The 126530-nt window shown below is 45.4% G+C and overlaps 3 protein-coding genes and 1 long non-coding RNA gene across 4 annotated transcripts; 3 read left to right on the plus strand and 1 right to left on the minus strand.

The window, feature by feature from the left end:
* Positions 1-27968: 27968 nt before the first annotated feature.
* ciao2a (cytosolic iron-sulfur assembly component 2A) lies at positions 27969-36570 on the minus strand. The gene is made up of 5 exons (XM_080875778.1): positions 36300-36570; positions 34654-34818; positions 32278-32327; positions 29554-29599; positions 27969-28683 (listed from the first exon to the last, which is right to left on the minus strand). Exons 1-5 carry the CDS (start codon positions 36421-36423, stop codon positions 28583-28585), a joined length of 486 nt encoding a protein of 161 aa, XP_080731904.1. The 5' UTR covers positions 36424-36570; the 3' UTR covers positions 27969-28582.
* A 134-nt stretch (positions 36571-36704) lies between these two features.
* On the plus strand, positions 36705-55928 carry spg11 (SPG11 vesicle trafficking associated, spatacsin). Its single transcript, XM_080875777.1, has 40 exons — positions 36705-37091; positions 37580-37767; positions 37842-38069; positions 38623-38833; positions 39175-39312; positions 39443-39840; positions 40146-40291; positions 40497-40629; positions 40947-41102; positions 41181-41356; positions 41465-41641; positions 41967-42038; positions 42153-42280; positions 44291-44499; positions 44568-44763; positions 45004-45207; positions 45424-45530; positions 45631-45776; positions 45888-46052; positions 46140-46206; positions 46533-46695; positions 46805-47013; positions 47261-47369; positions 47576-47735; positions 47867-48148; positions 48446-48646; positions 48760-48867; positions 49191-49356; positions 49443-49657; positions 49918-50653; positions 51439-51584; positions 51702-51906; positions 52054-52194; positions 52608-52741; positions 53019-53138; positions 54164-54332; positions 54439-54515; positions 54914-55069; positions 55297-55448; positions 55527-55928. The coding sequence occupies exons 1-40, from the start codon at positions 36877-36879 to the stop codon at positions 55699-55701; spliced, it is 7284 nt and encodes a 2427-aa protein (XP_080731903.1). The 5' UTR covers positions 36705-36876; the 3' UTR covers positions 55702-55928.
* Positions 55929-59752: 3824 nt separating this feature from the next.
* On the plus strand, positions 59753-111031 carry LOC308388282 (neuronal acetylcholine receptor subunit alpha-7). Its single transcript, XM_080868895.1, has 10 exons — positions 59753-60322; positions 66845-66984; positions 75903-75947; positions 83187-83296; positions 86273-86352; positions 87974-88141; positions 97661-97855; positions 101063-101149; positions 101732-101841; positions 110209-111031. Exons 1-10 carry the CDS (start codon positions 60265-60267, stop codon positions 110791-110793), a joined length of 1578 nt encoding a protein of 525 aa, XP_080725021.1. The 5' UTR covers positions 59753-60264; the 3' UTR covers positions 110794-111031.
* Positions 111032-115990: 4959 nt separating this feature from the next.
* Positions 115991-121664, plus strand: LOC308388624. Its single transcript, XR_013970141.1, has 5 exons — positions 115991-116478; positions 116684-116789; positions 117396-118125; positions 120057-120275; positions 120881-121664. It is a non-coding gene; the product is annotated as an uncharacterized lncRNA (long non-coding RNA).
* The last annotated feature ends 4866 nt before the right edge of the window (positions 121665-126530 follow it).

Raw genomic sequence — 126530 nt, forward strand, 5'->3', positions numbered from 1 at the left:
ATACAGTCGTGACAATAAAATAATATGACTTTAAGGACTTAACAGCATTACTTCAGTTACACCAACATCTCTGACACATTAGTACTAAGGCAACACTGAGTGACCTGCTGGTTTTTGTCCATAAAACTACTCGTCTAAGATTACCACAAAGTAAAAGATCTCTCAGCAAAATTCTGCAACATTTTAGGCACAGTTGCCCCGATCAACTCAGCGAGCTGGGATTTTTTATTCTAAACATGAACTACTGTTACAGCAACAGACATGGACTACATGTCCCACACAACAACTCAATGTCCACTATGTGAAGCAGCCAAACACATGCCTGCTCCTCTCGTTAACTGAGATAAACTGCTGGCATGTTTGTTTTACATCTATACTGTCCAGTGTCTCCTGGTGGACACACAGCAGCATTGTTTAAATTTGAATCATTGTTGACCTTAGCCATGTTTTTAGTCTTCTGAGTGCACTGAAGCTTCTTTCATCCTCAGTACATGCATTTTATCCTCAGATTACAATTATTATTCTGTGCTTGATGTGCCTCACCTTTGGCCCTGGCTCCTCCCCTCTGACTGCACTAGGACATATTGCCACCTGATAAAATGACACATTGATTCGTGCCATATAAAAAGTGAGACATGTCAATTCAGATTCTTTGTCAAACATACACTAATGAATCAATTTATATCAGCAGCCTAACAATTGTCATGATAATAAATACTAGTTAATCTATAGCACCAAACCATCAGTCAGTCACCTGTGACCTCGCCTCTTCACCTCTGAGCTACAACATGGCAGCGCTGCCTCTGTCACCTGATGAATAACAGTCAGACACTCCACATACATGCAGTCACACATGTGCTTCAAATACAGGCATGAACCAACAAGTCATCCTCCAATTCCACCTGTGATCTTGTGTCACCATTACTCTCTGAGCTTTGTGTTGGTTCTTCTGTCACCTGACCAAAATGACTCCAAGAACGCATCAACGAATCATCCAGGAAGTCACAGAAGAACCCAAAACAACATCTAACCACCTGCAGGCCTCACTTGGCTCAGTAAAGGTCAGAGGTCATCATTCTTCAGTTAAATCAGACTGAGATGCATCAGCGTGACCTTAATGCTGGAAAAACCTCCAATGTGTCTGAATTCAAACAATCCTGCAAACATGAGTGGACTCAGGTCAGGGACTGAGGTCACCCAGAGCGTAGCAGCTACACCATCCACCTGTCAGTCAAAGCGGCCACGCTCCTGCAAACCTAATAAGGTGAGTTATAACAATCTTCTTCCTCTGTACAGGTGTTGTGAAGGGGAGAATAGTTCTGTGGCTGTGAACATGTTTATTTCTGCTGCAAACAAGTCCCTGCTGGAGCCTCTGGTGGACACTAGAGGAACTGCAGTTTCTGCTGCACTTGGCTTCTTCTCTTGGCTCAGCTGTAAACATTTAAAGTGCCCACAGAACAGAGATGACTGCTCACCAAGTGTTTCCTGTGATCCCGCCTTCAGCCGAGCAGCTGGACGCTTGCAGAGACATTCACGATCCAGAGAGAATATTTGTTTGATCTAATCCACAGTCAGGACGTGTCTGTGTGACACTGGAGCCTCGCACCAGCATGTTTTTGAGGCCCAGCCAATCAGAAGAAAGTGTGGGATGCTAAAACAGCTTGTTTCGGTCTCAGAAAAACATAACAAAGGATTATTTTAAACCATGAATCATGCACAGCTACTCTAGGAGGGTAAAATAAAAGTATCAAGCTTGAAAGGACCAGAGTTGATCCACTTTAAAATAGGTGGTAAAAATACTCCTCGTATTTGGCATCCTGTTATATAACAGCTTTATTCTCATCTCAGCTAAAATAAAAAGAATAGCTCGTGTTGACATTTTAACCCCTGAATTAAAGACTTGATTATGTTTGGAAAAGTCGGTGCGACAGAGAAGAATGTGTGGCAAACTGAAGCGTGTGTCTGCAGGCACTAATCTCATTACAGACACACACTGACAAAGTGCTGTTGCTGCCATTAATCACACCCTGCATGTTTCGCTTGGTTTTTCATTCCCATATTTGCAGCTTCCAACATTTCTACTGCCTGGTTTGGTTCTCATTGTTCTTTTACACGTAACAGAGTTTAACAGCCACCATGGAGCCTGTCTCAGGTTTACAGTCCAGCAAAGGGAGTGCTCCCTGGTCATGTTTGGACAGTTTTTTATTTATTTGTGAAGTAAATGTCTCTGTGAAGGTTCTCAGTCATGCAGCTCTTCGTAGTCCAAGGAGCTCGTAAGGAAAAGCGTCTGGACTCCTTTAAGTTGCCTTGAAGACGTTTCATCTGAGAAGCTTCTTCAGTTCTATAAGCGACTGGTGGAAAGTCCCAGATGGACACGATCAGACCAAACAGCCACTTCGTAAACGCTCGACACAACATCCAAGAGCCACCTCTGTCCATCTGCATCTGTAGGTCAAAGGTCACTCTTTGAGGACACCAATGTTCACGTGTTGGACAGAGAAGACAGATGGTTTGAAAGAGGAGTGAAAGAAGCATCTTTCAGAACAGAGGGCGGGGCTTACAGCACCAGCTGTCTGCCATCTATAATCCAGTTCTGAGATCCTTCCCAGACGCCTTAACGCCCACTCACATCCTGGGCCATCTGACCTCAGGAAATCACATGATAAGGTGGGGCCAGGTTTCACAGTGGGTTCACCTGAAACCTTGGCTGATTGTGACCCACACCTGTTTTCACACCTTGGCTCGTGTGATTAGGCAGAGGATCATTAGGGGGTCCATGACCCTCTTGGGGGGACACTCCCACAGGGATTAAATCTGGGACTCTCCACCAGTCGCTCTAAGAACTGAAGAAGCTGCTCAAGGAAAGTTAAAGAAGTCCTGACACTTTTGTTGCCAAGCTCCTTAGACTGTGAAATAAACAGCTGTCACAACAATAAAGGTGAAGTATAGGGTGAGTGATATCTTATAGTCCATGAACTCAGTCTGCTCACGAACTCTGAGATTTTGTATTTAAGGGACACGATTTTTGGACATTTTTCATCCAGCTTTTATTGACCAATCACGATGAGCCAAACAGACAGGTGGGATATGATGTAATCATGAAATCATCAAAGCAAGAATAGGTGTGAATGTATTTTGAGCTTTCTCTGATCCACACAAGCACACATACAGTATGTGAATGTGTGTGTGAATGGGTGGATAGTAAGGCGCTATACAAATACAGGCCATTTTACATACAGGCTCAGTTATGTGAATGCGCCCCACCTCAGCACGCTTCTGCACCAGTTTCAACCCTCAGTGATAATTACGTCACGTGAACACATACTATAACCTGCAGAACACGGAGCTTCAGTGTTTTTCTGTCCTCCTGTTTTTCCCAGTCACTCGGTCTGAGCATCTTATCTGTACCTGAACGCTCGACATGAAATTACTCCCTGCAGCCCAGGCGGGAATCAATAATTGATTACTGCAATTCAGCAGTGACACATCTGCTGCTCAAGCAAACACACAGAATGAACAAATGTGTTGGGACCACAGAGAGGAGCAGGTCTCTGCTCCCAGCTCCTATAACTTTTAACAGGTTCTATGAGTCTTTGGTTATTGATCCTCACCCGACCGATCGAACCTGGAACAATCCTCTTGCACTTTGTTGTGGCTCCAAACATGGCATGGTCACAATGTGCACAGACGTCCATCTCTTACATGTTGCCCATTGGAGCACCCTTGGCCCCCCCATCCCTGAGCCTGAGATTTAAAGTCAGCCTCATGCATGGGAGTAAAACCTGACTGTCCACACTGAAAACCGAAGACATTTAAGACGTGAGGGGGCTTTAATCCCCCAAAGCTGTATCCCATGTGGCTTCATTTACAGAGCCTGCAGCAGACTTTATACTGTGTCCTCCAGCTGCTGTGACACCTGCCGGAGCTGCAGACATAAACAAAGAGGCCAGGGCACCGCCAACCATCCAGGCATGAGGCCGGAGGGAAATGAGCCCAAACAAACAGGTATGTTTGTGTTTGCTTGTCCCTGCGTGTGACAGAGCGTGGACGATGGGTTTACAGGATGTGACAAGAGCCCAGATGCACAATCAGCAGGACGTGCTCTGAGGAACAATCAGCGCTGACCTGAAGAGGGCGGCCGGCGCTGGCGGGTCGATGGGAAGTATCTGAGCCAGACACGCGTGCAGGAGTAGCGGTCCTGCGAGTCTCACTGAACACGTCAGGCGTTCATGTTAAAGAACTGCAGGCTGGAAACGAACAGATGCACGCTAACTGCTGCGGAGAGCGAGACAAACAGCACGCGAGTAATCTCTGTCGGCTGCGTGGGTAGTCGTGCTGAAAAGCCTCGCAGCTCAATAATAATAAGCAGCTGTTATCGGCACGGCAATGAGGGTGACATTCGGAAGCGAGTCACTTGGTATCTTTGAGCTAATGAAGTGGAATACTTCACATTTAACAGGAATATATTAGTACGGCCTGCAGGGAAGTGGACTGGATTCAGAAGAACTTGTGAATACTGATGAGTCTCTGCTGAGATGTGTGTGCGCCTCATTTATCTTTAAAGGATGTGAATGTATTTGGCTGGTTATACGTTCAGAATGGAGGGCAGGGAGGCCACGGGTGAATCACACTGATCTAAATAAACTATGACGAATGATCGGTCACAACCACGTCCCTTATAGTCCTCGCACACCTCACAGGTTCCAGCTGGATCTCTGAACGCAGTCAAACTGAGTGAAATGAGTGGATCTCTTTGAATGGTCTGAATATGAAAAAGAGGAGCATCAGAGAACCTTTATCACCTCCTTAAAAGGATAAAGGATGGAGGGAGCTTCATGGATTCATGCATCCACAGCATGGCACCACCCAACCTTCCACGTGTGTGATAGAACGGTGCAGATCAGCTAAACGTGTGCTTTCCGTTGTTTTCAACACTTAAGTTGCACAGCTGTGAGCATCTGTGCAGCAGCTTTACAGAAAGTCTCCAAATCAACATTAGGAGCTAAATTAAAAGGATTAAAGCTTTGCTCCTGTTCATTTTCCCACCAATCAATTAGTCTTTACTTTGTCGGCTCAGACAGGCATGAAGAAGAAGTGCTTTCAGCAGAGATGAATCCCTGTGCTCGATTTGGCACAGACTTCACACCTGATGTCCTTCCTGGCACAACCCTCCCATTTATCCGGGCTGTGACCAAAGAGGAACTCATAGTAAATTATATATTAGCCTATAATCTGTGAAACATGCCAAACATATGGCTCATGAAAGATATCGAGTCATTTTGAAGACAGAATATTGCTGTCAGATCAGAGAGACGTTTGCATTCATCCAGGTAAAAACATCTCTCTGAGATTAAAAACATCCTTTACTGAAGCGATTTGGCCGAGAGGCAGCATAACTGTACTCTAATGATATTTAGGGCCAAACAGGCGTGCACACGCATAAGGATAGCTGCAGGACAGCCTCCACCCTGAAGATGGGTTTGTGTCTCCTCCCAGTCAGAAACTGGCCTTTTTATGTGTTAAGTGAATGTGATGGATGGAGGGAATTTACTGCTGTCACAGGAATCCTAAACTAAGGGGAGGAAAGGAGCTGGACCATCTGTCCAGCAGGAAAATATCATAGCCATAATTTATTTATATAGCACTTTAAAAATAACACAAGGCCAACCAAAGTGCTGTACAGCAGAAATATAAAAAGAATAATCAAAGAATAATAAATACAATAAAATAACTGTCAGTTACCCACTGAGTCAAAGGCCAGTGAGTAAAAATGAGAAAAGCTAACAGGCAGAGGAAGAGCGTCCAAAGCGTCGGGGTCACAGTAGAGGACGCTCGCTCCAAGTTTCAGCCGTGATTGAGGGACTGAGAGCAACAACTGCTCAGCTGAGCGAGCGAGGGGGACACGGCGCCAGACCATTTCAGGATTTAAAAACCAGTAAAAGGATTTTAAAATACATCCTAAATTCAATTGGAAGCCAGTGTAAGGAGGCCAGAACCAGAGTCCTATGCTCAGATTTTCTTTTACCAGTTAAAAATATACAAATGTGTTATTTTATTTCATTTGATGAGCTCTGTATTTTTAAGTTTGGACCCTTGGAGCTGCTGAAACAACACGGTTAGAACACATAGTTTCAGGTCAACATACAGCTGCTGTCCTGTAACTTAATCAGTGTTTTCATTCAGTTTCAGCTCCTAACGTTCCTGTTGCTACAGGGAACACCTGGACCTTCCACATCTGCTGCTCCCTCAGCCTCTGGTACTTCTCTGCTCCATGCTGCGATTGTTGCATCTGTCACAACAGCTGCTCCTCTGCAGCTGTGTCAGGTGGTCAGCAGCTGCTCGTCTGTGTGGAACTAGTGGTGTCTCCCATCGGGACCTGGGTACTTGTAGTCTATACGAAGATGTTCTTGTTCGCTCTCAATTCAGTTCAACTCAATTTTATTTATACAGCACCAAATCCCAACAACAGTCGCCTCAAGGCAGTGGATCCTACAATAATACATACAGAGAAAAACCCAACAATCACACGACCCCCTATGAGCAAGCACCATCTCAGGTGGTCGTCTTCCTGATGTTTTCATGGATGCTCCGAGTTTCATTCTGAAAACTACAGCTCGCTTTGAAAGGAAAAAGAAAAGTTTAGTGCAAAAACAAAGAGATTGTCTTCATGCACGCTCAGTAATCCAAGTAAAGAAATCCCAAAACGCGTCTCACTCGGGGGACATTTCATCAGTTTCGCTCTACTCACTTTATACAGCATGCTTCATTCATAAAGCCACTCTTTCTAACATTCACAGATGAACACATTGGAGAGCAACTCGGGGTTCAGTATCTTGCCCAAGGGTGCAGCCAAAGATCGAACCGCCAACCTTCTGATTAGCAGGTCACCTGGTTTACCTGCTGAGCTACAGCCAAAGAGAGAGACAACTCGTGCAGAAAAGCCAGAATGTAATATCCTATATGAGGACATACTGACAGGAAGTTAGACCATAAATGCCCCATCAGTGTTCAAAGAATCATCTACCTGAAGCTGAGGTATTGATTATCTGTTCCCACATATTGGCCTGCTCGATTACAGCTGCAGAAAGGAACAGATTTCTTAATGAATGTTTGTTGCTCTCTTTGTCAGGATTAAACCATCACTCAGCTCACAGAAAGGAAAGGCGGCTTAAAAGAGGTCCAAGCAGAGATCCAGATACATCCACAAGTGCTGAACTCGTGTGACCCGTTTGCTTCTAAGTAACAGTATATGTGTCAGACACTGTGTAATACTCGTGATTTTAACTGGACCCTACAAAGCTTCACAGTGTTGACTTTACCAAACGTCTAATGGTGAGATGTGCAGTCATTGTTTAAATTCAACAATCTGAGCAATCAGATACTGAAGAGGCCGGAAATGTGGCGTCATCTCCAGAGGGAAGTAATACAAGGAATGATGGACCGAAAGCTTTCGATCAACCTGTTTCTCTCACTCAGGAAGTGATGTGGTAACAGCTGTGTTTACACACCACATATTTAAATGCAACTGGGCTTTATTTGTCAAGAGCACATTAGCTCACTAAAAATGCTAACTAGCTAGTGTTGCTGGGTGCTAACATTTTCACAAGCTAACGTGAGATAGTGCGGCTACGTGCAGTGATGCTAGAATTACCCATGTTAGCACACTCAGAGGATCCCGGGCCGCTTTATGTGTCTTTAACCAATCAGAGAGTTTAACGAGCTCCTTATATCAACCCACATTTTTACTTTGCAATGTTTTGTCTCCACAGACTAAAAGGCTAAATGGAGAAGCTAGCCCAATCCATATTAGGAAACACAGAGAGGAAGTGGAACTGGAAAAATGTCAGTAAGAAATCTTATTTGTCGTCTTAAATTACATCTCAAAAAAGATTTTTTAGTTCCCACTGTGATGACCGCTTTATTAAATGAAGTCGTTTAATCTCTCACTAAAGAGAAGACATGAAAAGTGGTTAAAGTGCAGCTTCTCACTTTCTGAATAAACTTCTGTGTTAAATCAAAACAGCTCCATGCATATTTACTTATTTACCTTAATTTAATCAGGAAGTCCCACTGAGAGGTAATCTGTATTCCAGCAGAGGCCTGACCAGGGTAGCAGCCAAAGTCAAAACATTGCCACGGCCTCTCGAGAACAAGACAAAAGGCTGCATCTGTCCTTCACTGCATGACGTTGAATTCAGGAGGTTTCAAAGTATTTTATCTGAACCTAAACTTGTTTTTCTATCTATGCAGTTTTTCGCAGGCCTGTTCAAACCTGGAGCGCCTTTAAAAGCAAAGTTTGGAGGAGCAGATGATTCCCTTTAAAACCCTTTCATGGATGAATCATGAGAACCTGAGTCAAGATTGTTTTTTCCTGAGTGTTTTTTATTCCCCTCTTACTGATGTACTCACGGATGTTTGTTGTCTCATCTGTTCCCGGCCTCCTTCCATTTAGCGTAAGCCTCAGGGTGCTGGAGTTGGGTGAAACCCTCCATGCGTGGTCACGAGGGTGTTTTGATATCAGTGGCTTCTATCTCCTCCTTTAGCCGGCTTATTATCCCAGCAGCGTTCCTGATCACATGCAGGGCGTAGCTGTTGATAGCCCGGATCTCGTTCTTCCTGTCCCTAACCATCGGGAACCCTCATGTTAGCTTTTATCGAGTGGAAAAAAGTTAGCGTTCATCCTCCAGCTTCACTGTGTTTATGCTATGCTAACATAGCTGTGTCGCTAGCGGTCACGTAGCACATTATTATATACCAGCTAGCCCAACTTCAGTAACCCTACAAACGTCACTGCTGTTTAGTTTCCTGTCTTCACTTATGTTGGAAGTGACAGCAGAGCTGTACGTTTGAATCTTTGCTGTGGCGGTTAAGCTGCAGGACTTTTGGCTTCACAACCCTCCTTCATGGTTCGTGCACGTCAAAGCTCAGTTTGCTCTTTGTGGTGTTTCAGCCAACAACACAAAATACCATCATGTGGTGGCCTCGCTGGATCCTCTGTCTACCCGCCGTGTGGTGACCTTCCTCTGGGATCCCCCCCATACAAGGCACTGCTGCTACGGCGCTACTCCCTCTCTGATGCAGAGCGGGCCGAGAAACTCCTCTCTCTCTCGGGCCTGGGTGATGGTACCGTGCTCATGGAGAGCACGCTGTCCTTGCTAGGAACGGATGACGGTGGATTCCTCTTCACTCGTGTCTTTCTCAGACAGTTGCCGGTGTGAGCTCATCAACCCCCCGCTCCTGGCCTCGAAGGATTACCACTCACTCGCAGTAGAAGCAGATTGCATTCTCCTGGCTACCAGGAGCTTCGGCATCCAGGCGATAGTTCCCGACTCACCGACTATGGCGTTATTTTTGTGCCACTATTCTAAGCGCACTTAAAAAAAAATTGGAGCACACGTAAAAAAAGTTTGCAGGTGCAACTGTTGTATTTTGAGGAGAAATCTATTTTGAGCGAAGAAAAGCTGAATTTGAGTGAACAAAATTCATTCCTGCGTGCAAAAAATGTATTTCCGTGTTTGCTATTATCCACACAAACACACACAACAGCAGCCCCTCTCGCTCAGTTTTTGCATTTGCGCTCGCTCACGATGTGTTGCTCGCGCTCTCAACATTTCTGCCCGTGCGTGCTCAACTCTTTCTCTACACCGTTATATTTGTGCCACAAAACCAGCCAATCACAGACTTGGATGCAAAAAAATCTGATTGGCTGTTCTGGTCTCCAATCAGCTCGAAATGACAAAATGCAATATCCCAGAATGCATTTCATCCAAAACTCAAATGAGGCAGTGGCGGAGGAACACAGAGTGGCAGAGTTTGAAATATTACTCTGTCTGGGTCACAAAATAAACTTTTAAGATATTTTCATGCGAGAATGGTGCTGTGTAAACTTCAAATATCTACTCGATTCATCAAGACATCACATATTTGCATAAGTGCTCTAACGTTTTCGGAGATGCCTTGCCAAGTTAGCGACTTTGTTGCTATATTTAGCGAGTTTTCAGAGCCCCTTAGCTACTTTTTTTCTAAAAAAGCGACTAGCCACAAATCTGGTGACTTTTTCTGGTGTTATTGGAGACTTATTTATGACGACTTTTTGACGTGAAAGGGCGTATCGCTCATACTGTGAACAAGCAGCGGTGCTGCTGTGGTCACCTCACCCGTGCCAAAGCGCTCACGGGCGGAGGATAGTCCTCCCCTCGCTGCTATCAGGGCAGGAGACGTTCACACCTGTGCGTCCAAACTGCAAATGAATCGCGTATGAGTGAAGCCGCCGCTCCGGCACTGACTGTAATGAAGTCAGTTCTTTTACTGTAGTGCTGTTTTGTGGATCACAAGGTTTAAAACTACTTATAAACAGTCTCCACTTGGGGTCTTGCATGGTGTGATAGACCCCAGCCTCTATGGATCTGTGCCGCCATGATTAGTGCCTCTGTGCTGTCTTTCAGTCCAGCCACTGGTAGGTTATCAGGATATATATACATACATATATATTACGGGTGCAACGATACTCATATCGGTATTGAACCGTTCGATACAGTGCTTTCGGTTCGGTACGCATATGTATGAGTAGTCGAACGCAGATTCACTGAGCGCAGCGCAAGCTAGCAAGACAGAAGCTAAGCTCTACCGCTACCCGAAATTGAACCCCCCCACCCTGATTCAGATCTGGCGTTTGGAACTATTTTGGTTTTCATGTGACGTATGACCCTGAAGGTAAGCGAGTCATGGACTAAAGTGAAACAGTATGTTGGATGTGCCACGCAATGCTCAATTACATGGGTGGGAACTAGTGCGTTAGCGCAGTTTGCTCGTTAATGTGTCATCCAGCCCCACGCACGGGCGATCCGCGGTAGCTCGTTAACGGAGATTTGCCGCGTTATGGCGTTAACGTCATTTCAGATTAACACTGACAGCACTAGTGGGAACACAACGAATATGACTGCACATTTACGCCGACATCATCCTAGTGCAAAGACAAGTGGAAGCAGACAAAAGCAACAAGCACGCATGCTACAAACTTTAGCCGAGTCATTTAGACAGCCGTTAGCACAGGATTCTCCTTATGGGGACCTGATATGTTTAATATGCTGCTGAGAATATAGCCCAGAAGAAGTGTATAGTAGAGCTTTTATTTTGGAAAGAGCCATTTCTCTGTAATAAACTCTCTTTTCCAAAGATGAGTGATTCCTCAATCAGAAAGATTTGTTTTATTATCACTTTGTTGTTTCAGCAACATTAAATTTAAAAACTGTACTTCTGAGTTAAAATATATATTTATACTTTTAATAAATGACATGTGTAAAGATGCCCCAGAGACAATCCAGCACATAACAGCAGGGTGCAAGATGCTAGCAGGCAGGGCATACATGGAACGCCATAACCAAGTGGCCGGCATAGTGTACAGAAACATCTGTGCCGAGTATAACCTGGAAGTCCCGAGGTCAAAATGGGAGATGCCCCCAAGGGTGGTGGAGAATGACCGAGCTAAGATCCTGTGGGACTTCCAGATACAGACGGACAAAATGGTGGTGGCTAACCAACCGGACATAGTGGTGGTAGACAAACAGAAGAAGACGGCCGTAGTGATCGATGTAGCGGTTCCCAATGACAGCAATATCAGGAAGAAGGAACACGAGAAGCTGGAGAAATACCAAGGGCTCAGAGAAGAGCTCGAGAGGATGTGGAGGGTGAAGGTAACGGTGGTCCCCGTGGTAATCGGAGCACTAGGTGCGGTGACTCCCAAGCTAGGCGAGTGGCTCCAGCAGATCCCGGGAATAACATCGGAGATCTCTGTCCAGAAGAGCGCAGTCCTGGGAACAGCTAAGATACTGCGCAGGACCCTCAAGCTCCCAGGCCTCTGGTAGAGGACCCGAGCTTGAAGGATAAACCGCCCGCAGGGGCGTGCTGGGTGTTTTTTATATATATATATATATATATATATATATATATATATATATATATATATATATATATATGACTGCTAACTATCCAACTGGCTAGCCTGCTAATGCACCTGCATGCTGTGGTCTCACAAATATACCATAGACTAAAGAGCATTAATACCATCTATTATCTAACCAGGGATAAATGGGTGTGTGAAGGGAGTCTAATGTTGGTGTGTTTCAGCACAAACTCAGGAGGAGACCGAAATAATGGCAGGCTTGTGAATATAACTGTCAGGGTCCTTTTTTCCTATTTCCTCTGTTCCTGTCAGTGTTATGAAATGGCTGTGTGCTGGCACTCTAACAGTCAGGAGGAGTTTGGGCAGTGCTCTGGCTCGCTGCTCAGCCCACGGGCAGGTCTGCCGTGTCTCCTGAGTGAGCTTGGACACCTGTTTTCTATTTGCTGGTCAGATCTCTGGCTCTAAATGCCGAGTGAAACTTGCACTCTTTGCCAGGTTGCTGTCACCCTCAACAGCCTGCTGAGAATCAGGCCTTTCTCTCGTGAATTTCCAGTTTCCTGACCTTGCTCTCTTGTCCTCTGTCCTTGTTGTTTCCTGTTGTGTGGATGGATTTAGCATTAACTACAAATAAAGATTTCTCCAATTTGTTCTTTAACTGGATATTTCCTGTCTGAACCCAGATTCACCATCTTGTTCTGTGCTGGGATAAAACAGGAGTGAGACCTGCAGGTGTCTCTGAGGTTCACTGGTTCTCGTGTTTATCACGACGGGTCCACAGAGTTTAGTTCTTGCTGTCCTTAGCTGTGCTCCAAATGAAGGACTGACACGGTGCTACTAAACCAAACACGATACAGCTGTACTCACCGAGCTCATTAAACCTACTGATGTATATGGAAATATGTTGTTGCCATTTTTCCTTCAAATATCCTGAATTTTCTTCATTTTCATGAACACGTTTGTGTCCACTGATTCGTGTCCATGTAGACTTAAGTCTGATTTCAGGTCATGGAGATGTGATCATTTGCTCATCATTTCAGTTCAGTCCCATTTTTCTTTGATGTTACTGTTACGTGTTCATTTCATTGGCTGCTTTGTGGCTCACGCTTTGCCACCGGTCTGGTTGTTGCTGCTGAATAAAGGTGTGATATTGTTTAAAAAGAGGTCTGATGATCAGTGACGCAGCATCGTAGCTCTAACAGATGTAATATGTTGACTGGCACAGTTTGACTGCTGGGCTTTCCTTTGTGAGACCATTTCACTGTCCTTCCTGTTTGATACCTTTAAATATTTTTTTAACATTTGACCTTCCTCACTGAGTCCTGATGGATGTTTCACACCAGATATCCTCCTTTAAACGCCTTCTTTATTCCCCTGAGAGCAGCTCCACCTGAGAGCAGCTCCACCTGTCAGAGCAGCTCCACCTGAGAGCAGCTCCACCTGAGAGCAGCTCCACCTGTCAGAGCAGCAGTGGGAGCGTTTGTCACCCCACAGAAAAGTTAAGCTCTGGTTAGGAACGTTCACAAAATGATAAATTATTCATCATAACGATTTCAATTAAAGAGGAGCGTTTCAATCAGCGCCACCTGCTGCGAGCCAGATGTTACTGTGCTTTTATTGTGAAGGCTGTTTCACAGACGTCATTTTTGTTGTTGTTGTCTTGAAAACGAGCCCGATGCGGTTCATTAGACATTCTGCTGCATCCTCTATGCGTAGTATTTAAAGCATGTTTTTCTCTCTCGAGCTGATTTAAGAGATACAGCCGAGACATTGAACTCACCTCCAGTGCTTACTGGGGAAAACAGATCAATTACTAAGTCATTTGTTTTGCGTTTTAAATCAGATCACATCAGCCTGTCCTTGTAAAGTCCTCTGAGCCTCATCGCGACGTGAAGCACTGAAGAAACGACTGGAAACGCCCCTGATAACGTACACGGAGAGATGTCCCATCAGCCGTTTGTTTAACATTCTGTGTAGAGCTGAGGAGAACAGAAAAGCATCAAGGACGATCTGGTCCTGCGAGCAGAATAATTGATCTGTTTTTAAATATTCATTAGAAGTTTGGGAAAATGTGACTGAGTGCATGTTCATGATTTTAGCCTGTTGGGTTTAAGGATCCAGAAGTGACCACATCTGGATCTTGGTGTGGAGCGCTAGCCTGCTTGCTTATCAGGCTGCATTCATCCTGAGCAACTAGCAGCTAAAATCCTTACATTTCACTCACCAAACCGGAGCTGGGACTTGTGGGTCTGTTGGTGCAGTAACCTCACAGCAGAGATATTGTTGGTCAGATAAAGTCATTAAAAAGGCTCCAAGCAGCTATTGCCACCTGTGCCACCATCCACCTGTCAATCAAAGAGGCCACGCCCCTAATACATATAAACTTGAAGCCTTTTGTGAATGGGGGAAATGAAGCATAGAATGTATATTTTACATGCGGGCCTCACTGTATCTGCTGGCTTTGGCACACTCACTTCATTTTTAGCCCCTCATGTTGCTGAACAGGTAACCTGGAGGAACTCGAACACAAAGTGATCTCTCCAGGGAGCCTGATCACGTCTAAACTACCTCAGCTACGTCCTTGAATGTGGAGAAGCAGCGTCTCTACTGTGAGCCACACCTGAGTGACTCATCTCATCGACCTGTCACAGAAGGAGAGCTCATGCTGATAAGTGAGGCTAACGATCGTTACAGAGGTTTTTACTTTTTTCTTTGAGCTGCTTTTTGTTTTAAACCCTAATATAAAAATTTAATATCCTCAGCCTTAACACCAGCCCTCCACAAGGCGGTGTGAGTCCGTACTGTACACGCGACTGTGTTAGTTCCCACCCAGACAACACAGTCATTAAGTTCACAGATGATACCACCGTGTGGGGGCTCATCTCTGGGGGAGACGAGACAGCGTACAGAGCCGAGGTTCAGAGGCTGTTGGATTGGTGTGTAGACAGCAACCTGGACCCCAAAACCACCAAGACAACAGAGCTGGTACTCGACTTCAGAAGGAGGAAGTCCGAGCTGGAGCCCATCAGCATCAATGGGGAGTGCGTGGAAACGGTGTCCAGGTTCAAGTTCCTGGGTGTGCACATAGACACAGACCTCCTGGAGCTCAAACACCACTGCAGTTTTGAAGAAGGCCTAACAGCGTCTCCAAAAGATCATTGGACATCCTCTTCCCTCCCTGAAGGACCAGTACAGCACTCGCTGCCTCCAGAGGGCACGCAGCATCCTACAGGACTGCATACACCCAGGACACCGGCTGTTTGAGCTGCTGCCGTCTGGCAGGAGGTTCAGGCTGCTGAGGTCAAAGACAACCAGACTCAAGGACAGCTGTTACAGAGGGGCAAGAGCCCTAATCAATGATATCAGCTGACCTGATTGGCTACCTGCCTGGACTTTTGGGGGGGTAACAACAACAACAACAATAATAATGTTTATATTTATAAAAAACAAGGTGTAATAATAATTAATGTGCAATAATAACAATAAAAGTTATGTTACTGTGTCGTGTTGTTGTGGGACAACGTGGGACAGTTTTCCAATTTCATTGTGCTATTGTTCTATGTATGACTCTGCAATGGCAATAAAGAGTTATCTTATCTTATCCTAGCTTATCTTTAAAAGTTTTGCTTGCTAGAAAGTCTCCCAGTGTCAACACAACTTTCACCATGAAAGGTTCTCTACATGAAGTTATTTCATGTCTTTCACATCACTGTAGAAGAATTTCAGCCCACTTTTCTTCGTAGAGTTGTTTGAAATCAGACACATTGGAGTTTTCCAGCATGTTTAAGTTCACTCTGAAGCATCTCAGTCTGACTTAAGTCCAGACTTTGACTCGGACACTCCTAAACCTTCATTTTGTGTCTGTGAGCCAATCAGAGGTGGACGTGCTGCTTTCGGATCATTGTCCTTCTGCCCGAGTGCTCTTGAGCTTCAGGGCACGGACTGATGGGCGGACATCCTCCTTCAGGGTTTTCAGGCCACAGTTCTGTCAGTATGCTGGGATGTTTTTGCTCAGCAGTGGTTTTCTCCTTGGACTCTCCCACTGAGGCCATTTTTATTCTGTCTCATTGTTATCGTTGACCTCTGACCTTTGCTGATGTGAGTGAGGCCTGCAGGTCTGTAGATGTTGGGGGTGTCCAAATTCATGGGCTGCATCCTCCTGAGGACCCGGCCTTCGCGGTCTACGTGGGCCAGGTCCTCAGAAGGTCGGGTAGGCCGGAAGTAAACGGCTGTGAAATGTGACGGTCCAGCCTTCAGATCTGCGTCACCGCTGTCTCGGTGGAGTTTAATAAACCCGTCCGTCTGCTCCTTGCTATCTAAAATATAACAGGACACTGGCGTAAACTCTCGACCGTCTCACACTTCTGTTTGCCGTTTATTCAGCTGTGTGAAAACCACCTGGGGGATTAATAAAGTTTTATTTTGACTAATCTAACAACTTTAATCTGAGCTAAACCGATTTACTCACGAACAAATAAAACACTGAAAAATGTTGGAAACTGGAATTGGCTGAGCCGTGCTATGAATTCTGGGATGTGGCGGGCCACGAAGGATACACCCAACCCATCCTTCAAATCTGGGGAAACGGAGGACGCTAAGGATTCTAAGAATTGGGACAGCCTTCATCGCGTCGCTGTGATGTAATCGGCCTACAGATGTGGCCTCAGGAGGATGCGGCCCCTGAATTTGGACACCCCTGTTGTTCTGGGTTCTTCTGTGACCTCCTGGATGAGTCGTCGATGGACTCTTGGAGTAATATTGGTCGGCCGGTCGCTCCTGTGAAGGTTCAGCACTGTTCCAGGTTTTCTCCATGTGTGGATAACGACTCTCACTGCGGTTCATTGGAGTCCCAGAGCCTTAGAAATGTCTCTGTAACAGGTAGTTTTTCTAATAGGACAGGTAGGTTTGGACAGCTTCTTTGCTCTTATTAGGTCTAATATTAAAAGTTTGATCAGCATTTTTGAATTAATATGCAAATAACATAAACCATAGGGGTGGGGGAAAAATCGATTCTGTGTAGTATCGTGATATTTTGTTTGCTAATAATGTATCGATACAGGGACAGCAGAAATCGATATTTTGTTACAAAAAAGGTTTTTGTGCTCTGACTTCAGAGCATGTTGATCCTTTTTCTGAGCAAGAATCCTGACGCTGTCCAAATGTGTTTAACTTGTTTTATGGCAGCAATAAACATGACAGTTTGCTTATTTTAATTTAAGACATGTTTTATTTTAATTAAGTTTAAAACTTTTATTTAATGTAAAATTATATTTTGTTTTAATTTACTTTCTTCAGTTGCTGAAGGGGCTGCATAGTTTTCATATTGCATAGTTTAGAATAGTTAATATAGTTATATATAGTTAATAGTTAATAATTGTACCAGATGGTTGCATTCAGTTAAGTTGGACTAGACTGTAATACAAACCGTTCAGTTTGTCAACAATAAAACTGAAATGAGAGAAAGACTGAGTGTGAGACTTTGTTATTAGATAAAATGAATATTGATAAAGTTTACCTTTATGGACAGAATCTGAATATCGCAAAATATTTTTTAAAAATTGCAATAATATCGTATCGTGCATTAAGTATTGTGATAATATCGTATCGTGGGATGTATGGTGATTCTCACCTCTGATAAACCAAAGGGCAATGTGTGTGATGCTCTCACTGTGGCTCACTGCTGACAGCATAGATAGAACTTTAATAAATGAAATCATTGTTTCAAACCTGCGTTGTACTCACTCTGTTTATCTTTCTCTTTTGTTTTTTTGGTTTTTTTTGCCTGTCCCGTTTGGCTCTTTTGCATCAGAATTGTTGTCTAAAGGCAAACAAAGATGCCCAACGGATTTACTTTACCAAACTGACCATCCCAGCCTTGCCGTAATGGTCCATTTGATTCACCTTTTATTGTTTATTTTATTTTCACTTACTGAATACGGGACAGACTTGACTGGAGGAAAGAAGGGGAGAAAGAAAGAGGGAAAGAGAAACAGCTGAGAAGAGGGACGGGGGAGAAGGGCAAAAGACAAAAACCAACAGAACGGGCAGAGAAAAAAAAAGCATATATCAATCACCTGGATCACCTGCTGAGAAAGAAAAAAGAAAGCAAGCAGAAGAGAACAAGAGTAATAGAATAAACAACATCACAATGATATATGGGAATATGACAGTAAATACTAAATGTTAAACATTATTGTGCAGCACATAAGATCAACAGAACACAGTGTGCTTTGAGGTAGGAGCCAAAAAGGGTGTAGTTTGTGGGTGTGATCACCCGTGTGTACACCTGTGAGCATGGACGCGCTTGTTTTTAAAAGGTTCCTTCATGTAATGATCTGCTAGAGGGTGTGGGGGGGCCACAGCCCCGTCCTCCAGGGCATGAAGCAGGTATGGAGGAGATCAAAACTCCAGACATCCAGAGGCCCCCAGAACACAAGGTGTTCTGTTTATCTTTCTCTAATATTAACGTTTGCTATGAAACATGCATGTGTGCCAAATACGGGAAACTTTTCACAGCACTGTGTTTATTTGGCCGTCTTTGCTCTCTGTTATTCAGTTTTCGGACGTTGTCACAGTCGAAATGAACGGGAGGCCATTTGTTCTCCTGAACTCTTCCTCAGAGATTTAACCACCTCCTCATAAATGCACAGCGACACGCATGCCGGCGTTCAGCACGCCGACAGGCCGGCACTGAACGTGTTTGTACTGAGATGGATTTCTAACAGTGATTGAAAATGTATTTCATAACATAAACCCTGCATTTCTTTTTTTGACTAGTGTGCTTTGATATATTGCATTACTTTACTTAAACCTCCTGCAGTGCTTTAAAAATACTGTTCAGCATGCAGAGGACTTGGAAAAGATATTTTCTGGCTTCACAAACAGCCAAGAAAGCTTCTCGCCACACAAACATCCATGTCAACGAGTTTGTAAAGAAAATAAATCAACCAGTGTCACATGTATGCTCCTCGTGATGAATGTGTCTTCAGCTGTAAGTTTAGAGAATAATTCCTCGAGTCTTTCCAGACCAGCGCTCACGCTGGATCTCGCAGCTCTGAGCTGTCCGCCTGGGCCTCTTTGATACCATGAAGCGGCACAGCAGAACCAAAAAACAAATTTGTTTTTGTCACAGGAGCGGGAATGAAAACTTTCCAAACTTGCGACACAACTTTTGTTCCAGCGGGCTCAGAGCTGAAGGCGAGCCCGGGCCGCACGGAGATGAGAGCGTCATCTGCGCTCCTTCAGGTGTGTCGGAAAGGCCGAGGTAATGCGGTTTGTAGAAAGCGCCTCTCTTTGTCTCCTGTTCACGATGGCCAGCAGGCACCGAGTTCAGGATTCTGTTTGTTCCATTTTCGTCTTGACGTTACACCAGTGAAAATGTCACAGCACAAAGGAGCTCTGATTCCCGCTGAAGCACTGCTCACACGGCTTATTTCGCCCTGCTTGTTGCCCTTCTTGTGCGTACAATCAGCCGGCCTGGAGGAGGGATGAAGGATCACTTGCTGCTAGAGCACGCACTGCTCATTGCCAATGAGATGAAGCATTTGTTGTCCAGAGATGACATTTCACTTGACGTGGTTGCTCTCAGCTCAGTGAAAGAACAGATAATTAACCGTGTTTTGACACAAAAACCTCATCTGCACAGTTTTATGTATGGTAGCTTTACATAATATTTTTCTCAGTCTGATCCAACCCACCAGCTGGACAGTACTCAGTATCTGTATTTGCTCTTCAGCCAATCAAACGCACAAACAGGCCTCCTGGTTTCTGTGGCAGCCGGATGTTTGACGTCGCTGACGGTCGTTGCACAGGCTGACGTGGTGGTTAGCACGTTGTTTTTACTGCCATAAATAAAGAAGGCTGTATTTTGCACTCACATCGGTGCTTTTCGGCTCCGTTTATGAACTTGAGTGACCGCAAAGTTATGCAGAGAAACTGAATATGAAGTAGGATGAAAGTGCAGAGAGGAAAGCAATTGTGCCACTGGATATCTGGGCCTCTGCTTTGATTCTGACCCTTCCTTTGAAGCCATGCCAGTGGCGTGGCTCACAGAGACGGCGAAGTCCGTCGGACCACCGCTTTGATCCAGACCGAAATATCTCAAAATGTATTTGAAGTTATAAACAGTGCAGTTTCTAGCGCGCATTACAGCAGCGCTCCCGCTCACTGAGACACAAACACGACTACACGCACTTATCCTCCGCTCACGTAAACACGAGTTGTTTAACGATGTTTACGTTGTAGGTTTTAGAAATCTGTCCTCCTCACAGATGTCCTGAGGATTGAAACACGTGACCTCAGGTGGGCAAACCGGCTGCATGGCCGCGAACAGCTGCTGGAGATGAACATCACGTATGTGTGCTGTGATGCTGCGGCGTGAGCACGTGGAAACGATTAGGAACCTCTGGAGGATCTACATGAAGTCTCTGCGCTGGCAGCAGTGATGCTTCCTGAAAGTTCTCTGGGGACCAATCAGAGAGGCCTGAATATCTCTGATGGGTCCAATTATTTCTGAGTTTGTTTGCTTAGTTTATGCGAAGCCCTCAGAGTGCTCCGTGACCTCATATGCAGAGCATTAATAACATTAGTGAGACGGCTAGAAACAGATATCGTATTTCTCAAATGCTGGCTTCTCATCACCGGCTCTCTGTTAAACCCAGAATTAAATTTCAAACCGTTCTCCTCACATATACGGCCCTGCATAATCAGGCCCCATCATATCCCAGCAGCTCCATATTATGCTAATAGAGCACTTCTCTGTCAGGCTGCAGGCTTATTTGTGGTTCTTTCTAAAAGTAAAGGCGGGCGAGCCCTCGGCTCTCGCCGTGCTGTCTGGAACACAGCACCTCCATCCTGTGTCTGATTTTGTTGCTTCTTCACGTGACTGATGAACAGGACAGCAGGGGGGTGGAGTTTGTCTGCGGCGTACATCACACGTCTCTATAATCTATAAAACAAACGGACCTGTTTCAGGTCCTTAAAAGCGGCTGGGACAGGAATTCCTGGGAGGAAACGTGGCGGTGTCACAGGTGTCGACACCATGTCAGATGATGTCCCAGAGGACTGTGCAGACAGATGCGTTGCTGCTGCTGCACTGAGTGTCTGAACAGCACGGCAACAGCGGAGGACGATGGCGCGGTGAAGACGCTGAGCTAACCGGCCACAATCGCCTCCCGCCAGGCTCAGCGTGTCTGAAGGTCTCCAGCAGGGATGCAGGCCTCGCTCGGAGTTTATTCTCACACAGCTCGTAGCCAGGGAAGCCTCTGCAGGAGGCGTGGAGTAAGGAGGAGGGGAGGTTTGTGAGATGGGCTCACACAGACATGAATACATCCCTTTTTTTGTTGTTGTTTGGAAAATGAATAATGGAGTGTGCCTTTCACCCCAGCAGAGCTCAGCTCAAACTAGAGTTGCAATGGTATTAATAACATATCACGTAAATGTAAAACTGGCTCATTTCCCCCTAAAATCCAAACCGTCTACTCTAAGCTGCGGTTTCACTTAAACCTTCTTTCCCTCATAACTCCAGCGTCTCTCTCGATGAAGCAGATCTATCTGTCCCTCGTGTGCAGCCGACATCACAGCTTTGGAGCTTTGCTCTGTGGTCCTCCTGAGCTTGGTGTGCAGCTCACAGAAGAACACATCATCTGTGACGTCGTTCAAAGGGTGCCCGGGCTCTCCCTCAGAGATGGGGCGAGCAGCTCGGTCGTTCGAGAGGGACTCGGGGTAATCGTTTTCCTTTGAACTGATCCACAGTGAGCGTCTCAGGGGAACTAATATTCAGCTGGATCCTTGTTTATGTTTTAACCCTCGTCACTCAAACAGAAACACTGTGGGACGCTGCGTGTCACGGCCCGGACGCCGGGTGTTTGTGGAGCAGACAACATGAGAGGCAGAACGGAAGTTTGACAAAAAACAAACTAAAATATGACCTGAGCTGCTGAAGGTAAAGCAAAACATGAAGAAACACAAACTGACGACCTGACGCTGGGCGCAGGAAGACACAGGACTACACAATAACGAGGGAAGTGGAAACACATGGGAAACACAGCTGACACGAATGAACATGACGCCACAGGGAAGGAAAACTAAACACGCTGAACATGGAAACACAAGACTTTCAAAATAAAACAGGAAACACAGAGAGACATAAACCGGGAAACACAAGCTTGGTACGAAAGACAGAAAGAGGGAACGAGGAGAACGAGAGAGAAAGGGAAGAGTAGAGCTGGGCGATTTTTTCATATCACGATATGTTTTTTTCATTTCAGGCGATAACGATATCTATCACGATATAAGCCTATATATAATATATATATATATATATATATATATTATATATATATTATATATATATATATATATATATATATATATATTATATATATATATATATATATATATATATATATATATATATATATATATATATATATATAATATATATTATATATTATATAATATATATTATATATATATATATATATATATATATATATATATATATGTTTCTCTAGTCGGCACACTCATTTCCTCCATTACCCGGCGGCACGGCGGCTGGCTGCTTCCCAAAACAAATACACACGTGCGGCTTGGCACTTGTGCTGTACGTAACAAGTCACGTGACGTGACGCTGCAGCTGTGATTGGTTCGGCTCTGCGCTACTTCATTTGGATTGGCTGTTCTTTTTTTTTTTAAGAGGACAAGAGCGGCGAGGTCTATCGCAATAGTTTAATTTTTCTATCAAGAAAAAGTTATTTCGCGATACATATCGTCATCGTTCTATCGCCCAGCTCTAGGGAAGAGGGAACGAGACATGATGGGCGTACACTACAGATGGTGGAGACGAGACGCCGAGCTGAGACAGCATCCAATCAAAGCAAAGAGTAACTAATAGAAACTAAACTACCAAAAACACCACAACCTGAAACATGCCGGGACACATCCCCCCGACACTGTGTCGTTTGTCTTACAACATCAGCACCACGTTCTCTGCTTCTCCTGGAGGTAAATGTGTGCTTCCCATCTCTGGCCTCGTCAGCCACAGTGGTGTAGATCCTGAAGTCTCTCCTGGACAGCACTCTGTCATGTCGTTGTGAGGTGTACACCCCTCTGACACAAAATCAGACTGCTCCAACAAAGTTATGGAGACAGCTTTTATTGTGACTTTCTGCGAGTTCTTCATGATCTAAACACGGCACTGTGTGCTTACATGCAGGTCACTGCCTCGACGCGCTGCAGGTACTCCCTCCTTTCGTCTGTTTTAGCGGAGCTAGCTGTTCCTGTCTGCGGGAGCTGGGAAACACTGCCTTGGAATAGCTTTGCTTTGTAGCGTTTCCAAACGCCACCGTCCCCGTGTGACTGTGTCCTTTCATGTTTTATTAAACAAGCTCAGTGCCTCTACAATTTTTCACTCCACCCTTCACAAATGTGTTGATACAGCAGCGAAGGCTCGTTTTCCATCCTCATCCTGTGGGTGCTGAGACAGCTTTAACTGGTTAGGACGTGTCCTGGTCCTCTGTCAGGACAAACGTCTTCAGACCACACAGCAGCTCTCCCTGTTCTTCTCTTCCCCGTCGACAATATCAGAAAATAATACTAAACTTCAATATTATTACAGCTTTCACTACAGGGGTCATTTCATCCCATATCATCACATTTTCTGCTTTAGCTAAAAATGTTATGGTCCAGAGTTTGGGCACATATAATGAGTGCTGTGAAGCTCTTTATTTTTTAAAAGGCCCATCGACCCACTTTCACACTGAAATATGAACATGGGTGGATATGGTGGACATATGAAGCTAAATATCAGAGCTGTCCGCGCACAGACATCAGAAATGTGGACCATGAAAGTTTGATGCACATCTGAGACTTAGCAGTGCTAAGATAGATTTGGTCCGAGCTATCTGAGAGACAAAACTATGGAGTCAGAGTTTTGTTTAAATGTTGCGTAAGATCAAACGTATTCACCAACAATTCCACGCGCGCAGGTATTCACTGCCACAAACCTGCACGTGCAGCAATGAGCAGTCAAGCGGTCACAGCAGGCGCCACACGTGTGAGTGTGCGTTTACCGGGACGCTCGGGTCAAGCTCTGCTCGTTCCAATCGGCCAACCGACCAACAACCACGCATCAGTCAAAGTCGCTGATATCTGCTGCTCAGCTTGGACTCCGGGTCATCTTCTCCACGTCTGCGTGCCTAAATGCTGCCACGTGATTGGCTTATTAGATACTTGCTGTACCTAATTGGCCGTGAGGCTCTTGTTCAGATCTAGCTCGGTTTCCAGGCCTTCCAACATCCCTCGTGTTCTTCACGGACCTTTGTTGTTTTTGCTCTTTCTCTGAGCGTCCTGCATTTGCGTGTTTCCCCTCGTTTCACGTGGAAACTAGTTTGTGGTGAAACTTGCGTTTTTCTCCTCTGCCATCTTTCCTGCTCAGCATTGCGATGCTCGGGCTGAGGTGTTTGGGGAGCGTGTGGGATGTTTCCTCACATAAAGATGCTGTAAATTCAAAGAGCGACGGAAGACAGAAAAGGCAAAGTTCACAAACTGAATAATATCACGCTCACTTACCCTGAAGTCATCTTGGATATTAGGAAGAACGTGACATTTACATAATCCGGTTACGTAAAAGCTGTTCGCTGTGAACCAGCTGATCAGAACAAACGTGTCGCAGTAAAGCACAAAATCATTACGCTTCTATTCTGAGAGCTGGGTCCAGGATGTGTAGCGTGAAATTAAAATAGCAGTGTGCTTCCCATCAGCTCGATGCAGCCGTGTTTGAGCTGCTGGAGTCCTGGAAATTATGTTTTGACACTGAATGCAAATCACCTCTTCCCCTTCCCCTGTTATCAAAGGCGTCCCTGCGGCACTCTGAGCCTCCGCTGGCAGACGAGCCGATGATTCAGCACAGCAGAAGCAGCGCTGCTCGCTGTGTGCCACCCTCGACCCGCGGATGTGCCAGTGTTGGTTGGCTTTGATCGCCACGGAGGAGCGCTGGAGCCTTGAGGCAGGCGGTAGACACCAGCCGGGGGTTTGAATCGGGATCTTTCTTGTCTTTGCCTCATTTTCACCTTTTTAACACAAAAACCCTCAACGTCACTCTCAGCCCGTCCGAGAATCCCTCTCGGGCTGAGCGAGGTGTGAGCGTGGGCATTAAGCTGAGGATGAGCAGTAATCCAAACAGAAGCAGATAATGACTCACCTTGTGTCGTGGATGGATCATCTCAGCCTTGGCTCAGTTTGGTCTGTTTCAGCGTGTTCTACCTGCCACGTGGTGGTCTCCGTCTGCGCCCACCCGGGACAGTTTCACCACCTTCACGGTGATGGTGTGTTTTTTGACTGGACACTCAGTGGACACCTTGGTGTTAAACCTCGTGGGACAAACAGAAAATCGCCTCAGGCTGAGACAAAATCTATTTTTAATTGATCTAAACTCCAAAAAAGATCTCAAGAACTTTCACTCTTATATGTGTTTGTTATTATCATGGAAGCAAAAATAATGCCTTTGTACCGACGGACCATCAGCATCAGGGCGCAGCAGTCAGCTGGCCTTCACAGGCGCGACTGACGCGGTGTTTGATTCAGTGCGGAGAAAAAGATTTGTAATTTTACAGAATTTTCCTGTAATTTTAAATAATGTCGTACAAAATAAAGAAAAATCCATAACTGTGAATAAACATGAACTGAAAACTCCCACAAAAAAGACACAATTTCACACACATGTGATTTTATGTAAAAAGAAATAATGTTAAATTCTAGTTTAATGCTGTAACTAAAAATCTAACATCTGATGCCCTGAGAGAAGATTATACAGAAAGAGGTCTGAGTTGTGTAATCGCGCAAAGATCAGTTATTATTGGATGTTTTCACTGTAAAGAAAAAAGAACGAAAACAACGATACAGCAGCACGTCATAAGTGCAAATAATAAAATGTTTTATTTTGAAAATAAATAAACTGAGTAATATTACTCGTGAGTTCTGTATCTTGAAAACTATATTTTGTGTGCAAAGACAATTAATTCTACAAAGAAATTGATAAACTTGTTGAAAAGTAATAATAAGACATCAATGAAGACATACAAAAATTTAACGATTTTGAACATTTTAAATTTCATTATCATTTAAAATCAGCAGCTGTCATTAAATATCGTTTTAAACAGAACTGTTTTAAAATAAAGTTCCTAAAAAACAGAATATTTTTGTAATTATGTACTTTGTATGTTTTATAAATACTATGAAAACTAAAACAAAATTAGATTCACAATTTAAAACATATAGATTGCTTTAGGAAAAGAGCCAAAAGCATTATTGATGCCTGAGAAGTCCATCGGCAGTAGACTGCAGAAAAATGACATTTCAGGCTTTATTCTGAGTGTGATCGCCTCTTTCTGTTTCTCTGCTCTTTCCTGCACCTCTGGACCTTTGTATTCCCCGCTCATCGTCTAAACTTTCCATTCTTGAGAGGAAGAGAAAAACAGCAATCGGTGTTCAGTCCTGGTAACAACAGTGTGGTGGCTGTGAGCGTGATGAGTCGGTGTGAGGGGATTTGAAGAGGTCTAAAACCTCCTCTGTGTTGTTGTTGTCAGCCCTTCAGCTGCAGAGCTCAGAAAGTGCCGTCTGCAGCCAAACAACGAGCCTGAGCAGCCTGAGGACCTCACAAACCCACACGCTCACTCTGACGTCAAAAGGGCTGCTTCTTAACGAGCATCAGCGGATAAAGCCGCGATGAAAACGTCGACCAGTCGGCCCTGATTGTTCAGATCTGAGGTCCTCAAATAACACAGCTGTATAATTATCATTTTACATCCTCTCAGGATCTTCACCCAAGACCAACAGCGCCCCCAGCAGCTGATGCAACATCATTGCAGTGGAAAAAACACAGTTTTCACACGCAGGTCCACCTGAGGGGAGGCGCTCAAGTTTGAAACAAAGAGTTGTGCATTTATCTGGTTTTATTGAAGCTTCGACAGGTGTGGACCTGTCTGAGGATGAACTTCAGCTGGGCTGTACTTTCATGTAACATCATTCGTACCACAACCTGGTGCAGCGAGCCAGTGCAACCTTTATTAAACAGGTTATTAAGAAGACCCTTTTTCTGGGATCAAATCTGTTGAGGAAACTGAAGTAGAAGATGGAAAGATTGCAACAGTTTGCTGGCGACATGTCACCCCCTGGTGGCCAGAGTTGTAGTTACAGTTTGAGGGTAATTTTGAGAAGTTTCTGGAGCGTTTTCAGTGATTTTAGCTGCCGGTGGAGGTTTTTCAGCACAATTACTTTTATTATTATTACGCAGTAAAAAAGAAAAAGCTGTTGTCTCATTAGTACCTGACAGCAGCTGGATCAGTGCCCAGTATAAGGGAGAGATATTTAGTACAGGAGTCGGGCTCAGATGTCGCTATTGGTCGAATCGATCCTACGAGCAGACTTTAGAGCCTCGCTGTTGTCCAGCACTTCCTGTCTGTAACGGCGGCTCTCAGCTGTAGCTTTGCAGTCGTAAATGAAACGATTCATCTGCTCCGTGCTTCACTAGCAGCTTTGCATGATATGCAGTTCAAAATAATCACTTAGCTCACACTGAGCCTCTGCGCGGTCTTTGAGAAACTCCTGTGAAGGTGAAGATTTTCCCAAACCAGGAAATTTAGTCTTGCAACTCTGAAAGTAAACCTTCATCTCTGCGTTTGGACATCATGTGGGCCGCGTTCTTGTTTGTTTCTGACGGACTGATTGGTTGGGATGATATCGACACCCGCAGTGTGCTCTCGGCAGCACTTGAGAGAATATTGACGACTGAGATGTTTATCAACATGAACTTGGAAAAAAAAAAATGTCTGCTATTAAAAAATACTCCTGTACATGGGAGATCTTTCAGTTCTGGCTGCTCCACCGTTCTCTGTGACATCACAAAGTTCCAGGAATAGAAAAGCCTGATAAAATGAGTGAGTGCAGCCTGACCCACACTCACAGGGATGACTGTACATACACTGAGCTCATTATTACAAACTTTGATCAAGTTAATATGAAGGAACGGGAGATTTATGACAGGAAACAAGAACAAAACGAGGAAAACAGGTCCACTTTTAATCTAATTTTATTACCTGGTTATTTAGTAATATAGATTTTTACACCTCACTCATTAAAAATAACGACCCCCTCAGATAAATCTCGATAAGTGCATTTAGAAAAGGACAGGCGCCAAAAAACAACCATTACAAGAGAAGCTGGAAACATCTGTGCGTCTCTCTTCTTGTATATAAAAGGAGGTAAAGCCACAGATTCTGATTCTCCACAGAACGACCCAGTCTGCACGATGACATGGAAGTAGGACAGTCTCTGTTTGCCCCACCCACTTCCGCCTGCAGCATCTTGCGTCGCCTTTAGCAGACGACAGCGAGGAAACGCTGCCGCTCAGGGAGAGTCCCTCCAGCAGGGAATGATGAGAAAGTGAACACACACACACACACGTGCTGTTTGACTTCAGCCTCTGACTCTTTATGGCTCAGAGTTCCCCGTGAGGAGCCTCCAAAACAAAAATCCCCCCTGACACGGTCCGGCGAGCCAACACGAGGCTCCGCCTTTAGGCGAGCGTTCAGCAGTCCTCTGAGTGTAATTTTCAGGCACTATGGACACACACACACACACACACACACACACACACACACACACACACACACACGGTCCAAGCAGTCAGTCGTCCGGCTCGGTGACACACTGCTCCACGATCTCTCTCAGGTTGGGGTTCTCCATGGCGGCCGCCACTCGCTCCTTATCGTTGATCTGTTTGTTAACTGAGACAAAAACAGAGACGACACAAACGTTCTGACAACTGGACCACACCGGAAACCCGCACACGTGCCGCCCCCTCCTGTAATGTTTGAGCTGGAATAACCTCAGAGAGCGCTGCTTAGCTCCAACATATCATCTCAGTGAGGGGTGTTCCTCAGGGCTCCATTCTAGGACCTCTGCTGTTGCTCCCAGCTCGGGTTTATCTGAGTCTTTGTAAAGATTTCACCACATTTCTGAGTAACTCAGAGCTGGATCAGGTATCAGCGTCAGTGGGATCAGTGCTGTGGTTTCAGATTCAGGGTTTTAATGGTTAATGACACCATGTGCTCTGAACCACTTGCTCATGTCTGTGCTGTAATGTTCATGCAGCATTTTAGCCTCTTGTCTCTGCACTTTATTGCTCTGTGGGGATTTTTAGCTCTTCACTCTCACCTGTTGCTGTATTTTGTCAGTTTGCTCCATTTTTTAAAAGTCGTTCATGTAACTTGTCAGTACAGATAATCTCTTGATATTATTTTTTTATCTTGCACCGTCTACATGCTAATACCTTTACACGTTGAGCACTTTAATCCCATAGTTCTTAAGTTTTGTGTAAATTAAACCTAAAGACGGTCAAAATAATAGTAACCATAGGAACCTGTGCAGAGCCGGGGTAGCATGTGACTAAAACAGTAGGACAGGGTTAGGAGCAAAGTCAGACGTGTAAAGTAAATACCATGAACGTCTTGGCTTCTAACAGCAGATTCAGGTAAAAGACAATCTGTAGTTTCTAAAAGCTCAGATCCTTCTGAACCCCTGCTGTCTTTGCTGAATACGTCTAGTTCCACACAATCCATGAAAATGCCTTTCAAAAATAAATGAGGCAGACTTACTATCTTCTTCAGTAGAGTGTGTTCCTTCCGAAATGTAAATTTCCAACTGAGAAGGCAAAGAAAAAGAAGCGTTGTTAACGGGCTGCTTGTTTCAGAATCATTTATCCAGCTTTTATTCAGTTAACAGAGGATTTGAAAGCCCGGCTCTACATAAAAGCGAGAAACACAGAGGAAGGTGGTTTAGGATTAGAAACTCGGAGAGCAGAAATAAAGCAGGATTTCTGCGGCTCAGAGAACAACAGACGCCATTCATCGTTTAAAACTCAACTTTGAAACGTGAACGCTGCTCAGAGTGTGATAAAACTGAAATCTGACGGTGCACAGCGTGAACTCTCGATGACTGAGACCGCTCTCAGATGACTGGTTTCAGTGATAGTACTTGGTCCCCAATGGGCAGAGAAACGCTATCATGTGGCAGGAAGACAACGCTGGAAACTAACAGAGCTTTGTCCAAGAGAACATCTGGGGCCGGTGTCCTGCAGGTTTTAGATCTCACCCTGGGTCAACACACCTGAATCACATGACTTCATTACCAGGCCTCTGGAGAACTTCAGGACATGTTGAGGAGGTCATTTAGCCATTTAAATCAGCTGTGATGGATCAAGGACACATCTAAAAACTCTTTTAGCCTCTATAGGGCACTGCTAGCCTCTGTCGGGCACTGCTAGCCTCTGTCGGGCGCCGTCAGCCTCTGTCGGGCGCCGTCAGCCTCTGTCGGGCGCCGTCAGCCTCTGTCGGGCACTGCTAGCCTCTGTCGGGCACCGCTAGCCTCTGTCGGGCACCGCTAGCCTCTGTCAGCCTCTGTCGGGCACCGCTAGCCTCTGTCGGGCACCGCTAGCCTCTGTCGGGCACCGCTAGCCTCTGTTAGCCTCTGTCGGGCACCGCTAGCCTCTGTTAGCCTCTGTCGGGCACCGCTAGCCTCTGTCGGGCACCGCTAGCCTCTGTCGGGCACCGCCAGCCTCTGTCGGGCACCGCCAGCCACTGTCGGGCACCGCCAGCCACTGTCGGGCACCGCTAGCCTCTGTCGGGCACCGCTAGCCTCTGTCGGGCACCGTCAGCCTCTGTCGGGCACTGCTAGCCTCTGTTAGCCACTGTCGGGCACTGCTAGCCTCTGTTAGCCACTGTCGGGCACCGTCAGCCTCTGTTAGCCACTGTCGGGCACCGTCAGCCACTGTCGAGCACTGCTAGCCACTGTTAGCCTCTGTCGGGCACCGTCGGGCACTGCTAGCCTCTGTTAGCCACTGTCGGGCACTGCTAGCCTCTGTTAGCCACTGTCGGGCACCGTCAGCCACTGTCGAGCACTGCTAGCCACTGTTAGCCTCTGTCGGGCACCGTCGGGCACTGCTAGCCTCTGTTAGCCACTGTCGGGCACTGCTAGCCACTGTTAGCCTCTGTCGGGCACCGTCGGGCACTGCTAGCCTCTGTTAGCCACTGTCGGGCACTGCTAGCCACTGTTAGCCTCTGTCGGGCACCGTCGGGCACTGTTAGCCTCTGTCGGGCATCGTCAGCCTCTGTTAGGCAACATTAGTGAAACTTTTTTTGAAGTGGATGCAACTTTCTCGGACTCGAACACTAAGTAAATGAACTCTCACATGATGTGAGAATAAAATCAAACTGTTAATGAGAAGAACAGACATGAAAAGTGTTAGCTTATAACCAGCTGTTGTTGTTGTTGTTGTTTAACCAGTGCTCGTCAGGCTTGTCTAATCTGCTGGTAAAAAGTAATTAGGACAACATCAGGAATAAATGAGCATGTTTATGCACTTTTCATGTGTTACCTATTAATTATACGTTTAACAGAAGGTGAGTTTATTTTTCATGAGAATCAGGAAGAGAGGATTAAATACCAATAATACAAATATGAGTTTTTGTAGCAAATAACCTGAAATAATCACTCACTGTATTTTTAATGTTCCTGTGTGGTTTGGATTAACTGCTATGCAAACAGTCAGTGAGAACTTCCTGCAGAAATCAGGCTCCATTAAACAAACTTTTCATTACCCTGATAACTTTTTCTGCCAGTGTGAAGCTGCTTTGTCCAGCACTGCTGATTAAAATCACTCCTCTAATTAAGAGGCTACTCGACTCGTTTGTAAAGCAGCTTTAATGATGAAGCTTGCAGCTCTCCACCTGCCTGCACCCTCTCCGGTCTGTCTGATAGCAGTCCAAGAACTCCTCGATCTCTGATGCTGAAACCTCTCCAACGAGCTCATGAATAAACCGCTAACGGGCTGCCAAGGCCAGCGGAGGGTTCGTCGACAGCGGTATTCCTGCCTCCGTTTCTCCGAGTGCCGCTCATTGATGTGTTAATGACAGAACAGCTGTGTCTGTCCAGGAAGCTTCGACTCCTCCGCTTCCTTTTGTTCTCTGTTCGATTTGTTTTGTCACGTCTGAGTTTGGAAGGCAGTTCAAACGTCTACGCACACAAAAACAGCACCGGGTGAAACTTCTATAATTATATTGCTAGTTGCTCTATACAGAAAATGGCTGAAAGCAAAGGTGTCATTTGGCAGAGGTCAGCTGACCACTTTGTTGTGGCATCACTGAGAAGCGGGTGCGCATTTTAACCTAGACCATGACGAGCTCCGCCTAAACCCTGACCAAAAGTAGAAAGTGGGCGGGGGAAAAGGTGATGCCAATTGCTAAACACAAAGGTTCAAATCCGGGGTGAAAATGTGTCATCTGTGGTTTGGGTGCAGCGGCTTATGTCACGCTGAAACTCACCTTGTGTTTAAACGGCAAACATCGCTGGAGCTTGACTTGTAAGCACAGGCCTGCAGACACAGAAGAAGCCCATCAGACACTGACGAAGAGCAACGTTAGCAGCAGATTAGACGAGTGTGTGTCAGAGTTTACTGATGAGGAAAACAGCAAACAGGAACATCAAACATGAGAAGAAGCACGTGCCATAAAAACTAAGGCACTGTGTGTGTGTGAGCATGCATGTATGAATGAATGTGTCTGTGTGTGTCTCTGTATACATGACTTCCTGCCACACAATATATGCTTACAACTGTTTAACCACATTTCCTGGTTATCCAAAGGTCATCTCCCCACACCTGTATACAGCTTAACTTTAATGGTTCACCATATACAAGCATAGGGGAGCCCCTAAATGGCCGGGGCTGAACATCCTTCACAAGATAAGGAAATCTGTAGTTGTGCCTGTAGTTAAACATTACGGCCCCCCCACCATTCAACAGGCCGGGGAGGAGAACAAAAGAATATCTAAACATGCCGTTTAAGAAAAGGTTTACAAACTGAAGCACAACAGTGACAACATTTAACAACAATAAACACATCGTGAGAGCAGCCTCCCATTCAAAAAGAACCAACTTCTGCCATTAGCTGCTAAATTAATCATAGTCCCACAGTGATGTCTTCAGCTGCCACAGCATATATCAGGTTTTATATAGTCTGTCTTGAAGTAGATTCACTCTGTCGCTCCGACAGTTTGATAGAAATAGGAAAAGGAGCTGGAGCGGGCCGATAAAACATCCTGGACCCCCCACAGCTGTGTTAAAAGGCTCTCCATGATGCAGCAGCGCTGTCTGGTTAAAACTTTATTTGCTTTTTTACACACACACACACACACACACACACACACACACACACACACACACACACACACACACACACACACACACACACACACACACACACACACACACACACACACACACACACACACACACACACACACACACACACACCTTCCAGAGATCGCTTTGAGCTAAAAGCGAGGCGCTGGTTATTTCCTGCTGCTCATCACATCAAGAGCGTCCTCGGGCGGACTCTGTCACTGCAGCGCCGCCGCTGTGAGGACGTCCAGAATAATAAGTACGAGCTCTGTGGCTGCCAGCACGGCGGCCTTACAGAGGTGATGGAGAGACTGGACTGTGATTAAAAGGGAAACAAACTTCTAATTAAAATAAATCAGGTGATTACGACCCCGTTGCACAAGAATTCAGTGATGTGCAGCTCTCATAAATATTCATGTTTTATTCCCAACAGAAGAGAGAAAAGACATCAAATGTTTAAACTGAGACTTTTACTGTTCTCCATGGAAGAGAGGAACATTTTGTAAGAAGGAGAAGCAGCGGGGCAGCTCGCTCTCTGAGCACGAGGCTGTTTTCTACATGTTCATTTGTTTTCTTTGCTCTTATTAAATCTACTTTAACAAGTTTGCAGATACGGGCAGTGTGACAGAGGTTTACTCTGATTACACAAACTGTATGCAGGACTAAGTAGTATTATATAATATTATACTGCAGTGTATTTCTGACTAACCTGACGACACTTACATACTTTGAAATCTGTAGACAGTACTTTCTATATGCTGACAACACACCTGTAAGAATCATGGAAACTAACCTGACCCTGCTCTACCTGAAGCCCTGACACAGTGTATCCAGCTACGCGTCCACAGACAGAATGACACCAAACACAGAGCGGGTCACCTCGGCCGAGGTAATCGGGTCACTGGCAGCAGGTCAGTAACATGTCTGGGAATAAAAAGAGTGTGAGAAGGAAAGACGAGCAGAGGTTCACAATCTGCACAAAACTACATCGAGCAGCTGCTCTCTTTGGCTCAGACATTTATGCACTGATGTAAAAGACGAGCAGACGCAGTGAGAAACACGTTCCTGCCATCAGATTCAAAATGAGCTCATTGTTTTATCATAGTGGTTCATTTTCTCAGTTTAAACACTGGACACATGTCTCTGTGCTCCAGGAGATAAAACAGGAGTTTATGAGGTTTGCAGTGTTACTTACACTGCACACAGCATCCCAACTAACAGCTTCTCGGGTGGATCACAGACTCTTGTGTGACTGGTGGTTGTTTGAACTTTTTAGTTCCTGATTGTTTTTAGCTCGATTTCATTTTTGAGTGTTCAGTCTTGTCTTTAGGCTCATGTTGATCTTTCACTCTGGTTTCTTTTTGTTGAAGCTAAGATTCGTTTTTCAAATGCGGTTCCTCCTGTAAGCGTCTCCTGCAAAGATTTTCCATAAACCTTAGAAATAGATTATCTGGAATATTTTGAGTTGTCCTCCTAACAGGAGCTGAAATAACTCAGACTGGTTCAATCATCGACTCACCGATCAGCGTAGCCAGGGAGCAGTGGGGGACGGTGGGGGAGAACCTGATGATGATGAGGTACTCGTCTTCTCCGAGCTCCTGCACCTCCACGCACTTCTCCGTCACCACCTCCAGCTCCTCCAGGGTGTTGGGCTTCTCTGGGTCACGGATCGATTTGATCACATCTGATGGAGGGCAGAAAAAGAAAACGTGAGTCACATGACGGCGAGATTAAAGTGAGAAAACAGGCAAAGCCTCGTGTTTGAGGATCCGCTGAAACAAACTGAGAACGATACGAAGAGTCCAAGAAATTCTGAGTTTTTCCTGCTGCAGAGCAGACCTGTAGGAAGGTGACTGTGAAGGAAGTGAGTCTCAAGGCTGTCAGGCTCAGATATATACATACACCCCCACGAATGTCAGGTTAAATGCCTCTTAGCAAGATGCACCTCAACCACATGCTTTTGTATCCATCAACCAGCTTCTGGCACGTCTGGCTGATATTTGACTGCTCTCCTTTGCTGAATCAGTCGAGTTCATTTAAACTGGTCCACAAATTTTCAGGGGTTTGAAACGCTCAATGCTAAGCCCAGTGTTAGCCTGCTTTATCCAAAACCAGTTCTGCTGTGTGTTTGGGATCGTTGTCCTGTTGGAACTCCTGACTGTGTCCCCGTTTCACTCGGCTAGCTGCTCATTTGAGCTGAGGGGGACAGTCTGGGTGTCTCCCAGACCTCAGTGGGGACAGATCTGAGTAACTTGTACTTGTGTGATCTTGGATCCTTGCTCAGAAACGGCTCAGAGAGACTTTCCCAACTTGTGTAAATCTGCAGTTCTGCTTTTCAGATCTTCACTGAGATGGCTGGACTTTCCCATTGTTCCCAGTATTGGTCAATCCAGTGAATGCTGTCAAACAAATCCTTTTTATGCTGCAGAGAGAATCTGTCAGTCGTAATTAACCATGATCACTAATGAGAAGCTAACAGGCCTCGGCCAAGTTTAAAGACATTGTAGAACCTCCAACATCATTTATCACAAGCTTTCAGCATGTGCACGTAAACATCAAAATCAATTCAGACTTGAGCACCCAGATCCTGTTTTTAAGTTTTTTAAAACTGTCCATGCTGGAAGAAGAACCGTTCAAAGAAATCATTAAAAGCCCAAAATGACTGTGAGGTTCAAGCCTGTGACGAGTGGATGGAAACTTCATGTAGTTTTACTGAGGAGGACAGTTAAAAATAGGTCAAATGTTGAGCGTAAGTTTTAATTCTCTAACCGTTTCCACATGTTTAACCAGACAAATCTTTTCTTTCGTCGCACCAAACTCCAGTTCAATAATCTCACATTTAACTTAATCTTCAACAGTTTACGTTTTTACTACTAATCTATAACACCTGCTAAAGCTCATTACACGGTCGACACTTCGGCGCGTGATTTAATCATCTGCGAGCAAAACTGACAGAAAACTCTTACTCAGTTTTTCTTACAGTGTGGCGGTAGTCATCACTGACTGCATGTGTTTAACATTATTTACAGTCGTTGGTATTTATTGTCAGTATCCTGGCCGTGGGTTTACAGACTTACAGTACGTAGACAGGTTAGCTGACAGTGCAGTAGAGCCTTGTTTATGAGACCAGAGCCTCCATTAGCCTCCATTACCGGCTGAACGTACCGTACACTTCTAACGCTTTCTCCTCCATCTTTTTGGCCCTCGGGGCATTCCAGTTGTCCGTCAGTCCGGAGAACTGTAAAACCTTCGTGACAGTTAACGACACGAGGCTCAACACTGCTTCCATGTTTTAGAAAACGCCATAATAAACGGGACCTTTCGCGGTGACTTTGGCAGGAAAGCTAATGACAGCCGTTAGCGTACAGCAGCGCGCCTTCAGCAGATCTCTATCTGCGACAATGGAACCAAGCAGCTACAGTTAGCATGAGCGCTAACTGCTAAACTGTATACAGATCGGCGGTGTTAGTCTCAGCCAATTAGCGTGTCGCTTTCTAGAGCTGGGTCCAGGGAAAAGCAATCGATCCACGATGACGTTATTGCGCATTAGTTTCCGCGGAGGTCAGCTGACAGTAGAGGCAGCACACGTGACAACTGAAACCGAGCAGCTGTTTACATGAGAAAAGGAAGTATCCAAAGAGCTTCGACAGCAGATTTATTCTTCTTTTGAAACTAAAATGTCTTCTTAGCTCACAGTTAGACCTTTAATCCGGTTTCTCCGGTCCCGGTTCACCTCGCGAAGATGTTGGAAGCGGATCAGCGGCTGCAGGCTGGATCCACGGAGGTAGCTGTGATCCCGGAAAATCAGCACTGTGGTGATGTAGCGGACGTACGGAAAGCCGAGCTTGCTCCTGGAGGCTCCCTGCTCGGATGTCTGGGGGTCCGGGGGCAGCTGGTGGTGTGGGACCCGGCGGACAGAGAGGCTTCTCCGGCTGCAGTGGAGGGCAGCTACCGAGAGTGAGTCAGCAGGAACCGCACAGATAGTGACTGTGATAACGCTGAATAATCTCCGAGTAACTGGTTTAACATTAAAATGCGTTGGATCTGAGACATCCTCTGTTTAAACTAGAACCCATCAAACAGAGCTCCTCCTGGCACTGTCCAGCTAACATTTAACTGTGATTTCTGACTATTTGATGTTTGCTAAAATATCTACATGATTTGGGTAATGTGACACACACACAATAAGAAAATGGGCTGAAAATAAATGCATGTATTACTAAAACACCAACATGTGTTTGTATGCTGAAGCACTGCAGTGCGTGGCTCTCTGTGGAGTGCAGCTGCACAAACGGAGACAAAAAGCCAGTAAAATGCCTCCAAAGACAGCTGATACTGCAGCTGGAGGTCAGCAGACGTCCTCCCTGTGCTGTGTCGGTTAGTGAGGGCTGCCCAGGACTGCAGGTAAACAAGCAGATTTTCTAAAAGTTTCTTTCTGCTCACAGTTTTTCGTGGGAGGAGGTGTCCGTCCACTCTCGGGGAGTCGGCGGCTTCAGGCTGCTGGCTGTGGGATCTCAGGGTGACCTGAAGCTGCTGGAGGTCAGGGCTGAGCGGTCGGCCTTCACCTCCGTTCTCTGTGTGTGTGAGTATCCTGCAGACCGCCTGCTGCAGACCATCAGAGACCAGGACCCCAGTGAGTACCAAAACCGTCTAGACCACCCGCGGCTATTAACGTGTCGCATTAGCTGACCGAGTGTTTGCTCCCAGGTGTGAGCGAGCTGCAGGCGGTGCAGGTGTTGTCCTTTGTGACTGCCCGCTGCTGTGCTCTGCTGAACTCTGATTGGCTGCTGCAGCTACAGTGGCAGCAGGAGGAGGAGGAGCCTCAGACGTTATCCTGCTGCAGAGTCGAGCTGGCCGACAGCGTCTCGTGCTCTGCTGTCCATCACTGCGTCTCCATGGAAACCCTGTTTGCCCTCAGCTCCACTGGACTCATATGTATCCTTCACGGTCTCACTGCTACACACTGAGAACATGGCTCATGACTCACACACCGTCCTAAACAGGTCAGCACGAGTAACAGTGTGCAGAAGGTCACAACACCAGTAAGTGCATCATAGCACGAGATCAGGGCAAATGTGCACTGACGGGCGGTGGAAGTCCTGCAGATGATCCCCCAACAATAACATAATTCATGAAAACAGACATCGCTGGGTGATTTCTTCCTGCAGCTGCTGCTGTTATGGTCCATCCCAGTACCACGTCCTCCTTTGCTGCATCCACGAACCTCTTCTGAGGCCTTCCTGTTTTCCTCCTGCCTGGCAGCTCCATCTTCATCATCCACTCTCCGTCCTCTGCACACGTCCAAGAGAGCGTCCCTTTAGTTAAGAGACAGGAAAGAGGGATGTGTATCGATGATGGAGTTCTCCTTTTTATGAAGCATTTAAATACATTCCTCTCAAATTGTTTGCAGTGTAACTTTCATGAATGCATGAAATAAAGCGCCTCGTTTTTGTCCATACATCCTTTTCTTTAACTCCACCCCCTCCAGCTGTGTGCAGCGTCTCTGATGGCACTCTGCTGGCCAGCGTTAGCCTGCCCGCCTACCTGAGCTCCAGCCCAGCAGAGGACGAGCTCACCTCTTTCCCCTTCTCCTCCTCTGCCTCCTTCTGCCTCCTCCAGGTGTCGGCTGATCTGAGCACAGCCGTGGCCGTCACTCAGTCCCACGCCGCCATCGCCATCGACCTCAACCACTACTTCAGGTATAAAGTCAGTGCAATGACGTAGAAGGCATCTCGATGAGTAGTGTCTGTGTTAGAGTCTGTTTGTGGGGATTCAGGTGAAAAGCGTCACATTAAAGCCATAAAGTGCTGAAAAGATTCTCAGATTGGTGACAGAAGCAGAAACGGCGAGGGCGGGGTGGATTCGTCTGCGGCGCTCTGATCCTGTGCGTGAGGTTCCCGGCTCAGCTGGAGGAATATTAAACCGATTAACTGCATCAAACAGGGAAAATCTAATGGCGCCGACTCGTCTGCGAGCTAATCCCGCTCTGCACTGCAGAGACGGCACAGAGCAAACTTCAGAGTCATGATCTGTCTTTCAGGATGTTTCCGGACCACCTGCTGTGCGCCGCCCCTCGGTCACGCCCCCCTCTTCAGCCGCAGCACCCCAGAGACCAGGACAGCCTGTCGAGCTCCAGCTTCAGCGTCTCAGCCCTGGGAGCGACCTTCAGCACCGACCGGTAAGCTGCGGAGCGTCTGGATTTATGAGCTGTGACCGAAACTTTCTTGATTTTTGTTTGTTAAAATAGTTATTTATTTTAAGAAGAGAAAGGTCCACCTCTGACCTTTCACCTCTGACCTCAACTCCAGCTCCTGGGAGGCTCGTCTCAACTCCATGTACAGCAGAGCAAAACAGGCCACTGCTCCTTCCTCCTCCTCCTGCTTCTCTTCATCTCAGCCTCCCAGGACCTCCTCTTGGTTCTCCTCCCTCCCCCACCTGGACTCCCACCTGGCTCCATCCTCGTCCCACAGCAGAGTGCCTCCGGGGGGGATGACCGTCACTTTCGCCGTCCCCGAATCGTCCGCTTCATCTCAGCTCACCGTCTCTGAGTTCTCCGCTCTGCTGACCTTCGTCCGCCCGGGAAACCAACAGACCACAGTTGCATTGTGGGATATGAAGTACGGGAACGTGAGATACCACCAGGCGGCGGGCGAGGCAGCGCCGGTCCAGCGCTGTGGAGAGCGGCAGCATCGGCTGCTGCTGAAGAGTAAGTCGCCGCGCTCCAGGTCACTGTTGCTGTGATGGCCTCAGCAGCCCGACAGGGCGCCAAAGGTTCACACGGTTACTCTGCACAAATGAATCCAACTTGGTTTTTTGTCCAAGTAATTTTCAAAAACTTGCAGTTTGTGTCGAAGCAGCGCGATCACCTGACAGCTCGTGTTTCTGTGAAAGAAAGGAAAGACGGCAGGGACCGCATCAAATCAGCAAGCCCCGCCTCCAGTAACCTCACATCCTGTGTGTGTGTGTGTGTGTGTGTGTGTGTGTGTGTGTGTGTGTGTGTGTGTGTGTCAGAGGCCGGTGTGTTCCAGGTCCTGTTCTCCGTATCGCAGCAGGACTTGCTCAGCCGGTTGATGTTGTTCGGCAGCGCGGCGACAGTGGACGCAGTCTGCCACCTGAACAGCTGGGGGCGCTGCTCCATCCCCATCCACGCCCTGCAGGTAGCAAACAGCTGTATATCTAATTAAACCTCGTTCTGATCACAGGAAAACATTTTTGAGATCTTTGATGGTTCTGTGAGAGAGAAAATCCTGAAACAAAAAACTCTGTTATCTATTCATTAAGAAAAGTAAAAACAAATTCTACTTTGTTTCCACTGTTTATGACATTTGCATCAAACAGTTTGTCTTCTTTGTTGTTGCGCAGACTGGACTGAAGAACCGTCAGCTGGACACGGTCGATTTCTACCTGAAGAGCAAAGAAAACGTCCTGAACCCTCCGGCGGCAGCGTTCAGCTCTGCTGATCAGCCCGCCGCCTCCACGCTGAGCCTCACAGACAGTACGTGCACGCCACGTTACAAGCACACGTTTTAGATCACAAGCAGAGAAGCGTGCAAACTGCTCGCAGATGCACGTGGATGCCGTTGAATGCAAATCTTCCAAAACAACTTTCCCTGAAACGAGTTCAGGAAAGAGTTTGTTGGTGCTTATTACACGAAGCAACAGCACAAAGCATCGTTCAGTTTAACAACAAGTCTGTAACATCAGAAAACACATAATCTTAGAGGTAAACTGCTGTGATACAAATATCTGTCCCCTTCCTGATTTCTTATTTTTTTGTGATATCCTGTGTGTAACGAGCCGTCGCCCCTGCAGGAGTGCAGGAGCTGTGTCCCGCCTTAGACCTGCTGTGTTCGGCCGTCAGAGACTCGAACAGCGAAGCTCAGAGCCGACAGTTCTCCGAGCAGCTGCTCAACATCACCCTGAGCTTCGTGAACACGCAGATCCGCTCCGTGCTGTCCAACACACACCGTAAGAGAACAAGCACACACACACACACAGAGCATTAATACAGGTGTCCGAGTTGACGCTGCTCTGCTGCGTCTGCAGACGAGGACTCGGGCGTGCAGAGCTGCATGAACGTTCTGGATCGATACGTCGCCGAGCTGAGGAGCTACATGAAGAGATTCCCCTGGGCTGCAGGGCCCGATGTGTCGGCTACCAGAGCTGCGGCTCCGGCCGAGGAGGAGGCTCAGCGGGACGAGTGGGAGCAGCTCTCAGCAGAGGTCAGATTTAGACATTTTTCTTTGGTCCCATAACCGCAGTAACCTTCCTGTGATGCTAAAAAAAATGTGTGAAAATCTGAAAAGTGTTGTTCTGTGTTCATGCTGCAGGAAGTGGTCCATCAGTCCATCCTGACCAATCAGATCCCAAGAGCTCAGGCAGTCCTGCGGAGGCAGAACCGGCCCGAATGTCACCTGCCGGCTCTGAGGAGGGAGGGTCTGCGGCAAGTTTCCTCCTGCCTGCGGCGCCGAGACCTGCAGACCGCCAACACGCTCCTCGCCAACATGGTGAGAGCAGCTGACATCACACACGTTTAACTACAGGTTATCAGGAAAAGAGCAAAGATGAGCCTCATAGAAGAGAAGTAAAGACAAAAGTACCGATTGTTTTTTATCTCCTGTTTGAGCAAACACGACCAACGTTTCTAATAATGTGGCCGCGGGTGTAGGAGTAAAGCCTGTGGGCCAGTTTATCTGCTCTGGGATCTGTATGATGTCACAGAGACTCTGAGTCCACAGTCTCAAACGGAGCGGGGCCTGGACCCCGGCTCTGCGAGCCGATTCGTCGATCCTTTTTGCGTCGAGGCTGAGCGGTCTGTGTTTGGGTTTGCAGGGTTTCAGTGTGAAACAGCAGCTCCACCTTATCTGCCTCCACACGGATGACAAGGAGCTGAGGGAGCTGATGGTGAGTGTGGCGTGTTTCCCGCTATTTTACTTTGAAGCATGCTCTCCGTTTGTTTCTGTGAATGTTTACGTTCGTCCCCGTCCGACCTCTAAACTGTTCCTACTTGTTGCACAGGTGGATGAGCTGTCCAGTCGGAGTTACTTCCCAGAGGAAGAGAAGGAGAGTGTCGAGTTCATCGGGGAGATGGAGAAGCTGGGGTCGCGGCCGGCTGTCCGCTGCACAGGAAGTACCTCGCATCAAGGGTAAACAGCTGCTTGCTGAATCCACAGCACAGAGTTCCACCAATCAGAGTGGCTCTCTGTCACACTGCAGACGTCTGTGTTGTGGACGTGTTAGCTCCTGTCTCTTTATGCACCGCCCACCCAAAAACCTGCTTCTTTCTGATTGGTCAGCTTCTGGAAGCCGACCTAGTAGTTAGTATGCTGCACAGATGTTACAGCTTACAGCTAAATCCTGAGCTTTTTCAGGGTCATAGGTAGGGCTGTGACTATTTTGATAGTCGACTAGTCAGATCATCATCCATTGGACGTAAACGTACAGCTTATTGCACCAGCAGCATCTGCTCTTATATAACTATCATTAGCTTACAGCTTTAAGTGTTTAAGGTGCTAACTAAAAATAAAGACAAGATGATAGTTTGTTAAATTTTATTGAAATTTGCAGATTGTTTCGGTGAAGTTTAATAAACTCCTTGCTATCTAAAATATAACAGGACACCGGAGTAAACTCTCGAGCATCTCACACTTCTGATAATCAGCTGTCTGCTTGATGTTTATTCAGCTGTGTAAAAACTATAACTTTAATCTCAGCCAAACCGATTTACTCAGGAACAAATAAAATACTGAAAAAAGCCAAACAATAACATTTTAAGTTATCTAAGTGACTCATATATCATGTTTAACCTGAGTAGTGAAAGACGGCGGTGGGTTTGAAGCCGGGAGTCCGGTGTTCTCACGGCTCTAGTTAGCCTAGCTCCCGGCTAGCTATCGAGCTAGTGGGTAACAGACGTCTCCGAAAACGTCGGAGCGCTTTTGAAAATATGCGGTGTCTTGATAAACTGAGCAGATATTTGAGGTTTACACAGCTACATTCTCGCCTGAAAATATGTTAAACGTTTATTTTGTGACCCAGAAAGAATAATAAGAGTAATATTAAAACTAACTAGCTGCCGCCATTGTTGGAAACTGAGCTGGGCTGCGCTATGAATTCTGGGACAGAGCTACTTCTTCTTCGGGGTTTAACGGCAGCTGACATCCTTGTACATGCAGTGCTGCCATCTTCTGTTTCAGTCCGTTATTACACTCTTAAATCCTGCTACTTATTCCTGCGGCTTTTGTGATCTTACAAAGCTTCAAACGACACGTCGACTATTAAATCAGTCGTCGACGATTCTGATAGTCGACGTAGTCGTGACTAGTCGACTAATCGTGGCAGCCCTAGTCATAGGTAACACCTGGGTAAGATGTGTAAGGGCTCCATCCTACAGGTGGGACTAATGTGAGGAGTTTCAGACTTTTCCACAGTCTGTGATGTGACTGTGGTCACGCTGAAAGCCTAGTTTACTTCTAACTGAAAAATACACAAAGTTTCTGCTCTATCAGCTTCCATCAGTAAAAACATCCACGTTGGCTGATGGGCTTCATCATACCAGTCATCATAAAGCAGTCAAATATTACATTATTTCACATTTGATCTCAAACACTGTGAACACATTTATGGAAAATCAGGTCTGAATATTCCTCGGAGGTCTTTGCTGTCGTGTAGATGCATAAACTGTAAATGGAAAATGGCACATTCACCGTCAGGCAATCAGCTGGTTTTAAAGCTTCATGTTTAACCGCCATGTTTGTTTGTGGAGCCAGCAGACTGCGAGCATCACACAGACACCTGCTAATCTGTGACATCCAATCACAATGCTATAATTTGACTGGACAGTCTGTTGGCACGGTAACCTCACAGCAGCCATATTATTGGTCAGGTAGTTGCATTATAAATGCTCTGACTCTGCTTCCTCCCACCGTGGTTATGAAGGACGAACAGACATTAATTCTCCTCAGCTTCCTCCTCAGCCTCCTGTTTCATCTTACAAACATCCCCATCCTGCTCTCAGCTGCTTTGTTTCGGCTCTGTTTTTGTTACCTGCCCTCCTCTGAACCCTCCGAATTCTCTCTTTATCTCCTCTAACCCGCCCCTCGACTCTTTCAGACGTTAAACCTCTGAGTAAACACAAACTCTTTGTTTTTGACTTTGAGAATCCAAAAACTTTCCGGGACTGTTCGGATGGCTCGTAAGGAGGGAGGCGGTGAGGAGGTTCTGAAAGAGCTGGAGGTGCAGAGGAGGCCTCGGGAAGACGAGGAGGAGGAGCGGGGGGGTCTCTGGAGGACACTGAGACTGGACTGGGTGAAGAACTGGGACCAGAGCTGCCGGACAGCCGTCCTCCTGTCCAGACTGCAGCACGCAGGTAGAACCCGGGTCGGGGTCAGATTCTAATAAGTCTCCGTTCAGTGTTAACCTCCTTTTCTCCGTTAGAGCTCAGAGCCTGCGACGCTTCAGTGCTGTGGCGTTATCTGACCGCCCTGCACGACCAGCGCCGCGTGGTCGACTGGATCCAGAATACGGAGACCTCTGGCACCCCCCGGTGGCCGGACCTAACCCCAGAACTGGTGAACGATAGCACGGCCTGCAGCAGCTACATGAGGGAGAACATCCTGGACCTGCTGGCCAGGTACAAACACAGACGTTTGTGCACAGGTGTCCTGGTTCATCACAGCTCCACTGTGAGCAGCGATGAGGTCACCTGCATCCAAAAGACCAAACTCTGACCACACAGACGTGACCAGAAGCTCCCGTGTACACCGGGACACCGCACGCCCACCGTCTCCAGTTTAGCCTGATACCAACCAGCATATCAGCTGTGCAGCTGGCACGGTGCAAGAAAATAACCACAGGGTTTTATTTCCTGCAGGAGAGGCGTGTTCATCCCGGACGAGCTGGCACACCTGGAGCAGCTGCTGTGGAGGTTGGCTCAGGGTGGAGGCGTGATGTCTTCTTCTCCTCCCATCCCTCAGTACCGCTCCCCCCTCGGGCTCGACCTCCACGGCGTCTTTATCACCTTCTGTCTGGAGCACAACCTTCAGTACCTGCTCTACACCTACCTGGAGCACTACAGGTGTGTGATATGATGTGATGTAAGTGCTGATGATGGCCCCGCCCCTCCCTGAGCCTGCTTCTGTCTGAGGTTTCTTCCTGTTAAAAGGGAGTTTTTCCTTCTCACTGTTGCCAAACTCATAGGGCGTCACATGACTGCTGGGTTTGTCTCCGTATGTGTTGTTGTTGGGTCGACCTTATGGTGACCCCATTATGAGCTCTGGCCTCCTGTCCACAGACTAACCCCCAGAAACTGCTCCCTCCTGAGCAGTCAGAGCCTCTCTGAGCGGCAGCCCTGGTTCGAGATGCTGGTGCGGATCCAGGAGATCACCAGAGATCTGTCAGGTGGGAACCGAACTCTGCGCTCTCAGTTTGAGCGCGTTCCTCGTCCTCCTCGCTCCTCAATCCTTTCTTCATCGTGCTTTGTCCTCGTTCTCTGCTGCAGATCCAGGACTGGTGTTCCAGGCCAGTCTAACCAGTGCTCAGGTGTTATTACCTGGCAGCCAGGCGTCTCTCAGCAGTCTGCTGTTAGAGGGTCACAGTCTGCTGACGCTGGCCGCCATCATGTTCGCCCCCGGAGGAATTGACCAGGTAAACTCTGCTCCTGTCAGGAAGCTGCTGCTCTGTGTGGAAACAAAACCCTGACAGGTGTTAAACATGAAGAAGGGTGGAGGATGAAGTGTTTCCTCGCCGTGCTTTCAGGTGATGGCTCAGGGTCAAAGGTCAGGCAGGTCAGAGAGGACGGTCGACCCACAGCTGCTGAAGATGGCGCTGGCCCCACATCCCAAACTGAGGGCCGCCCTGTTCCCTGCCGTCCCCCGAGGAAACGGCCCGCCCTCCGACATCTCCGTGTACCACCTGCTGCAGGTAAACGCCCACCCGTCACCTGCCAGCTCATTAGTATTCACCTCGTTATTGTCGGTATTCTGACGGCCCGTTGGTGTTTCCTTCCAGTCCCTCCACCCTCTGGACCCGTCCAGGCTGTTTGGCTGGCAGGCAGCAAACACCCTCAACTCCACAGGTAAGACCCGAAAGCCAGCACGAAGGTCACGGCTCAGGTGGTGACAGGAAGCCCCACCACCAAAAACCTCTGAACTTTGGAAACTGAGAAGCAGAAAACAGATGTTTTCTTTAAATTGAGTGTGACTGTGATCTGTGGTGAGAGTAGGAAGCAGGTAAAAGATACCCTGCAGAGGGGGAGGTGCTGTAGAGGAAGGGAGACAGGTGGAAAGGTGAAGCTGCAAGGAGCAGAGGTCGTGAAGGCGGTGCATGTGGCGGAGGATGAGCTGAAGACGTTTGACATGTTGTAAGATTTTAAATGTTCCTGTTTGTGATGATTCTCCACAGAAACATCAGAGCTGCCTCACTTCTCCAGCCCTCACCTGGTCCAAAGGTTCGCTCTAAAAGAGAATCTGGACTATCTCTACTTCCTCCACCACGGTCGGCCATCTTTCGCCTACGCCACCTTCCTCGTCCAGCAGCTTAGCGGCAGCGGGGACGTCAGGCTAACGTGAGTACCGCACGCTCGTTTCAGAGCTTCTGTGAGGAAAGTGTAATGGTGCGAGGACACCACGCAGGAACATCGTCCTTCTGCTAAGCATCAGCGTCATGTGTCCCAGGCTGCAGGAGGCCTCGCGGCGAGCGTCCAGGTCGGCCCTGCAGCGTTTCAATGCGCCGTCTGTGGCGTCGGCCGCCGTTTGTTTCTGTGAGCTGCTGGGAGTCTGCAGCCTCAAGCTGAGGGTCGACATCAGAGCCATGAACGCAATCCTGCAGCACTGGAACCAACGCAACACACACAGCAGCCCGACACAGCATCTGCACACTCTGGGTACACACACACACACTCACACGCACACAAACACACACACACAGTTGAGTTTAACCTGCAAAATGCTGACTGAGCAGGAAGGAAACTGAGAGGTGAACAGGAAGTAGCCCGATGCCTTCAAATGGGGGAAAATGAGCTTTTTCTATCAGGCTGTAGTTTGAACATGGACTCACTGTGGCACCTCTGCTGGACATTAGAGGAACTGCAGGTGTTTGCTTTTACATTTCCCCTCTGCTGTCTCATTAAGTGTCTAAAGGTGTGAAACTGGTGGAGGCGGAGCCTGGAGCAGCAGAGGAGCTGATTGGTTACCTGGAAGCTGCAGTAACAGACAGTTTGGAGCAGAGAGGCATCAGCAGGTCAGCCCCGCCTCGTTGATGCATTGTAGTGTGACGTGCTCTGCAGCTCGGAAATGTCTGAAATAGACTTTTATTGTGTTATTGAAGTATTTTTTAAACAGGAAGTACAAGGCTTGCTTCCTGTTTTTGTGTAAAGGTTAAATGGGCACTTCATACACCTTAAACACAGGCTGAGGTTTCTGTGTGTGTGTGTGTGTGTGTGTCAGGTCGTCGTACGAGGCGGCTCAGGAGTGGGCGCTGGCCGTTCAGTTCTGTCAGCTCCACAACCTGCAGCTGAGCTCCGTTTACCCCGCCCACTGTGCCCATGACGGACAGTTCATCCACTTCCTGTTATTTGTCCAACTGCACAACTTCCCGCCTCAGCAGGTACACACACACACACACACACACACACACACACACACACACACAGCAGCACCCTCTGCACGGTCAGCCTGGCCCTGCAGGTTCATAAACATTAATCTCTCTCAAACATCTACGTCTGGTTCTTCCTCCAGGTGAGGTCGCTAGCAGCTCAGTTTGGCCCCACCCTCCAGGCCCACCTGAGCTTGGCGTTTCAGGACCTGCAGGTTTACTGTAAGCGGAAGAGCTGCGACTCTGATGAGCAGCATTCGGTTCTGAGAACTGAGGAGGCGGTCTCAGGGAGCCCGGAGCGCCCTGGGGAGATGTTCCAGGTGCTCCTGCAGAGCCAGGAGGAGCCGGCACCCTGCAGATACCTCCTGCAGGAGGCGCTGGTGCAGCGCTGCCCGACGCTGGCGGTACTGGCTGCCTGCATGCAGGTAAGGGAGCGAAACACACCCAGCTATCCTTTCCAGTCATTATCAAAGTTACAGGGCTCAGCTCAGGAGGTAGAGCAGGCCGTTTGCTAATCGGTAGGTTGGTGGTTTGATCTGTGCTACGATACATCGGAGCAAGTTACTCTCTGATGCATCCAGTGGAGCATGAACAGTGAAAAACAAGTTGCGTAAAACTTGAGCAAGTGCTCAGAGAGAGTGCTGTTTGCACCTTCACCTGTACAGGCTCCTCTGTGATGCATGTACCGCAGTACAAACATGTTCGAAACCTGATGTTTTCAGGGAGCAGAGCTGCTGCCGTGCCTTTGTGTGTGGGTGCTGACCTCTGTCGATGATGTCACCGCCAAGGAAGCCACCTCCCACCTGGCTCAGGCGCCGCAGCATCACGAATGGACCGTGCACGACCTTTCCATCATCTGGAAGACGCTCCTGGGCCGGAGCCTCGTGAGGCCCCTCCTGCGAGGCTTCGAGCTCTTCCAGAAGGTAAAAACACGCCTCAGTCACCATTGGTCTGACCGCTGCAGTTGTGGTCAACGTTCAACACTTCGTCGCATCAGAAAAACAACAAACTCGTTGTTTTTCCGTCTGACTCTCAGGACTGTCCTCTGGTGTTGGTGCTCAGGATGTTTGAGCTGTGCTGCGACTACAGAAACTTCGCTGAGGCCAAGTCGAAGCTGCTGGACTTCCAACGGACCCTCATCGCTGTGAGTCCGGCCGACTGCTCCAGTGCCCGACACAAAAGACAAAGACAGGCCTTCCTCATCAGTCCATCCGTCCTTTAGTTTACCTGAACGCATGTTTTTCCTCATCATCTGTTAGCGACCACGAGAACTGAGCTTCTCTTTTTAACTTTTACTCTGTCTACGTCACATTTGTCAGCTACTTACAAACTGATTTCTCACACTTGCTGCTGTTCCAGTAGATGCTGGTGATTATTGCTCTGAACTGATGGGTCATTCAGGGACAGAAGCCCGACCCAGCAGCTTTTTAAACAAAGGGTCTCTAATCTGCCTCTCTCCTTATGTAGCTGAGAAACGGTGGTCCTGCGCCCCCTGGTGGCCTCCCCCTGCAGTGGGTTGAGAGCCAGGCCTCGGTGCTGCTCCTCACGATGCTGCAGCGCTGCTCCTCGCAGTACGACATCCACCGGCTGCTGCAGCTCCTTGCCGACGTCGACAAACTCCTCAAATCCAACGGTGAGCTGTGCCCGACGGTCTGCAGCTACCCGCTTCATCAACTCTCTGGAAGAACCTGAGTTTCTCATTTTCTCTTTCATTTGAAGGTCCAGATTTCAGGAAGCTGAACCAGCTGAGTCAGTTGCTTCAGGGGTCAGAGGTCAGCATATCTCCCAGGCTCCTGCAGAGCAGTTCTCCCTCCGTCCAGCAGGAGGAGTTCCAGGCGACCGTAGACGCTCTGCAAGCGAGCGGGTGCTACAGCCAGGCGCGACAGGTGGCCCAGCTGGCCGGCCTGCCCGTGCACCGTCTGCTGCTCAGCCAGGTGCGACCCACCTGCACACTCGGTCTTCTTCGTGCATGCTTTAAAATCTATCATTTATCTGTGACGTCTCAAAAACTGATTTACTGACACAGAAGACGAGAGGTCCTGCACACCACTGAGAGTCGAGCTCTATTTCCTCTGTTTGGTTTGTTGTAAATGTGGCCCAGTTTACCCAGTATAAAGTCTTTGTGCTGTGTGGCTGAGGAATCTGAGACGCTTCCCTTTAAAGTTAACAGCAGCTTCCCTCGGTTCTCCTTCAGCTCCTTCAGGAGGTGAGCTCTCAGAGGTCCAAGCGGCAGTGGGGCAGATTCGAGACCCGCGCCGGCTTCTGGAAGAAATGTCACGAGCAGCTGGAGGCCGACGCCACCGATCCAGACCCCGCCTCCCAGTTCTTCCTGTCGCAGGCTGAGGCCGGCGCTCCAGGGTCTCTGGAGGCTCCGGAGGACCTGCTGGACATCCAGGAGCACTGCCTGCTGCTCGGGCTCACCGCCCACTGGCTCTCCCGGATCACCCCGGCTCCCGTGGACAAACTGGAGAGCCTGGAGAAAGAGCAGTGGCTCAGCCGGATCCGCAGACGCATCCTTACCGTCGCCATGGAGAAGGAGAGCGTCTTTAACCTGCCGCCGCCGGCCGTCAACCCTGAAATGAACACGCACAAGGCGCTGATGAAGGAGCTCTCCTTCTCCAACATAACTCAGCTGAACACCGAGGGGTACCTCGCGCTGGAGGGACTGCCCGGTCCCTCCGACGAGCAGGTGGAGCCTAATGCTGAGTCGGCGCTGAGTCCAGAGGAGAGGAGCGTTCTGGCCACTCTGATTGGTCAGCTGTTAGACGACGGCAGCATCCATGAAGCCAGCCGGGTGTGCCGTTATTTCTCCCTGTACCACCCGGACGTGTGGCTGGTGCTGCGCTGCCGAGGCCTGGCATCCGGAGAGCTGAGCGACGAACCGCCGGAGGACGACTCTGAAGCTCCCGCGAGGGCAAGCATCACGAGCTGTAAGTGACCTCTGACCTTCAGTTCACATAAAGCACATATCCTCCGAGCAGAACTTCCAGAAAACAGATTTTTTTAATTAAGCACAAAATATTGAAGCTTTTGATGCTGTATATTTATTTTTCTCAACTGCATTCCAACTACTCGTGTAATAGGACAACATGCATCCGTCCATCTTCTCCCATCTGTCCAAGTCTTTGTCTTTGGGGTCAGCAGTAACGGTAACCACCCACGCGACCCTCTCCCAGCTTGGTAATGTTGTGTTTCTGTCCTGGGTCTGTGCTGCTCTCCTCCTGGTTGGACATGCCCCAAAAACACCTGACCTAGGTTCATCCAGGACACATGTCGGTCAGATCCCCGAACCACCTCAGCTGTGGAGGAACGGCAGCTCCACTTCCTGCTGCTTCCATCTGTGGTGTCGTCCTTTCAGCTCATGGAAGTGCAGTCGGAGGTCGTCGCTCGATGAACCCAGCAGAACCACATTATCCAGAAAAGGCAGAGATGAGATCCCGAGGCCACCGAACTCAACGACCTTTGACCTTTAACTGCCATGAGAAATCCTCTCCATCCTTGTGTTGTCCTCAGGATTCCCATACACTTGTTTGCCACACACCTAGGGTTCGTTTTTGACCCGAACACACCACAAGGGTTCAAATCTGAGACGAGTCGGTGGCAGAGCAGCTCATAAATACACGTAGGACTCGATGCGGGCAGCAGTTTACACGCTGGGCACAAACTGTTATTGTTTTTAATCCAGTAATTACAGTATGAATACCATCTTTTCCAGCTCCCTCAGTCAGCAGCCTGTCCTCCTTTGTGATGCTCCCCCTCCCCGAAGATGAGGTCGCCGTCCAGCTCCAGAAACTGGTGGATCAGTGCCGCCATGGCAACAACTACTGCAAACAAGTCCTCAGCCTCTACCAGCTCTCCAAGGTATCTAACCGGCTCCCGTCGGGTGATTTGATAACGTTCCTGCAGAACCGTCTGCTCTGCTCGTTTCTTTATAAAACTGTGTGAAGTTTACCGGAGTGTCCGACCCCGTCTCCTCAGGAGCTGCAGTGCTCCTTCAGCAGCATCTGCAGGGAGGAGCCCTGCTCGGTGCTGGAGAAGCTGCTGCTGTCCGAGCAGCCGGAGCGCTTCAGGAAGGCTCGGGCCTTCGTCAAAGCTCAGGGTCTGTCTGCAGACGCCGTGGCTGAGCTCATTTCCTCTGCTATGGTTCAGGCGCTGCTGGCCTCCACCCAGGAGATGCAGCCAGGTGAGAGAGCACGTCTCAGGTTTGAAAAGTTCTCCAGTGTTAGGCCTCAGCATCCAGGTAATGTGTGTGTGTGTGTGTGTGTGTGTGTGTGTGTGTGTGTGTGTGTGTGTGTGTGTGTGTGTGTGTGTGTGTGTGTGTGTGTGTTAGTGGTGGAAAAGCACATTTTCAGACCGTTGGAGGGCAGGGACGCGCTGGTGCAGCTGATCAAACTATGTGACGACCCGAACCTGGTGGGACTCAAACTGCTGGAGCACCTCAACTCTGTTCCTCTGAGGGACCTGAACTGCAGTACGACAAACACACATGCGCGCACACACAAATACACCTCGAGTGTAAAGAGCTGTTTTGTTGTGTTCTGCTGCCCCCAAGAGGCCACAAAGCAAATGAACAGTGTTGGTTTCTGAATAAGAAGCATGAAATGTTCTTGATTTTAATGTTTACCTTGTTATGGCTTCGTCCTGTCATGCACACTAATGCACATTTACACACGTACTCATAAACAGTGACAAAGTATAAAAGCTTCATATGACAAACTGTGATAATAAAACTGTGGGATGAGTTTTGCACATGTGCGGTTGGACTTTCAGAGTCTGATCAGGATGCTTCAAGTTCTTCCATTTCCAGCTGGGAGGTGGTTTTACGAGGCTCGGCGTCTTATTTTGAAAAGAACTGCAAGCCCCCTTCCTTTTTGTCTCCTGTAGTTGTGGAGCTGCTGATCGTGGCGCACGACTGTTTCAGTCTCACCTGCAACATGGAGGGGATCGTGAGAGTGCTCCAAGCCGCCCGTCACCTCAGCCACACCTACCTGGCTCCAGGAGGGCACTACAGCCTGCTGGTGAGCTCCCAAACACAGATCCACTGTTCCCCTTCATGCTGGTGCTGCTGCACGCATGTTAATTACTGCGTCGTAGCGTCCCGGTGTGTACACGTCGTGCCAGTTGATAGAAAAAAATGCTTGAGTGATTTGAGTGACTATCATTACACAAACCAGCCGTGGATACTTTCTACTCAGTTACTGGGTTCAAAGTTGGATTACAGACGAAAAAAAGTAAGTTTTCCTGTGTGTGTGTGTGTGTGTGTGTGTGTGTGTGTGTGTGTGTGTGTGTGTGCAGGTCCGTCTGCTGACAGGTATCGGCAGGTATAACGAGATGACGTACGTCTTCGATCTGCTGCATCAGAACCACTGCTTCGAGATGCTGCTGAGGAAGAAGGTGGACACAGACAGAGGACAGGTCAACACACACACACACACACACACACACACACACACACACACACACACAGAGTTGCTTTTGAATGTGGATCAGCTCTAACTGATCTCAGGTCAGCGTGCAGCCTGTTCCTCAGAGAAAGTTCAGAGATTTGCTGCTGAGACGAGCGAGTCTGCACACGAGTGAGAGCCAATCAAGAACCTGACCTGTTAAACCAACGAAGGATTAAAATCAGCAGAGATCAAGAAGAAGCGCAGCTGAATCTGCTGAGCTTCAGCTCATGGATGACTTCAGTAAGAGCTGTTCCTGCGCTCTGATTGGTTCTGACTCACTGGTCTAAGGACCTTGGAAAGAAGAGCGTCCGGACTTTAAGTTTCCTTGGAGACGTTTCATCCGAGAAGCTGTACAGAGAAACCGTCCCAGATTTAAGCCCTGTGGGAGTGTCCCCCCAAGAGGGTCACGGACCCCCTATTGATCCTCTACCTAATCACACGAGCCAAGGTGTGAAAACAGGTGTGGGTCACAATCAGCCAGGGTTTCAGGTGAAACCTGGCCCCATCATGTGACTCACTGAGGTCAGAAGGCCCAGGATGTGAGTGGGCGTTAAGGCGCCTGGGAAGGATCTCAGAACTGGATTATAGGTGGCAGACAGCTGGTGTTGTAAGCCCCGCCCTCTGTTCAAAGATGGTCGCTCACAGTGGACACAGATGACACAGTTCCTCTGAGAACTGAAGAAGCTTCTCGGATTAAAAGTCTTGAAGGAAACTTAAAGAAGTCCGGACGCTTTTTCTCTCCAGGCTCCTCAGACGACGATGAGCGGGACGACTGAGGACCTTCATAGACAACCCTGACTGGCTCTCACTGTAAGGGCGGTGACAGGAAAGAGTAGAAACAGGTCTATAATAACTAATTACTGATGATTCTACCTGGGTACATGTGAGAGCACTGCAGAGAGTTGTTGGTCTGGAACAGTTGGATGGGGAAACATCCTGCAGCGTGTCCATAAGTCGAGTGAACTCACGCTGTCGCTCGCTCCCTCGCTGCAGAGCTCCAGTCTGAAGTCGGCTCTGCTGGACTACATAAAGCGCTGCCTCCCCGCAGACAGCGAGAAGTACAACATGGTGGCACTGTGCTTCACCATGAGGAGGGAGATCGGAGAAAACCACGAAATAGCCGCCAGGACGCAGCTGAAGATGATCGAGTCTCAGGCCTGGGGTGAGCGAGCGCCCGCTGAGAGCCGGCCAACGCCAAAAACTCACCAAAGCCTCCACGATTGGTTCTTTCCTCTGGTCTGATCCCAGTCTTACTTCCTGTGTTTCAGTCATCACGCCGGAGCTGAAGAGCTCATTGGCCAAAGTGCTGGGTCTGCTGAAGGACGCGGCAGAGAGCTTCTCCAAGGTACCCGAGCTCCTCCCACAGCTTCCTGTTCCTGTCTTTAACGTCCTGAGAGGACCTGACTCTGTGTGCGTGTGCGTGTGTGTGTGTGTGTGCGTGTGTGTGTGCGTGTGTGTGCGTGTGTGTGTGTGCGTGTGTGTGTGCGTGTGTGTGCGTGTGTGTGTGTGCGTGTGTGTGTGTGTGTGCGTGTGTGTGTGCGTGTGTGTGCGTGTGTGTGTGTGCGTGTGTGTGCGTGTGTGTGTGTGTGTGCGTGTGCGTGTGTGCGTGTGCGCGCGTGTGTGCGCGCGTGTGTGTGTGTGTGTGTGCGTGTGTGTGTGTGTGTGTGCGCGTGTGTGTGCGCGTGTGCGTGTGTGTGCGTGTGTGTGTGTGTGTGTGCGTGTGCGTGCGTGTGTGTGTGTCAGGATTCGTGTGTGCGTCAGGCGACTCGCTGCATCCGCACAGCTAAGCTGGTCGCTCTTCAGCTCCACTTCCTGAATCAGGGATCAGACCTGCGCATCATCAACCTGCGACCTGCTGAGCTGCTGAGCGCCGCCATGGCGCTGCCGCGGTGCTACCAGGTGGGTTCCTGTTGTCCTTCCTTCCACAAACCTCCACCTGTCTGAAGCAGCAACTCCATCACTTCTTGAAGCTGATTGGTTGGAAGCAGGGCGCTTCAAATTTAAGGACTTGAAGAAAAGTTCAAGCTGTTGATTTGTTCTCCACATGTGATCCCGGGACTCGGGAGGTGGTTCTAATGTTGCGTACTATCGGCGGAGCCGCCATGACGGTGTTTCCTGTGTCTCAGGTGTTCGTGGTGTCGGAGGCGTACGGCTACAGTCCGGACTGGGCGGAGATTCTGTACCAGAAGGTCGTCCTGAACGGAGACTTCGGTTACCTGGAAGAGCTCAAACGCCACCGCCCGCTCACCTCCACCCTGTTTGAGGACATTTTCAAAAAGTAAGACTCCTACCACAGAAAAACGACCTGACAACAGCCAAAATTGACGTGGACTTACCTGCAGTGTGTGTGTTTCAGGCTGGACGGCGCTCCCGGCAGCGTCACCTCCAACGTCAAGCGCCTGCTGACTTACTGCGACGACGTGTACAGCCGCTACAGGCTGGCGTACCAGCAGAACCTGCACGACATCACCAAGATGCTGCTGCAGGACGCCAAGACGTCGAGCTACCTGAGCGACAGGCTGGGCAGCTGATCGTTGCCTGGCCGCAGCATCGTCGTGATCAATAACCGCCAACGACAGGAAACACTGTGGATGTACAGGATGTGTTAGTAGAAAAATGCCGTGTGTCCTTCTCACCTGATGGATGATTTCTTTCTCACTGGGTGACCAGGATTTAGTTTCCTGGCTCATCGGTGGTTAAATAAGCACAAAGTCTTTGTAGAAACACATGAACGTGAACATTAAACATGCTCTTTCAACTACTTTGGGTGTTTCCTGTAACTCCAGCGCGTCCGTGTTCAGTAAGATCAGATAAATCTCGACTTTCACTCAGACATCTTTCACTACACTTAACTAAAAATGCTCCAGCAGCATAAACGCAGTGCATTTCATTACAGCCTCCTCTGCCACCATCCACCTGTCAGGCCACGCCCCTAATAATGCAAACCTTCAGCATAAACACCATTCAGACCGCTGACTCACCACCGCACAGTTATGAAGAGAGGAGCTACCCACAGAGGCCAGAGCTGTCTCGACCAGGGGCCTGGCTCGCTGCTGGAGCCCCTAGTGGACATTAGAGGAACTGCAGCTTTTAGCACTTTAGCATTGGCTTCATTTTTCAGTTCTGGAAACTGAGTGAATAACTTCAAAAAGGAGACATGCATGACATCTCACAGTCCCCACTGCATACCATGTCTCTGTAGAGGAATAGAAAATAGAGGTGGTGCACAGGTGAGGCCAGGTGGAGTAAGGCCCAGAGTCACAGGGATGTTAAATGAGTGTGAAATGAGAAAAGTCTGGAACCCAGCTGGCTCCACGGCAGTGAAACAGCCTGAAATTTCAGGATGTTTTTGCCTGCAGCTCCTCGCAAACGGTCGTGAGAGGCAGTTCTCTCTTCCTCCACTAGGTGGCAGTCCAGGCCTGTGTAATGATCAGCTGTTTCAGCTCCTCGTGTCATTTCCTTTGAATGTGTTACAGCATTTGTGCTCATCTCTGCTGCAGGCAGAGCTGGTAATAAGCTGCAGAGTGCACCGAGCCTGCTGAGCTGAGGATGCTGGGATTAAAAACATCTGCGCAAAACTCAAATATTACCAGAAATATTACCAATAATCAGTGTTTCAGTGTCTTACTGTTAACTGGCTGCATACAGCTTATAAGGCTGGTACCTGATCCAGGGGATTTACCTAGACCAATGATAAACTTTCATATCTTCACAGTCTGTGCCCAGCTGGGTGATTATTTAAAGAGGAATGGGTTTCTTTTATTTAAAGTTCAGAAACAGCAGCAGAGAAGTTCATTACTGACAGGAGAGTCACCTCTGCACCGAGCGAAGCCCCGACACGGGGATCAAAACAAAGATTACAACACGGAGCTGGTGTTAAAGGGAACGAAAACTGAAGGCTCTGCCTCCCATTCTACTTTTAAATACTCTAGGAACAACAAGTAGGCCTGCAGAGCGAGAGCGAAGTGCTCTAATAGGCTGATATGGTACTACAAGGTCATTAAGATAAGATGGGGCCTGATTATTTAAGACCTTGTATGTGAGGAGCAGGATTTTGAATTCTGGATTTAACAGGAAGCCAATGAATGACATCCTGATAATAATGAATTATAGTATTGGGGGAAACCTGTATAATAAAAAGTCCCATCACAGAGCCCTGAGGAATGACTAAGTCTTTGTCTCCATGCGTAAAGCTTCTCGTTGTGTGACAGCAGCGATGGATCTGTCAGGGCTGACTAAACTCAAACAGACTCAGGATAATCATCCTGGCCACAGTTTGGCTTTAGTTTGGCAGACGTCGCTCTTCTCTCTGTGCCAGCCGCTGTCTTTAATGGAGAGAGTCATTAAGAAAGCGAGCTAATTATTCAGCCCTCATTAGGAAATTAATCAGGAGTTTGTATCACGCTCAGCTGAGCGGAGAAACGCCTTCACGCTGGGGACTCGACTCTTTATTCAGAGTTTCCATGACAGTAAACAAAATGTTGACATGCTGAAATTTAAAATGACTTTTAATAAAAGGCAGTTCGTGTGCAGTACCGCTAACAGCCACTAGATGCTGGCTGTAAAACCCAGGGTTTAAATATGTTTGAAGTCCTTCACACGTGTCCATGTGTGAGGAGTGTAATCTTTAATGCCATGCAGTGCAGACAAAGGACACCTTGTGCTTACATGTGAGAAGCTGGCAGGATGTAGTTGGTGCTCCCGCACCACCGTCAGTCCTCATGGATCTTAACATCCTCCAGCTGTCAAAGGTTACGGTTCAGTTAGACTAGATGAGAAGTAAAAATCATTGCATTGAATTTATTTTACTGGCGGTTGTTCAGAAGTTCAGCATGCAACACCCCCAGCCTGTGGATGTCACCTTTGTGGGAGTCCGTCTGCACAGATGTGTGCAGAACCTGTCTTTGCAACAGAGGCTGAACTGGTTGGCAGCTGGTTTCTAGTGATTTTCCTATTTAAAAGCAGATTTCTAATCTAGGTCTGAGCAGTTAATGTGAATCTCCGTATAAAAGGACAACAACAGATTTGAGATTGTTTGCTTATTCATCACAGATAATTACTGTATTATCACAAAGAGATTTCATATGAAGCTGAAAGCAGACGGGTGTGTTGTTGCCAGAGCTGCAGCTGACTGTGAGTGGTTGCAGACGAGTCTTTGAGGGAACCATTTCCAAGGCAACGAGACCCCAAGTTCCCTGCACACAGCCGCAATAATAATCTTTATTTACAGCAGGGTCGTCAGCCACCGCGGGCTGCTTGAATCACATCCATAATTTTAGCTCCTCCCCTTTTAGGTCAAGATTTGAACACCAGTTTGGTGACGCTGCCGAGTACCTGAAAGGACCAGGCTCTTTATGACATCACACAGATCCAAAAGAGAAAAACTGTGAGAAAGTGAGGGTCTGCAGCTTTGGTTCTGACTTTGAGTACTTGTACGTAGCCTGATGCACTTATTTGAAACTTTCACGATATTTAAGCTGAGCATCGTCCACAGGAACAGGAGATCTATGACAGGAAGTAAAGGAAAGCGTGTTCTTTTCTGCAACATATTTGAACTCGGCTGTGACTTTGTTCCTCCAGGCGTCTCTTTAAGCGTCTCTCAGTTTTCGTGTCTGTGATGGCGCTGCAGTCAGAAGTGTGAATGGACTCTGCAGGTGACCTCGGGCTGTCAGTCCCTGAGACTTGGTTTCAGTGAGGTGTGACAGCTGAGCGATGAAGAGTCCAGCTCACGGCTGGGAGGTGTCGCTGCACCGTTCAGCCACAACACTGAATGTTATTTATTATGTGCTGATTTGAGGAGAAGTAGCCATCGTCCTTCATTGTTCCATCGCTGAGTGTAACGTCCACTCCCTGACAGCAAACAGAGCAGACAGTTGGTGTTTTCAGGTTTGAAAGCTTCACCTTTACTCCTCCAAACATGCATCTTGTCTCTGGTGTTTCTGCAGTTTCCTGTTCATGGCGAGCTTGATCCTGGTTGGTTCCTGAACATCATAACTGCTTTCCTCTCATTTCACAGTGACAGGGCTGGACTTCTTCCAGACCTCGGCAAAGGGACGCGACATCAGAAGAACCTGTAGTTGTGTAAATCTGCACTTCTCCTTCACTGAGTTGGGTGGACTTTGTTCGGAGTGCCGGTCAATCCAACGAGTGCTGTCACACGAATGAATTGTTATTAAAAGATTTGAGTGAGTGTAGATGAAGCTGTGTGATGCTTTTGTGTGGACAAAAGTCCAAACACACATCAGAACTGGTTTTGGTGTGGACGACGCAGCTTCAGAGTGTCTTTGAATGTGGTCCATCCCAGGAAACCAAGCAATTTAAATGAAGTCCACCAGTTTTGCCAAGAGGAGCAGTCAGATATCAGCCTGAGTTCATGTTCATAGCTGCGACAACACTGTGCTCGAGGCGCAGCCTGCTCAGAGACATTTCTACAAATATGAACGATAAGATAAGATAAGATAAGATAAGATAAGATAACCTTTATTAGTCCCACACGTGGGAAATTTGTTTTGTCACAGCAGGAAGTGGACAGTGCAAAAGTTATGAGGCAAAAATTAGAATACAATAAGAATAAATACAGTACACAACTGTACAGAATAGAATAAAATAAAATACTATATACAGTAGAATAAAATATATCTGAGCCTGCATCCACCCTGGGAAAACAACAGTGCAAAGACATGATTAAAAGCCCAACATTACCAGCATGCATGCCTGAGATGAGGGGATGGAAACTTCTGGCTACAACTGTATCTCCAATCGATGACATCATACAGATCCCAGATAACAAAAAGAAAAAAAACCACTACAAACTGGTAAACATCCAGCAGTGGATGAAGGTGTGTTGTTCTGTAAAGCTCAGTTTTATGACTGTTTCTACGTTTCTGTCCTCACATGTGCACACACACACTCACAGACCTCTCTCTCTCTCTCCTCGGTGTCTCCGGCTGCTGAATCTACTCCTTTGGATGCTTTTTGGGGGGAGGAGCAACCCCGTCTCCTCTCAGAGCGAACCCTCTGTTGATTCTCGTTCTCTCCGTGTTTGCCGTCGGTTCAGGAGGAACTCCGCTCAGCTTCTCTGAGACTCGCTGCTGATGATGGACGCTCGCGTCTTCACCCCGCTCATCCTGACGCTGTGCAGCTTCATCCACGGTAGGCACACACACACACACACACACACACACACACACACACACACACACACACACACACACACACACACACACACACACACACACACACACACACACACAGGTCGTCTATGGCTGTGAGGACACTTATCTGGATTAAGAATTGTAACCTGCGGACTAAAACCAGCTCTCCAGCTTTAAACTGCATCTTGATGCACATGCAGACATTTCAAAGATGCGTTTTTCAAACAGAAAGTGAATAAGAAGTTGATTTGATTAGAATAAACGTTTAACAACAAATGCTGTGATCAGATTTTGCTTCTGTCACATTTTATGTCTTTGGAGTGAATCAAAAACAGAACTTTAATCTGCAGATTAAATAAGAAGTTTGATTCTGTGCGTGCGGCGTCCTGCTGTTTGCTGAGGGAGAATCAGTGGGAGGTGATCCTCGTGCAGTCCAGGTGTAAGGGAGGAAAAAGGAAGAAGAAGAATTTTGCATCTGTGCATTAACATTTCCACGGGTGGGTGTGTCAAACATGCAACCCGCGGGCCAGAACCAGGCCGTCAAAGGGTCCAGTCTGGGCCACCGCGAGTCTTTGGGAACATTTCACAGGAGAAGGGCGCAAAGCTGGACCTCTCACTGTATCTTCATCAGATTTATGCTCCTCTTCCTGACACCATCCACGCTCAGCCACGTGTCACAGTACAGTGCAGCAGAGTTTTCCTGGGTTCACTCAAGAAGAAACAGTAGATTTTCTGCGATGCTTGTGGGTTGTGTTTAGTCACATTCATTTGAGTCGGCTGTGTTTCCGCTCCCCTCGTCTCCTCTCTGTGGATTTAGTGTGGGAGTTTTCTGTCAGTCGTTGTCGGGTCTTCTGTTGTGTTTGTTTCCCAGTGTACGTGTTTCCTGTGTTCAGGTCTTTTTCATGTTCTTTGTCCCGTTTAGTATCTATTTTCTCCCAGTTTCGTTCCAGTTCAGTTTAGCTTTAGTAGTCTTTGTTTGTACCTTCCCCCAGCCTAATAAACGACTCGCCAGTTGTTAAACCCCGCCCCCGTCTCGAGTGTCGCTGCAATCTTTTTTCTTATCAGACATCTCAAGGATTAAATGTGCAGTTAAACTTTTATGCACTCAGAGTAAGGATGTTTTGTTTTTTTACTGGGTTATTAGCAGTGTTGGTCAAGTTACTTGAAAAAAGTAATCAGTAACTAATTACTGATTACTTCCTCAAAAAATAATCCCGTTACTTTACTGATTACTTATTTTCAAAAGTAATTAATTATTTAGTTACTTAGTTACTTAGTTACTTTTTAAAAACACGATTTACACCCTGAAGAGGTGATAAAGTGATAGATCTTTCAGCCCAATTCTACTTTTTCTGCATAATCCATCATACAAAATGTAATCAAATGGAAAAGTCTCTTTTTAAAACTTGTTTTATTAGTTTTAATCTTTTAACTTTATGCATCAAGCAAAGATTTAATTATATGCAACATTCTCTGACTGGAAGAAATTAGTTTAACATTTAAACCTATTTTCTGCACATTCCAGCTCATAAAATAAAATATTTTTTGTGTTTACACTCAGTCTTTCAAATAGATGCAAGTAAAACACAGCAGAAAATAAATAAAGTCACAGACTCAGCGGTCCTGTTGCTCTATTTTCACCTGTAAAGCAGGAGTGGGGTAGGCGGAGGTTTACCCTGGTGCAGGTGTGCCGCGGTCAGTGGAAGAATCCGCGAGTTTCTCTGTGAGTTTCCCATTACGTCGTAGCTACTCGGTGCTTGTTGGAAGTTTAGGGGTTTTTTCGCTGTAAAAAGAAGTTTTCTTCCCACGCACAGCGGACACTAATGTTTTTGTCACTTTTTATGGAATCAAACTCAAAGTAAGGTCAGTACTTCCACACTTTAAACGCTGCACGCTCATACTCTCTCTGCACTCGATATATGATCCATTGTTGATCTGCACACAGCTGTTGTCACTAACGGCGCACTCGCTTACGTCACTGTCGTGAGACATTCTCGCAAAAAATCACGGTTTTAGTAACGCAGTAACGCAGCGTTCCTACGGGAAAGTAACTGTAATCTAATTACCGTTTTTGCAATAGTAATCCCTGACTTTACTCGTTACTTGAAAAAAGTAATCGGATTACAGTAACGCGTTACTGCCCATCTCTGGTTATTAGGCAGATGTTTGACTGGTCCAGTGGAGATTAAACGGGGCCGTGTTATCAGGTTTTCATGATTCATGTCAGATTAAATCTGAGTGAAACGAGCTGCCCTGTGGTAGCAGTGTTCACTTATCTGTCAACGTATTTTTTCTGTGGGATTATTTTTAATGTAATCTCGTAGAAGAGATTAAAAAAGTCACCAGTTCATATCTGGATTGTTTGTATCAACTCTTTCAGGTTTACAGTTTCTCTATTAGCCTGCATATTATCACAGATCTTTATTATGAACATCGTCTGTGGACGTCTTCAGCCTGCTGCAGGTTTCAGGCTTCAGATTATTCGCTGCTGGAGGAGCTCGTTTGCATAAAACCGGGGTCATAAATGTCTTCTTAGAAAAAGACGTTTTGAACTACTTCACGTCTCTGTGCTGATTCTGGTATTTACGCTGTGAAATCAGCTCTGAGGTTCAGTTTAAGGTTCAAAGACGTCTTCTTCAGCAGCTGCCGCTTTAAATCTTTTGAAATGTTATTTCCCCAAAGGAAATGTTGACCTTTCACAGCTGTTCAAATAACTCAGCCAATTAAATCATGTTTTCTTGGTCGTTTCCTAAGAAGAATAAGCATTTTTTAAAGCTAATAAAACATCTTTTGTTCCCGTTAGTGAGCGTCTGTGGGGCGTCCTTGCAGCGCCTCACTGTTGAACCGTGTCTCCCACCTTCTCTTAAAGACGTTTGAAGGTTCGAGGGTTATCGTGCAGGCAGTCACAGCTCTGAGATCAGTGCGAAACACACAAAGAGCCCAGAAGCTTCACGTCTTCACAGAAGTGTTCGGTTTGACTCAGACACCACCACACTCAGAGTGGGTGGTGTTTTTACAGTGTTTATTTCACAGCACGCGGAGTCACTGAGCAGCTTCTCCCTTTAAATCTGATCTCCACTCATCACAGCAGCTCTCACCACCATCCTGAAACCTCCCCTTTCTCTTCTGCTGCTCTCCTTCTGTTACAAATCAGCCCTGACACTCATCTCCACCCGCTCCACCCTGCCTGCACTCACTTCTTCATCTCTATCTGGATGGTTGACTCCAGGCATTAAACTCCTGCAGCGACACTATCTCTGTGTTGCACCGCTCCACCTCTCATTCACACATGGTCCGTTTTCCTTTTACGGACTTTCATTCCTCTTCTCTCCCCAGCATACCTCCACCTCTCCAGGCTCTCCTCCACCTGTTCCTCTTTCTCGACCTCATCTGTCAGCGCTGCAAACAGGAAGGAGCTCAGAGCAGATCCCTGATGTACTCCCACCTTCAACCCACCTGTCTCTCCTACCACACACGTAATCATGCACCTGCTTTCCTCATCATCCTCCAACTCTCCAAAATCATCGTTAACAGTCTGGTTAAAGTCCACCGCCCCCTCTCCTGGACATCTCCACACCTCCACATGTATGTCACCACCGTCCCACTCGTCATAGCTGCCCTCTCTTCATCATTATTACTCCTCCACCCGTCCTCTCACTCTCATTTTCTATTCATGAGCTGCTCAGTACTCCTTCCATCTCCTCCACAGACTCGCTTCCTATATCATAATCTGGGATTTTGCAGAATCTCTGTTTGTTGTTCAACGGTTGGCTGAGACTCAGATTCCGTCCTTTGTCTTTAATGAATGCATGTGGCGCAGCAGCATTAGCTTCCTGAATGCACCGACTCTTCACGCATTCTTCATTTACACATGCTGCAGGTCAGCTGTTATATGCAGATTTCTGAAAACCACCCCTGTCTCTCAACACGTGCCCCACCCTCCAGTACCCCGAGCAGACTGATGGAGGACGCCTGCCTTACATCAGAGCACTTAAGGAAATCCCCAATCACAACATACTTCAGATAAAAGGGTGAAAAAACGGTGTTTTTACAGCAGTCTGCAGCTTTTGGCTCACTGTGCAGACACTGAGCTCATCATCTGAAGCTTTGGTCATGTTTGATATGAACATGCACACCTGGAACAGGAGAAATATGCCAAAAAACAAAGGAAAAGAACTGGTTTGGTACATGCAGCGTGCAGGGTTGGGGTGCCACCGCTGGAACAGCATGAAAGGCTTTTATTGGAGCAGTCTGACACATTTACATATCAGCTTCACTCACATCAGCTCTCCTACACAACATTGCATCAGTCACGTGACTGGGTAGACTCCATATTTGTGTTTCACATGTTTATGAGTGTCAGAGTTAGCTGTGTCGCTGACTCGGGCAGCAGGAATCGAGCTCAAAGTGAGCGTTTAATGCAGGTTAATGAGGAGAACGTACAAAAGCTCAAGACACGAAGAGCGAGGCTGGGAATGCAAAATCAGAGAGCGATACACCGATCAGCCTTAACACGCTGACGGGTGGAGTGAATGACACCGATCTGCATCCTGGCACCTGTTAGTGGGTGGGACATGTCAGGAAACAAGAACCTGTAAAATGATGGGAGAAGCAGGAGAAATGGGTCAGTGTGACAGTTTGGGTCAGAACATGTAGAAAACTGCAGATTTGTCTCCAGTCTGCACGAGTCCAACAAACGAGCTGCTGTAGCTCAAACTGTCCATGTCAGGTGGTTCTGATGGAAAGGTGTCAGGATGCACAGAGCACCAGTTTAATGCATATGGGGCTGCAGACCAGTCAGGGTGGGCGTGCTGACCATCAGAACTAAAGCACAGAACAATGGAAGAAGGTGGCCTGGTCCAAATCACGTTTTTTACATCACCAAGGCTGGATGGATGCGTGTGCGCCGCTTTTCTGGGGAACACTCGACAATGGGATGCATTATGGGAAGACGGTGAGCCAGAGGAAGCAGCAGCGTGATGCTTTGGGCGATGGAAACAGTGCTCCCTGATGGCACTGGAAGCAGGAATGTTTCCAGAATGGTTTGAGGAGCACAACAACCAGCTTGAGGTGTTGACTTGGCCTCCAGATTCCCCAGAATCACGTTCTGGACAAACGGATCCGTCAGGACGCTCTGTGCATCCTGACACCTTTCCATCAGAGCTGCAGGGTCCGTGCCTCCACGGGTCAGGTGGAGACAACATAAAGAGACACGGGGAACGTTTAACTTCACATGAGGCATTGATAACAGCCGCTATCAAAGTAAAACAGGAAGTAAGACACAACTGAATGAGGATAAACAAGATTAACGTGACACAGGAGACATCACAGACAAAAACACAGCGTTGGTAACAGTAACTACAACCGAGAACAAAAGACTCAAACAACAAGATGAGAATATAAACCATGAAGAGAAATTATATTAGAAGATAGAGCAGGCGTGAAAGCGCGGGGGAAATAGAAACAACAGTTCTATTAATAGAAACCTGCAGACTGACCCACAGAAACAGCTTCAAATGCAGGACTGAAGTAACAGACTGGACTACAGACTAAAACTTATAATACACCCGAGGATCAGAAGTCCAGGTAAAAGTAAAACGTTTGACTGCAGAAGCTGCAGCATCACTGTAACAGTCACAGCTCTGCACTTCTTCATGTTGACTGTAAATAAAATAATTTCATTTTCACTTACATTCATTCAGAAATTCAGATCCCTTCATTTGTTGACTTCTACCAGCGTTTGGGTTTTTTAGTTGAGCAGTCAGAGCACGAAACGCAGACAAAGGAACAGAAAATATTTCTGTTATCTGGAGCTCATTTCCTGACAGTCAGCCCCTCCCCCCACGCTCGGCCAAGGTCTCACCGAGCACCTGTCAGTCATCCGGATGAGCTTTCATCTCCACCAAGGCTGATGTAATCCGTCTCCTTGAAGCCTTCCAGACCCCCGGTCTCTGAGCGACTCTGGGCTGCCTCAGATGAAAGGTGACAAAAGGAAGAGAAATGCGGTGAAATCGATGTTTGTCAGACCAGACGTGGGTCACAGATCTCACCCGATGGCAGATTCAGAGCTCTGCACACTTCAAGCAGCCGCTCAGTTGCATCGGCCAATCAAGAGGCACCGCTAACGACCTGCCAACACTCCCAGCGTTACAGCACTTCAGTCGTACAAAACAGATAATGAACAGAACAAATGTAGTGCTGGGAAAGTTTTCTCACATTTCTCACATATTTGTCAGACTTTCATGTCTCAGATCATCAAACTCATTTTTATATTTTACAAAAACCTGGAACAGAGTGAGCGATGTAGTCAAAGCAACCTCTGAGTCCAGGAGGAAACTCTGGACTGGCAGGATGGGGATGGTGGAGAGTCTGGGCAGCTCCACAGAATACTTTAGTGGTTCTCAGCTGTAAACTGGGAGAGAAAGCCTGCGTTAGCGTCAGTGGTTTAACCGGCTCCACCTCAGTTAAACTGTTGGAGCGGTCATGCGTGCTGACGACAGTCGTTCCTGTTTCCCTCCAGGCTCTCTGCAGGGCGTGTACCAGCGGCGTCTCTACAAGGAGCTGATGAAGAACTACAACCCGTTAGAGCGGCCGGTCAGCAATGACTCCCACAGCCTGACCGTCCACTTCAGCTTCAGCCTGCTGCAGATCATGGACGTGGTAAGAACTGTTGCTTCAGTATGAACTGTTAATAATCCCTATTATTACGGCATCTGTGTGTGAGATCAGAGACTAGATGACTTCATACAGGACCAAGAAAGAAATGCTTAAAGGGGATCTTTAGAAGAGTGTGAGCTACTGGTGCATGTACTGGTGCATGTACTGGTGCACATGTTGTACCAATAATAACATTAACTGATATGTAAACATCAGTGTAATCACAGCTTCCTCGTCGTCTGTTGCTTCCTGTTTGTATTGTAGCATCTGAGCTGCGTTAGATAAACTTCACAGGTGCCTCCTCACTGTAACTATGACTGCAGGTCTTACTGGGAACCAGTGTGAATTCATAAAGTTAAATAAATCAAATAAATGAAGGATGATTGTGACTAAGGGCAACATATGACATATCATATGATAACCATGCAATGAAGATCTGGTATTGTGATCTTCTAACGCTATCATGAACACTTTAACCAGGATATGAGGGAGGGAAAGAGGGAAAGCAGGAGCAGAAATATCCAGATAACATCTGTGTTTGCACTGAATGTTTTGCTGTGTAGAGTTGAATGAATAAACTCAGACGGGTCGCCGACACGCTGCAGTCTGCACAGACGAGCAGCTCCGCTGCAGTGCTCTTTGCAGCAGCTTGTTCCCAGCTGACCGTCCTGCAGCAGCTACGTCACCGTGGAGGAATTTAAAGTGAATTTCTGCTTTTGCTGAGAAGAAAAATCCATTTTTTGCACATTTATTACAGTTAATTGTGTATTATCACAAACAGATTGCATATAACTGCCAACTTGACTCCACTCAGTGGCAGACTGGCTGAACCTTGTTGTCCACAGCCACAATGATTTTGGTGGAGCTGCATCTGAGACGCACCTCAGATTACTGCTTTTCTGCTTTTCACACAAACAAACTTCAGAAGCTCCCAGTCCTCGACCGTTTCTGCGGGTTCAGAGTGGACGTTTGCTCCAATTAGCCCGACTTCAGGGATGAACTTTCCTGCTGCGCGGCCCGACCGTGAGGCTGAGACATAAACTCAAACAAACGGATGCTGTGAGGAACTAAACGAGCTCAGCTCATTCGTTTCTACCTCACGCACATCTTACAGCCAGTTTAACAAACACTCGCTCTGCACCCTGCTAGCAGCCACAGCAGGAGGCAACTTTCATCTTTCATCTATCATGGCATGTGACAACAAGCGCGCACGCACACACACATCAATTATTAGACATGTCAGAGTCCTGGCTGCAGAACTTTATTCAACCACAGTGCAGGGCAGCTAACACACACACACTCTTTCTAAAACTGCCTTTTGTCTCCGATGTGCAGTGAGTGTGTGTTTCATGGGTCTGCTCTCGTGTCTGTGTGTGTTTGTGCACACAGAGGAGATGCGATCGTGCTCCACGTGCAGCAGCTCCACCTTCATATGGACCCAGGCGTGGCCTCGGTGCTGTTCTGCATGTGTGAGGGTTTTGGATTGAGTGATTGTGGAGAGCGCCCCCCACAGTGTCTCTCATCGCTCCCGCCTCCTTCTGTCTGAATTTATGGGGGCGCCACAGTCCCACGGAGAAACAAGTTACTCATGAAACCTGAATCGGACCTAAATCTCTCACCGTGACAAAGTATAGCTTATTTTTACACAACGTTGGTATTTACATGAACTTTAAATTCACTTCCTGTCAGTGTGGGTTTTGGAGCAGGGAGCGCCAGCAGAGGCTCGGACAGAGTGGGGGGGAGGTCGGGTGAGGAGGGAGAAAGCAGCCGGCTCGTTTCAGGAATCGAACCAGTCGTAATATTTTAGTTTTTTATCATCTTTAACGATTGTTGTTGAAGGAGCTACTTGTTTTCATTTTGATGTATTGCTTCTTTAATGTTTTCTATTTTCTTTACTTCAGGAAGAATAGCTGTTGCCATGGTAACAAGTGATGTGGATCAGAATAAGGAACAAATGTAAGAAATACTGTTTAAATCTGAGTCTAACAGCACGTAAACGTTCAGAAGTAGCAAGAGTTCACAAACAGCTCCCCGTTAGCAGGAACACGCTAATTAGCTAAAGGGGTGACGAAGGCGTTCCACAGCACACGGCGAGGGAAACGTATTTTTGGGTGGGCTTGATGAGGTTCTTAATCAATATAAATGACTCAGCGTGAAGTTGGCAGGAAGCCGAGCGTTTAATTACCTGATGTCATGATTTCTCACTTCTGCAGCTTCATCTGAAGCGAATCTGTCGTTTCAAATATCTGCTTTGGTTTTGTTAGGAGGATTTTCCAGCATCACTTCTGTCTGCGTGCCGCTGCATCGCTGGCAGCAACCATCCCGGCAGCAACCATCCCGGCACGGTGCTTTTCCACCCCGAAGGTGAAAGGTGCCGTTTCCCTTGGCGACGTGTTTGATAGAAAGTTACAGACTTGAGGGTTTGACTCAAGTTTAACAGGAAAACATCCAAAATCCTAAGTTTGAACTTGTTTTTGGGTTCTTGATCTCCCCATAGCACCAGGATGTAACCGAAATATGGACCCAGCAGTCTCATCACGTAGACAGCTCAACATTCACTGCCCCACATAGCAAGCTGGTCTGGCCCAGATCTGGTGTCAAGCCGGCACTGCTGGCTGACTGGTGTCATGGCAGAGTCTATGTCAACCAGATGTGGGCCAGGTCTGGCAATGATGGCACTGTTTATGTTCCTATTTTCCTATTTCAGTTAGTAGACCTCAATGCCATGTTGCAATACTATACTGCTGTGGTAGCCAACGTTTCAAATGCAGGTTTTGCAGGTTTGTGAGTGCACACTTTATCGAAAACCTAGTTTACTCATTGTTACCACTGGGTGGCTGTAGCGCAGGAGGTAGAGCAGATCACCTGCTGATCAGAAGGTTAGTGGTTCAATCTAGAGATGGCACGATACCACTTTTTTATGTCCGATACCGATATCATAAATTTGGATATCTGCCGATACCGATATGAATCCGATATAGTGTTTTTTAATCAACAAAACTGTTTTTTAAATATCTTGCTGCATTTTGTATAAGTTCATACTCAAGTTTAAAACAACAACTACACTAAAGCTATTCTGTTATACCTGTATGCAAAAAAAAATATTTCATAGTTCAGCAATACTGATCAATCTAATAAACTTAAACCTGCAACATCCTCCCTATTCTGGTATTTTAAAGAGTACTTAGCGTAAATATTAAGCAACCTAACTAATAGGGTTCCAACTCCCAGCAACAACAAAAATAAATAAATAAAAAATAGGGAACCACCCCTCACACTCCACCTCATGATGCTTAATCGACGTAATCAACCTTAATTTGATGCAGTGTGAAAAAAAATGCACAGAAATCAATTATTTTTCAAGAAATATTAAATAGATTCAACATCTTCCTTCAACAAAATTGCAGACTGCACAGATGGTACCTTCCCAAAGGAAAAAGTACTATAGCTTACTAGGGTATATATATTAGACTTAATAGTCACTATATACAGTAATTGACTTCTATTCATTTTACATCAGATTAAAACTTTGGGTGTCAGATAATTATTTATTAAAAGCTCGACATTTTAAATGAGAATAAGAAAGAAAAGTATGTCTTTGTGCCCCCTTTTCCCAGTTCATGCCCTATCGGCCCCCCTGGCTAAACTTTGCTAGATCCGCCCCTGCACAGTTACCAGCGTCAGCTGCGTAGAAAAAGATCCTGGAGTAGAAACTAATATTAAATAAATTCTAACAACAGCTGATCAAGCTTAAACGTGCTGCTGTTGTTCAGCCGCTGGTTTCCTCTTTCTGGTGCAAAGTGGGCCAAAAACAAACAAGAGAGACGGACTCGCGACAGAAAAGCCGATCAGCTGATCGTTAAGCAGTTTCATGATTGAAGTAGCAGCAGGAGAGGCAGTCGCTTGTTAAGCTTAACGCAGGAATGCTTTACATTCAGAGATGGACTTACACACTTGCTTTACTTCTCTCGGGGATAACTTTGTCGGAGATGAAATGCCGGGTTGCTAGCGAAGCTCCACATGCTATCCAGACCACCGACAGGTCCCGCATGCCACAGCTGCTCTATCACGTGATGCATACTGCTCCGACGTGCTAACGTTCTGAGGTGAGTTACGGCGTGTTGCAAGTTTTGTGAGGTGCTTTCGTGATATTTAATGGATCGGATTACATTTTTTATTTTTCTCCGATATCCGATCCAGTAATTTAGGTCAGTATCGGACCGATACCGATACGTAATATCGGATCGGTCCATCTCTAGTTCAATCCCTGACTGCTCCAGTCTGCATGTCAAGAGTGAGAATGTGTATGAATGTAGTTAGAGCACTCAGCTTAGAGAAAGTGTGTGAATGTGGCATGTTGTAACCCGGGAGAGAAGAAAAGTGCTGTATAAGAATCAGTGTCTGAGTTTCGTCATGTTACTTCTGCATTATTATGTCCCGGCGCATTTTGTTATTACATGGCTTGATTAAGGTACATATCAAGCTGACATCTGGGGCCAGAGCTGAAACTGTTCTGGGCCAACACAGGGCCTTGTGCTGACCCATGTGTGGGCCAGATCTGGGCCACCAAAGGGCCGTCATTCTTTGCGGTATGTGGGCCATGTGTAAGCACATTGTGTGGGCCAGATCCAGGCCATACCAATTTTGCTATTTGGGGCAAAACACCATTTTCCTTTAATCACCCACTAAAGTATCTCTGTGTTCATCTGTTGCTTTATCTGCTGGTTTCTCCTCGACTCCAGTCCTCATCCACTCCTAACATCATTTATTTCTTCGTGGTACCATTCATCAGACACTTTCCTCCGTCTCAGCCCATCTGAGCTCGCCTGATCAGTCTGCATCCATTTTTAAAAGACTTCATCTTTCCTCTGGGAAACGCGGTTTCGTTCGTAACATTAGGATCCTTTCTCAGCGCTCATTCATCACCACTTATTAATACGAGATAATGACACAGTATCAGATTCAGCTGAGCACAGGAGCAGCTTTTGATCTCCTGCAGCCTTTTTACAGATTTAAGATGCTGCAGGGTTGGATATCAGGTTGTTCATTTATCGTCTGTACTCTGCTGAATCTTTTTGTTGGATACCAGCAGGACCTCCACCTGCCTCCATCTTCCTGACATCAACATTCACACACAGTAAGAGCAGTAATCTCTATAAAAACTCGTTTTCATTCAGTCTTTTCAACTCTTGGTTCTGGGCGATGGGATGAAGTGCCATCCTACCTGCTGTTTAAATATTTTATATGTGAGGGGCAGCCTATCAGAGGAGTGGGAGGAGCTAAAGCAGCCAGCCTCAGTACTTACTTTACTGTCCAGGATTACAGGATGGACTGTTTGCTGATGACCTGATGGTTAAGTTTATCATTTAGCTGTATAATATATATAATACTATGTACGTCTTCGGCTCGTGATCGTCTCTCATCCCCCCACCCCTCCCCACCCCCCTCCACTGTGATTTTTGGGCTTCATCAGCTCGTATCATCTCATCAGCTGCTGAGCACCATTTCACAGCTGCTGCCGTTTTGCCCCATTGCTCCCGAGTTTTATATCCACACTGGTGGGTTTTCCTTCTGGCTGACTGGTCGGTCTGGTCTGTGAGTCACAGGTGAGATTGAGGCTGAGAAAAGGGCAACCCTGGTTTCTCCGTCAGGCTGCTGCTACTGTGGCTTTTCTCCTTACTGTATGAGAGTACCTGGTTTTCTTTTATAGAATAGCACTTTATTTTCATTGTACATGTACAATGAAATGGTGGGTGACCACACCCACTGGGCTGGAATTAAATATAAAGAGTAGACAGCAGGAAAACAGGATATATAGACAAACATAAGAGAGAGGTGCACATTAGAGAACAGTTTCAAAGTGCTTGAAAGAAGCGCAAAAGGACTGGACAGAGTCTGTGTGAGTGTGCTATGTGCCCAACCCAGAGCCTCCGGGGGGGGCAAAGTCAGTGTTTTGGATGGTGTTAATGACCCTCTGTGCAGCCTTCCTGCTCTCGGTCGTGGCCCCTGAGTACAAACTCCAGGCAGGAGGAGAGCACGCTCTCCACTGAGGAGCTGTAGATGTTACTCTTCCTCAGGAGACGGAGGAAGTGCAGCAGCTGCTGGGCCTTCGTTACCAGGGCGATGGTGTTGTGGGTCCAGGTGACATCAGCACAGATTGATGGATTTTTAAAAACGTATAATTAACCTATTAAAAAGACATACGAGTGGGTTTGCAGTTTATGGAAGCTACCATGTTCCTGTGCTTTATCGTCAGAGAAACTGTTCTCAGCATCAAAGAAATGAAAACCCAAAGGAAAGCGACGACGCCACGGGCACTTTACAGCCTCATCCAGAGTAAATGGAGTCGAGGTAAACAGAGGTTTGTTCTATGACTGCCATCGTAGCGAGGATTATACAGCTGGAGTAAGAAAACAGGATACGTTTGACTGCAATCTGCACTCTACGGACAAATACCTGCGATTACATTTACAACTGTAACTGTAACCAAACACGAGCTTTTCCTGATCCAAACCAAACAACTAGCATAGCAATAACTGAACAAGCAGTTTTCTTAGAATCAGTTATCAACCAGTTATAAACGTTATCATTTCATAGTTTAATGGCAGATAACTTCTACGTTTAGCTATAAATTACACAAGTTTTCTAGTTTTCTTGGCTCATTGCTGCAGGCTTTTCAGCAGGAGCATAGTGAGAGCGATTGTGTAACCACTGCAGGCGTCCTGCAGATCCTGGGAGGAAGTTTTGGCTTCTTTTCATATCAAACAATCTGCTCTCCAGGTGCATTTCCTGCTCTAATATATGGTTTCCTGGTGCAAGAAAGAACTTGTCTGACCTTTAAATGTAGGCGTTCTTTCAAAGAGGTTTATTTGTTCAAGCATACTCTTTGTTTTTCATGTGGCTGCAGTCAGCTTAGCATACAGATAATACTCGTTAGTAACTGGAGGTCAGTCCTTAAACTTTTAATATTCTTTCTTCTGTAGACTCTCCCTCCTCCAACGTGCCGGCCACTTGCTTACATCCTCATCTTTTAATTCTTTCAGTACGCTCGGCTGCCTGAGAATGTATTAACAGGCTGGACATTCATCAAAGTGACATTATTCGCATTCATCCTCCCCTCTGCCGGCGCTCCACATGTTTAAGATTAATTTACAGGGACGAAGGAAACGCTGGAGAATAGACTGTCTTTTAACCGTGACTGCAGAGGAGTGTTCAGTCATATGCAAACAACAGAAGCTCCTTTAACCCAAAAGCATCTTTGGCCAAGATGACCGCACAATCCATCAAAGCCCTTATGAACCCGAGTTAGAGATGATCAGCGATCAACACCTGCTTCCTAACATCAGCAGCTCAGAGCGGCTGAACTCACCTGAGACTGTAGGAATCACCAATACATATGAGTTCATGTGTTCAGTCTTCATTTCATGTCCCTCCAGTTTTTATGAACAGCAAAGTTTATGAACTGTTTGGGAAATTGAAGCGCACGTGACTCCAGATTCACCACCGAGCCTCTCGCGCCGCTCAAACCCAGAGTTTGTTTTTTGCGTATTTTTTGTGAAAATGTCATAACCCCCCCACTGAAGCAGAGATTCATCCTACTCAGCTGAGTCTGAGTCGCCAGCAGCAGGATCCTCATGTGCGTCTGCAAAGTTGTTGTGAACTTGTTAGTTATGCCTCTCTGCAGCCGGCTTCTTTATGCAGAAGTTGTTCTGGTTCAGAGCACTGAGGAAACAGCTCTGTGGCCACCGCTGTTATTCCAGCACCAACATTCCCCTGCTTCAGAGTGCTGCTAGCATCTACTAATAACCAGTGAGTGAAAACACATCCGTGTGGAGGAGGGGGACGTGACACATAAAAGCACCAGCAGGACACAAACCAACGTCTCCGGCATGTAAACCTGCGGCTTGACCGCATTTATGTGACTAACATGTGACTATTATCTGTTAGAAGACAGCATTGCTGCAGCTGCTGCATAAGAACATCAGCTTGATGGGCAGAAACCTGTTACGACTCGTCTGAATAACGTCTCAGTGAGTGGCCACGTTGCAATCTACACTGTGAGGGTGTCTTTCTTTGGATCCAGACAAATGTCTGTAACGTGTTTGCCGTCGGGCATCTCTGCTGATGAAACTGAGCTGTGAAGCTTCTCTCACAGGAGTCGGGGAAAGGAACGTATTCAAAGTGCAACAGAGCAAAGAGCAGAATTGGTTTTATTGTAAAATTAAATCCCAACTTTAAAAGGCACATTTTTGTGGGGCGTTGTTCCAGGCAGAGAGGCCCAGGTGTTCGTCTCGTCCTGGTCACACACCTGAACCACGTCAACAAAGTAGCAGCTTTACTCCGAGTCGCTCCGTAATGAAGGATCACCTTGTGTCTAAGGGAGAGGCGTCGCGTCAAAGAAGCTTATTTCCACCACCTGCGTCCATTAAACTGTTCTTTCTGTCACTACTCAGAGCTCGTGGCACAGGTGGTAAATCGACAGCTTCTCATTAACTTCTCACCAGCACAGCGGAGCGGTGCAGCGTTTATATCACACCTGACGCCACATCAAACCTGCTGTCAGTTCCCTTCACCTGTGAACAGGACGCCGAGACACCTAAACGCTGGTCCAGGGTGGGTCCACTTCACCCACCTCAGACTGGAGGGTGCTAATTCTCCTTCACCCCACTTCACAGGCTCATTTAACTGCCCCAGTGTGAGGTGGGGGTCACCACCCCAAAGCCCAAAGAATGACATCATGAGCAGATAAGATTTCCTTCAACATCTTCAGAGTCATTTTGTTGGTTTGTCCTCTTCACACCATGATGCGCGCTCTATCCTGGTTTCTGCAACTGTACCTGTAGAAAAGCAAGCCTAACCTCTCAGATGGACCGTTCATTGTAACCGAGGCGTTGATCGCCTTTCTTCTTTTTCTGTTTCAGGACGAGAAGAACCAGGTGCTGACCACCAACATCTGGCTACAGCTGGTGAGTTTTCTTTCTGGTAAAAGATTAAGATGATCGTAGAAAAGGGTCCAGACGGTTCTTACACCAACTGTAAACATTCGTTTTCACAGCTTCAACCCACTGACTGTATAAAGATGCACATGAATATTACATCTGTTAATGTTGTTCTGAGCTCGTGCTTGTGGTGCTCAGGTGAGCCGCCTTTACCTGTCAGGCACGCTGGAAACATCAGCGGTTTCCAGGAGACGTAGTTTCGAGTCTTTTTCCTCTTTTCTGTCTTTTTTATATGTTTTTACATTTGCAGCCGAGGCTGAGCGCGTTCTACGCCTCAGTGAGAATCCGTGTATTTCCCAACATGTCAAACTTTATCTTGAGGGTATGTTTGTGCCAGCTTTGACATTTAGAAATGGACGTCCCTTTTTGGGGGGAGTTTAGTGTAATGATCCATAACTCACTGCCGGAGGATTAGTTCAAGATATGAGCTAGCCCTCCACCCAGCCTCCCCCTGCCGTCACCTGCAGAGAGTTAACGCAGGGTGTCCGCCAGCCGTCGCAGGCGGGAGTATCGGTGGCAGTCGGGATGGCGAGCAAACTGACTGTTGGTAAAATAAAGCGAGCAAACACTGACGATGAGTAAAAGCCTGCAGCCACGCCGCCCCATCCTTCCACAGAGGATGAACTCCAGCTCTGCCACTTGACCCAGATACAGTGAGTTTGCTGTGATGGAGAAAAACTCCAAAAAGCAGCGCCAGCGCCGCCTCTCTGTCTCCAAGAATGCTCCGTGAGCCTCGCCACCTCCTGCTCTTTGACGCTTTACATCTTCTCCGTTCGCTTTGAGCCGTTCTCGCTCGGAGGAAAGCCAGTTTTCTTTGTTTTCCTCGGGCAGGGCTGACTCTGGTGTGAATGTCAAAGCTAATGGCGAGCGCAGGAATCCATTAAGAGAGCTCCTTAAGCCCACTTCACACAGCTGTCCAAATTTAATTAGGTTTCATATCAGGGCCTGTGGAATGTGCGTTTGTACGGTGGCGCTGCACTAATCCGGCCTAATCTGCTCCTCTCGGATGGAAAGGTTGGTTCCTCCCCAGAGGCTCTCCCAGGACCAATGACTGTTTTGGCTTAATTTAATTTGGCTTCAGCTCCTCTTCCTCCTCCTCTGCTGCTGCTGGAGTCATTGTTCAGGGTTTTATTGTGAAGGGGAAGAATGTCTTTAAGCGAGGAGAAACATTTCTGCAGCCGGAGCTGGGAGGCTTTTTAATGTCAGTGTTCCTGCAGCTTTTGTTCGTTTCCTCCTGGCAGATGAGAAACTTTGACTCACCGTGAGAGTAAAAACTGCCTCCTGGATCACATTTCTTCCTTCAGGGGCTCGGAAAGAGCTTTCACGTTTATTCTGCAATGATTTTGTTGAGCATTCGTCTCATTTACAAGCTGTTTGTACCCAGACGCACAGACTCAGAGCAGCATAAAGGAGCGTAAACACAGAAAAATGACGCTGTACTTTAACTGTTACTCCACTTAAAATGATTTTTCATTAATGAACAAAGCAAATGAGCAGTGAGGATATTTACCGCCTTAAACACATTAGCTGTGATGGTCTTTGGCCCTCAGGTTAAAGTTTTGGTTTTGAGATTTATCTTCAGCTCCAGTATTTTTTATACTTTTTAGCCCTCAGCCATGAAAGGCTGCTGGAGGGTCGAGAGCAGCAGACGCTGTAGAGCGCAGAGTTTGAATATCAGTGACCTCAAGGTCAAAGTCAGAGGTGCAAATGTAGACACTAAAGAGTCACAAACCCAGGGCACAGAGATGTTACAGGTCTAATCAGAAAGACTTTATTCCTCGAAGGGGAAAGCAGGAATGAAACAAACCAAATAATAATGAATAAAATCGATGCACTAAAATCTCACACAGTCCTACGATTGTCCTACGACCTACAACGAAGCGGTTAAAGACAGGAGAGGAATTCCTCTTCCAGAGCGGGGATCAGCTTAGTCCCAGGAGGACGAGGAGAAGCCTCCCGTCTCGTCCCTCCACCTTGCACTCCGCAATCGGTCCCTCGCTCGCTGCCATCACCTCTTCCCTCGTGTCATCGCCCTGATAACAGACAGATTCTGGCTAGAACCATCGCTTGGGAAGCTGGCCTGGCTAATAGCCATGCCGACCCTCAACACGGTTGCTCCCGGCGAACAACAGTGGAGACAGCCGTACTCGATCACGCATGGTTCTCCCCGCTGGTCGCCATCTCTGTCGCTGGAAACTGGGACGCTGGTATTTTGTTATTTCCTGGGTGATCAGCCTTAATGATCGCGTTGACTTCCACGCCTCTGTCCTGCGTTTGGGTCTGAACGTCCTCTGGGATTAATGACACACACAGCCACATGACATCAGTTAGTTTCCACAATGAATGCAACAATGTAACACGCAGGTATTTAGTCCAGACTCTGATGACTGTCATGACATCACTGCATCAAAATGACTGATGAGGATAAAAATGTTTAGAGTTGATTCAATATTCAGGGCAAAAAAAGTAAAAGTTGTTATCATAAGTGTGCATTCACATGCTGCCCTGTGATTGGTTGATTAGCTACTCGTGTTAATAAGCGTCTGGACCTAATGAAGTGGCCAGCGAGTGTAATAAACATGAAATTCTTCTTCTTCTTGTAATAAAATAACAGCAGCTCGAAGTTAAACCATTAAAATAAAATATCTAAAATATTGTATTTACCTCACGATTTTACTGCTTTACTGCTTACATCCGCCTGTGGTGACGACAGGATCATCTTCAGCTCTTCAGCAGCTTTTACATGTTTAGTCGTGTTGAAACAAATAATTAAAGTGTTTGGAGAGGTCTTATAATAATCAGCGGCTCTTTCAGAGTTCCAGAGTCTCCCTGAAATCTTCCAGAATAAAAGCGGTGATATCCGGCCTTGTCTCTGAGCTGCTGCATTTCTCTCTTTCTTTCTGAACCTTATCTCGTGGATCAGTCGGCCTCTCCCTTTGTACTGTGCAGGTTTCTGTTGGTCTTATGCAGCTCTGACTTGTGAAGCTTTGGAGGCTTTGAACATCCTCCCTGCTCATTGAAATTACCTGTGAGCTCTCAGAATCAAACCGGCTTCCTCGGCGTGTTCTGAAGTTTCTCACATGTTGTAGTCTCAGTGGTTTCCATGCTAATGCTAACGGAGCGAGGAGTTAATGTTGTGTTTTATTACGTATTTCAGCAAACCTCACGGAGTCAACATATTCCTCCTGAAAGCTAAGAAGTAAAACGTCATCCCAACTCTTTTAATATTTCAACAGTCGCAAGAATTGAATATGTGAAATGAAAACTGAAGGCCTTTGGATGAAAGCGCTCTGATCTAAATCACCAAATCTCTCAAACTGGAAAATTAATTGGATTAATCTTAATATTTAATTAGTAAAAAATAAAATATTTAGGCTTCTCTGTTTGCTCCGTACGTCTCAAAAACAGGCTGAAAATCACCTTTAAGCTTTGCTGCTTTACACGCTCGTGCGTCTGTGACCCTTTGACCCAGTTTCTCCAGCTTTGCTGACAGTTACAGTCGAGCAGCACGGTGCACTGAGGGACGGTTCATCCAGGTGCACATTCAGGTGTTCACAAGCAAAGCAGCAGCTCTGCATTACTGATGGCTTCCATTACAACAGCTGGCCTGTGTTACCTTTGTAAGGGATCACGTGTAATCAGAGTAAATGATGGAGAATAAATCAGTAAACGATACACAGCACAAGATGTACTGGCTGGTTTACCAAAACATTTCTTATAACTTTAACTGAAACCAGCTAATTGTTTCTAATTTGTGATGGAGCAGTTTTACAAAGTCTAATGCGGGAGGCTAACGTCGTTTAGCTAGCCTCCTGCATTATTTGGTCACGTTATTTACTTATAACTAAATAAGTATCAACTTTACATAAATGTATCTACTGCTCTCACCTGAAACAGTAAAACAGCAGCTCTGGGTTAATGATGGCTTCCATTACAATAGCTGGCCTGCGTTTCTTTGTGCCGCTGCCACCTACTGGTGAAACGAAATATCACTTTAACACCACATCAGATGGGAGCAAACGAGCTGTTTGCGCTGTGCTAAATGTAATGATGTAAACTACTGTCATAACAAAAGCAAAACGAGGGGAGCACGACCACATTCAAAGAACAAGAATTCTCAGCCTTGTTTTTAACACTCAGGGTGACACAATACCAAACCCCATTATCCAAACTCTCGGCATCACTTAACACCGGATAAAAGAGCTGAGATCCGCAGCTTTGTTGTTGGTGTGAATGTAATAATCCAGCTGTGATCCCTGATAATGCTGAGTAATTACAGAGTGAGAAGAGAGCCCGTTTTACACCATGACACGGTTGGAAATGTGTATTTGGTGAAGTCTAACTGTTAGTGACACACTTTTATTGATCTGTCAGATGAACAATTCTGCAGTGATGCAGCAGTAACTGAGCCTGTGGGCGTTTACGCGCCATCAGTGCGTCCAACCAGTGAGGCTGCTTTACTCTGACGTGATGCTTACAAAATAAGTGATGACATGTCTTTGACAGACGCGATGATGAAAGGACATTAATGGTAATGGAGTGACACTTTTATGTTTCTTGTGTCATAACTTAAAAGTTATTATATGCACAGCGTCACGTTTTTGTCAAACATCAGATGCGCCCTGCATTTTTTACAAAAGTCAGAGGCTTTTTGAGGGGAAATATCTCTGCAACAGTTCAGCTCTCAGTGGAGTCCTCCGGGAAAAACATTTCAACTCAGTGACAGGAAGTAAACAAGATGAAGAGGGATGTGCGACTTTCAGTCACCACAGCCTCAAACCGTCAGCACGGACCACAGAACTCGGAGAAGCTCGGAGACGTAACGAGGGCTGAGCCTGCCGGGGAGCCAAGTATGCAAATGAGGCGATTCTTGGCGGCGCTCCGTCCTCTCTCAAACACCCGGAGCTAACAATGGCTGTTACATAAGATCCATCAATGTAATCTGGATTTCACCAGCTGAGATTTGGAGGTCAGGCAAACAGGAGCCAGCTGCTGCTGATCACACAGAAGAATCACATCTGTGTGATTTTACTGTTAGCCCATCATTTATGCAGGTTTCACAGAAATACAGTGAATTTGTGGAAAACCGTGTTTATTTTTATTTGAACTAATTTGCATTTTTCTGTGTAATTTTGAGTACGTATTATGTTAAGACATGCTTTTATTTTATTGATTTATTTATTTTCTCCCCCTTTTAATCTGCAATGGTTCAGTCCAGAATCTATTTGGGCTGTGGCTCAACCAATTAGCTGTCACCACCTCAACTGGTCAGCTGGTTTATTTGTGAAGGTGTGATTGGTCCATGTGTATTTTTTTTCTGTTTGCTGTTTTTTATTTAAAGATGCCGAAACGCGTCGGTCACTTAATAAATCTGTTCCCGGTTACTTTAAGCATCGGTGGAGTGTTCATGTCATCAAATGTTTACATACAAGTTTTTTTTAAGAAAGACCCAAAAACAGGACACATTAGCCAACAACATACATATTATTTAAACCCAAACAAACAGGTTATAAACCTGGAGGATTAAAAGCAAGAGTGTACACGTTAGCTCAGCTGAAAAACACGAACGATCCGTTCGGCTCTGAGCAGAAATGTTGAGCTAAAATAATATTATTGCAAAGCTGCTCCGTTCTTCAGCATGGAAACCAACACGTGTTAATGTTAGCATCATCATACTGGAGCCTTTTATGGTAATATGGCAGGAAAACTATAATACTGGCTATAGCTAGGTTTCATTTGACGTAGACGTGACGTCGACGTAAAGCGCGAAATTTGACTGGCGGTCGGAAGTGAAAAAGATAAGCGCAAAATCACAGACAGACAGTACGCAAAATGCCTATGTCCTGTTGTGTTTACGGATGCTCCAGTAGGTCGACCAGAGAAAATGATAAACGGTATTTTAGGGTACCAAAAATAGCCCAACGAAGAGGAGAAAAATGGAAAATTCTAACCGAAAAACGTAGGAAAAAATGGATTTTAAATTTACGTTTACAGTCGGGAGGAGCAGAGTCTGCCAATGCCCGTGTCTGCAGCGACCACTTCGTCAGAGGTAATGTTATGTTTGCAAACGAACTTATTAGCATTAGGTTGTCGTTAAATTCTCGTTTACTTAGTGCTTTTAAGTTAGTAGTCTAATATTGACTTGATTGGGACTATAGGCTGCCCAAGTGCTTTGGATGACGAAGAGTCGGAGGACTGGGCTCCGACGGTCAATCTCGGCTACGAACGAAAACCCAGATCGGAATCAGTTCTCAAACGAGAGAAAAGAATGAAGCTTAAGGCAGAACAGCATCGATGTGCAGAGGCGATTTTGGATATGCAACAGACGGCTGAGAGCCCGGATTTGAGCCTAGTGACAGTGGAGAACAGGCTACTAACCCTGCCATACAATTGCAATGAGCTGCAATCACTTCTCCATCCTCCTTTGCAATTACCCAAGTCTTCAGAGGTGTCTCGTTAGACCGCTGAGAATGGTTTACCTTGAAACAAACAACTGTCACTCTAACGAAGTCCTAAGGATGTGGCATGTTTGTTGACGTTAAAGCCGCTACCGCTAACTGTTAGCGTGTTTAAGATAAAGCAATATAAGAACAAACACTCACCCTTGCAAACACCAAACTGTATCCATCACGGAGACGTTTTGTTCCAAGGTTGTGGACCCACCCGCTGACAAAAAAATTGTACGCCTCCAGACTCTTGAAAGCTTTCATTTGCTGCCTAGTGTAGTAAGAAGTCTGGAGGACCAAGTAGTTGGTGATATCCACAGCCTCGATAGTAGGCAAATCCTTTACTTCTGTGGTGTATTCGGACATTTTCAAAGAATACGGATCACGTCCGATATATTTTTTAACTATCTGTTTATATCTCTCCCGAGAAACGGGGTCTAAAGTTGCACAATAGCTGCTCTCCTGACTCTCCACAGTGTCCTCCATGTTTACTTCCGCCCTCCACTCAAAAATCGCGCTGCCTCCGCACGTCATCAGAACCACGTGACCGCAACCCAACTATTGAAGGGGGCTAAAAATAACTGCTGTTGACGTGGATGACCTTCATGTGAAGTCTGACAATCACAGTGTCGAGATCCTGCTTTGTAACTCACTGAATGCACAGAGCGCCAAATAAAGTCTGCGACTCCACACAAACACATGTGGGTACGAGGTGGGTCGGTCCATTGGTAACATGGGGTTTTTGTATGCGTGTTTGCAGTACTGGACAGATTTCTACCTGCAGTGGAACACGTCCGACTATCCAGGCGTGACCAACGTCAGGTTCCCCGACAGCCAGATCTGGAGGCCCGACATCCTGCTGTACAACAGGTACCTGTGTGCTGCGGGAGAGCAGCCGAACCACTCGGTAACGGAGCCGGGAAGAGATTACTCCATCTTTGTTCTAAATGTATCCCAGTGTGTTAGCTGCACAGCTGATAACCTCTAACCCGATCTTTAGAGCAGGACGTACAGACTAAAGTTTCCTGGTGTAGCTGCCCCAAGTATGAAAAATGTCAGAACGGAGCTGGAGCGTCACGATCGTTCGTCTTCTGGTTGATCTGCAAAGTTTCTGAAAGAAATCAATAAACCAGAAATCAGTTTGTCTCCTGGTGGAAGCCAAAGACATCTCTCAGTTTGAGGTTTTATTTCTTTGTTGCCGAGTCAGCCATCCTGTTATAGATGCTAAAGTTAGGCTCTCTCCTGTAAGCATGAACACCTCGCTGTTAACATCGGGGCTGTGGGAGGCTCTCTGCTGGTGGCGCTTCAGCTCATTAACCGAGCTGCAAAGTTTGATCCTTGGAAGTGGAGGGGGTGGGTGGTTGTCAGAGGGAATATTGACCCGGCTGGTTTTAATGAGGCAGACCCAGCTCACAGGACCAGAGCCTGACGGTGAATGATTATCAGCCAGTGGGTTCACTTTTACAGCAAACTTCCTGTCTGCCATTTCTGTTGGATGAGACCTTATAACATTTAGCTTTGCATCGCTGTACTTCAGTCTTATTACATGTTGGCTGGACACATTCATTGATACCAATACATCTGCATCTGAGCTTTTATTGGCAGATGGCTCCAGTTCTATGGGCAGAAATCTGTGCCATCAGAAACTGAATTTGAATAAGTTCAATTTGAATTTGAATTGCTCAGATTGAATCTGAATTGTAACTTGAATAAATGCTTTTGAAAACTGAATTTGAATTAGTCTAATTTGAAATTGAATTTTATATTTTGAAAATGAATTGATTTGCTTTGAAACTGCATTTTATCCTTTAAAAATTCAGCTCTCGAATAATTTCAATTTCAGTTCCAAAATTCAGTTTTTTGGAACTTACATCCGGTTCCAGTTCAAGAGCAGATTAATAGAACTACGTTTTACTAGCGGACCGAAAGTGTTACTGACGGGAATCTACAGCGTCTTGAGCTGAATTAAGACTTCAGAAGTCATTCGTCATGTCGAATGACCAGCGGATAAACTCTCAGGTTGGTAATAAATGTACTACATGTATAAGAACAAGCGTCATGTTAACAAATGATAGCCGTACGGTAACTTTTATGCTTATTGTAGCTGTTAGCTAAAAACGGTAATTTAGCGTAGTTTGCCCTGAATTCAGCTTTGACAACAAATATGATCGACTGTTTCTAGTAGAATTCCAAAGTTGTCATCTTGGACCCTCTCAGAGTGCCCCTCTGTATGCTTGCAGTAGGGAAACATGCAAAACGGTGTCCAAACCTTTGTATTTTAGCTTTATTTATGTCTTACACAGCATCCCAACTCTTTAGCTAACTTAATAACTTTAGCTAAAGTGAATAGTTAGTCTAATTCATTAGTGCAGCATTACTGGATTTGGCCAAATTTGGCCCGCGAAGCCATACCAAATTACTATCAGAGCTGGCCTACTGGTATTATACAGCTAATATATATATTGTTTAGTATTAAGCTTTGCTTGTTCCATATTCAGTTTTTCAGCAAAACTTGTTTGAGTCCATAAGAAAAGTTTCATTCTTATATCTGGAGGAAGATTTTTTTTTTTCTTCAATAAATATTAATGTTAGCCCACGACTTTGTTCCAGTTTTGAATTTTGGCCCACTGTGTATTTGAGTTTGACACCGCTGGCTCACAGCATCCTGCCATGCGATTGCATTTGTCTCTAACCATCAGGAACCCTCACGTTAACTTTTATCCAGTGGAAAAAAGTTAGCGTTCATCCTCCAGCTTCACTGTGCTAATGTTATGCTAACATAGCTGTGTCGCTAGCGATCACGTAGCACATCATTATATACCAGCTAGCCCAACTTCAGTAACCCTACAAACGTCACTGCTGTTTAGTTTCCTGTCTTCATTCATGTTGGAAGTGATAGCAGAGCTGTACGTTTGAATTCAGAAATCTCTCAGTCAGAACATGCTACATCATGTTTAGATAGAAGCTAGCGAGTTAACTTCCTGCTAACTTCTAACTCTGTTAAACTTCATAAATCCTGTTTTCATGGATGCCTGGATGTTAAACTTAATTGTTACACCTGGTAAAGCAGCAACGCGGATATTGGACAAGCCTGATCCAAGCCAGCTCCACGCCCCGACTTGTATTCAACTGTTCCTGAAACACTGGACAGTCCACGAGGCCCACGTCCACGCCCCTGTGGGTCAGGAGTGTTTTGGGTTATGAGCAGGACCTACACAATTTAGGCAGGTGGTTTTATTGTTGTGGTTGATTGGTTTATACTACCAGCATGTTCTATGTCTGCTCTGGGCTCTCCCTCCAATTAGTTCCAACAATAAAACCTCCACAGAAGGCCCTGAAAGATTTCTCTCTTCAGCCGTCAGAGCCGTCCCGGCGAGCTTCTCTCGCCGCCGAGGAACAGCTGACATGTTTGGAGCTTCTTCCCAGAGTCTGAGCTCCTTGTGGGCTGAGCTCTGATGAACACAGAGTGACAAGGAAGGACATTTAACAAGAGGAGTTTTGTAAACAAAACATTAAAAAGGAGAAAGTTCTGAAGCAATAAAGTCATTTAATAATAATATTTTTCAGCTCATAAGCATCACTGCAGGTAAAATGAACCCTGACGACGTCTGTAAGAATTAGTGGACATTATTTAAATATTAATTTTATTCGATGGAGATGTGGTTTGTTTCAGTGAAGAGTTTCTAATGAAGGTCAGAGGTATAAATACACAGCTCTGTGTGTCCAAGGCTGCACGTGTACAGAACACGTGTGTGCGCGTTCGGCTGTCGTCTTGATGAAACTATGATTTGCTCAACGCTCATGGCTGCTGACGGACCCTGACTGTGGATCTGTCTCTGCCCACAGCGCTGATGAAAGGTTCGATGCTTCATTCCACACCAACATCCTGGTCAACTCCACAGGCTACTGCCAGTACCTGCCGCCAGGTAACACACACAAGCCCCTCCCATCAACAACAACTACACAGTCCTGAATTCACCTGTAATCACAGCTGTTTAACATTAACAGGAGTTTGTGGTTCTACTTATTCAATGATGCTGAAGTGACTACAGATTTATAAAAAGCTTCTCCATCCATCTAATTTCATAATTCAGGGTGAATATTTTTAATAAAAATAAAATGCATCCCTTTGTTTCAGAGTCTTTCACTGTTGTTCACAGTGTGATGGTGGAAGCAGCAGGACGTCACAAAGACTGGATTTTCAATTTTAAATCCGATGTTTGATTCAGATAATTAAACTCTGGACATCAAAGTGTGAATAGGCTGTGAAAAGCATTTTTATCAAAGTGTGTGTGTGTGTGTGTGTGTGTGTGTGTGTGTGTGTGTGTGTGTGTGTGTGTGTGTTGGGGGGGCTTCAACATGAGGTCCCGAGGTCATCTGGAGGAGTTATGGTCGTGATTCACAGCCCGAGACTCACGTTGTCTTTTAGCGCGGCGCTGATTGAAAGATGATTCTGGGATGTTTGTCCCTGTTTTTAAATTGATTCAGTCACAAAGAGCACCGTGAAATGAGAAAAACTGATGCTTTACAGTAAAAGACAAACAATATGCATCTGCAAATGATTCAAAGCTGAACTGTAATGATCCAGAAGCAGAAAGGAAAGCCATCGTCCAATCAGAAATCAGTAACAGCTGTTTGGAGACCACAGTCCTGCTGGAGTGTCCTGGAGCAAACCTCCAGGATTACAATGTGAAACTAAAATTTGAGAAGAACTTGCGGGCAGTCCTCCTGCTTCGTTCCATCCACTTGGTCTAATGTAGCAGTGAAGCAGCGCGATGCTCCCACCAGCATGCCTGACAGCTGTTATGCTGGTCTCGGGTTTGACAGCCTCACCTTTACTCCTCCAATCAAACCTCTTGTTACTGTGGACGTGTGACTCAAACTTTAGAAATTAAAAACCTTTCAGAGCACCTTCAGCTCCAGCCTGCTGCCCTATAAAATAATCGAATCCATATTTGCCCCCGTGTTTTACCCCGGGTCTCAACCTCAGGTGTTCTGTATATTTAATGGTGTTTCTTCCTCGCTGTAGGCGTCAGCTCATGCTGCGGCGGCGTCCTGATTCCTCCCCGGGATCATTAAACATTCATCTTTTTTCCAGCTCATCCACGCGGAGTTAATGCAAAGCAAACAGCTGCGATGTGATTCTCCGAGGGAGGCTGCGCTCCTTTTCCTGTTTACATGAGAAATAACTTCCTTTTATTGCTTTCAGGTCTCTGCATCTGTAAAATCAATCAGTGGGTGAGGTTTGTCTTCACAGCTTGTCTTCTCTGTGACGGCGTCTGCGCTCACATGTGCTGCTTTCTGTTTGCCGTCTCTGTTGTTCCTGCGTTTCCCTCTTTGACTGGAGACCTCGTTGCTGCTTTGTGTGATTTGAAATAGATTTTGTGTCAAATACAAACTGTAATCTCAGCTGTGCTCACCGTCCCCCTCTTCCTTTTCCCTCGAGCACAGTAACAGCTGTCCTGTCAAGTCTTCTTCTTGTTTTTTTCCACCTTTGACTGAAGCTTGTTTTAACAGCACTCGTCTGAATGTCCGTCTCTGCTTCAGGAATATTTAAGAGCACCTGTTACATCGACGTCCGCTGGTTTCCCTTTGACGTGCAGCGCTGTGACCTCAAGTTTGGCTCGTGGACGTACGGCGGCTGGTCTCTGGACCTGCAGATGATTGAGGCTGACATCACCGGATACATCGCCAACGGAGAGTGGGACCTCGTGGGTAAGACACATCGGCATCTTCACACATGTAGAACAACAACGCTCGCGTGGCTTTGGATGCCGTCTGTCTCGGGTCCAGCTCCCGTCAGACCAAACCTAAAGCAGACTAACAAAGACCCGTCCTGTCCTGATAGACGTCTGCTGATATGTTTCCCCATCAGGCCTCTTTGATCAGGACTGCATGCACGAATCTAAGGTAATAGTAAAAGATGAGCTGGATGGAGGAAGAGCAAACAGCCTCGGTCCTGATCTAACCTGCAGCAGCTGGAGGATAAAACTTTTTGAGCTCATTTCACGGCAGGATTCCCACTGAGACAGTGAGCAGCAGCAGGTTCGGGGCAACGCAGACAAGTTGTTTTAATTAGTTTACATCCAGGATCTTCCTCCTGCCAGCGACAGCGTGTCTCCACCGGCTGTCTGCTGCGGAGGAACAGGGTTTCATATCGGCGCTCCCATCCAGCATTAACGCGTTGGTAATTAAATCCTCCTCCGAGCGCGGCGGCCTGAAGGGCAGGCAGCTCGATGACCCTGAAGCAGAGCCTCCGTTGTAATTGGCTCATTTTTATAACGCACAATACTCACAACACACCAGGTCACACATGAGCACTGATTGACATTGTATTATTTTATCCATCACTCTGCACGTGGGGAGTCCCGGTTCCTCCTGAACAGATGACACAGTTTCAGGTTTTAAGCTGCCTGATTGCCTGCGTGCTGCAGAGCCTCCTCCTGCTGCCTCTTTGATCCGTACACAAAGCATTCCAAGGAAAACCAAGGAAGAGGCCGAGAAGTTGTGTGAAGTTCTTTAGTTTCAGATCCAAAGCTCCAGTCTGTTGAATATTGTGACTCACATGATATTTGACCAAACGCTTCATGTCCTGCTTGGACTCTGAGGCGTGCAGACGCCTTCCAGCACAGCTCCTGTTTTTAGGTGCTTGTACTTCTCCAGTGGGTGAGCAGGAGTCCCTCTTTAATTCACAGCGTTGTGTGAACATGTGGGACAAAGAAAACAGGATCACAGTTTTTGAAAGTCACCACAGCCAGCGGAGAACGGTCGATGGGTCACATGAGGTGGAAATCTGCAGGTCTTTGCAGATTTTTGTGAAATGCAGTAAAATAATTACCATAAATGAGAGAAAAGCAGCTACAGTGAAGAGCAGGAACCTTCTAGTAACCGCAGTGTGATGCTCAGAGAGCTCCTTGGTGTTTCAGGACATCTGCAGCTCAGCTGGACTCATTTCTACTGAAGACAACTGATTACAAAGCATCAGCTCCAACAAAAGGTAACAGTTTTAAAGGTTATTGGGGGAAGGCGGGGCTTCCTCTAGTGTACGTTGAAATAAAACGCGTCCTTCAGGTGTTCGGAGCATCAGCCAGGTTTAACGTCAGGGTTCGTTATGTGTTTCTGAATCTCTCTGAAGTATTAGATGGAGACAATAACTGTCTCAGCAGCAGCTTTACTCTCTGCACGCCTCAACAACAACAAAAACACTTCCTGTTTACGGCCCTCATGGTACTTCACTGCCCAATCAGAAGCCTGGAAATCCTATACTCGGATTCAATTCAATTTTATATACTGTAGCACCAAATCACAACAAAAGTCGCCTCAAGGCGCTTCAATAATACAGAGAAAAACCCAACAATCATATGACCCCCTATGAGCAGCACTTTGGGTCAGAGCAAACGTAGAAAAGGATCCTGGTGTTATTTGTCTCTCAGCAACAGTTCATAACTTCAACTCATCCATGTCACCTAAAAGGTAAACCTGTTTCTCCATCACAGCTCTGATGGTTCAGTAAGGACATCTCCTGCTTTCATCTTCATGTTTCCCTCTCACCAGATAACCAAACCATATCATGACCAGCAGCTTTACAGCTGTGGCTCCAGCAAACATCAGCTGATGCTAGAAATTAATATTAAATAAATTCTAACAACAGCGACATCCGCTGGTTTCTGGCACAAAGTGGGCGATAAACAAACAAGAGAGAAAAGCCGATCAGCTGATCATTGATCAGTTTCATGATTGAAGTAGCAACAGGAGAGAGAATGAGAGGAGAAGAGGCAGCTGTGCAGCAAAGACACAGAATAACTCCAGCTTTGTCTTTTTCATTGTAGCTGAATTACGGGACAAACTGTTCCTTTTCACCTCAATAAGAAACGCGTAATATTTTCTCTGAATGCAAGACGATTCTGTTTTTTATGGGACGGTTGGAAACTCTAATACCTAACCTTATAAATAAAATAAGATAAAACAAGTTCAACATCAGTAACATCAAAGCACCACCCAGCTGTATATAAAATCCATCATGCTAGCTAGTACACAGTACGAGTTATTGTAACTGACTGTAAAAAGTCAGCACAACGAAAATAAACTCCACCTTAACTTGGTTTATATCTGACTAGGGATGGGTATCGTTTAGGTTTTATCCCAGAGGTGGGACCAAGTCATTGTTTTGCAAGTCTCAAGTAAGTCTCAAGTCTTTATCCTCAAGTCTCAAGTCAAGTCTCAAGTAATGTCAGGCAAGTCAGAGTCGAGTCTCAAGTCACTGGTGTAAAAGTCCGAGTCAAGTCACAAGTCTGAAACTTTGAATTTCAAGTCCTTTCGAGTCTTTAAAAAAAAAAAATGAAAAAATAATGTTGCAGTTATGCTAAATGTAAATATTAGACCATGTAATTTTTAAATCTGTGTTTTTCTCAACACATGACAAAATAGTGAACTTAGAAAATATACACAAATTGTGAAATTGCACCTCTTTAAAATGCAGCTCAATTAAACCTAGCTCCAAGAATAATTTTCACCGACAGTTCTGAGATAAGCTGCATGTTATTCTTGGATGCGCTTGTAGGACCGGCTTTAAAATCGCATGACAAAAATATCATACACATTAAAAAAAACTGTATCACCAACGTAGCCTGGACAACATTTGCTAGTTAGATGAAGTCAGCTATCTCATCGTAGCATATTTATATGCATATTTATAATCATACGGTTCTTGGAGTGAGTGCATACACTCATGAAGTTTAGTAACTTCAGGTCACTGCAACAAGCCCAGGTACAGTTTACCGACGGATGGGTGCAGGACCTTGAAATGCACCGTGTAGAACGAAAGACCATCGTACGTATCATAAGTTTACCAGTCTCACAAATCGTCGTCATAAATACACATTCCTTAACCGTTTATTAATAGGACCTTTGAGCTCAACGGTAATTAATTAGTAGTGGAAATAATTTCTGGTACCCATCACAGAAATGTAGCAGTGACAATAATACTGTATGCTGTAATCGTACTGGACAATTAGTGATACAAAAACCCTGTTTTATCCTGTGAATAAAAGTATATGTTTTTGTCAATGTACCATAATAACAGAAGCGAAACACAATATTGTGTCAGGACAATTCACTATTTATGCACAATAAATAAAGGAGCATAGCGCGACAATTTCTGTTCAGCGCCAGACTTGCTTGTAACCTATATCACCAATTATGTTATGAAAATGACGCATTAACTACAACAGCAGACTGACCTTTGTGGAAATGCTTGGAGCAGACTAACATGTGAGCTGGAGTGTTCTGGGACGTTATATTTGGTCTTTGAATGGCTGCAATCCAGTCGCCTCTTTGTTACTTCGGAAACATGGCTCGAACAATTTCTCTTCAACGACGTAATCCGATAACAACCGATCTCTTTACCCGTCGGCTTCCCGTGGCTGTCATGCGACCGGCTATTGCAGTTAATAATACAACAGCTTCTTGACATTTTTGTGTTTCTTTTTATCGCTGTATAACTGATTTCAATTGAAAGCCTGCGTGCGCTAGTACCGCTTGCCACGAGTTCCCAGAATCCTTTGCGGTTCTACCCGTGAATTACGTCACATTTTCAATCTCTATATAATATGCATGTTAAATTTTATATTTGGGGTAAAATATCAAGTCTTTTCAAGTAAACCGGTTCAAGTCCAATTCAAGTCCCAAGTCATTGGTGTAAAAGTCCAAGTCAAGTCACAAGTCTTAGAACATTTTTTCAAGTCAAGTCTAAAGTCATAAAATTAATGACTCGAGTCTGACTCGAGTCCAAGTCATGTGACTCGAGTCCACACCTCTGCTTTATCCGATACCAGTACCAAACCGGTACTTTTGAAATGGTGCCGGTGCTTAAACGGAGCTCAAACCGGTGCTTAAAGAATGGAGAACACACACTTTGTCCAAAAACCTCTCATGTTCAGCTGTGTTTTTTGTAAAAAGACAACAATGTTAGCCTTTTCTGCAGCTATGGGGCATATATATGGGCAGAAATCTGTGCCATCAGAAACTGAATTTGAATAAGTTCAATTTGAATTTGAATAAGTTCAGATTGAATCTGAATTGTAACTTGAATAAATGCTTTTGAAAACTGAATTTGAATTAGTCTAATTTGAAATTGAATTTATGGTTTGAAAATGATCATCACTAAATTGAAATTGAATTTTATATTTTGAAAATGAATTGATTTGCTTTGAAACTGCATTTTATCCAAAGTTGTCATCTTGGACCCTCTCAGAGTACCCCCTCTGTATGCTTGCAGAGACCCCTACAGTAGGGAAACATGCAAAACGGTGTCCAAACCTTTGTGTTTTAGCTTTATTTATGTCTTACACAGCATCCCAACTCTTTAGCTAACTTAATAACTTTAGCTAAAGTGAATAGTTAGTCTAATTCATTAGTGCAGCATTACTGGATCACCTCTGTTTGAAGTGATATAATATGATATACAACTATCACTGTGTTTAACTACCATAATAATTCTTAGGGTACTGAGTGCATGCTTAATTAGATTTTTTTTTTTTAAAGCATACTGCTCCATTAATATGTTTGACAGGCTGAAGTTGTCGGGTCACCTCCTAAATCGACCATCTGTTACAGGTGTTTTGTGCCAGAAATGGAGTGTCCACTGAAGACTGAAGATACTGAATCTCTACGCCTTGCCATTGATCCCTCTTGTGCCTTCATCTAGACAAGAGACATTAACTTAACCACTCTCATATGCTCTGTACCTACATCACCTTCCCTGACAGTCGTAGCTTGGCTCATCTGAGGGTGAAATTATAAGAATGTGTTATTTTGCAAAGTGCTCTCTAGGGTTCCTAAATAAAATATGGCATTGAGGTCATTTCTTTTGAATTAATCCCTTCTTCTGAAATATAAGAACCTCTCCTGGTTTTAATGGCACTTTGGATTTCCTTACTTTCTGTTCCACTTCCAAACCCAAATAGATGCTGACAAGCTGCCACAGTAACATGGAAGAGGGAAAGACGTTGGAAAGGACTACTACAAATAAACCCAATGCCTAACAATGAAAAGTGTAAAATAAGAACAACAACAACAACAACAACAACAATAATAATAATAATAATAATAATAATAATAATAATAATAAAGATAAAAGATGAAGTAACAAGTTTTTAGTTTTTAGTTTATTCCAAATGATCATCCAGATGTCTGTGACGTGATGACAAACACCATAATGGAAGGCCTTAGTCATCACATGCTTAAACTCATCATATATTTTTGCATATGCTGAACAGGCAGTCAGACATGCTGTAACTGTGGGGTAGAAAACAGCATGAACACCATACGGCAGGGGTCTCAAACTCCAGTCCTCGAGGGCATGGAAAAGTTGCATGACACTTTGACCCTTGAGGACTGGAGTTTGAGACCCCTGTCATATGGAATTTGACAGGTGTGGTTGAACTGCATGAAGACTGAAGTTTCTCTTCTCTTCTGGCAGGACAGGAATGTGGCCTTGTCCTGTGAGCCACTGTAAGGATGTACTTAGAGTAGAACTGGACTGTCACTGGCCTCAGGCTCTTCACCCTTTTCAAAGACAAAGCAGTCATTTAGATAAAATATTAGATATTGTTTACCTGTAAATGCACAAAGTAAATTTAGAAATGTAATTATTGTCAAGAGTGAACAAGCACTGATAGTGTAATCTACAGCTGTGGCCAAACGTTTAGAGAATGAGAAGTGTTGTTTGCTTATTTACAAAGTTTGCTGTTTCAGTGATAGTTGTATATCATATTATATCACTTCAAACAGAGGTGACCCAGTAATGCTGCACTAATGAATTAGACTAACTATTCCCTTTAGCTAAAGTTATTAAGTTAGCTAAAGAGTTGGGATGCTGTGTAAGACATAAATAAAGCTAAAACACAAAGGTTTGGACACCGTTTTGCATGTTTCCCTACTGTAGGGGTCTCTGCAAGCATACAGAGGGGGTACTCTGAGAGGGTCCAAGATGACAGCTTTGGAATTCTACTAGAAACAGTCGATCATATTTGTTGTCAAAGCTGAATTCAGGGCAAACTACGCTAAATTACCGTTTTTAGCTAACAGCTACAATAAGCATAACAGTTACTGTACGGCTATCTTTTGTTAACATGACGCTTGTTCTTATACATGTAGTACATTTATTACCAACCTGAGAGTTTATCCGCTGGTCATTCGACATGACAGCTCGCTGACTCTGATCTGTCGGCAGATCCGCGCTTTGTGTTCACGCCCTTTATGAGCAGATTCTAAAGCTGTTAGTTTGATGTCTCTCCAAACAATATTGACCGAACCAGCAGCAAAAGAAGATCCAAACGCTTCACATAAACATCGTCATGAATTCACTCTGACTTTCACTGTTTTGCTTCCACCGCGATGCACAGCTCTCTCTCTCTCTCTCTCTGTACTTCAAGAACAGTTTCCCTTTCTTCATTATTCGCTTGCTTGTTACGCACAAGTCTAACGTTGTTTACAGGCTGTCGGCCGCTGTTTTTTTCCCTTTTACATTCTTCCAAAAAGAGGAGTTGGCCGTCCGACTGCGGTCTGGAGTGTGGGGCCTTCCTGCTGCTGCGGAGTCGGGGCGGTCTGCCTCCCCCCACCGCAGGGAAAAGGGAAACACCACCTGGGTCTGGGTGCAGTCCCCCCCTCCAGGGGCGAGGGCAGCTAGACCCGGTTTGTAGAGTACACTTGGGGAGTGTGATCGTTGTGTGTACAACGTCTCTTTATGTCTGTCTCCACGTTGGTTGAGTGTGGAGTAAGTGCATATGAGAGCATGAGGGTGGGAATGGGTGTTTGTATCTGTGTGTGCCTGTATGTCTGTGTCTATATGTCAGGTTGGGTGTCAGACGCCACCTCTCTGGGGACATCTCAGGCCCTCCAAGGTTTGGAGGCCTATCTCCCCCTACCACCACTTCCCCTGCCAGTGGCGGACCCCCTCAGACATCGGTGCGTTGGTGGTTCTTTGTGTCCGGGGGTGGGCGTCCAGGTACACACCGGCTCACTCCTTGGCGGCCGCTTATCGGGGCCTGGAGCCTGGGGCTCGCTCGGGCCACTTCGGAGGTGGGGTGCCCCCGGCCTCTCGGCCTGGGGCTCGGTCACTCAGGCGCAGCTGGCTGCCGGCGGAGCTCACGGGCGCGTCACTGCAACTCCCCCTGGCTTCTGCTCCGCGGCTGCTGAGTGAGCCCTCATCTGGGACTCTCCTCAGCTCTTTCTGGGACAGTGGCGCAGCTGCCCCTCTGTTGGTCTTCCTTGGTCTCTTGTGTTCTGGGGGCCTCTGGATGTCTGGAGTTTTGATCTCCTCCACACCTGCTTCACGCCCTGGAGGACGGGGCTGTGGCCCCCCCACACCCTCTAGCAGATCATTACATGAAGGAACCTTTTAAAAAACAAAAAACAAGCGCGTCCATGCTCACAGGTGTACACACGGGTGATCACACCCACAAACTACACCCTTTTTGGCTCCTACCTCAAAGCACACTGTGTTCTGTTGATCTTATGTGCTGCACAATAATGTTTAACATTTAGTATTTACTGTCATATTCCCATATATCATTGTGATGTTGTTTATTCTATTACTCTTGTTCTCTTCTGCTTGCTTTCTTTTTTCTTTCTCAGCAGGTGATCCAGGTGATTGATATATGCATTTTTTTTCTCTGCCCGTTCTGTTGGTTTTTGTTTTTTGCCCTTCTCCCCCGTCCTTCTTCTCAGCTGTTTCTCTTTCCCTCTTTCTTTCTCCCCTTCTTTCCCCCAGTCAAGTCTGTCCCGTATTCAGTAAGTGAAAATAAAATAAACAATAAAAGGTGAATCAAATGGACCATTACGGCAAGGCTGGGATGGTCAGTTTGGTAAAGTAAATCCGTTGGGCATCTTTCTTTGCCTTTAGACAACAATTCTGATGCAAAAGAGCCAAACGGGACAGGCCAAAAAAAAAAAAACATTCTTCCGAAAAGAAAACCTCATTTCTGCTGTTCAATACTGAACAAATTTAAACTTTTTAAAATTATTCAAAATGAAAAACGCTTAACCGTGTCTCTAATAAAACCGCTGTAACTTCAGAGGTAACGTTCATGTGTTGATTAATGGTTTTCTTTCGTTTTTGATGTACTGCAGAATACTTTTATAAAATCCAGGCCAGGAAAACCACCTTCATGTTTTTCTTTTCTGTGTTTTATCCTCAGCTACTTTGACACAAAGGCCTCTGCTGTGATGCTCACACCTGTGATAAAGTCTTGCGTGTGTCAGCTTCCTTTTTATAGATACAAAAATATGTAAATGTACTGATCTGAATTATAATATTTCTGACTGTCAAAATTTCCCAGATTTAAATCGAATCGTGGATCGAATCGATTCGGGACCTTGTGAATCGGAATTGAATCGATTCTAGAAATCAGTGACGATACCCAGCCCTAGTATTCTGGGAATTTTATTATCATTTTCTGACACAGGCGCTGCATCCATCATCGTGCTCTGCTGATAAGACCTGAACAAAGACCTGAAGCAAAACTAAACACACTGAACATCGACCACAAGGCTGTCAAAATAAAACAGGAAAAGGGCAGACTAAGACGCACGAATAGGGGAACAGGGAAGTGACAGTGCGAGACGAGAGGTGGAAACGGCTATGGACGAACGCACGCGACAGATCGAGGAGGCGTGGACTAAACACGAGGAGGGGAAAACGGGGAAAACCCAGACACACAAACAGAGACACACAGAGAGGAGACAAGTAACTAAACTGATGCGTGACAGAGACCAAAGCACAAGAAAAGTCAAAACGTTGCGTTCAATGAGCAAGAAACATGACATTAACACATTTATTAGATCACCTGGGATAAAAACAAGAAAACACTAATATCTCTGAAGCCTGTGAGAAACTGTTTTAATGATGTTTCTTGTTCTGTAAATACATACATCATCAAAGCACTTGAATTTTTCTGCTTTTTTGTAAAAAGGTACATTTTAAAAAACGTGGATACAAAAATGATTAAATTTTAGCATTAAACTGCTAAGTGTAATCATTAAACGTTTGGCTTCATGATTATAGAAAACAAGTTATTTTATCATTTCCAGTTGAATATTTTTGTCATGGGTTTAAATTCAAAGACATGCTGAGATATGTTGATGTTAGAGGGGCAGCAGATCATTTTCCCCTCAGAGGAACGAGGTTTATGGTTTCTTTGACGTCACCGTCGGTGTTTTCCTGTTTGTGCGCAGAGGTTCCTGGGCGGAGGAACGAGCGTTTCTACGACTGCTGTAAGGAGCCGTACCCTGACGTGACCTTCACCGTGGTGATGAGGAGGAGGACGCTCTACTACGGGCTCAACCTCCTCATCCCCTGTGTCCTCATCTCCACCCTCGCCCTCCTCGTCTTCCTGCTGCCCGCCGACTCCGGAGAGAAGATCTCCCTGGGTGAGCGCTCAGCTCTCTTTATCGGTGATGACAGTTACTCCGATTCTTAAAGTACTTCCTCAAAGACTTTCCAGACTAGTAAAATTCACACACTGTGAGAGTGTTCAGTGTGAACAGAGGCAAAAGCACAAGATTACAGAGAAAAACCAAATGAGCAGCGCCCGGCGGCAGCAGGGAGGAAAAGTCCTTTTAAACAGGAAGAAGCAGAAACAGACTCAATGCTTCCACCTTATTGTGAGCAGAGCAGCAGGAACAGTCCAACACGAAGGAAACAAAGCAGGATGGAGATAAGGCCAAAACACCGAGTCACACAAAGGCACAGAAATGTGCTCTGATCTGAAAGAATACATTACTGGAATATAGATGTAACGTGTTTTCATTCGAGGTCGTTACCTGTAAGATGTTCTGCTTCTCCTGTTTGAGCTTCAGTTCGATGTTTTGCTGAAATTTGCACCAGTCAGAAAACGATGTCACAATTAAACATCCTGTGTAGAAAGATAAACTCTGTGAAATAGCCCGAGACTGCACATATTCTATAAATATAACTTTAGCACAGTCGGGTCCATTATACTCTCGCTGAAGTGGCCCTCGCCCATCTGGAACAGCGATTACCTGACAAAAGAGAGTCGCCCGCTAATTCTGTTCACATCCACCTGATATTCACCTTCTTCTGTTGTGAACATGTTGCATGGACCTTTCTTTAAAGACAGACGCCGCTCAGTCCCAACACTAGAACTATAACTGGAGACTGGAGGATTGTTTATGAGTAAAGTTAACCCTTTAAAACCGGTCGGAGCGGGCACGCTCCGTTTTGCGCAACTACTTTTAAATCCTTGTAGCACTGCAACCGCGTAAGCTAGCGCAATAAGTTTTTTTGCATATGAAACCGGAGGAGTTGTACTTACATCTTATGCCATCAGCTTGTCCTCGGTCACAGTTTCCTTCCACATAAAGCTTTGCAAAAACTGCATAAAAAGCACTTGCAGCAACGAAAACATAATATTCCAGAAACACGCTTTGCCGCTCCGATCAGCTGTTTGTAACACTTCCTAGGTTGGAATAGACGTCAGCGCAAACTTTTCCATGTCCGCCATGACCTGCCTGAAACCGGAAGTGACGTCATTTTCGCTGAAATGTAGTTTTTTACCATCAGGACCTTATGAGCCTATACTTGTGTTTTTAAAAGTTATCTTTGACTTTATGACTTTCTGTGTGGTTTCTGGGATGCTGAGGACTCATATTGCACTGCTGGAAATAGTTTATTTTGATGCACATGCTGTTTTTTTGCAAATTTGCATTATAATATTTATTTTCGTTTTTCCTGCAGTATATAAAAATTGGTGTATTTCAAAAATAAAACTATGAAGACACTCAAAATAAATTTCCTGTGGTGGGAAACTATTTTGTGCAACTTTTTTGTATTTACAGTTTTGAGGGATAAACCTCTTAAATTTCTCTAACTAGAAATATATGTTAAAAAAACAAAAACGATTTTCATTTTTTTTTGTAGTTTATTGCACTTTTTTGCAATTTATGTAATTACTATGCACTTAATGCAGACATATTATTAAAATTTGGGCTATAATGATTGTATTGATGTATAGCAACTTGAAATGCTCCCAAAAATGGCTCCACAGCAGGTACAAATATAATACAAGCTCTGGCGGACTTGGTTCTATGGTAGGTCTTAAAGAGTTAAGGGACAAAAATCATACCTGAGCTTCTCTCTGTAAATCGCTCCCTGGGAATCTGCGCGTTAAATCATTGATTGAACGATAAGGAAAGAAGGATGCAGGAGAGAGGATGTCAGCACAGGAGGACATGAAACACGTGAAGCGATGTATGTCATCAGATCCAGTTTGCCTCGTTGGTGTGAACTGAACCGGAGGGTCATCGCTGATGAGGGCTGCGTCTCTGCGCATCTTTTAAAGCTTTCTGTTGAAAGCAGCACTTGAACTGACAAATGAAACCAGAAGCGTGTGCTTCGTTTTTCCTGACATCCACAAGGTCGTGTACCATGGATTTATCCCCCAGAGAGAGACTGTCGCTGTGGAGTTCTCCTGTAATGTCCCGCGGCATCTAAGGGAGACGCCTGAAAGGGCCGGGGGTTTCTATCACACTAACACGACCTTCAGTCACCACCGCCACGAAAAACACTCACAGAAGGAGATCCAGCAGCCATCACAGAGGGATGACAGCAAACACGGTATGACTCCAAGAGCAAATCACAAAGAGCAGTAAAGTGCTCTGCAGGTGTGAGATGATGGTGTTCAGGTGAAGCTTTCTGAAGGCCTCACATCAGAGCAGAAACGAGAGATTTCTGAACAGCTGGAAGAATCAGAAAATATGTTTCTGTCATTTTTTCAGGCTGGTCCTTACAAATATCCGTCCTAGCAGTATTCAGTCTCTCAGGGGGATGGCGGGGGTGTTTTGGACACCTGCTTCGTCCACTGAACCTGACATGACTGATGTCTCAGAGTCGATATTCATCAGCCATAAAACGTATTGGAACAGGGAGTTGGAGGTGCCAGCAGGCCTCCAGCTACTGACGGCAGACACGGCATCTTCCCCTGGAACTTAATCAAACTTGAATGTCAAGAGGGCCATCACTCTTCACATCTCCCAAAGTTCATCCGACTTTCACTGAGCCAGCGGGTCGAGACTGAACAGGACCGTTCACACATCGTCTCTGCAAAAGCAGACTGTAGGAAGGACTCCACCTGGGAGGAAACGGTGCGAGGCCGAGTTTAATAAGAAGAAACAAGGATCCAAACAGAATTCTCACAATATTCATGCGAGACACGGCAGATCGTTTTAGCCTCTCAAAGCAGCGGCCGCGCTACAAGGGGATTCATTCGCTTTGTCATAATCTGTGCCCATCGCTGCAATCCCAACCCATCATCATAAGTGAGAACAGAAAGGCATGAAAAGGTAATGATGGATTTCACTTACTCCAGCTTTAAAGTCGTTTCTTATATGAATGAGCAGCAAATAGTGATGAATTTGAGCTGTGGATGAGTCTGACAGAGACGCTAACCTGGAGCCTCGTTAATGGAAACCAGCACATTAGAGCCTCCACATTTCCAAAACGGTTCGAAACAAACGAATAAGCTTGTATTCAATATAAAATTATAAAAGATGTCAGAACACTGTGAAATTGATGAGCGCACTAAAAACACGAAGCTGATGACAGGTTTGTGCCTGCAGGTATCACCGTGCTGCTCTCTCTGACCGTCTTCATGCTGCTCGTGGCCGAGATCATGCCGGCAACCTCGGACTCCGTTCCCCTCATAGGTGAGCCTCACTCAGATTATGCTGCTCATCCTTAATCCCTCCATCATCTCATCTCTTCCTGTGATGGAGTTATAATTGGAAGCCAGCACAGGAAATCTGTTGCTGGCTGCTCATAATCACCATATAAAATCCATCCTGAGCTGTAGGCTGAGGAAAACTTACTCTCCATCATTACTTTCGGTTTCCCAGTACAGCCATGATGTATTTTACTCATGCTGGACAAAATATATATATATATATATATAAACACCCAGCTCGCCCCTGCGGGCGGTTTATCCTTCAAGCTCGGGTCCTCTACCATATATATATGAAAACCTAAAAATAGTTCCAAATTCAGCTTAAAATCTTCTGGGCTGGGTGTTTTTGGTCCAACACTACCCCACTTGGCTCCTAAAATGAACAGAAAGGGCTCGCTGCAGCCTGCAGGACCAGCTCCACTGATAATTCTGCCAATTATCACATTTATGGGAGATTAAAAACGACGAGTAACCAACACACGAGTAAGACAAACGTAAGCGTAGAGGATGTTGCAGATGTAAAAGCTGGGCAGCACTGAGTGTCCTCTGGACGTCTGTCTTTCAGCGCAGTACTTTGCCACTACCATGGTGATTGTGGGTCTGTCGGTCATCGCTACGGTCCTGGTTCTGCAGTATCACCACCACGACCCCGACGGAGGACACATGCCACAGTGGGTCAGTAACTCCACTTCTTTTCTTCTTCTGCATTTTAATTATGTAGCTCCAGCATGCGCTGATTTCTCAGTGAGGAGTCCAGTTTGGTCTCTACGTTGTGCCGAGTCAGCTTTAATGAGCTGCAGGTCCTTAACGAGGTCTGTGCTTTAACGAGCTCTGAACAAGAAGAGGCTTCGCTCCAAGAACTGATTGACTATTAATACAGACCCTATTTATTTTACAGCAGCTTCCTTCAGAAACTTCAGAAAGAACGACTACACACACACACACACACACACACACACACACACACACGCACACACACACAGCACACACACACACACACACACTTGGGGCTCTGAACAAGATTCCATTAAAGCAGAATTTAGTTTGAAGGTCAGAACTCTTACCTGTGTGTGTGTGTGTGTGTGTGTGTGTGTGTGTGTGTGTGTGTGTGTGTGTGTGTGTGTGTGCGTGCGTGCGTGCGTGCGTGCGTGCGTGCGTGCGTGTGTGTGTGTGTGTGTGTGTCACGGTCGTGTGTGAAGGTGACAGTCCTGCTCTGATGCCTCTTATGAATGTGAATGTTCCTGCTGAGGAAGAGGAGGGACGACCACTGAGGTGTGAAGGAGAAGCTGTGAGGAGGACGAGGCTGTCCGCTCCGATCACACGAGGAGTCCAGCAGTTTGTTTGTTTCAGTTTGAATGAATGAAGCGTGCAGGAGAACAGACACCTGAGAACAGGCTGTCACACACAGGCAAACAAAAAGCTGCACAGATGAACTCACCGAACGTGTGTTCAAAGTAAAGCCAGAGTTTTGGCTGCAGGTTTCTCAAACTCAGATGACATGAATGCCAAAGATAATATTCAAATATTGCCAATAGTATCACTGATTTCAGGTTCCAGTCACCTCCATGGCCACAGGTGTATAAAATCAGAAACTAGGTGAGCAGACTGCATGTGCCGTGTGGTACCGTGATAGGACGCCGCCTGTTTTATATACGCGCCGAATAGTTTTCTACACGAGATCGCTGCAAAAAGTGCAGCCTTACCTAATGTCCACCTACTGTTACTCATTTATATTAAGATTTAAGCATCTAGCTGGTGTTGGTGTGGAGAGTAACCTTCAGTAATAAATCACAGCAATAGGATATTCATGTAGTTGTAAAAAGCATGATAATATATTAAGTAATCCAAAGTATTCAGGATACGTTACTCTCATTGAGTAACATAACAGAATACGTTACAATATACATTTTGGGGCATGTAATCTGTAATCTGTAGTGGAATACATTTTAAAAGTAACCTTCCCAACACTGGCTGTAGGCCACGTAAATCGCAGAGGAGATGCTGAGGCGCAGAGGTCGCCAACTTCCTGCAGAGTCAGTGGAAAGTAGAAACGGTTTGGGGATGCTGCCTTCCTGTTCCAACATGACTGCACACCAGAGCACAAAGCAAGGTCCAGGTCCATGAGTCAGTTTGGTGCAGAAGAGTCCTGGCCCCAACCCGACAGAACACATTTAGATAAAATCAGAGTGGAGACTGAGGTGTTCTTGTCCAACATCAGCGTGTGTTCTCACAAATGTTCTTCTGGAACAATCTGAAGTGCTGAGATGTTTCTGCAAACGGTTCTTCTGTGCAGCTCAGTCTTTGAACGCTGGTCTGAATGGAAGATGTCGCATATTCAGTGAAGCCCTTCTTGGTGATGGGTCAACACTCAGAGCCACAGAGGAGGATGCAGCGCTGCTGTTGTCTTGGTCTCCTGCTTGGTTTCCAGGTGGAGTAGAGCCTTCTAGAAACAGCCTGTGCCTCGTTCAGCCTGAGCATGTAGTCCTGCTGGGCTCTGTCCTGACTGGACTGCCAGGTTAAGTCAAATCCTTGACAGGTTTCAGGTTCTCATCAGTAACAGTCAGACCTATGATACGGACTGAGGCCGAGCCCAACCCGACGTTATTGGTTTGTCTTGTTCTGTAACTGGTCCGAGGACTGAGCAGATGGGAGCAAAGCACAGGTCACATAACTTGTGCACGACCCCATATGCACAGGAGGGTACAGGTCTCTACAGGAATCATGTCTCTGAACGCAAGACCGTCAGAGTGATGACATTTTATAAAACTTGTCTCTTCAAAGACTCGTTTGAGGGTTAAGACTTGTTAACATTTTGCTCTGGTGTCGTTGCACAGGGCTGGCGTCAGGACAGAAATGGTTCATATATACACGGCTGCAGTGGCGGTCTGCCTCTCGGGATCGCCGGGACACTTCCTGGGGTCCGGAGGGTCAATTCCAACGCTGTTGAAGGAATTTAAAATCCAAACACAGCTGTCAGTCAGCAGTATGATAGGAGTCGAAGTAAAATTGGTTTAAATATATTCCTGCCTGTAGTTATGGAGTCATGAGGGAAAAAAATTCATATTCGTTTTTTAATAGTGTGAAAACATGATGACTCTGATATCTTTGTCTAAAACGTAAAGTTTGTTTATGAAAATGTGACAAATACAAAAATAAGAAATCAGGAAGAAACAAATATTTACGCACCGTCAGATTTGATATTTAGAAATAAAATATTTCATACAGCTTTTGCAGAACTACGAATGCAGATTTCGAGAAGAGGTGTTCGAGATGTTGCATTATTCTTTAAACCTGCAGAAAGTTTGACATTCAAACCATGTGAGCGGCTGCTGTGGAGGTTTGTGTGACCATCACTCTCAGGGAGAAGGAAACGGCTTCAGAGCAGAAGTTTGAGTCTGGAGGGTTTCGGTGCTTTTGTGGGAAGTGAAGAGAAGTTTAAAGAACGTGAAAGGAAAGGAAATCCAGGCAGACTGTGACGGACGCGGAGAGGAAAGAAATGAAATGGCTGTAATTTAAGGTGCTGTCCGTGCTCCTCGGGATGACTCAGACTGAGCAGTTTGAGGACCGACTGATGTTCAGACTCCGTCCATCAACACTGCGTTTGACAGCTAAATATTTAATGAGTGTGTGTGTGTGCAGTGAGATATTGGACTGCTGGAGAAGATTTCCTCGGAGAGGCGAGCAGCCCCCCTCCCACTTTATTCATGCTCTATTTTTATCTGCCCACTCCTCCTGCGTCGCACACGGAGCTCGTATCTCTCTCACTCGTGCACATTTGTTCCGCATAAACATGTTTGTGCATAAATGAATTTTAATCACGTAAATATTTCCTTACTTACGCACCCTGTAAAGTCAACTTTCAGATAAGCACGCTGTAATTACTCTGCCTCTCCGTGACTCTTTTACTCTCTGACTTCTCCTGAACGTGTGAACATGTGACGCTTCACATGCATATGGAGGAGGTGATCTGATTAGACTTCAGAGCTTCTCTCTGCTTGCATTTGTATATTAACGAGCTTCTGATTTCCCAGATATTTATGCAACTCTTCTACACTGTAAGCAAATAAATCCAAACTACCGATCAGTAATTAACAAATGAGGAAAAACATTTTGGTATAAAGGATCTGCTTGTTAATGAGTTCATTTTTCTTCTGAAGAAGAAATTTCCTCGTTTCACCATAGGGCTGGGCCATATTATATCGGTACAATGCTAGGCAACGATAAGAAAATGAAACATCGGGATAGAATATGGATAAAACGCGCATGCGCAGCGGTAACCGAGAATGAGAATGGGGAAAGCAGAGTTGAGTGAAGCGGATGAACCAGAATTGGTTTGGAAAAATGGTGCAACTGAACTGGTTTGGTGTTTGTCCGTCAGATACACAACAAAGCACATTTTTTTGTAGAACATGCAAGCGGCCGTCGTTATTGCCGTATTTGTTGGACTAAGGTGCTCGTAAATCTGGGAGTAATCTGGGTCCTAAACTCCGTCCTTTTAGGTCCCGAAGTCAAACGAACATCACAGAGTTAAAAACTGTCTAAATTCTTTCATCTGTAATAAAACGATCAGCGTTGCTGCTTTACCAGGTGTAACTATGAAGTTTAACTTCCAGGCATCCATGAAAACAGAATTTATTACACTTAACGGAGTTAGAAGTTAGCAGGAAGCTAGCTCGCTAGTTTTGCTAGTTAGCTAAGCATGATGTAGCATGTTCTGACTGAGAGAGTTCTGAAAACATTCAAACGTACAGCTCTGCTATCACTTCCAGCATGAATGAAGACAGAAAACTAAACAGCAGTGACGTTTGTAGGGTTACTGAAGTTGGACTAGGTGGTATATAATGATGTGCTACGTCAGACCTTCCCAAAGTGGAGGGGGGGGGGGCGCGCGGTATGAAAAGGGGGGGAAAAAACAACGCTTGGACACTGCTAGCATAATGGACAGGTTTTTGTCGGGGCTCCCACACAAACGCAAAGCAGGAGATGAAGCATTCCCTTTGGTTTCACCTGCACAAGTGCCGAGGTAGGTCTCCCTGCAGGATTGGTTTTCCCTGCATCGGGAGCAGCGCTGGGCTGTTCAAATCACAGACAAACAGGATCCCACATTCTTGATTTTTAGTTCACAAACACTTCTTGTAATGACTAACTACTCCTGACATTTTGGAGATGTTAGCTCTTTATACAGTAAATTTACAGCGAGATACAAATAACATCAGGCTGATCCTGCCACAATTATCCCCCAGTTCAAATACCAGACAAACAGGATCCCACAGCTGTTTATGTTTTTGAACCTATTTTGCACAGACAGGCATTTTTTGAAAAATGTATTGACGCAATGTTGAATATTATTACACAGGAAAAAACAACTACACGTAAAATAATCACTGCCTTTGTAAATGGAGGGACAGTAGCTGTCTGTGTATGTAAGCGTGTAAAACCTGCCGATAGAGACAAAATACTGTTTATCTGCCATTCTGCAATTCATCTCATGTAAACAATAACGTGGCCACAGCGTGATGTGAATAAAGGCACATACCTTTGACGTTGCGTGATGAACTCTGTATTCCTCGTCCACATGTAAACGCAAAAAAGGAGTTTAAAAAAAAATCTCCGTTTTCAGTGATTCAAAACGCCATCTACGTGGACGAAACAGCTGCGTGTTCAAAAATACCCGTGTAGGTGCGGACGCAGCGTAAATGAGTTAGTGGTTTATTTCCTTGCTACCTGTAATTTACTGCAGTTTACTTGTATTTGCTTGATTGTTTACTAAATGTTTGAGGTGTGAAATAAACCGCAATGGAGCAAAATATGGGCGTGTGTGGTTGGAGGAAGTGTGTGTGCGTGCGCGGGGCTACATTTTTAAAACAAAGGGGGGCCCAGCAAAAAAAGTTTGTGAACCACTGTGCTATGTGATCGCTAGCGACACAGCTATGTTAGCATAACATAAACAGTGAAGCTGGAGGACGAACACTAACACTTTTCCACTTATAAAAGTTAACGTGAAGGTTCCTCATGGTTAGAGACAAATACAATCGCATGGCAGGATGCTGTAAACGGACCAAACTTCAGTCAGGAGAACAACTGAGATAATCCATCCACAATATGAGGTTAGTCATTCATATACTGCAACAACATGGGAATAGAGCCGCTGTGATAGAATACAGCATTAATGAATCAATGGTACAGAAGTGGAGGAAGCAAGAAGAATGAATAACGTTTGATTTATCTGACTGCTTTGTTTCACTTATGTTACGGTTTGGAGGAGGACTCAAGCGCAGGACTCCGGTTCTGATGCTCACAAGAAGGATTTATTTACAATTCACCAGGTGTATATACAAGAAGGTGCGGGGGGTGCTATATACAGCTGAGTGAGGGAAGAAGGGGTCTCCAGGGAAGTCCAGGGGGAAAGCACGCGTTCTTCAGATCATCCACACACACGATCACAGGCTCACACTCTGACACTGCCACACGGGAATCACACGGGGGAAAATCCAGGAAGCTCTGTAGACAGGGAGACAGGGTTAAGTACGACGCACAATAGGGCTGCTCAATTAATCGAATTTTAATCACGATTACGATCTGGGCTTTCAACGATCATTAAAAATGACTGAGCCGATTATTAGCCCCTCCCTCATTTATCCGCGACACCTTAAAGGCCGGTCGTGAAAATATTGTCGGGCATAAACCGGTCCGTGGCGCAAAAAAGGTTGGAGACCGCTGATTAAGAGGACCCGAGGGAAGCTCGGAAAGCTAAGCAGAAGTTATTTGGAGAGTGACTGCCGTTGGTTGAAAAGAGAGTTTAAAAAAAAAAACTTCAGTGGTGTTGCACACTATTTTATATTATTTTTTAAAGTCATTGTTAACCCTTTAAAGCCGGTCAGAGCAGCACGCTCCGTTTTGCGTAACTATTTTTAAATCCCTGTAGAACCTGAACCGTGTAAGCTAGCACAATAATTTGTTTGCATATGAAACCGGAGGAGTTGTACTTACATCTTATGCCATCAGCTTGTCCTCGGTCACGGTTTCCTTCCACATATAGCTTTGCAAAAATTGCATAAAAAGCGCTTGCAGGAACAAAAGCATAATATTCCAGAAACACGCTTTGCCGTTCCTATCAGCTGTTCGTAACACTTCCCACAGTGAAACGATGCACCTGCTGTTTTCTTTGCAAATTTGCATCATAGGATTGTTTTTTGTTTTTCCTGCAGTATATAAAAATTGCTGTATCTCCAAAATAAAACTATGAAGACACTCAAAATAAATTTCCTGTTGTTGTAAACTATTTTTTGCAACTTTATTGTATTTAAAGTTTTGAGGGATAAGCCTCTTAAACTTCTCCAAGTAGAAATATATGTAAACAAAACAAAAGCGATTTTCAATTTTTTTTGTAGTTTATTGCACTTTTTTGCAATTTATGTAATTACTATGGACTTAATGCATACATATTATTAAAATATGGGCTATAACAGTTGTATTGATGTATAGTAACTTGAAATGCTCCCACAAATGGCACTACAGCATGTAAAAAAAATAATATGAGCTCTGGTGGACTTGGTTCTATAGTAGGTCTTAAAGGGTTAAATAAATATCGTCAAATAATCGTGATCTCAATTTCAGTGAAAATAATCGTGATTATCATTTTTGCCATAATCGAGCAGCCCTAACGCACAAAGGAAAACACTCTTAATTAGACTTTCTGTAGCTTGACTTCACTAACGCGTGGTAGACAACGATCCAGCGATGAACAGCAGTCGCCTCCTGGTTTAAATGCTGATCGTCTTAATGACGACATGAAACTGCACTGAAGCTCCTCTTTTTAACTTCAGTGGATATTATACATGGTTATGCTCAGGATATGTCAGCCCATTTCTACTGGAAATGCCTTTTGGTTAAACTTTCAGCAAGGAATTTGCATTTGCACTGTTAAATGGATGGGGGGTTTTTTGCGCTAGTAAAGTTGTGCAGTTGTATTTTGTCTCGCAGAAATTATATCGTCAGTTATATCGTTATCGCAAATTTTCAAATATATATCGTGATAAATATTTTTGGCCATATCGCCCTGCTCTGTTTCACCATCACAGTCTCATGGCGGTGTAATGACAGACTGACGCACTGGGCATGCAGGGTTGTGCTCTTAGTGAGCATCCTCATGCCTGTGATCAGAGAACAATAAAATACTGTGAACGGTTCAATTAAAAAACGAAACCTGAGACACAGAAAGAACAGCTGAGGTTTGCAAAGCTGCATCTGAACAAAGCACAGTGCACAGCAGCACGTTTGGAGGAAACCAAACACCTCCTGGCAACTGTCAGCGTGGTGGAGGGATGATGATTTGAGCTCCTTCCGACCGCTGACTGGCTGAAGGAAGTTCTACAAGCTACTGAATTGTAGGATGCATTCTTTACGGGGCTGCAGAAAATCCTAAGAAAATGTTTTTCACCTACTTGGTAAATGGACTCGCACCTAAATGGTGCTTTTCAACTCTGTCTGTGCACTCGAACCACTTTCGTACCACAAGCCTCATTCACCCATTCATACATGTTTCATACAAGCACTTTTAAGCTAACATTTAAATGATACAGACCAAGTAACACAAACTTCCTCAGGCACTTGTTATGATGACCCTTAATCTTTAAGGTGGGAACAGATAGCAGGCTCAGAGAGAACGCAAACAGAAAAGGAGTTTCCAATAATGAGGTTATTTATAAGTTTAAAGTCATGACATCCAAAAGGTGAACAAAAAGTCCAAATATTATCCAAACGGGTTTGAAGCTGTAGGGGACGAACGCACAGGGGAAGGAAGCCCTAATCAAGAAGCCAGATAAAATATATAAGAAATATATAATAATGATAAAACAGGAAACAACTTGAAGGATTCGTACTAAACATGGAGACGAGAATGAGAAGCCAAACGCACAAAGCGACATCTTAATCGTAAGTTCCAAGGAACCAAAACACAGAATCGCAAAACTGGAACTCTGATAACAGAAAAATAAATCAAATTTACTTTGAAATAATGACTTTCTTCTCTTTCTTCTTTAGACTCGTGTGATTTTGTTGAACTGGTGTGCCTGGTTCCTGAGGATGCGGCGCCCCGGCGAAGCGAAGGTCCGTCCAGCGTGTCACAATGCCGCCAAGCGTCGGCGCGGCAGCCTGTCCAGCCTGGAGCTCAGCGTCAGCCAGGGCTCGCTGCGGCACAACCCACAGGTAAATAACAGCAACCTCCTCTACGTCGGCTTCAGGGGTGTGGAAGGACTCCACTACGGATCCCCCACTGACCCTGAGCTCCTGTGCTCACGGCTCATTGGAGGCGCCGTCGGTGCTGAGGAAGACGTGCTGAGAGCAGGAGGAGGGGTTGGAGCTGGAGGAAGAGCGGGGGGAGCAGCTGGGGGTTCAGCCTTGGAGACGGAGCTGAACCAGATCCTGGAGGAGGTGAGATACATCGCTGGGCGTTTCCGCGGCCAAGACGAGGAGGAGACGGTCTGCAGCGAGTGGAAGTTCGCCGCGGCGGTGATTGACCGGCTCTGCCTGGTGGCGTTCTCGCTCTTCACCATCCTCTGCACCATCGGGATCCTCATGTCCGCCCCCAACTTTGTGGAAGCCATTTCCAAAGACTTCTTCAGCTAAGGAGGGAAGACAGGACGAACGAGTGTCTCTATTTTTATATTTATGGAGAAATCTCACGTGCAACCCGAAAACCAACGTCTTGGTCCCAGCGCTTTGACTTCACCCTCATCGTGTCCTCGTAGAAACAATTATCCTTCAAATAAGAGATATGTCATTGCTGTACTTTTCTTTTTTCAGAACTGAACCTCTGTGGATTCCCACTGTGACCTTTGGACATTTACTCACTTATATCAAACACGTGTTCAGCCGCTCCAGACCTCATTGTTGTTTCAGACTCTTCAGTTTAGTTCGTGATGGCAGTTCTCCCAGCGCTGGAGAAGCAGAAAATCCAGGTTTAAAGAAACTGTTGAAAAATACCGTATTTCCCGGACTACAGAGCGCACCTGAATATTAGCCGCACAAGCTAAAATCAGGGGAAAATCCTGTTTTGTACATACATTAGCCGCACCTGACTAAAAGCCGCAGGTGTTTCAATGTTGACTTATCATATGTAAGAGAATATGCACAAAGGGAATTGTCAGGAAAGAGATGGCTGTTTGGAGACACACCCCTTTTATTAATACTTTGCAAAACAAGTTATGGGTACATATTTGCACAACTTTTTTGGTATATGTACAAGTAGCGGTAATTACAAGTAGGAAACATGTGCTGTGCTTCATAAATGAGTAACAAATGTAGTACATAACAATAACCTACAGCACACCAGAAAAATAGATTCAGACTACCTTTTAGGCTCAGGTGCAGTGACACGGCTTTAACAAGAAGAAAAGTCAGTCATTCACCATCTTTCTCTTCTTCCTGCCACTAAAACCACCAAAGTCCTCTCCTCCAGTGTCGGACACGAACAGGCTCAGGGTGGCTTCGTCATCCACTCTCAGCTTCTCTCCTTCGTTGTCACTTTCAAAACCAAACAAATCCTCGTTGTCAGTGTCAGAGTCGAACACCCTCAGAAGGGCCGTGGCGGTGTCCTCCTCTCCATCATGCAGCAGTCCAGCCCTTCGAAATCCGTTGGTGTTCGTGGATGTTTTCACTTTTCCACGCTGTCAGAATCCACCGGTGGAGTTGGGCATAACTTGCTTTTCACAAGTTTATTCATCATCCACGCCTCCCGCTGAACGCGTAGCGCTACTTTGAAGTTTGTTTTTCGCGCTACTTCGTACGGCACTACGTTGCCTGGCGGATGGACACGTGACCAACATACCACTCTTGAACCCCGATACTGTGTGTCTGATCACATGCCCTTCCGCCAGGCAACGTAGTGCCGTACAACAGCGGAACAAACAAAAATCGTCTTACGATATCACAAAAATCATGGACAATCCATAGAAAAGCCGCACCTGACTAAAAGCCGCAGGGTTCAAAGCTTGTGCAAAAAGTAGCGGCTTATAGCCCGACAATTACAGTAATCAACCACACTCACAAATTTGGACGTCTCTTTTGCTCCAAACTGAAACAGAAATCTGGATTTTTCTAGAACCAACTGAGGATCCCGATTGAAGAACTGAATTAAGACTTTTTGAAAAGATGTTCCTGATTTGGTTTCAAGCAGCCTGTGCTTTGAAGCAAACAACTTTGTTTTATGATAACTTTATTTAAAAAAAGTTATCCCAACCTACCTTCCCTGTGTGGAAAAAGTAACTGTCCTAATACATCATGAAGTAACTGTGATTAACCACATTTCTGTAAAGCTGAGTTTCACTGCCACACTGAGTCAGAAATCACTTACAAAGAAGTTCAGTGAACCACAGTGAGAGCCGTTATCCACACATGGAGAAAACCTGGAACAGGGCTGAGCCGAGCCAGGAGTGACCGACCTTCCAAAATTACTCCAAGAGCATCCGAGTCAAAGTCTGGACTTCAGTCAGACTGAGGTGCGTCCGCGTGACCTTCAGCAGGCGTTCATGCTGGAAAACCTCCAGTGTGTCTGAATTCAAATAATCCTGAAAAGAAGACAAAATTCCTCCACAGTGATGTGAAAGACTCCCTGAATGGATCACAAACATGAGACTGCAGGACTTGCTGCCGAGGGTTGAACAGCCAGTTATCAGATTTAGGGGGCAGTTACTTTCGCACACAGGGCAGGTGGGTTTGATAACTCTTCTCTTGGTTTATCTTCGTTCAATATTAAAAATAGTTTGTTGATTGGAAACATGTAAGTATGACAAATATGCAAAATAATGTGGAAAATACTTTCTCACAAACATAGTTTAACCTGTCAACATCCACCAGGTCACCAGGTGCAGAGTTAGACGTCCAATGAAGTCTCAGAGATTTCTTTATCTGAGTGTGATGGACGTAATAATAATGTGTTAGTCCCAGTAGGGAAATTACTTCCTCTGCATTTAACCCGTTCACCCAGTGAAGCAGTGGGCAGCCACCAATGCAGCGCCCGGAGGGCAGTGTGTGGGGACAGTACTTTGCTCAGGGGTACCTCAGGTTAGCCGTTCAGTGGAGTCAAACCCCGACCTTCCCATCATGGGGCAACCACTCTACCTACTGAGCTATCCCCCCCCCCCCCCCCCGCAACATTAAACACAAACCAACCCTGGATGGTTGACCAGTGACCTGGTGGATGCTGTGAGATGTGCAGTCTGTTGTGCTTGTATCATCTGTGCTCTTTCAGTCCATTAAGCATTAAAATGATCCTACAGCGATAACGTTTCTGTACAGCAGTGGACACCATTGTTTTACTGCGTCTGCCTGTTCGTCTTTACTCCAAACACGATGTTCGTCTGCAGTTTTTGTGAGGTCTTTTGTGCCATCATAGATATACACAGAGGCATTAAATGGACAGTGTCCTTGAACGCATCATCGTTTCCACTAAGTTTCAGGAAGGAAAACAGCATGCAACAACAAACATGTAAGTATATATGAATTGCAAACCTTTCCAATTCTTTCCAGGTCACTTATTTTAGTGCTGGTACGAAGGACAGTTTATTCCTTCAGTGAGTCATTTGTATCAGAAAGAACTCTGCATCTCCCCATCTCTGCTTCCTCAGTCCCAGAGAGAGACGTGAGAAAAGCTTAAAATATGTAGAAATGATGCTCCTTGTATACAACGCCGCGAATACGTGCTGCCAGGTTCTTCCCTTTTATAGCAGCCAGAAGCGATCCTTTCAAACTGTGCTTCCCATTATTTATTTTTAAATATCACGTCTCTCTTAGAAGAGAGGCTTGACCAAGGTAGCAGCCATTTAAACTCACAGCATTTTAAAGAATGTAAAACACATGATGTGTGTATACCCACAACAATAAAGCGCCAGTTTCCTCCAAAGAAAAAGCACTGCATGCTTCTTTCACCACATTCTTTAAAAAAAGGTGTGTTCACGTTTAGATCTTTCTGCAAAATATTTAGTAAGTAAGAAAATGTTTTCTTCAAGCAACAAACAGCTGTTTGGAAAAAGGCCTCATACAGAAAGAAGCCTGTGCGGGATTTTAGAACTCTGAGCGGATCCAAACGTCAGCGCTTCAGGGAAAACATGCAGAAACTGACAAAAAACTGCAGTTCCTCTAACGTCCAGCAGAGGCTCCAGCAGGTCGGTCCCAGTGACTGTAGAAAAGAAGCTAAACAAACTTTACAAAATGAGTTTCCCCAACAGCCTCGGGTAGTCCAGTGTACTGAAGAACACCTCAGGCTGTCAGGTTAAAACACTCGGTGGTGTTTTCGTAGCGTAAACGCTGGCCCTCCGAACAGAGATACGCAAGTTTCTCCGTGACTGCAGCTGCAAGTCAAAGCTGTTATGATGACGTTCCACCCCAATTTAACATCACCGCGGTAGGAAGTAGAATCAGACTTATGAGAGAGGACTCATTGGACATAAATCAGCGTGATGAGAACTATTGAAAACAAAAGAAAGAATCTTTGGAAAAAATTTATCTGAGGAGAATTATTACTTTTTTGTCTGACCCCAGCCCCATCCGCTAACATGTAGGGGGCGGGGTTTATGACCTATACTGCAGCCAGACACCAGGGGGCGATAGAGACGTTTTCCGCATCCCAAATGAAAACTTTACAGCAGAAATAAACATGTTTACAGCCTGATAAACTGTTTTGCTCTTAAAAGTCTATTTCTCTTTATAACTGACCTCTGCATTATTAGAGGCGTGGCCTCTTTGACTGACAGGTGGATGGCGACACAGGCGGTTGTAGCTGCTAGCTGTCTGAACAACTGGACTGTGTTTGTGCTGCTGGAGCCTGTTGGATAATTTTTAACGCGATTACCTGAACAATAATATGGCTGCTGTGACTTCATTACCTGTGTAGAGCTACACGAGGACAAACATGCTGTGGGTTTGCACGCTTCAGCACCTGTTCCAGTAACGCAGACACAGGCGCTGCGTTTGAGGAGCAGCAGATGTTCTGAGTCCGCTCTGATAGAAAGCAACAAAAGCTGATTGGCTGTGAGCGAGTGTGACACTCTGTCAATACTCTCCCTGTCTGTGTGAATGGAGGGTAATTTTCCAGATTGTTCTCTGGGGGAAACTCGTTTCCTTTGCTCTTTCATTGCGTGTCATTTTTAATTTGGCCTGCGGTGTGGAGCCCGAGCCGAGGCACAATGAGTCCTGCTGTTATTCACCGCTCGACCCGCCGCTCTGCTGCCAGAACAGCCGGCAGCTCCTCCGGGAGCAGAAACGCGTCCACCTCTTTTAAAAGGAGCAATCAGCGAGGATTTTACTGCTCCATGGCTCACAGACTGGGATACAATATATCTGCTGGGATCACCAGCTGCTCTCACTTTGTCTGGCCTGAAGCGAGTTCTGGGAGCACATTTCATGACACGTCCAAAACAGCCGAACACTGAAGAAGAGAAAGTGCCAGAGTTCACATAAGAGGGTAAACCTTTCACATATATTTATTCCTCTGTATCCTGCTGCCGTGGTGGATGTTCGCATTAAACATGGCCACAGTTCTGATAACGAGGTCACCTGTGCACATAATCCATGTGAGCCAGAAGCTCAGGCTTCATTTCAGGTGTAGCAGGAGGCGGGGCTAAAACACCTTAAACTGTCAGCCCTGCAGCACTACTCCAGCACGCTCGTTCCACTCACACAGGCACACTTTTGTTTCTGTACACATTTTGAGCACTCCCACCTCTCCACTGTGGTAAATCTGCTGCACACGAGCGGATTTCAAACAGTCTTCACAGCTTGATGCTCTGCGCGTGTGATTTGGGGTGAACTGGCGTGGACGTGCCTGTTCGCCCTCTGATAAGTGTGGCTTTGGCTCTAGTGTTGTGGGGACATGGTAAGCAGGCACGACAGTCTGAGCATCAGTAACTTCCTGTCGTCAGGCTCTCAGGAATCCTCTTTCACTTTCAAATAAATATTCTCTGCTTTCCTTCTTTAATATTACCCCTGCTGAATCAGCATGCATGCAGACATGCTCTACTCTTTTGTGTTTGCTTTTGTTTTTTGTGTTCTGCAAAGTGCAAAAAAGTACGGTGGCCCTGAGAGGCCAAACGGACTGCAACTTCAGAAAACACTTGCAAAAAGAAAAATGCTGCAAAAAGAAAGACGCTGCAAAAAGAAAAATGCTGCAAAAGCACACGAAGCACAACGGAAATAGGAAAAAAGACAACGGAAATGTTCCTGGGGAGACAATAACCCGACGGACCAGTTGCACGAACCAAAACATGCTAACCAGTGCGCTAGGACTGGGACACACTTCAAAGAAGTGGAGGAGAGGTAAATATGTTGTAATCTCATGATTCTAATAATACTACAGATATCTGGAATATATATTCAAAGGTAATTCTAACAAAGATAATGTTTAATGTAGCCTTAGAAATGAAGCTTTTTTAAACTCGAGAACAAATACTAATAAGTCAAAGTCATTAAGGAATATTGCAGTTAATGTGTTCAGGTTTTAATTTGGCATTGTCTTCATCAGGCAATGTATTGTCCATATTGTGGAATCCAGCTAGTGGGGCAAATTGGAGTTTTTTGTGGGTCCTGTGGAACTAACATTCAAGTTTTAGCACCTTTTATAGAGAATGGTAAGCACTTCACTTTCCTAAGTTCTAGTATTTATTGCTCACCTTTTAATTGCTTCATAATGACTTATATACACCACAGTAGCTTCAGTAGTGCGTGTTAAACTTTTTTTGGGGGGGATTATTATTGATGTGCCATTCCAAAGTACTATATTCATTTGCTTATTCTAAGGTTTTTGTATTGTTAAAGACTCTGTATGCAAAGATAAATCAGAATTCCAAAAACGCAAAGGCATGAACTGGTAGGTACTAAGAACTGTATTCTGGTTTAAGCCTGCCACCGGTTCTACGGCATAATTTTAAAAACTAGTTTATGACTTAATAGGGCATATGTACACAGTGACGAAATTCTTCTAACTTCTCTTATTTTGCTCATTTTGAGTTGTCAGCATAGAGGTCTTAATGACAGTGATAAGTCCTGAATCCTGGTCCATGTTCTTTGAGCTTTTGCTGGCCTTTATTTAAGCACACATCAAGAAGATTAAATACTTGAGTCATGTTTATTGAGACTTGTTTCAGATGTGGTATTTTTTTTAAAAACACTTATTAAGTGCATTTGTGGATTCCTGCGGTCGTAATTATCTTTTCATGTTTTCTCTTCAACCTTAGGCCCAGTCTCAGTCACAGACATCATCAATAAGTATTTCTCTGAGGGCCATACATATGAAGTGATCCTGGATTTTCTTGAAAACAAGCATAATATTTGTATGAGTCTGAGAACATTAAAGAGGAGGCTAAAAGATGCTGGAATGACTAGAAGGACAGACTTTACTCCCACTGACATTGTCATTTCCACTGTTACACAAGAGCTGAGAGGCTCAGGTCAGCTTCTGGGTTACAGATCCATGTGTCAGACACTGCGACAAAAGTATAATCTGAAAGTTAAAAGAAATGATGTAATGCACATACTCTCAAGACTAGATCCATATGGTGTTAAGCGTCGCTGTAAACGCAGGTTTGTTCGAAGAGGATATTTTTCAGAAGGACCAAATCAAGTGTGGCATGTGGATGGTTACGATAAGCTGAAGCCCTTTGTTGTTGCTATTAGTGCATGTGTCGATGGATTTTCAAGGAAAGTTATGTGGCTCAGCTGTGGCAGCTCAAATAATGACCCAGGTATCATTGCAAAATATTATATGGAGTGCTTGTCACGGTTTGGTCAACTTCCAGCATGCCTTCGTACAGACTGTGGCACAGAAAATGGCACAATGGCAGCCATTCACTGTGCTTTAAGATCAGACCATGGAGATGAACTTGCAGGAGCCCACAGTCATATGTATGGTACCTCAACTACAAATCAACGGATTGAAAGTTGGTGGTCTTCGTTCAGAAAGCAAAGGTACATGGCTTTTAAAATATATTCTGAAACTAAAATTGAATGGTTCTGAAGGTGTTTCGTGGTCAGCGATATACTTTTTTTTGTGGGTGGGGTTTTATACTCAAATATTAAATTACAGTCACAAACAAAGAAAGAAAAACAGTCACCTACACATTTTTCTCATGTGATGCACAACTGCTTCAAAAAATATAATAAATGGTTTGGTATACCAGTGACATTTGTTTGTATTAAAACAACTCACTCAAAAAGAAAATCCTACTCAGACATTCCACAAAAGTCCTAAAAAGGAACTATAAAAAACAACAAACAAACTGACATTCAACATTTTAATAAATTATTATGAATCCTAGAGGCAATGGCATCAGTAAAGATTGATGTATTTAAAACTGAGTAAAATTTATTCAAATTTGTGTGCCTACGTAGTACCAAACTAACATCTAGATCAAATAGTTTACCTGTAGGGAGTCATAAATAAAAGAACAAGGGTTTCTTCAAATTTGAGAACTGTAATATGAGTAATATAAGAACATTGATCCAACATGACAGAAATTTGTTAGAGGAGGTCATTCGTTTCAGACATTTCTTCGACTTTGTGTGCCAAAAAAAAAAAAAATACTGATGTTTAGCTTTTGGATTTCTGTGTGGTATCCAACAAGTGATAACAGCTTCAGTGTTCATGGAGAAACAAAATAGTACATTTATATGTGTAACGGAGCGGAAAGGCTGATTTTATTTCCAAGATGTTTTGTGTTTTTTAAAAGGAAGGAAACCTTCCTCAAAACGGGCAGAGCAGTGGAGCCGCCAAGGGAAAGCACACAATTTAAACTGTAATGTTAAAAATATAATTTATTATATTTAAATAGTTAAAATGTAAAATGAATTAAAACAACCTTGGCCAAGGGGTAACACAATAAAAAGCAATAAAACACAACATTAAGTCCAGTGGCATCCGCCACGATATAAAAGTCACAAAGAACTAAAAAAGTCCAGCGAAGTGATGTACAAGGGAAACCCAGCGGAGTCCTCGCCTTCCTCCCCGCATTCCGCGTCCTGGTACGCTGAAGAAAGGGAGGGAGTGGCAGTCACTATTCTTTTCGGCAATTTTCATTCAATAAAAGGGGCTAAGTCAAAGACTTACCCCGGGTGGGCAGAGCTCTCAACTCCGCCCGCCGCTTCTTTAAAACTGCAAATCGGCACCAGCTGTCTCGCCGCCTCTGCTCTCCCGCAGTGCACAAGCTGGGCTCTCGTTGCTACTGCCGTCCGCCTGTTCGCTCCGCGTCCCTAGTCGCTGGTGCTGTCCGTCCTCCTCTAACGCCCAGCTCCACCAGCCCCTTCGGCTTGCAGGCGCTGCCGCCTGGCACCACTTACTCCTGGCCGTCTCGCTAGCCTCTTGGTCGAACCCCTTCCTTTGGTCTGTCAGGCCCTCTTATTGGCCTCTCTGGGATCTCTCGCAGGTGTGATCAGTTTATTATCAGGTAGGGGCGGAGTCTTTCCAGGACAAGTCACCAAATAAATACCATTAAAACATGCAGTAAAACTCATAAAAATAAACCAGTGTACAATATTAAAATATTAAAAAGGTAAAACGCAGCAAAACATGCATAGTAGAAAAACTTAGATGACTTGTCCCTTTCCACCCCGTGACATCTGGACAGACCTGTATATTACAACTTTTCTTAAGTTCAACCGCCAAATGCAGGAATAACAGAAGGATTAATCATTTTGTTAAATTTTGTTATTTGTGTGAAGTTGCTTTTTTTTTTCCTGCAGTGCATTGATGAAACACTTCAGAACATGTGAATAAGCTTTTCTTTGAACGAAATTGCGCACATTTCAATATTCTTAAGATTACGACTTTTTTTTTAAAGAGGACAATTACATTGAATTACTTGTGTTATTAAATTTTATATGCCTTGTCATTCCACCATTAGAACTCAGTTCTGGATTGAACTCTTCAGTGACCTGAGGGAGAGGCATCTTTTCAACGGCAGTCATGAACATAAATGCCTTCTACGATATGTCTTCCTCAATGTCTTGCAAAAAGAGCTTGACGAGTACAGAGATCTCTGGAACACTCGCACCATCCGACCTGTGCGCCAATCTTGTTGTCCATCTGGTAAACCAGAAGCCATGTATCACCTGCCTCATAGGTATGTATTTAGTCCATGTATTTTATTTCATAGTTTTACTAAAATTTTTCTTCCTCAGTATAGTGTATTGTATGTGCAGGATACCTGTCCAGCTTGCTGTTATTAAACCTGTTGTTCATTTATAAATGGTTCAGGAACAGTCCATCCCTTATGTGCACTCTTTTCTTTCTTGACCTAACCACTTGAGTTAAGTAAGCAGTATGCCATTTAGGTTTAACAATTTGCCCTAACTGTTACTCACAGCAGGTATTACACACACTTTTGCAATTGAATAGTATTTTTTGTTGTTTTCACCTTTTTGCTGAATAGAAATTAAAGCTGCCACTTGTGTTTTGCCATTAGTTCTGTTCTCTGACTTCATGCACATACGTTTTATTTTTATATTTTTTTCCAAAAAAAAAAAGTTAGACAATCATATTTTAACTTTGGATCACATCTTGGCTAAAAATGACAAATGTAGATATATGCATAATTAAGATTCTTTAAAATCACAATTTCCAGAACTGACTTTTAATTATAAGATTGACTTTGCGCTTTTGCTGTAACCTTGAAGGATAGTACCTGGAGAAGTGACTGAATTTGTTCATTTTTCTGACTGACCTAAGGTATGGTGGAAGAGAGTGTGGATTCCAAGTGCCTCAAGACATCCTGCACCAGTTTGATGACATTCTACCTGCTCAGTACAGTCTATGTGGGGACGACAATCTCCAGGTTCATTTCACAAACTTGGAAAGACAGAGTGAGCTCCCTCGACCAGTCAACTGGACTACTGCAGTTGAAAATTATATAACACTCAAAAATATGACTGGACTTTAGAAGTCAATGTAAAATCATCTGCTAGATGTGGGTACAATTACCACTGACACTAATTGTCACAAACCAACTTTAATGAGTATTGAAAAAAATAGTACCATAGTTTTTATATAAATAGTTTCACTACCGTCAACTTTTCAGTGTGTACGCTTTCTACCTGAAGAAATCAAAAGACCATACTGTACAAAATAACTTGTTCCTTTTAATTAGGTGTTGTAACAAACACGTTGATTAATTTGGAGATCTGTTTTACAAACAAAGGTTTACAAAAGCATTCAGCGAGACCTGTATTTATGTGGGTTTTTCCTATTTCTTTTTTTTAACTCCAAGAACAACTTGCATATCTTACAAAAAATGTAATCAAACACAGAAGTGTTTGATTAAATAAAGCCTTTTAACTGAATTTATCAGATTTTTTTCCCTGTGTTATTATACTAGCGTGTCTCAGTACATTAGAATACTTCAGAAATGTTTCATTTTGTTACATTGGCAATTTCTTAATACAGTGAAATATGTCTAGCTTGTTCAACTGTCCCACTATGATACTATGCTTTTGAAATTCCAAAACCTGATTGAACTTTCTGCGATGCATTAAACTTTATGTGATTTACACTAGAGCAGGGCGATATGGCCAAAAATATTTATCACAATATATATTTGAAAATTTGCGATAACGATATAACTGACGATATAATTGATGCGAGACAAAATACAACTCCACAACATTACTAGCACAAAAAGAAAACCTTCCATTTATTTTCACTTAAACAAGAAGCTGGTTTTTATGTACATTAAAGCTTTATAAAAATGTAACAGTGCAAATGCAAATTCCTTGCTGAAAGTTTAACCAAAAGGCATTTCCAGTAGAAATGGGCTGACATATCCTGAGCATAACCGTGTATAATATCCACTGAAGTTAAAAAGAGGTGCTTTGCAACATTAAACTGCAGTGTGCAGTACGCATTTTTCGGACCATAAGGTGCACGGGATTATAAGGCACATTAAGCGAAACAAAGCAGTCAGATAAATCAAACTTTATTAAACTCATTCTTCTTGCTTCCTCCACTTCTGTACCATTGATTCATTAATGTTGAATTCTCTGGCAGCTGCTCTATTCCCATGTTGTTGCAGTATATTAATGACTAACCTGGTATTGTGGATGGATTATCTCAGTTGTTCTCCTGACTGAAGTTTGGTCCGTTTACAGCATCCTGCCATGCGATTGCATTTGTCTCTAACCATGAAGAACCTTCACGTTAACTTTTATAAGTGGAAAAGTGTTAGTGTTCGTCCTCCAGCTTCACTGTTTATGTTATGCTAACATAGCTGTGTCGCTAGCGATCACGTAGCACATCATTATATACCAGCTAGCCCAACTTCAGTAACCCTACAAACGTCACTGCTGTTTAGTTTCCTGTCTTCATTCATGTTGGAAGTGATAGCAGAGCTGTACGTTTGATTTTTTTCAGAAATCTCTCAGTCAGAACATGCTATATCATGCTTAGGTAACTAGCGAAACTAGCGAGCTAACTTCCGCTAGCTTCCTGCTAACTTCTAACTCCGTTAAATGTAATAACTTTTGTTTTCATGGATGCCTGGAAGTTAAACTTTATAGTTACACCTGGTAAAGCAGCAATGCTGATCGTTTTATTAAAGATGAAAGAATTTAGACAGTTTTTAACTCTAAGTGATGCTGCAGTGTTGTTTGACCTGAAGCATACGGAGTTTAGGACCCAGATTACTCCCAGATTTAAGAGCATCTTAGTCCGACAAATATGACAATAACAACGGCCGCTTGCATGTTCTGCAAAAAAATGTGCTTTGTCGTGTATCTGACGGACAAACACCAAACCAGTTCCACATCACTGAAGTTGCACCATTTTTACAAACCAATTCTGGTTCATGTGTTTCACTCAACAATCGGCCATGTGCGTATGAAAACAAAGCCACTGCGCATGTGCGTTTTACTCCCATTCTATCACGATATTTCATTTTCCTATCGTTGCCTAACATTATACCGGTATTACCGTGAACGGTATAATATGGCCCAGCCCTAATTTACACAAATTATAAATTATTAGAAAAAAAATTTCAGAGTTTAAAATCACAAACTTCAAATGTTTGCTAAAACCATAAATGTGGCTTAAAAGCAAAAGGACTTGGACCTTAGGGAAGCCCAAACCCAGGAGAGTTCTGGATGCCATAATCTATGGCTTCTTGGAAGTCCTCATAACTGTGTAGCACTGGGATTTTGATAGTATTTGCACAGACATCTACTACAGGGAAGCGTGAAGTGGTCTGGAAAAGAAGTTGTGGCTTTGGCTGAATTGCTGCAGGAGGAATTTCTCTCAGTCCAGTTGCAAACATAAGGATGTCTTCAAGAGACAGACTTCCATTTCTCTCTGAAAATGTAAAGAGAATAAAAGTTATTTCTAATGATAATAAACAGGAAAAAGGTGCCATTACAGTTTGCTGACATAAATGTACTCATTTCAACATTTTCAACCAAATTTAATACCTTCTACAGAAAGCAGATAGTCTTGCCAGTAGCTTAGTACTTGTCTCCTCTTGATGCCTAGAGCTGCCAGGTGGACCAAATTGCACATGGAAGATGTTCTCAAGAAGATCAGCTGTCAGCCTGGTCTCATTGTAGCACATGAATGAGAAGAAGAGTGAAGGATGCTGTTCCAGAGCGTTTAGAAAAATACATGACTACATGAGGGCACATCCTTTATCGCTATGCCTGTAATACTCTGCCTATTGCCTTAATACCGTGGTTCAGGGGGTTGGGAAGCGTATCTGTAACCGGAAGGTCGCCGGTTCGATCCCTGGGCTCTCTGTCCTGGTCGTTGTGTCCTTGGGCAAGACACTTTACCCTACCGCCTACTGGTGTTGGCCAGAGGGGCCGATGGCGCGAAATGGCAGCCTGGCTTCTGTCAGTCTGCCCCAGGGCAGCTGTGGCTACAACTGTAGCTGCCTCCACCAGTGTGTGAATGCGAGAGTGAATGAATAGTGGCATTGTAAAGCGCTTTGGGTGCCTTGAAAAGCGCTATATAAATCCAATCCATTATTATTAAATAATTTTTTGAACAATAATTATTGAAAATATTTTGTCATGTCATTATACTGCCGCAAGTAGAGGTGGCATGGGCCGCGAAACTGACACACAGGCATTAGAGCCTCGTAATGCTTGTTTTGTTTGGGTTTCCACCAGAGTGGAATTAACAAAAAATAGAGAGGGCATAGCCTAACATACGAAATAGGAAAATAATGATGTGTAATCTATTTATTTCAACAAAAAAAACTGTATTCTGAATACCACCTATTTACACAGTAACTGTAACGGAATACAGTTACTCGTATTTTAAATACGTGACAGTGTTACATGTATTTCGTTACTCCCAAACACTGCAAACATATCTGTAGTATTATTAGAATCATGAGATTACAACATATTTACCTCTCCTCCACTTCTTTGAAGTGTGTCCCAGTCCTAGCGCACTGGTTAGCATGTTTTGGTTCGTGCAACTGGTCCGTCGGGTTATTGTCTCCCCAGGAACAATTCCGTTGTCTTTTTTTCTATTTCCGTTGTGCTTTGTGTGCTTTTGCAGCGCTTTTCTTTTTGCAGCATTTTTCTTTTTGCAGCGTCTTTCTTTTTGCAGCGCTTTTCTTTTTGCAGCATTTTTCTTTTTGCAGCGCTTTTCTTTTTGCAGCATTTTTCTTTTTGCAGCGTCTTTCTTTTTGCAGCGCTTTTCTTTTTGCAGCGTCTTTCTTTTTGCAAGTGTTTTCTGAAGTTGCAGTCCGTTTGGCCTCTCAGGGCCACCGTAAAAAAGTATTAAAATTTTTTACTTAATTAAAAGTTATAATCTTTTTAAGTAGCCTAATAGCTGAGTGGTTGTGTATTCAAATATATGATGATGTTACTGGGCTGTAATTATAGATTTACTGATGTGTATATCTTTAATGTTCCAGCTGATGATGGTTTTAATCACTAATATATTGTTTAGCAGATCGATCATGCAGTGATTTCACTCAAAACATAAAGTGTGTGGAAATACTTCAATGAAGAAAAAGTACATAAAACCTGAGTAAATGTTCCTGTCTCATCCAACATGGTGGGGGCTAAAAGAGGAGCAGTGTTCCAGCCCAGCGTGGTCCCAAGGGGCCAATCAGATTTCAGGGAGGGCAGGCGCCACCTCACGCCCACTTCTAGACACGCCCCTGGGCAACAGTGAAGGATGCAAACTGCTGACTGAGGTCACGACAGTGAGATTAACCCTAAAGCAAGGTTAAATGACCGATACTGGTGTTGAACAAAGCAGAAGAAAGGAGAGCTGTCGGACGGTCAGGGCCTCAGTGGGCAGGTCATGAAAGGCTGAACAGGTGAGTTTGCTCTGCAGTCTAAAGTGTTTCTGTATCAACACCATCGACCTTCTCCAGGATGAGTAACAGGAGTCGTGTTCCCTGCAGTGTCTTAGTGTGTAGATGCTGCCCTCTAGTGTTGATCTTCAGCAGTGCAGAGCAGGAACACTGAGGGTAAAACTTTGGAGATCTTCTCTTCACAGCAGCTTCTTGGAGAAATGAGTTTGTAAATGACAAACAGCAGGTTGATAAACCAGCAGTTTGTCACATGATAACTACTGAAATCACATTTAAACCATTCATAAAAAACCATTAACAAGACCTCATGAGAAGGGAAACCCCTTTAAGTCATCCTCAGAGGTGACAGGAGACACTCCCGTGTGTCGGATTACCTGTTCTCACCTGTCAGGCTGACATCACTGCCAGCTCCCTCTCTGTCTCCTTTTCTCTGGATGCTTCTGAGTCTGTGGATGTCGTGATGGGCAGCGGAGCGTCTGTCAGTGAGGAGCCTCAGCTGGGCACGCTAGAAGCCCGAGAGGCGGAGCCCGGAGGCCTCCACACCTGCAGGAGGGAGCAACGGCACCTTGCAGGTAACGTTTCCTCCACACTGTTTGTATCCACTGGAGTCTGGGAAGGAGTGTGTGTGTGCGCATGTTCCTGTCTAGCTATCTTTGTGAGAACCGAAATCTGCATCCTACTATACTTGTGAGAACCAACAGTCACTCTGAGGACACACTCACCGGTCCTCACAAGTTTGAAGTCCTTTTTGAGGCTCAAAATGTGCTTTTAGTGTCGGGGTTACAATTAGGTTTAGGGTCAGGGTTAGGGCTAGGCATTCATTTTTAATGGTTGGGGTTAGGGCACATGTGTCAAAGTCAAGGCCACATCCGGCCCGCGGGATCATTTTATATAGATGTATTATTATTGTTATGCATGTCCCGGCGATATGAGGCGCTAGTAATATACAAACTACGGATCCCATGATGCAGCGCTGCAGCCTCCTTGCTGAGCGCTTGGCTAACTGGGAACATTCCCAGTTAGCCAAGCTCGCCGCTCACGATGGTGCAGAGACAAGTTGAC

This window comes from Rhamphochromis sp. 'chilingali' (assembly GCF_963969265.1).
Source record: "Rhamphochromis sp. 'chilingali' genome assembly, chromosome: 2".
In the NCBI taxonomy this organism is placed as follows: domain Eukaryota; kingdom Metazoa; phylum Chordata; class Actinopteri; order Cichliformes; family Cichlidae; genus Rhamphochromis; species Rhamphochromis sp. 'chilingali'.

Coding starts and splice junctions, on each gene's coding strand:
- LOC308388282 (XM_080868895.1), top strand. CDS start 60,265: ATGATGGACGCTCGCGTCTTCACCCCGCTCATCCTGACGCTGTGCAGC. Junction 60,323..66,844: donor GCTGTGCAGCTTCATCCACG/GTAGGCACACAC, acceptor GTTTCCCTCCAG/GCTCTCTGCAGGGCGTGTAC. Junction 101,150..101,731: donor GGACTCCGTTCCCCTCATAG/GTGAGCCTCACT, acceptor TCTGTCTTTCAG/CGCAGTACTTTGCCACTACC.
- ciao2a (XM_080875778.1), bottom strand. CDS start 36,423: ATGGAAGCAGTGTTGAGCCTCGTGTCGTTAACTGTCACGAAGGTTTTA. Junction 34,819..36,299: donor GAAAGCGTTAGAAGTGTACG/GTACGTTCAGCC, acceptor GCCCTCCATCAG/ATGTGATCAAATCGATCCGT. Junction 32,328..34,653: donor CTCCCTGGCTACGCTGATCG/GTGAGTCGATGA, acceptor CTGTGTCTGCAG/GCCTGTGCTTACAAGTCAAG.
- spg11 (XM_080875777.1), top strand. CDS start 36,877: ATGTTGGAAGCGGATCAGCGGCTGCAGGCTGGATCCACGGAGGTAGCT. Junction 37,092..37,579: donor GTGGAGGGCAGCTACCGAGA/GTGAGTCAGCAG, acceptor TTCTGCTCACAG/TTTTTCGTGGGAGGAGGTGT. Junction 46,053..46,139: donor CCGTGTACCACCTGCTGCAG/GTAAACGCCCAC, acceptor GTTTCCTTCCAG/TCCCTCCACCCTCTGGACCC.